Source organism: Nomascus leucogenys, chromosome 15, assembly GCF_006542625.1.
Source record: "Nomascus leucogenys isolate Asia chromosome 15, Asia_NLE_v1, whole genome shotgun sequence".
Taxonomy (NCBI): Eukaryota; Metazoa; Chordata; class Mammalia; order Primates; family Hylobatidae; genus Nomascus; species Nomascus leucogenys.
Window position 1 is genome coordinate 21,335,533 of NC_044395.1, and position 141,762 is coordinate 21,477,294.

Consider the following 141,762-nt stretch of genomic DNA (forward strand, 5'->3'; position numbering starts at 1 on the left):
GTGAGGGACAGTTTATTCAAAGAAGAAGGAGGTCTCTGTTTTCTGCTTCTATCAAGGAGGGAGTGTTTAACACACAGTAAAATCACTGTGGAAATTCAGGAGAAGGGTTTCTTGATCCTGAGAGTGGTGAGCACATAAGCAAGAAAGTTGGGAGACTTCTTTTCTTTGAAAAGAGTCCGAGTGAAAAGCAGTATCGGAGGGGGTTCGAGGATCTTTTAAAAAGAGGCTTTCCTTCTGTCTGGGAGGTAGCTGTGGCTCACCCTGTCTGGGAGGGAAGGAAAAAAGAACCCTCTGATCTTCAGGTTCTGTATATTTACCAATCCACTGGTACCACCCCTGCTGCCTAGCTATCCAACCAGATTCAGATGACACAATAGAGTTGGATGACTGAGCCAAACAGCTTATCAAGAGCAGAGCATTTTCTATCTAAATACCTACAGGATCGATCTGCATGAACGTGAGGGTAATCACGTTTTCGTGAATGACATTTGAACTTCATGATACTATCTCCCTCTTTGCTCTACTCTTGGGTAAAACAAGCCAGCATTCTCTCCCTCCTTCTGTCTCTGGCTCTGCCTTTGTCTCTGTTTCTGTGTATGTGTTTCTGTCTGTCTCCGTTTCCATGTCTGTCTCTCTCTCACACACACACACCAATCAAAACTTCGCCCTGGAAGAGATAACTAAACTTGGTTCCCAAATCCTGATGTCTTCATCGGCACAGTGCACACTCAAACCATTTGCATTAATGAATCAAGGCCAGTTATTACCAGGACACTCTTGTGATGGTTCCTTCCTTGGCTTCCTGCCATTTAGGCTGTTTAAACACTGCATTCCTCAGCTGCGTGCAGAGATAATAAAAGAGGAAACACAAGGAGGTTCCGGGGTTATGGAGCAGGGAGCAAGGAGGGCAGAGGAAAGCTTCTTCCTCTCTTTTTGTCTCCAGGGAAGCCTAGGAAAGCACTGTGATGAGGCTGATGCTGGTGGCCATTGCTGAGCATCTGCTATGAATGGATACATACCCAGATGCAAATAATGATGGCAGTTACTGTTGAGCATCTGCAGTGTGTATTTTACATTCATCACTGCATTTACTCTTCTCATCACACCTAGGAGGTAAATGTCATTATTCCCATTTGACAAAAGACAAAATAGGGTGAGGCAGCTGCCTAGCCTCACTGGTTGTGGAACAACGAGAATTTCCAAACCCAGGTTATTCTGGCTCTGAAGTCTTCCTACTCACTTAACCCACTGCTGTTCCTTGTTCTGCTGACCCCCATATGACCTGAGTTTTCAATGAGCAAATCCTAGTTTCTTCATCAGACCCAAATCCCAGCTCCATTTTTTTTTCCCCACCACTGCTCACCTGTCAGGAGGAACTGATGACATTTTATCCCCTCTGCTTGCCTTCCCGGCCTGACTCCAGGGTCCTCCCTTGCTTCTGCTGTCTGACCTTGGGGAAGGCAGTTCTGGCTAGTCGTGGGTGCCCAGCCTCCTTCTTCCAAATGGCTGGGGTGCAGGAATGTGCCTGGAGAGTAAGGCCACTAGATTACAGCAAGAGTCTCAGCAGAGAGATGAACTGTTTGTTTCATCTTTTAAAACTATGTCTGTATTCGTCCTTCATTATAAAAGTGAAATATTCTTTCTAATATAGATTTTGTTGGGACACAGTATTGGGTGGTGGCTAAGAGTGTGGATCAAACAATATACAGTAGGTTTAACTCATTCAAACAACAGCAAGATAGTATTTCACAAATGAACCACCATTTAGTCAACCAGTCTTCTACTAATGGATAGTCACTTGGTTTCTAGTTTTTTTCTGTTTCTTTTTGGTCATTACAGGCAATAGTGAAATAAGTAAATATATACTTAGGTACTGAGATATATGTATATATATATATATAGAGAGAGAGAGAGAGAGAGCGAGCGAGAGACAGAGTTTCACTCTTGTTGCCCAGGGTGGAGTGCAATGGCACAGTATTGGCTCACTGCAACCTCCACCTCCTGGGTTCAAGTGATTCTCCTGCTTCAGCCTCCCAAGTACCTGGGATTACAGGCACTTGCCACCACACCTGGCTAATTTTTGTATTTTTAGTGGAGACGGAGTTTCACCACGTTGGGCAGGCTGGTCTTGAACTCCTAACCTCAGGTGATCCACCTGCCTCGGCCTCTCAAAGTGCTGGGATTACAGGTGTGAGCCACCGTGCCTGGTCGGTATTTGTATTTTTATAAAAGAGTCTCCAAAGTGTAATTTCTGAGTCAACATGTAGGGGTGCATCTGTGAGTGTTAAATGCCATTGTTACTGTGCTGGTTGCTCATGTGAAGGTATTTGATTTCTTCTGTGGAATGATAGAATCATGGAACTTCCGGAAATGGAGCAACAGTTTTTAAGAGTTGACTTTTCTTTGTTCTAAGAGAACATTTTGTAATGCTTTCTTTTCCTGCCAACATTTTTTTTTTTTTTTGAGACGGAGTCTCGCTCTGTCGCCCAGGCTGGAGTGCAGTGGCGCGATCTCGGCTCACTGCAAGCTCTGCCTCCCAGTTTCACACCATTCTCCTGCCTCAGCCTCCCAAGTAGCGGGACCTCAGGAGCCCGCCACCATGCCCAGCTAATTTTTTGTATTTTTAGTAGAGACGAGGTTTCGCCGTGTTAGCCAGGATGGTCTCAATCTCCTGACCTCGTGACCCACCCACCTCAGCCTCCCAAAGTGGTGGTATTACAGGCTTGAGCCACCGTGCCCAGCCAAGAAAGTATCTTTTTAACAATAATTCTAGCAGAACATTCAATAAAGCACTCACAGTTTGTTCATCTTGGGTCAAGTGCCTATTTCTACCTTCTTTTTGTCCCTCCAGTAAAATGAACTATTAGGAGGATTATAAAAGTTAATATTTGTGAAAAACTTAGAAAAGCATCTGGCACCAATAGCAAGTGCTGCATTAGTGTTTACTGAGTGAAAAGAACATCTGGGTAATGTTAGCAGAAGAAGGGAGAAATGAACATTGGGAAGGCAAACACAGGAAATATTCATATATTTGGCTTAGTTGAATTTCTGCTTATTCTCTTATTCCTGTTATTCCTGTTAATTGTGATGCTTTATTATGATTTCTGATTTTGTTGTTGATTATGTTCCCATTCCTAACAGTCATAATTACACTGATAACTTCTACTATGACATTAAAATCATTTTTCCATTATTTGCATACGTCCACATATCTATCTCTCTCAAGATGAACCTTGGTGGTTTCTTGAACAGTTGTCACTCTGCTGCCTTCCTCTTCTTTTTTTCTTTTTTTTTTCAGACAAGGTCTCACTCTGTCTCCCAGGCTAGAGTGCAGTGGTGCAATCATGGCTCACTGCAACCTCAACTTCCCAGGCTCAAGCAGCCTCCTGAGTAACTGGGACTACAGGCGTGTGCCACCATGGCCAGCTAATTTCTGCCGCCTTCTAATTGCAGTGTTGCAAATGAGAAATCTTATGCTAGTCTGATTCTCTTTCATGCATGTTTCCTACTCCCTACCTACCCAATTTGGAAACTGTTAATGTTTTTTCACCCTATGAGAAGTTTCAATATTATATTTTAGGAATCCCACTAGGTTATTTATAGGTATGAATCTATTTTCATCAGTCTTGAGTTGAATTTTCTACATCCTTTCAATCTGTGAATTCAAGTCTATCTGAAGCTCAGGAGAAACTGACTTCTTCATTCGTTCCTCCCTTCTTCTGAATCTTCTATTCTTTGCTTATTAGGTCCCCAGATTTTTTTCCAAGCTGATGATCTTTTTCTTTTATTAATTTGTTTTTGTGTCTTGGCTCTGTTCCTTAAAGCATTTCCCTTGATTTCCTAGATCTTTAATGTGATGCTCAGTAGTGACTACCCTGCTCCTCAGTTTACTTTATCTATTAAATATTTAGGGTTTTCTTGTCTTGTTGTTAGCTTCTGAACGTCTCTTTTTGCTCACATTGTATCTCCTTGACTGCCCTCACCACTTTTTAAAATTAATATTCTCATATGTCTCATCCATCAGCCCTTCCAGAGTGCCCTTAAAAGATTTGAAATATTGTTTTACCTTCTCATGGTTTGTGATTCCTTCATCCTCACAGAGGGCAGGTTGATGGGGTTTCTACTGATGGTGTTAAATTGACAAATAGTGGAACACGCAATGATTTCTGCCTATTTGAACCAGAGATGATTGAATGGATAATTCATTATCTTCTGTTAAAGATCAAGGGGATATTTTCTTGCACCTAAGTCTACTAATAGAAAGTCCTTGGAGAAATTCCATCAGTGCACTTGTCCTCCTGAACCATCAGAAACAGTAGGATTGGACAAATTCTCCTTTTTAGAACCAAGTAACACAGGCAGCTACAGTCCCTCTCCAAGCAGATTCACCATCTTCTGCTGGCTAAGTTCACCTTACCTCTCTGAAAACTATAAAAAATCTTCGTCTTTTCTCCAGGTCCAAGGAAATAAAAATCTGGTCCTCTGTTGCTGGAAACTTTACTCTTGTCTGGATCTAAGGCGAATAAAGCCCGTTCTCTTCATAATCCCTAGGAACACCTGAGGCCTCAGATGTGCCCTCCAGGTGCCACCAGCAGGGATGTTTTGCTTGTGGTATTACTGCATATTGTTTCATATAACAGTTAGCAATTACCATTTTTTCTTTTAAGTTGGGGGTCTCACTCTGTTACCCAGGCTGGAGTGCATTGATGCAATCATAGCTTAATGAGACTTCCAATTCCTGGGCTCAAGCCAGCCTCCCATCTCAGCCTCCTGAATAGCTGTGACTACAGAAACACTCCACTGTGCCCAACTAATTAATTTTTTTTTTTTTTTGGAGAGACAAGATCTTGCTATGTTGCCCAGCATGGTCTTGAACTCCTGTGCTCAGGCGACCCTTCCACCTTGGCCCTCCAAAGCACTGGGATTATTGGCATGAGTCACCATATCTGGTCAGCAATTTAATTTTTATTGCTATATATTATTCCATTGGTGAGTACAGCTTATTTATTAATTCTTATTGGTAAGAATAGTTAATTTATCAATTCTATAGCCCAAGAACTTTCAGGTTATTTCCAATTCACGACGACTTCAAGCAATGCTCTGCAAACATTCTTATGGATGTTTCCTGGTGCACATGGGCATTCATTTTTCCTCAGCAGTGGTTTTCAAAGTATGTGTGCTACGTCTAGGGATCCCTAAGACATTCATGAGATGAAAACTTTTTTTTTTTTTTTGAGGCGGAGTCTCGCTCTGTTGCCCAGGCTGGAGTGCAGTGGAGAGATCTCCACTCACTACAAGCTCTGCCTCCCGGGTTCACGCCATTGTCCTGCCTCAGCCTCCTGAGTAGCTGGGACTACAGGCGCCCACCACCGTGCCCGGCTAATTTTTTGTATTTTTAGTAGAGACGGGGTTTCACCGTGCTAGCCAGGATGGTCTTGATCTCCTGACCTCGTGATCCACTCGCCTCGGCCTCCCAAAGTGCTGGGATTACAGGCGTGAGCCACTGCGCCCGGCCCTCGAAAACTTTTTATAAGACATTGTTTACTCTTTTCACCAAGTTGACAGGTGTACTGATGGTGCAAAAACAGTGGTGGCAAAACTGCTGATGCCTTAGCATGTATCAAGTTAGTGGTACCAGACTATACTAGTAGTCATCATATTATTCGCCACAATGTGCCACAGTTTAAAAAATGCCAATTCACTTAAGAATGTTCTTTAATGCCGGGTGCGATGGCTTACACCTGTAATCCCCACACTTTGGGAGGCCAAGTCAGGAGGATCACGAGATCAGGAGTTTGAGACCAGCCTGGCCAATATGGTGAAACCGTGTCTCTACTAAAAACACAAAAATTAGCCAGGCAGGGTGGCACGTGCCTGTAGTCCCAGCTACTTGGGAGGTTGAGGCAGGAGAATGGCATGAACCCTGGAGGCAGAGGTTGCAGTGAGCTGAGATCACGCCACTGTACTCCAGCCTGGGCAACAGAGCAAGACTCCGTCTGAAAATAAAAAAGAATGTTCTTTAGTAAGCAGGAAAAGTTATCATTATATTGAATCTTGACTCGAGTACTTTTAAAAAATACTCTGTGTAGCATCAAAAAATATCAAGAAAATATCTAAGAAGGAGAAGGCTTCTACAAGGAAAGCTCTGTAACTTCATTGAAGGACATTAAAAAGACTTAATAACTGGAGCTATATATCCCACTTATAGATTAGAAGACTCAATATTTTAAAGATGTTAATTCTCCCAGTGATGATTTAAAGATTCATCACGCAGAGAGTGCTGACATTGTCTTACATTTTTGCAAAACCCATTAATGTCTAGATTAATGGAAGATAGCTGGATTCCTAGGAACTGCTATTTTGTTTGTTGCTATTATGAAGGGTTCCTTTTATAAATTGTATTTTCTGTTAGTGGCTGATATACAAAAATATCATTGTTTTTAAAAATATTAACTTTATAGCCAGCAAACTTACTAAAGTCTCTTATTAATGCTAGTAGTTGAATTAAAAATTCTTTTTGATTTTCTAGGTACACAATAATGTCAGTAAATAGTGATAGTTTTACTTCTTCATTTACAATCTTTGTACTTTTTATTTATTTTTATTGCCTTAATGCACTGGAGATGATCTCTAGCACAATGTTGGACTGCTGTTGTTAGATCAGATATCTCTGTCTTGTATTTATTTTTATAGATATTCTTTAGTACATTAAGAAAGCACCCTCTTGTTTCTATTCAGCTAAGAGATTATTCCTTAAAACCATAAATGAATGTTGCATTTTATGAAACGATTTTTCTACATGTATTGTGATAATCATATAATTTTTTCCTTATCTTATTAATAAGGCAAATCACTTTGGTTTTTTCCTAAGGCTGAATCAGCTTTGCATTTCTGCATTAAACTCAATTTATTTATGGTTACATTAGTTTCTAAAATTTTTTTGGGAAATTTTTGCACCTATGTTTGTAAATCAAATTTGCTTATACTTTCTCTTTTTCTCCAATATTTCTATCAGATTTTGGAGTCAAAGTTATTGCTTAAGTTGAGAAGTGTTCTTTCATTTTAAAATTCCTCATGACTGTTTGTATAAATATTTGAGTATTTCTTTCATAAATCACTGGTAAACCCACTGGTTAAACCATCTGGACTTACAGTGCAGGATTTTTTTTTAATTATTAATTCATTTTTTAAGGCTTGCATAGAATTTTATTTTTTGTTATTAATTCAATTTTTAATGTTTACATAAAATTATTCTATTTTCTCCATAATTTATTTAATTGAGCTCTATTAATGAAAACATTAATTGCTTTCTGTTTTTACTATTACAGAGGATGCTGCAATGAACACATTTATACAAGCATTTTGCACATTTGTGTGTGTGTTTACATTTTAAATATATTTGCATAAGATAGATTCTTACAACAGAAGTTGCTTGGTCAAGAATATGAACAGTTTTAGTTGTCTTGGTCTTGATATCGGACCATTTCTTCCTTGAGGAAGCAGCATTGGAATGAGAAATGCCCTCTGGGTTAGTTATTGATTGTGTGTAACAAATTACCTTAAAACTTGGTGGCTTAAAACAACAATAAACATTTATTATCCTCACAGTTTCTGTGGGTCGGGAATTTGAGAGTGGCTTAGCTGGGTGTTTCTCATGTGGGGTCTCTCTTGAGGTGGTAATCAAGAAGTCAGCCAGGTCTGGAGCCATCTGAGTGCTTGGCTGGAGCTGGAGGATCTGCTTTTAAGGGGGCTAACTCATGTGGCTGGCAAGTTGGTGCTGGCCCTCAATAGGAGGCCTCCGTTTCCCCAGTGTGGGCTCTCCACAGGCTGTTTGAGTATCATCGCAACATGGTAGTCAGCTTCCCTAGAACAAGTGATGAGAGAGAGAGAGAGAGAGATATGGTAGCAGTGATGCCTTTTGAACTCTGAAATCATACACCATCACTTCTGCCATATTCTGCTCATTAGAAGCATGGTATTACATCTGGCCCACGTTGAAAGGAAGGGGAATTAAATTACACCTGATGAAGGAAGATGTGTCAAAGGAATTATGAGCACATTTTAAAACCATCACAGCCTTTCTCTAAACCTAGTTTAAATGGATTGATTTCCTTAGCATGAGCTTTCAAAAATATGTATCTAAGAAGTTCTGAGCCCATTGAAGTCACGAAGGTCAATGAGATCAGCTGGTGAGAATGTGGTACTGGGAATACAAGCTGTCAACCACCTGCTGCCCTTGGTGTCCAGTCCCCAGTGCCCTGGCTACTATCCAGGCTCAAGATTTATGTCTTAATTATGTAAATGAAGAGATTATGCCCTCAGGGGCTCCGGTGAGCTAATTACTAAACAAGAAATCAATGCTGCTGAAGTCAAAACTAATGAATCCCAAGGCTCCCCACACTCTGACTGTAATTGCAGTAGTGAGGATCTTATTTCAACAGACCATGCCAGAGAGCTGGGAGGGGCTCGCACTGTGATTGATTTATTGAGATCCTATCCAAGCTGCTTTTTCTCATGCATGCTGGGTTCTGGAAACAATCCCTGGCCATCTCTGTCCCAATCCACGGGCACCTCTGCACCTATTCAATCTTCTGTAATAGCTCAGGCTCTGGGAAATGAATATACGGGTTGTTCTGGCCAGTGATAGTGAGGAGGAAGGAGCTTCAGTCAGAGCATCAGCTCAAACAGATGTGACATTTGGAGGACTGAGACAGGGTGAGAGGGTTTCACTGGGGTCCCTTTCTCCCTCCCTGCTTCGCAAGAGATATCCAATTGCCCCAGACTGTGGACGAAAGTGGACAGAGAGGTCTCTTGACCCTCTAGGCCCCAGAGGCACACGAACGCCTACTCAACTCATTGTCCCCTCTTCACCCTCCCTCACTCCCACATTGCAGGGCTCTAGGCTCTGTCTCTTGCTTTATGTGGCTATTTTCCTTTTAATCCAAATTGCCTAGTCTTGCCCTTAGCTTTCATCCAGTGCTGCTACAAGAAATAGCCATGTGCAATCTATTTCTGCAATTATCATAACCATACTGTTGAGGATCATGACTGTTACATCTGCAGCAAAATAATGAGGGGGATTTTTCTGGTGCCCCAGAATTGTGGCTAAGGCCCAAACCAAAGCACAGGAGAAGAGGCACTGAGGAAGCTGCATTCTAAAGAGAGCTTCCCAGGAGTAGGGCTAACATGTCCTGGCAATGTGGTTTGTAAACCACAGGTTGCAGAACTGACTTGCCCCCTTCAAGCCACACTCCATCCTGCCTTCTGCTCCTCACTCTTGCAGATATCAAATGAGGACTGGGGAATGGTATGGGGAGATGGCACCAGAGCTGCAACCTTACAGTGTTGGTGGTGGGGGCAATTCCCTTATCTCCCCATGGGAAGACACATATGATCACAGAGACCGCTGCACTGCACTCTGCTCCGGAGACTCTCTAAGAGGCCTGTGGAGATGGCCCATGCCAGTGGAGGGAGAGGGGGCTGCAGAGGGCCTGGGAAAGAAGCACTGGGGTTGCCCCATCCTGGGTCTCAGCAGCCCTTGGAGGACACAGAGGAAGTCCACAGTATTGCCTGTGGTTCCACACAAGGGGCATGGAATGGAAGGTCAGGAGCTGCGGGCTGCCCAGCTGGTTGCCAGAATAAGTCGGGAAGGCACCACTCAGAGAGAGGGGGGGCACAGCGCAGGTTGAAGGGGGGGCATTACCACCTCCTTTTCAAGTGGGTCCTTCTAGGAGAGGAGACCCGGGTTGAGTTGAACATTGCTCCAAAAAAAGACCCCACCCTCCATGTGGAGACTGCCACTCAGCAGGGTCCACTAACCTCCCACAGAGCCAGGGTGAGCCAGGCTGAGATCAGAGATGCCTCCTCACCGCCACAGACTCTTGGCCATGCTGAGATGCCTCCTGCCTCCCCATCCTTCCTTCCTGCCCCCAAGTCTAGAACAGCTAGATCCAGAGGAGGGAGAAAGAGGAGGAGGAGAAGTGAAGGAGGACACCATGCTGCTCCCCCACCTCCGAGTCCCTAAAGCCACAGTCTTCCTGGGGTTTGGGGCATTGACAAAAGGAAGAGCTTTGAATCACATATGAATTTGGAGTTTTAAATGGACTGGACTGAGTTTTTAGTAACTGAAAGTGACAGGAATATTTATTCACTTTCTGCCCAAAATATCAAGGGATAGGGAAAAGGGATTTGACAGAACACAGCAGAAAGCAGTGACTAGAAAAAATTAATTTTCGTGTTTATACCCCACTGCATTGAGACTCCTGAATAACCCACTGCACATCATTCCAGTCGATGCTCCTTAAATAAAGCCCCATGGAAAGAAAGTCTTCTCAGATTTTGTTGTAAGACTCTCCAAGATATGAGGAAATGTGCACCCTCACACACTGTGGGAGTAGAGGTAAATTGTAAAGACAAGGCTTTTCCAGGGAGCAGTGTGTATCCCAAGACTTAACAAGGGCATGCCTTTGATGCAGCAGTTTTATAGTGAGGAAGGTACTTACTGATCATTAAACAGATGCTCATGGAGTACCTATTATGTGTTGGGCACTGTTCCAGGTACATTGACCACTGCAGACATAGTTTGTAGCCTTGTGGACATTACGGCTTAGTGAAGGAAAAAGACAGGCCAACAGGATGCTACAATACAGGCTGATTCCTGCCGTAATAGAATGAAGAGTGGGTGACGGTGGTGACATGAGAGGTGCAGAGGACTCGGTCTGTGGTGGAGGTGGGTGTTAGAGGAGACTCATCTGAGGAAGTGATGTCTCTGTTGAGATCTAAAAGATGAATGGATAAGGGTGCTCAGGCAGTGGAGAATGTGCTAGGCAGTGGAATGAGGATGTACAAAAGCACAGAGGCAAACAGCGTGACAAGTTCAAAAAACCCAAAGACGTTCAGTTTGGCCAGAAGGAGGAGCAAGAGTGAAGGGGCTTTAAGTGGGGAGAAGCTGGAAAGGGGCAAGGAGCCCTGAGGGAATAATTCAGGATGCATGCAAAGACTCACCAAAGCATCATTTATGGTTATAATATCTGATGATTGGAGACAACTTAGATGTCAAACAATGGGTCACCAGTGGCACCAATACAATAGAACACTGTATGACTATAAAAACAATGCTGTGGATGACTGTTTATTGATGTGAAGAGATGCTGAATGTTATATTGTCAAATTAAAAATCAGCATATTGGAGAGCCTTGCAAAAAAAATCGGCATATATAATATATAATATAAAATGTACAGACTGGACACAGTGGTTCATGGCTGTAATCCCGGCACTTTGGAAGGCTTGAGACCAGGAGTTTGAGGCCGGCCTGGGCAACATAGCGAGACCCCGTCTCCACAAAAGCCGAAAACACTAGCTAGGCATGGCAGCTAGCTAATGTGCTTATAGTCCCAGCTACTCAGGAGACTGAAGCAGGAGGATTGCTTGAGCCCAGGAGTTCGAGGCTGCAGTGAGCTATGATCAGGGCAGTATACTCCAGCCTGGGCGACAGAGGGAGACATTGTCTCTAAAACATATAAATACATTAGTAAAATAAAATAAAATTGTATGCACAGTTTGATCTTATTTTATTTTAAAAATTATGCAAAGATTCTGGAAAAATACATACCCAGTTAACTATACTTATCTCTCGGTGCTGGGGTTGCAGACGAATTTCATTCTTTCCTTTTTGCTCTACTGTAGTTTATACCATACTTCATCTGTGTGCAAGTACGGCCTGGATAATAAGGAAGTCAAAGTTATAAAATATAAAATCTCTGAAATGTAAGCTTAAAAAATTTAGTGCCAGGAAAGTCTTGGTTTCCCTATCAAGCATGAAGTAATTATTCAAAATTGAGAAGAAGCTAGTGTAAATGCAACTGACATGGAATATCAATTTAGACATTTATGAGCTCCAACAAACTCTGCATGCTTATTCAGAAGGTGTCCACTGCCTTCCCCCATGGACTACCATTTCCAGCCACATGCACCAGTTGCTGAGCCCCAGGTAGCTCCAGCTTCTCATGGAAATCTTTAATTCTTGTTCTACCACCTTCTTGGTTCTCTAGTTTTATTTCAGAAGCTTCTTAACCTATTAGGATCTGCAAGCAGATAAGCTTATAACACTACCCTAAGGTCTGTTCAAGGCCTTCTGGGTGTCAATAAATTCCAGTAGGTTCACACAACTTTGTCTGGGGAAATAGACTTCTTCTCATCCTACTAGTGTGTGGCTCACTTTAGGACCTCAGCACACAAACCCAGCATGATAAATGTGCATCACCATCTTGCAGAGCCTTGGAGTAGAAAAAGCGAAGCTGGTGAACTTTCTCCTTTCTGAAACTTAACATGCTTCCTTTTTGCCATGGATATCTGTAAGCAGAGTCAATCTGATGCTGTTCAATTATTGTGGAGAAAGAGTTGCTATTTGGATTCAGTGCTTTGAATTCAATTGATCTTTGAATAAGGAGCTTCTGCAGTGATGTGGACCCTCTGCCTAAAGTGGACCAATATTCTTTCTGTTGCTTGAAAGACACGTGTTGTCCCTGTTCCCATTCGTGTGTTCGTGCAGATCCTCTCACTAGGAAATCCTGCTTTGCTGCACTTTCTGTCTATCCTAATGCTACTGATCCATCATGACGCAGATCAAGTTTCACCTGTGTGAAGGCTTCCCTGATGCTACAATTTACATCCATCTAGATTATATGTGCTCCTTGAAAAGAGCATAGATGTTGCCACCAGAAGCCATAAGATCTATTTGTAACTTTACTACTTACTACTTGAGTGATCTTGTGAAATTTACTTACCCTTTAAGAACATCAGGTTTTTTTTTTGTTGTTTGTTTGTTTCATGGAGACATTGAATAACAGGACACAGGATTAGACAATATTATAATTTAAGTGCCTTAATTACCAAATGCTACATGTATTCAGCAAACATTTGTTAAGTACCAACTATGCAAGTGACACTGCACTAGGCATTACACAAATGCTGGTTTTGTTATAAGAAGAAATAATAATTTTCTAGGGAATTTAGCCAATTACATTGTTTTGTGCTTTTAATGTTTCACCTATGAATGTCTTGTTAAGTCTTTTTGTATTTTGTATGTTAATTTTTTGTATTGCCAGATATTTATCAAATTCTTATTATGAGCTCAGTGGGGATAAAATGGTGGATAATAATGTTCCCTCCTGCAGCTGCATGGATTTAAAAAATGGGGAACAATTGAAGCTTTTAAGCAAGGGAGTAATTTGATGGGATTTGTGCCTTTAAAATATGATGTTTTTTCCAAGTAGTTGAAACTTTCTCCCCTTCTTTGCTTGTCTAAGTTCTGTCCATTTTTGTTTATCAAGTTTGATGTCACTTTCTATTGGGATACTTCTCTGATGTCCACATTTGGGTTTGGGGCCCTCCTGTCTGTACCTTTTCTTTTCTACCCTCTGTGCAGCTCTAATGACATGGGTTGTAAAAGTTTGAATAATTATCTGTATGCCCCTAGACCATGAGCTCCTGATGAGACATTTCTGGGTTGTGGAAGAAAGAGTGTTTACTAATTGAGAAGCCTGGAGGAGAGACAATATCTGTAGGGAAGTGCCAAGTTTTAGTTAAACTGGGAAGAGAGGAGGCCACTTGGTTGAGGAGTCTGGGGGAACATGAACATTTGTTTACCACAGAGTTGATTCTAAAGGAGACTGTGGGCTCTTGCATTGTGAAGGAGGAAGTTCAAGGGAGTGGGTGAGGAGAGCTAAGCCCAGGGGTAAGGCATACTGAGTTCATTCGAGAGAGAGGTCCTGGATCTTTCTTGAAAGCGGAAATCCAAGGCCAGGAGAGCACACTGGCGATGGGTTTAGTTACTGCCTAGTACTCTCACCATGTGGAGAGAACAACAGCCCTAACTCACCAGAAAAGTATAAGGCCTTTAAGAAATGGTTAATCTATACCTCGACAAAGCTGGAGGGAAAACTGCAACAAAAATGGGACAAATGCTTTATAAAATAAATAAACGTCTAAAGAAAACACTAGGTTTATGAATTACCTTCTCCTGCATCAGAAAGAGCAGTGGCTCTAATCTTCTGACCCACGCAAAGGAAGGCCCAGTAGGTGCCTGGCCATGGCCACCTGACCTCCGTTGCTGTCAAGGCTTGGGAATTACCTGTCCAGAAATCCAAGAACCTTTGCTTATGAGGTTTGATTTCTCATTAACCTTTATAGGGTTTTCCCTGATAATTAACACTTATTATTTACCAGTTCGTCTTCTCCAATTAAGATGATAATTAGCTTCCATGTTCTACCAGGTATTTACCAGCCACTCTACGAAAAAAAGCGTAATGAAACAATCCAGACATATAATCACCTTAACAGGAGAGGAGCCCACGGGGAGGAGGAGGATTTGAAATGTTTAACAGTTGAGTGGAGACTAATGGGATTTCAGGGCAAACACAGACCCCATATGGGCTGTCATATATCCCATGGCATGGGAAGGACAGTATGGGTCAGTTGGGAAGATTGGGTGTCTTTTTTTCGCCTTGACAGGTCATAGAAACAGGAAGCTGGTGCATGCAATAGTGAGGGCTACAGACTTTGACAGAATGGTGGCTAACAACAACAACTGATATTTGTCAGATGTCTACACCGTGTCAGGTGATCTACAAGCTTTACGTCAATGGACTCTTACTGAAACCCTTTGAGGTAAGTATTATACTTAGCTATATATTACTGACAAAACAACTGAGGCTCAAAGAGGTTACGTAACTTACCTAAGGTCATGCAGCTATTAAGTAGCGAAGCTGAGACTAGAACACTGGGTGAGCCAACATATGCTCCTCCATGTGGTGGGAGATTGATAGAAAGCAAAGAGGTTTGCGGGACAATGGTGCCTGCCTCTAAAGCCATGTGGCTGCCACAAAAATGGCTTGGCCCAACAATGGCAAGTGTATGGCATATATGCAGCCTGTCACTCCCTCCAGCTATTACCCCTGCTAGACATTTCTAGTTTATCATCATCTCTCCCACTGATCAGATGTGGCCTCACACTCCTTCTCACCACAGCACTGCAGGCAGCCACTAAGTCAATCAGAACTGACATTTCAGTTGAAACCACTTTGCCATTCCTAACTTAGATGCTTTGTAAAAACATGAGTGGCAAAGCATCGGGCTCAGAGTTTGCAGGAACCAGCCCTGGATCCTGGTTCTCCCTCTTCCAGCAGTTCCCAGAGCTTATTTCACCATCTGTGAAATCTGAAGTATTGTGAGGATTCAATGGAGTAATATCTGCTGATGTGCGAACCACTGAGCCTGCAGGAGAGTAAGTCGTGGGGAAGGGCTGGCTTCCTTCTTTAACAATGGCAGTCAGTATGTTCAGGCTTATGTCAGGGCCAAGGATGGGTTTCTCAGTCTTAGAAACCTCCCTGGTGGGGAAAGGCTGTGACACACTAGCCTAGATCCCAGGGAATACATGGAGAGGTGGAGCATCCGGGGGTAAGGACCGAGAGTAGCTACAGTGACTGATGTGCTGGAGAACAGTCCAGCTGGGTGTGGAGGGAGGCCCATGGAAGAGAGGGGCAAAGAAGCCATTTCCAGCAAAAACCAAGAATCCCTGGGCCAGGCCCCACCTGGATACAAATCCAAATCTATACCAGCCAACGTGAGCCAGGCAAGGTGGCCTGAGCTGATGCTTCAGGAACCCTGGGATAAAGAATGTGTGCTAGACAAACAGAATGTATCTTGCTTGGCCTTTTCACTATTTTCCATTTAGGCTGTGTTTGGTTTTCCTCCAGTTTTCTAAAGTTTGAAAATACCAACTTCTTTATTGATTTAAGAGGAAAAGGGAAACTCTCTATACCAAAGAAGGAAGGTGGGAAAGTTCAGAGTGGCCTATGCCGAGAGTCTTGAGGGCAGTGACCATCTTGGGGGCAATGAGAAGAGCCATGGAGCTGGAGAAGCCAAAGAGAGGACAAGCGATGTGAAGGGGAAGTATTCAGGAAAGCAGTTGTCAGTCGACTTCCATGTCTTTTGCTACCTTTGATTTAAGTCTCCTTCTGCCAGGTTAAGTAGAGCACTGCATGTCCCTCTTGAGTTCCAGTGTCCTGCCATCTCATGTACCCCTTCCAAGTCTTGACTTTGAGTTGATGGAGGTGAGAGAGATCTAGAAAGAGCTCTTAGTGGGTAACATGAGCAAGTCAGGACTCAGCTCAGAGCACCAGATCTGGGCAAGAGGGGTGGATCTGAGTCTTAAGGAGAAGGAAGGAAACCACTGTTCAGAACTGGGTTTCAGTTTAGGGTGGTGTTAGGCTTTTTTGATGCAAAGGACTGGAGGCTTTCTTGATCATCTTAAGTGTGTGTGTGTGTGTGTGTGTGTGTGTGTGTGCTGTGTGTGTGCTTGGAGTAAGAGAAGGAGTATTGAAAGGAAGAACATGGAAATAAGGTAATTAGAAACCTCAACCACATGGCCAGGTGTCAAGAGTGCCAGGGAGAGTTCAGTAATCAGGCCTTGCAAGAAGAAAAGAAACTAATATCCTGGTGGATTTTTCGGAGACCAGAACTGGAAGACTGGGCAAAGTTCCAGTCGCTTTAGGGATTAGGGTCAATTTTCATCTTCACAGAAGTGTTTTCTGCTCTATATGTCTGCTTCTTTGTGTTCATGTACTTTACAGGATATGGACCAATGCCCTCACCCTACTCATATCTTTGGCTTATTTATAATTTTGGTTTACTCATAAACATCACTTACTCATGATTGCTCATGGTTCTTGCCTTCTCTTGACCTTTCTCTGCATCAGTTTCTGCTCCCAATGCCAACCGAATAATTCTCTTTAAAGAATCTCATAGTTTACATTTCTAACAGATAAAATCTAAATGGTCCAGCTAATAATAATTGCCTTCATTGAGAAAGAACTTTTCAGTCAGACCACCTCATGGATTGTCTGCCTTGGGCTGTCAATGATGAGAGGAGCAGTTTCTTATTGCAGTTTCTTTGGGAGGCTGAGGTGGGTGGATCACCTGAGGTCAGGAGTTCGAGACCAGCCTGGCCAACCTAGTGAAATCTCGTCTCTACTAAAACCACAAAAATTAGCTGGGCATGGTGGCAGGCGCCTCTAATCCCAACTACTTGGGAGGCTGAGGCAGGAGAATCACTTGAACCCAGGAGGCGTAGGTTGCAGTGAGCCATTGCACCATTGCACTCCAGCCTGGGCGATTCTAGGATTGGTGACGGTGGGGCTCCATTACAACTTGAAGGACCTGAAGGGGCCAAGAAAGGAGCAGTTACCAGGAAGGAGGAAGAAGGAGAGTGACAGAGAGAGGCGTACAGAAGCCGTGACCTGTGGCCTAGAGTTGCAGGCTCCCCCATCCCCCCGGAGTGCTCTAGAGACTGACCCTGACCTCGTTCTCCCCTCTCCCTCTAATTTCCTTCCTGTAGTCCAACCCAGTGCTCAGGAAGGCAGAGTGCGAGGGGGCCTTGATTCAGTCCACATGGGTCAGCTTCCAGGGTGTGAGCAGGGTGAAGGGCAGAAAGGAGACCTGGAAGGACAAATCTGAGATGTCCAGCACTTTCCTCCCTGGCAGTGGTCTTGAATCTAGAATTTGAGCACTGTTCAGCTGGTACCTACATTTTCTGGTTTGAGTTTTGCAAATCTATACTCCATGGCTGGCAGAAAGCCACAGAGAGAAGGCAGCCAGCAGTATGGGTCACACGATGTAGAGGGTGCATACCCCAGGGAATGGGAGGTGTAAGGCATGGAGGGTGAGACAGCCTGGAAGGCAGAAGTTGATGTGTGGAAGCCTGGGCAACAGGTAACAGGTCAGTGGTGCCACCATGGGAACAAGGAGGTCCAACTTGGACGGACATAGGTCATCCACCTGGTTAGTTGGGCACAGCCATGAGGTCTCTCAGGGAGGATTCAGAGTCCTCAGCAGATAGATTTAGCTCAACATTTATTCTTTTCTTTTTTTTAAATTTCAGTAGGTTTTTTGGGACTAGGTGGTGTTCGGTTACATGAATAAGTTCTTTAGTGGTGATTTCTGAAATTTCGGTGTGCCCATCACTCAAACAGTGTACACTGTACAGAATGTGTAGTCTTTTATCCCATGTTAACCCCTTGAAGAAATGCTTAATGTATACCTCCCCCAAGTCCCCTAAGTCTATTGTACAATTCTTACGCCTTTGAGTCCTCATAGCTTAGCTCCCATATATGAATGAGAACATGTGATGTTTGGTTTTCCATTTCTGATTTACTTCACTTAGAATAATAGTGTCCAGTTCCATCCAGGTTGCTGCGAATGCCATTATTTTGTTTCTTTTCACGGGGGGAGTATTCCATGGTGAGTGTGTGTATGTGTGTGTGTGTGTATATATATACATATATAAAATGTATATATATAATGTATAATATATATAATGTATATATGTATATATATACATTATATATATTATACATTATTATACACACCATATATATATATAAAATATTTGCTTTATCCAGTCATTGATTGATGAGCATTTGGGTTGGTTCCATATTTTTACAATTGCAAATTGTGCTGCTATAAACATGCATGTGCAAGTATCCTTTTTGTATAATGACTTCTTATCCTCTGGGTAGATTCCTACTAGTGGGATTTTCTTTAAGGAATCTCCACTCTGGATTTTCCATAGTGGTTGTACTAGTTTACATTCCCACCAACAGTGTAAAAGTGTTTCCTTTTCACCACATCCATGCCAACATCCGTTATTTTTTGATTTTTTGATTATGGCCATTCTTGCAGGAGTGTGGTGGTATCACATTGTAGTTTTGATTTGCATCATTTTGCATTAATGATTTTGATCATTAGTGATGTTGAGCATTTTTCCATATGTGTGTTGGTCATTTGTATATCTTCTTTTGAGAATTGTCTTTTTATGTCCTTGGCCCACTTTTTGATGGGATTTTTTTTTCTTGCTAGTTTGTTTGTTTGAGTTCTTTATAGATTCTGGATATTAGTCCTTTGTCAGATGTACAAATTGTGAAGATTTTCTCCCACTATGTGCATTTTCTGTTAACTCTGCTGATGATTTCTTTTGCTGTGCAGAAGATTTTAGTTTAATTAAGTCCCATCTATTTATTTTTGCTTTTGTTACAATTGCTTCTGGGTTCTTGGTCATTAACTCTTTGCCTAAGCCAATGTCTAGAATGATTTTTCCGACGTTATCTTCTAGAATCTTTATGGTTTCAGGCCTTAGATTTAAGTCTTTAATCCATCTTGAGCTGATTTTTGCATAAGGTGAGAGATGAGGATCTAGTTTCATTCTTCTGCATGTGGCTTGCCAATTATCCCAGCACCATTTGTTGTATAGAGTGTCCTTTCCCACTTTATGTTTTTGTTTGCTTTGTTGAAGATCAGTTGGCTGTAAATGTTTGGCTTTATTTCTGGGTTCTCTCTTCTGTTCCATTGGTCTAGGTGCCTATTTTTATATCAGTACCATGCTGTTTTGGTGACTATGGCCTAATAGTATAGTGTGAAGTCAGGTAATGTGATTCCTCCAGATTTGTTTTGTTTTTGTTTTTGTTGTTGCTTAGTCTTGCTTTGGCTATGCGGGCTATTTTTTGGTTCCATATGAATTTTAGAATTTTTTTGTCTAATTCTGTGAAAAATGATAGTGGTATTTTGATGGGAATTGCATTGAATCTGTAGATTGCTTTTGGCAGTAAGGTCATTTCTTTTCTTTTCTTTTTCTTTTTTTATTTTATTATTATTATAGTTTAAGTTTTAGGGTACACGTGCACAATGTGTAGGTTTGTTACTTATGTATACATGTGCCATGTTGGTGTGCTGCACCCATTAACTCGTCATTTAGCATTAGGTATATCTCCAAATGCTATCCTTCCCGCCGCCCCCTACCCCACAACAGGCCCCGGAGTGTGATGTTCCCCTTCCTGCATCCATGTGCTCTCATTGTTCAATTCCCACCTATGAGTGAGAACATGCGGTGTTTGGTTTTTTGTCCTTGCAATAGTTTGCTGAAAATGATGGTTTCCAGTTTCATCCATGTCCCTACAAAGGACATGAACTCATCATTTTTTATGGATGCATAGTATTCCATGGTGTATATGTGCCACATTTTCTTAATCCAGTCTATCATTGTTGGACATTTGGGTTGGTTCCAAGTCTTCGCTATTGAGAATAGTGCCGCAATAAACATATGTGTGCATGTGTCTTTATAGCAGCATGATTTATAATCCTTTGGGTATATACCCAGTAATGGGATGGCTGGGTCAAATGGTATTTCTAGTTCTAGATCCCTGAGGAATCGCCACACTGACTTCCACAATGGTTGAACTAATTTACAGTCCCACCAACAGTGTAAAAGTGTTCCTATTTCTCCACATCCTCTCCAGCACCTGTTGTTTCCTGACTTTTTAATGATCTCCATTCTTTTAATTGTGATGTTAGGGTGTCAATTTTGGATCTTTCCTGCTTTCTCTTGTGGACATTCAGTGCTATAAATTTCCCTCTACACACTGCTTTGAATGTGTCCCAGAGATTCTGGTATGTTGTGTCTTTGTTCTCATTGGTTTCAAAGAACATCTTTATTTCTGCCCTCATTTCGTTATGTACCCAGTAGTCATTCAGGAGCAGATTGTTCAGTTTCCATGTAGCTGAGCGGTTTTGAGTGAGTTTCTTAATCCTGAGTTCTAGTTTGATTGCACTGTGGTCTGAGAGGCAGTTTGTTATAATTTCTCTTCTTTTACATTTGCTGAGGAGAGCTTTACTTCCAACTATGTGGCCAATTTTGGAATAGGTGTGGTGTGGTGCTGAAAAAATGTGTATTCTGTTGATTTGGGGTGGAGAGTTCTGTAGATGTCTATTAGGTTCACTTTGTGCAGAGCTGAGTTCAATTCCTGGATATCCTTGTTAACTTTCTGTCTCGTTGATCTGTCTAATGTTGACAGTGAGGTGTTAAAGTCTTCCATTATTATTGTGTGGGAGTCTAAGTCTCTTTGTAGGTCACTCAGGACTTGCTTTATGAATCTGGGTGCTCCTGTATTGGGTGCATATGTATTTAGGATAGTTAGCTCTTCTTGTTGAATTGATCCCTTTACCATTATGTAATGGCTTTCTTTGTCTCCTTTGATCTTTGTTGGTTTGAAGTCTGTTTTATCAGAGACTAGGATTGCAACCCCTGCCTTTTTTTGTTTTCCATTTGCTTGGTAGATCTTCCTCCATCCCTTTATTTTGAGCCTATGTGTGTCTCTGCACGTGAGATGGGTTTCCTGAATACAGCACACTGATGGGTCTTGACTCTTTATCCAATTTGCCAGTCTGTGTCTTTTAATTGGAGCATTTAGCCCATTTACATTTAAAGTTAATATGGTTATGTGTGAATTTGATCCTGTCATTATGATGTTAGCTGGTTATTTTGCTCATTAGTTGATGCAGTTTCTTCCTAGCCTGGATGGTCTTTACAATTTGGCATGTTTTTGCAGTGACTGGTACCGGTTGTTCCTTTCCATGTTTAGTGCTTCCTTCAGGAGCTCTTTTAGGGCAGACCTGGTGGTGACAAAATCACTCAGCATTTGCTTGTCTGTAAAGTATTTTATTTCTCCTTCACTTATGAAGCTTAGTTTGGCTGGATGTGAAATTCTGGGTTGAAAATTATTTTCTTTAAGAATGTTGAATATCGGCCCCCACTCTCTTCTGGCTTGTAGAGTTTCTGCCGAGAGATCAGCTGTTAGTCTGATGGGCTTCCCTTTGTGGGTAACCTGACCTTTCTCTCTGGCTGCCCTTAACATTTTTTCCTTCATTTCAACTTTGGTGAATCTGACAATTATGTGTCTTGGAGTTGCTCTTCTCGAGGAGTATCTTTGTGGCGTTCTCTGTATTTCCTGAATCTGAATGTTGGCCTGCCTTGCTAGATTGGGGAAGTTCTCCTGGATAATATCTTGCAGAGTGTTTTCCAACTTGGTTCCATTCTCCCCGTCACTTTCAGGTACACCAATCAGACATAGATTTGGTCTTTTCACATAGTCCCATATTTGTTGGAGGCTTTGTTCGTTTCTTTTTATTGTTTTTTCTCTAAACTTCCCTTCTCGCTTCATTTCATTCATTTTGTCTTCCATCACTGATATCCTTTCTTCCAGTTGATCACATCGGCTCCTGAGGCTTCTGCATTCTTCACGTAGTTCTCGAGCCTTGGCTTTCGGCTCCATCAGCTCCTTTAAGGACTTCTCTGCATTGGTTATTCTAGGTATCCATTCATCTAATTTTTTTTCAAAGTTTTTAACTTCTTTGGCATTGGTTTGAATTTCCTCCTGTGGCTTGGAGTAGTTTGATCATCTGAAGCCTTCTTCTCTCAACTCGTCAAAGTCATTCTCCGTCCAGCTTTGTTCCATTGCTGGTGAGGAGCTGCGTTCCTTTGGAGGAGGAGAGGCGCTCTGCTTTTTAGAGTTTCCAGTTTTTCTGCTCTGTTTTTTCCCCATCTTTGTGGTTTTATCTACTTTTAGTCTTTGGTGACGGTGATGTACAGATGGGTTTTTGGTGTGGATGTCCTTTCTGTTTGTTAGTTTTCCTTCTACCAGACAGGACCCTCAGCTGCAGGTCTGTTGGAGTTTACTAGAGGTCCACTCCAGACCCTGTTTGCTTGGGTATCAGCAGCAGTGGCTGCAGAACAGCGGTGGCTGTAGAACAGCAGATATTGGTGAACTGCAAATGCTGCTGCCTGATCATTCCTCTGGAAGTTTTGTCTCAGAGGAATACCCGGCCGTGTGAGGTGTCAGTCTGCCCCTACTGGGGGGTGCCTCCCAGTTAGGCTGCTCAGGGGTCAGGGACCCACTTGAGGAGGCAGTCTGCCCATTCTCAGATCTCCAGTTGCATGCTGGGAGAACCACTACTCTCTTCAAAGCTGTCAGACAGGGACATTTAAGTCTGCAGCGGTTACTGCTGTCTTTTTGTTTGTCTGTGCCCTGCCCCCAGAGGTGGAGCCTACAGAGGCAGGAAGGCCTCTTTGAGCTGTGGTGGATTCCACCCAGTTTGAGCTTCCCGGCTGCTTTGTTTACCTAATCAAGCCTGGGTAATGGCAGGTGCCCCTCCCCCAGCCTCAGTGCCACCTTGCAGTTTGATCTCAGTCTGCTGTGCTAGCAATCAGCGAGACTCCGTGGGCATAGGACCCTCTGAGCCAGGTGCGCAATATAATCTCCTGGTGTGCCGTTTTTTAAGCCCGTTAGAAAAGAGCAGTATTAGGGTGGGAGTGACCCAATTTTCCAGGTGCTGTCTGTCACCCCTTTCTTTGACTAGGAAAGGGAACTCCCTGACCCCTTGTGCTTCCCGAGTAAGGCAATGCCTCGCTCTGCTTTGGCTCGTGCATGGTGCACTGCACCCACTGTCCTGCACCCACTGTTTGGCACTCCCTAGTGAGATGAACCCGGTACCTCAGATGGAAATGCAGAAATCACCCATCTTCTGCTTCGCTCATGCTGGGAGCTGTAGACTGGAGCTGTTCCTATTCGGCCATCTTGGCTCCACCCCTCTGTTTTTTTTTTGAGATGGAGTCTTGCTCTGTCACCCAGGCTGGAGCGCAATGGCATGATCTTGGCGCACTGCAAGCTCCACCTCCTGGGTTCATGCCATTCTCCTGTCTCAGCCTCCCAAGTGGCTGGGACTATAGGCACCCGCCACCACGCTCGCCTAATTTTTTGTATTTTTAGTAGAGACGGGGTTTCACCGTGTCAGCCAGGATGGTCTCGATCTCCTGACCTCATGATCTGCCCTCCTCGGCCTCCCAAAGTGCTGGGATTACAAGCATGAGCCACTGCGCCCAGCTGCAGTATGGTCATTTTCACAATATTGATTCTACAAATCCATGAGCATGGGATGTATTTCCATTTGTTTGTGTTGTCTATGATTTCTTTCAGCTGTGTTTTGTAGCCATGTTTTCCTTGTAGAGGTCTTTCATGTTCTTGATTAGGTATATTCCTAAGTATTGTATTTTTTTTTCTTTTGCAGCTATTGTGAAAGGAATTGAGTTCTTGATTTGACTCTCAGCTTGGTTGCTGTTGGTGCACAACAGCAGCTCAACATTTATTAAGTGATCTTCTCTGCTTCTAGCACCATGTGAAGCACTGAGAAACTAAAGATGGATAACAAATTCCTTTCCAACAATTTCAATATAACGTGAAGTGTGATTAGATAGTGTACCCAAGGGGCTCTGGGAGCCCCATCTGAGACTTTCTGGGGAGAAGGAGGCCTGGGCCCCTCCAAAAAGTTGAGTGAGAGTCAGGCTAAGTAAGGAGGGAATAACATCCCAGCCAGAGAGAATGGTAGAAGAAAACATGAATGCAAGTGCCCATGGTAAGGTCAGGCATTGCTGTAAAGTGGGAGGTAAAACATGGTGAGAGATGCGACTGGAGATGTGGGTGGAGAAGGCAGGCCATGGCAGGCTGGGAGCAGACAGAGGTGCACACTTCATTGTGTGGCCAATGGGCAAGCCTTGAAGGATTTTAAGAAACATCCAATGTGATCATGTCTGCATGTGGATGGCCCTCTGGAGGCTAGGCCCAAGCTGGATCAATGGGTAAGTCTAGAGACAGAGAGAGCAGTGAGGAGGCAACTGCAATAGTCCAAGTGGGAGAGGATGAGGCCTGAGCTAAGCAGGAATGACAGCTGGAGCTGCCGCTGCAGAGCCCAACAGGGAGCAGCCATGCTCAGAATACCTCCTGCCCTCCTCGCCTGGCATGGTGCAAATGTATTACTGCTGGTGCCCCTGAGGCAGGGTGGCTTTCCCCACCTGTCTGACTGAGCACCAATTTGCCCCGAACTGTACTTAAGACTGTCATGATATAAGCAAATGAAATTGCCTATAGGTGATTATAGGATTATCTGAAGGGCTCAGGGAAACCCAGGTACTTCTCAGTTTTCTAACCTGAGTGGCAAAGAGATCAGACAGCCCCTCTGGGAAGGTTTGCTGGATACTGCTGGGAGCTGGGAAGAGTGGGGAAGGATGAGGAGGGATGGCCATCTCCCTAGGTGGAAAGCTTCACATGCACTCTTTGACAGTCACAAGGGCAAAGGGCATGCTCATGGAAGCAGGTGGGCTTACCTCACAGCTCCTACTAACTCGCCTGCCTGAGAGGTCAGGCACATCACTAAAAATAGCAAACCCCAATTACAGAGCACTTCTTAGGGCCCAGGCAATCTTTCTCAAGGTGTTCCCATAGACAAGATCACATATAATTACCACAAAAACTTTTACAAGTAGATCTGAGGGAAGGTGAATCAAATGGAAGAGTCAGTCCCTGGCTCTGAGGGAAGGCTGGGAACATGGACAAAGAAATTTCTGCTCTGGGACTTCTGGGCCCCTTCCCTCTAATCCAAACAGACCGGGAGTGCAGACAGGCCTGGGGTGACCAGTGAGCTGGCCCCTTTCTAACCTATCTCTGAAAATGAGAAGGGGCGGTGCCCAAAGCACAAGCATGTCGAAGTACAAAGAGGGCCAGTTATGGCTTTGGTCTCTTCTCTCTCTCCATCTTCTGCGATTCTTCTGCTACCTCCCACCTCCTCTCTCCTTCTCTTCTTTCTTGTATCCACAAGATGTTTGGCATCATCTATCTACTTTCAAAAACCCCTGCAGTCGGGCCCACCTGTACAGCCCCCATCTATCCAGATGCTGAGCAAAAGGATGTCTTCTCCCCATCCCTCCCTCCATCAAAACTTTCACACCCCCAGTGCCTGGAAAGCAGTCTCTATTAACCAGCTCACACTCAGATATGTGTAACAGAAAAATCACCCTTAAATTTTCACCCTTACATTTGCTCACTGAGCCAAATTATTAATTAGGACTAACTAATTGGGGAGGTTTCTTTTAACAGACACTTGTTGCGAGTCTGCCCTGTGTCAGGTTCTGTGCTGGGGGCATGGAGGGACACAGGTGAGCCATAGGATTTCACGCTTTAGTTGAGAAGCAAGACAGGAACACAAATGACAATGTAATCCATGTCGCAAAGAGGTACAGGTCCTTCTTAATATTGGGGTGTGGAAAATGAGGAAAGGCCTCATGGAACTCAACTATGTGAGTTGGGCCTTCAAAAACCAGCAGGAAATGGATGTATGGATGCAGGGAAGAGGGCTGTCAGGCATTTCAGACAATGGTAGTATGTGTCTGGAGGTGAACCTGGAACAAGTACCCAGAAGACAACAGGTGATCCCGAAGTGTGAGGAAGATGCTTCTGCTCAAAGAAGGCAGAGAAAAGGGTTCCTTTAAATCTCATCCCTCACTTTGTTCCTGCAGGAGAAGGACTCAAGGTCTGCAATGATTTTTCTTCCCTCCGCACAGGATTTCCCACCCATCCCAGTCCCTCCCTCACTGGATGAAGGGGCTGGACAAAGGGGCTGTCTTGTCTTTCCCCCATTTTGACTGAGAGCTTGCCTTGAACCATCTCCTAGCAACCCAGCTCCCACCTGACTCTCCAGCTTTGTGGGCAGACCCACCTGTCATCAGCTCTGACCAGGTGCAGGTGACAGACCTGGGGGGCTCTATGGGGTCTCAGAGCAACACCCCAACCTTTCTTAATGGCTCCTTTCCTTCCCCCCTGGTATGACCCCCACAAATACTTGGTTTCTATAACTGTAATAATAGTCCTCCCTCTGAATAGCTTACCCACTATTTATGCCTAATTACCATGTAGCACAATAATGATTATGTATAACACTAAATGTGTCAGATTAACTTTGCTCGAAGTTTTGCTTCATTACAACACCAAACTTGATTCATGTGCATTGAGTATTTAACCTCTCTGGGCTTCAACTCCCACATATGCAAAATGATGGGTAGGGATTATTTCAGTGCTTCCCCTGCTGCCTGGTATTCAGAATCACTGGTTGGCTTTTTAGAAATACAGAAGGCTAACCCCAACCCCCTAAATTATAATGTAACAGTTCTGGCATTGGGCCCCCATATCTGTATTTTTCTTTTAGTTTCCCAGGGGTTTCTATTAAATCCAATCCGAAGATTGACATATGGGAAACTCTGGAGTAGGTCATCCCTGCCACCCTTTCCAAACCTCATTGATTCATTCATTGATTCACTCACTGGGAGGGACAAGTACCAGCAATGAGGCTGGAAAGAGGCAAGGATGGATGTGGTGTTAGCGTGATTAGAATTTATCTCAAAGGCAACAGGAAAGACTCTGAAGGGGAGTAAGTAGGATGACATCAGATTTATGTTTAAGAGGCAGCATTGTTTTGCAGTGTGGAACATGGGCTGGAGTAAGGACAGCAGCAGAAGGCTTCATAATCATCTGCATGGGACAAGATGATGGCTGGATTGGAGTGGTGGCAGTGGGGGTGGAGTGAGTGGGTGGGTCTGTGTAGCATTCAGAAAGTAGAATAAGCAGAACTCGGCTTTATTTTTCCTCTGGATCGGGATATAGTGAATTGTCGTTTTGCTGCACCACCTCTGTCCTCTTCCTATACTGTAGAATCCCTGTGTGGGTCTTGGTGGCAGGCAGAGCCCTCACCCCACTGAAAGGTGCAGCTCATAGCCCTGCTCAACCAAAGAGTGGCAGCTGCCTCAGATTTTGACCGAGGAGCTAGTGACTCAGAGAAGCAAGGACCTTGGAGAATCAATCCTAGAGGTAGTACCAGTAGCCACAACTTTCAGTTTTCCAGGAACAGAGTAACAGGATGCCAGGGAGATGCCAGTGTCTGGTACCAGCCAAGGTGGAGATGCCATCTGGTGCCCTGTATTTAGCTATGATAGCTGAGTTCTCACTGGACTGCTGCTCCAGCCTGATTTTGGTTGAAAGCCTAACAGTAGCTAGCTCTATTGTCCTTGCCCGTTTTACAAGTCTGGTTCTCTAATCTCTATGATTCTGTGAGCTACTACAATATTTTCCATGAATTCCTTTTCTGCTTAAACTGTCAGAATTGTTTGTTTCTCACATCTGTGTTCCTGACTGCTACCCTGATTGTGTTGGAGGAAGAGGGGGTATGAACAGTTGGATGGTGTGGTCCTCAGAGATGAGAAACACAGGCAGAGGGTCAGGTGTGAGCAGAAGAACCCCAAGTCCTGCTGGTTATAGACTAAAAATGCCTTTGCTCCTTATTCACTCACCCTCAATAAAGAAGGAGCTGAGACTGAGTTTTTCTTCTCCATTGAGATCTTTCTTTGAACTGCACAACTCCATTCACAAACTGAATGGTTGAATGGTCCTTGCATTTGCAGACTATCTGAAATCTAACATCCTAGTTTCATTGCCTGCTCTTATCCTCATAATCTTCCCAGTGCTCTCCCCAAATTAACAACATTCTTGCCACCACAAGGCTATTGGAAGGTAAATAAGATCACAGACAAGAAAGTGCTTTGTCATCTATGCAAAGGACTGAAGAACTTCAAGGCAGTAGATTGTACTTACCTAAGTACAACTTCAGAAGTTATATGTAGATTGTTTTCTAACTTCAGTCACTTTCTCACCTATTTACTTGGTACTTTACAAGATGTTTTACTTTGTTTTCACATAGATTGGCAAGTGCAGTAACCATTGAAACACAAGATTTTTTGTGTGTGTGTGACACAATTTCACTCTTGTTGCCCAGGCTGAAGTGCACTGGCATGGTCTTGGCTCACTGCCACCTCCACCTCCCGGTTCAAGTGATCCTCCTGCCTCAGCCTCCCGAGTAGCTGGGATTACAGGAGCCCACTACCATGCCCGGCTGATTTGTTTATTTTTAGTAGAGACGGGGTTTCACCATGTTGGCCAGGCTGGTCTCGAACTCCTGATCTCAGGTGATCCACCCACCTCGGCCTCCCAAAGTGCTGGGATTACAAGTATGAGCCACTGCGCATTTTAAGTGCATAGTTCAGTAGCATTAAGTACATTCATGCTGTGTAAGCATCACTACTGCTCCACTTTAGAGCCAGCCTCGGCCTCCCAAAGTACCGGGATTACAGGCATGAGCCACCACGCATTTTAAGTGCATAGTTCAGTAGCATTAAGTACATTCATATTGTTGTGTAAGCATCACCACCACTCCACTTTAGAACTTTCTTCATGTTCTCATACTGAAACTCCATACCCATCAAATATGTCCCCATTTGTCCCTGCCTCCAGCCTCTGGCCACCACCAATTCACTGTCTGTAGATTGAATCTAGGTACCTCATATAAGTGGCATCATACAGTATATGTCCTTTTGTAACTGGATTATTTCACTTGGCACAATGTCTTCAAGATTCCATGTGGTAGCAGGTGTGAGAATTTATCTCCTTTGTTAAGACCTAATAATATTCCTTTGCATGTAAATACCACATCTTGTTTACCCATGCTGATGGACACATGGCTTGTTTCCACCTTTTGGCTATTGTGCATAATGCTGCTATGAACATAGGTGTGCAAATGAGGTATATATTTTTATGACCTCTTCCCATCAAGCAATTAAATTTCTAATATGAATAATTGCACTCTGAGTTATCTGTTCTGTAACTCTGAAGAACTGTGTAATAGAAATTCTTAAAGTGAGTCACTCCTGTATTCTCTTTACTCTTTCAAAATAGGAGGCAGCAAAGAACAAATGTCCATTTCACACTAAGGGGAAAGGCCCATTAGAGTCTGCCCGTGAGGAAATCATTCTCTAAGGGTGATTACACATGCAGGTGTCAAAACCCTCAGGTAACTGTCTGCTCTCCTGCTTTGGTTGGACAGTGCCCTGAACTTCTGTCCTTCTCAGAAGATTCTCCCCTTGCCCACCCTTCTCTGGGGTCTACCATCTCGACTACCTTCAGTCCCTGCCCTAGATTATCCTACATGGGGCTGTAGATCCCTCAATAACAACAATATCCAAGAATTCCACACCTCTCTAAGGTTTTCTGCATTTGAGGGATATAATAAAGTACAAAAAAGATGATTTTTTTTTTTGCCCCATACTTCCTTTGACCCAGATAGATTGCTGTTCTACTGCTCCCCAAGTCATTTGCAAATGGCAGAAGAACTAAGACAAAAGAAGAGGATGAGAAAAGAGAAATTCCAAGAGCTTGGAAATGGGGGCTCAGTTTTTATCTGCAAAGTGGGTTAAGAAATGGAGAACTGTAACACCATATAGAAGATGTCTGTATTTCCTGTGTCACTTCTCCGGTTGAAGTTTTCTGTAAGGGGGGAAGACCCATGGAACTTCAATACGTGTGGGTTGTCGTTCCCACTTATTCTTCATGATAGCACTGCAGTGTGACTCTCCATCCCCATTTCACAATCCAGGAAACTGAGCCCCAGAGCCGTTCAGAATTTCCCAAGGTTGTGCAGTTTAGATGGGAACAAACTTCTGTGTGACTCCAGTGTTGCTACTGACATGACCCGCTCTGCCTTCCCCATCTTTCAGATGAGAGCATTTCTCTTGTTTTCTGTGAGATGATTTTTAGAAGGGGACTGTGACAGTCTGTTCTCTCTGGGGGTACATCAGAGTTTGAAGGAGATCAGCAAGGGACCCCCCCCTTTCTAAGCTGCAGTGAGCAGTTCTTGGAGCTTGGGAGGAAGTTCTAGCTCTCTCTTATTCTCTGTTGGCTTTCTCTTTTGTTTCCTCATTACAATGGGCCAACAAAGCCCCTATCTGTCCCTAACCCATTTCCTAGCCCTGCCTGAATGTCTTTGCTCCCCCCAAATTCATATGTTGAAATCCTAAGCACAAGGATTATAAAATTAGAAAGTGAGCCTGTAATCCCAGCACTTTGAGAGGCTGAGGCAGGCGGATCACCTGAGGTCAGGAGTTTGAGACCAGCCTGAGCAAAATGGAGAAACCCCATCTCTACTGAAAATACAAAATTAGCTGGGTGTGGTGGCGCATACTTGTAATCCCAGCTGCTCGGGAGGCTGAGGCAGAAGAATCTCTTGAACCCAGGAGGCGGAGGTTGCGGTGAGCCAAAATAGCACCATTGCACTCCAGCCTAGGCAACAAGAGCAAAACTCTGTAAAAAAAAAAAAAGGGGAAAGTGCGGCCTTTGGGCAGTGATGAGGTCATGAGGACAGAAGAAGACAGAGCCCTCATAAATAGGATGGATGAGTCCCCTTGTAAAATAGGCCCAAGAGCACTCATCCACCCCTTCCACCATGTGTGAACACAGTGAGAAAGTGCCATCTATGAAACAGAAAGCTGGTTCTCACCAGACGCCAACTCTGCCAGCCCCTTAATATTGGACTTCCCAGCCTCCAGAACTGTGAGAAATAAATTCCGTTTGTAAGACACACAGTTTATGGTATTTTGTTATATTAATAGCATCCCAAATGGGCTAAGACAACCCCTAATACCCACTACTACTCATTTCCTTACAATTTTCAACAATGAAAAGGGTAGAAATAAATGAAAGATTTAGGAGGTACATCAGGTGGAACTTCCTGACTCCAAGGAGGTAAAGAATTCGAAGAGGCTGTTGTAGATCCTTTTTCAGGAAAGCTATAAGGCAAAGGGACACCCTGCCCCCCACCCTGCCCACTTGGACTGGGCACACTCCTGCCTAGAGGCAGGGGGAGGCACCAAATGACCTCCAGAGGGCCCTGCTAACCCAGGAAGCCTCTGCAGCCACTGCTTGGCCGCAGATGTTCCCTGTCATCAATCACACAGTGCATCTGTTTGCTGTGCTGCTTGTTTAAAGAGTGAGGCGTTTGCTAATTGAAAACTAAAAGATCCATCCGTCTCACTCACAGCCAGCATGAAATCCACTCAGCCTTGTAAGATTGGGGTAAAAAAGGCAGCGCAGAGCTACAGTGTCCTTGGGTGGGCGCACCTTATGGAGCTCATCTTCTTCCTGCTTCTGCCTCCTGATGAGCAAGGCTCCCCTCCCCACCCCAGAGCAGCCAGGGATGGCCCATATTACCATTGTCTAACATGTCCTCATCTATTTTTCTCAGTAAAGCTCAGAGAGATCGTTATTTTTAGTCCCCACTTAAAAATGGAGAAACTGAGGCTTCACGAGATCAGACAATTTAGGCAAGCCCACACAACAGGTAGGTGACCAAGGCGGGACACCAATCCAGGTGCCCTGGCTAGTCTGACCCATCCCTGAACCTATGTAGAGGTGCTGAGTTGGGAGGTACCAAATATCTCCTTATGTGGATTAAACCTAGGAAAGAATGGTCCAAGGGTATACGAGGGAAACACTGGGATGTCAACCATATCTGTAGTGTCTGATCCCTTAAAGGCAAGTATGGCAACATTCTAGGACTCCTATTGATGTAATATCTCCCTGTAGAGCCTGCAGGCAAATGGAGGCCAGTCCAGATCAGCAAGATCCAGGGGCAGGAGCAGGCAAGAGTCATGGTGGGGTGAGGTGGGGAGCCCACAGCTTCCTCTGCCCCCGTGCCTCCAGATATGGCTGCGTTGGAGACAGGTGCTATTTTGTGCCTCTGGAGAGGGGGACGGTTCAGTGCTGGACTCTGTGGGATTTGCAAGGACACTCCATCTCTCTGGGACTCAGTTCTCCCTTCTGAGGTAAGGGGGAATTAGATGAATGCTAAGGTTCTTTCCAGCCCTCACTTTCTATAATTGTGTGTGTCATTGGATGCTGAGATGAAGTTAATCCTTGTGGTCCAGGGTGGCTGGACTCCAGCCATGCAGGGCCTACTCCCTGCTCTGCAGAGTCAGTCCTCTGCCCCTGCTGTTCCCTCTCCCTGGAGTGTTGTGCCACCTTCTCCCCTTGGGAACTGGTGTTGCTCCTTCAATGCCCGGTTCCTGTTTGAAGTCTCGCTTTTTTGTGCTTCACAGCACCTGTTTAAGCCTCAGTTATTTCCCTGGGGTCCCCTTTCTGGATTGCCAGGGTGCAGGATCAGGGGCCTGGTTTTCTTTCTGTCTGTGACTTCTGAATCTGACATAGAGTCTGGCAAACTGAGGACAGTTGGTAACTAATTGCTGCAGAAGACAGAAAAGAAAGAGAAAGAAAGAAAAAGGAAGGAAGGAAGGAAGAAAAAGAAAGAGAGAGAAAGAAAGAAAGAAAAAGAAAGAACGAAAGAAAGAAAAGAAAGAAAGAAAAGGAGAGAGGAAGAAAAGGGGAGAAGAACGAGGTTCCTCTGCAGCCCAAATGACAGTGGGCAGGGTAGCAGCGGAACACCCTTCACCACTCTATCTCTTTCTCCCTCTCCCCACTCCCTGCCTCACACACCTGTTTGGAGTCAAAGGTGAGCTGGAACCCCTGAGGCCTCCTTTTGCATTTCCATCTCAGGTCAACTCCAAACAGGCTTTTTCCTTTGGATGAGTCCAGCAATAGAACTGACTACATGGATTCCAAGACCTGAAGTCAGAAAACGGATGCGGACCTCTTCCGACACCTCCTCTCCTTGCCTGACTTGCTGGATGGGTGGTGCCTCCCGCAACCCTTGGCTTCTGAGTCCTCAAAGGAGAAGACTGGCGAGCACACGGTGAGGACCCAGCCTGCAATCACAGCGTGTTACTCTGGGTGTGGGTGGGAGCGCAGTGGGCGGTCGAGGGTTGCGTTCCCGCCTCAAAACAAGGGATGGCGGAATCCCCCAACCCCTCCTACCCGCTCCAGGCCGGGGAGCGCCTAGGAGGCACAGCTCCTTCGGTGGGGGCGGGGGCGGGGCCTGTCTCAGGGGCGGGGCCCGGGGCACCTCCCTCCCGCGCTCCCCGCGCTCGGGCGCCGCGGAGCTGTCCAGCTTCAGTGCCGAACCGGCAGCCTCCCGCGCGCACCGCGCCGCCTCCGCGCCGTCCCCGCGCTCCCCCTTGCCCGCCCGCCCCGCGCCCGGCCCCGCCCCGCCCCGCCCCGCCGCGGCCCGTCCACTGCTCCCCGCGGGCCAGAGCCGGCCGAGCGGCTGCCCGCTGGGGCTCTGAACGGCGCGGCGGGGCCGGGAGCCAGGGACCCGCCGAGGAGAGTGGCGGCCCCGGACGGCTGCCGGACGGGCGGCCGCGCGTGGATGCGGCGGGAGCTGGAAGCCTCAAGCAGCCGGCGCCGTCTCTGCCCCGGGGCGCCCTATGGCTTGAAGGTAAGCACCGGCCGGATGGAACGGCGGGCGACTCAGGGTCACGGGGAGAGGAGGAGGGACCTCCAAGGGCAGCGCGGCCAGTACCAGAAGTTTGTGCGGCCACTCCCGGCCGCCTGCTCGGGAGCGCCCGCCTGGGGTTCGGCTTTGCATGGGGTCCCCGTCGGGCGGGGGCGGAGGGCGTCTGGAGACTGCGGCTGCTATCCCCTCTCACTCCTTCTCAGTAGCCTCCTCGCCACTTAGAAGGGAATCCTCTCCCCGAGCACGAGCGGTTGCAGCTGGGGCAGCCTCCCTGCGGGGCGCCCAGGGCAGCCCGGCGGAGCCGCGGCATCGGAGGGCGGGAGGGCGGCCGCTCCTTACAATCTCTGGAGGGCACTTCCCCCAGCACCCAAGCGCGAGACCCGGGGCTTGCGGCCAGAGTTTCTGACTTCTTCCGGGGGAAGAAGGGCTGTTTTTGGCAACTCTGTGTTGGTGCGACCTGACCCTTTTCAGTTTCTAAGGCAGAAGCTAAGGATAAGGGAGAGGCAGATTCTGGCTGGATTCTCCCGCTCCCAGGGTTGCCGCTGTCCTTGGTCCTGAACTTTCGTTCTCCTTCGCCTTCTTTCGGGTTGACACGTAGTCGGGGAGGGAGGCTTGGGTGCCAGACCCGTTTCGACCCGGGAGTGCAGGCGACGGTGGCGGCAGTAGCGGAGGGTGACCGCCCGGCTCTCGGCCAGGCTCTCTGATGGACTGAGAGCCCCTCTAGGGTGGTATGCGGAGACAAGAGCCACCTCTAAGCACCAGACAGAGCTCGTCCCTATACCTGTCTGAGTCGGGCAGCCCTTGAGCACTTCCTCTTGAAGAGCAGAGGTAAGAGGGTGCGTGTGCGTCTACATAACAGGCTTCACCATGGACACAAGTCACAGCACTGCAGCTCCGTGGGGACAGGCGCTTGCTCTTAGCCACAAGGAAGCTGTCTGAGCAAGTCACTGTTGCCCCACCTGGCACCCCACTACTTTTTTTCGGTGGCTCTTGAGGTTGCGTGAGGGGGTGAGAGAGTGAGGTGCAAGGCACTTTGTGGATCCCACTCCAGATCCTTCTGCAGATCCAAGCCTTTCTGGATTTTGACCAGGCTACAAACCTTTTAGGCTAATCCTTGCTCCTCCTTACGGAGCTAGATGTTCAACGATTCTCCCCACTCCCACCCTGCTTCAAATGCAAATATGCATGCTTATCTCTGATTCATCCTGCAGCATTAGGACCACTTGAAAAAGAAATCATACTTATCGTCTTTCCCCCGTGCAGCTGTTTGATGAGGGTGGCCAGATAGAAACTGTGGTCAGCGTGACCAGTTTCAAGAAAATCAGCAAGCTAGTTTCCTGGGTTTCAGCCCCTGCCTTGGACTTCCCTCCTTAGTGTTCAAAATTCCTGGATTATTTGTTGCAGGGGGTTTTGATGCCATCTCTGAATGCAGACATCTGACAAGGAAGTGGTTTGGGAGGGTTAGACCTAGAGCCAAATGAGGGCCAGGGTAGTCCCAGCTCTTAAAGATCATTGAGTTCCTTCTACCTTCCCTGCACAGCCTGAGGTGCCCAGAAAATGGAGAGGTTCTGATTTGTTGTAGAAGTCCGGGCAGCATTTCTCTAGGGATTTTTTTCTTTTTAATGAATTCCCTGAGAAGCTGGTTAAAAATGCGTATTTTTGCTTCTTCCTTGAAAAACTGCTGAATGAGAATCTCAAGCTGAGGCCCAGGAAATTTATATTTTAACAATGTTTCTGAGTGATTCATATATACAATGAATTAGCAAATTACCTCCCAAAAAGTTGAGACTCCTTAGAGAGTCTGTATACATTTATTTTATTTTGAAAATGAAAAGCAAGTTTATTTTACATAAACTTGGTAGCAAGTATTCTATCTGAGAAAATCCCTTGAAGATATAAAAATGCATTTTTAAGAGTTAAAAGAATCATATACCTTGGCTGATATCTTAAATATTCCTAAATTTCATACATTTGAAATTTATAAAATTAAGGCATTTAATCTCACCGTTTGTCTCCTGCTGTTATACCTGTTAAATTCTTCAACTGTGAGACTCTTGGTAGGAAGACCATCCCCCTGATTAAATCTTTGCTGAAATGAAGGATGCAATCCAATCTCCGCTCCCCCAGGATCTTCCTGGGCTTTTCCTCTTTCTAAAATTTTTGGCCCTTTTAAGGAATCACCAATATGGCTTCAGGCTGACTTATGTAAATACTAACTGTCCCTCTATGGGGATCAACTCAGTGTTTCCCTCCTGCTCTCCCCTCCGGGTGAGTTATTGTCTTTCATTATGCATGTGCTGTGATCTGTTAACCTAAGTGCTCCTGAAATGCCAAGGAGTGATTAGTTCAGCCTAGTAGCATGTCATGCTCCCCAAGGCTGGTAGCCACTCATGCCCTGCTGGAAGTGACATATTGACTGTATTGATTTGGTTCTTGTGCTCCATAAGCAAGGAGGCTTGTAGGGGTAAAAAGGCTAGTAATGATGCTTGTGGGCTAGTTAGTCTTGTACCTTCACCTACAAGGGTGGATTATTTGTCTAGAAAATGCAATTATCTTGAGAATGATATAGGAGAATCTGAAATTGAGAGAAACCCTTCTGTTCTTTCTTTGATACTATGGGAAACAAATGGGAACTTAGGGTCATTAGAAATATGACCTCACATACTCCTGAGATTGTCTTGCTGAAGCCGGACTGGTCTAGGGTCACCATTCTCTGAATAAACAAGTATAAGGGGAAAGACATGGGGACTCTGCCTGGAGAGAATGGTTTCCATCTCCCCTGCAAGTAAAAGTTACATTTTAGTGTTAACAAAAAAGTGTGGCTGTGAAGATAGCACTGTGTGGATGTGTGTGTGTTTGTGTGTGTCTGCATACACGTGCATGCACACATATGAGCACATCGCCCAGGAGAGACAGATATGATGAGACTTCCTTGAGCCAATCCTGTGTTGGCATCCACCACTTCTCCCTCCTTTGTGGCTTAATACCTATGAATCTTCAGCAGTGAAGGTGCTTCAACACCTAGGAAGAGAGAATAATCAAGTTGAGGTTCTATAATGCCAGAATCCTAAGCCATGTTTGCAATATCTCCCAGAATCAAGTTATATATCAGCAGGTTACAGTTACCTAAGAGTTGAGGTTTTGAAAATAGCTTAGAACAGCAGCCTAGTCATTTGCATTTTCCTGGGATATAGTTTATAGGACTTTAGATTCTTAGATTATCTTCTTGGGCTCCTCAGAGGCCATGCCGGATGCCCCCGACTCCAAACAGGGAAGCTGTTTCCTTAGTCCAGAAATACAATGGTCTTTCTTCTTTTATTAAAGTTCTCCTAAATAGAACTTTTTCCAGTAAATTTTCCAGTTTCTGGACACCAGGACTGGACTCAGCAACTGAAGCTTCTCCATCCTACCAGGTACTCTGCTTAACAGAGGAGCATCTGCATATAGGAAACACTTGGAAACCATGGGCAGCAGAAAGGACACAGGCTGATTCAACTTCTCAGCAGGCACCCTCCTTTGTAGGTAGCCTCTTACTTAGCTGAACACCATTTTCCCTCCTCTCACCTCCAGTAAGGCATTCTGTGGCCTTGGAAGGACCTTGGGATTAGGTATAAGCCCTTCTGCTCTCCAGAATATACCATGGAGCCACTAAGGATGCACAAATTGCTTATTTACCAATTTGAGCAGTAGACTAATGTTATCTCTGGCCTTTTAAATTACTCTAATGGTGTTGGAATCTAATATTAATATACTTTTGCCTCTCACCTGTTCTCATCACCAATGTAATTGAAGATTTCTTTCCTCTGTACTTAAATGGATGCAAAACTTTCTTATTTTTTAACAATAGAATCATACTATCTAAATGCACAGGCTTGGAAAATAGCTTGATTATACTGTCAGTACATGGGGACGGAGGAGTAATAAAACTGTAGACTCAGCCACTTGGTTTGCTTTGATTTGGGTCCAGAGAAAGGAGAGAAATTTGCCCTCAGAATTGCAGATTTTTCTTTTCTTTTTCCTTTCACCTTAATCTGGTAAATGGGTTAAATCAACACTCTTGGCAGCTGGGATGCCCTTGGAAGGCACAGCCTCTTCTCTCCCTAGGATAGGATACCTGAGAGTGTTTCCCTGCAGAGTGGTCAAGGACCCTGGTGGCTCCAGTGTATAGGGAGGAGTCAGAGATGACACACTGGGGTCTGAGGCCTCCCTCTTCCCCTGGATAGAAGAAGCTGTGCTGCTGCAGTGCTTCGAACTCAGAGGCCTGGAAGCTGCTAGGGGCATTTGGGAGAGTATGGGGCAGTGTACAGAGGTGAGAGCAGAGGAGAAGTAGACTCTTAGGAGGCCCTGAAAGAGGCTGATGTTAAATATGCATTGAATATAGGCATCAGCTTAGTGTAGTTTGGGCAATTTTGTCATAATCTGATGTCACCTGTAAGGATTTTTACTTTTTCCAGGAGGAGATGAGGAAATTCTTTGCTGTCTGAAGGGACAGGGAGGGGAAGGAGGGAAAACCTCTGGTTTCCCCTGCAGCCCTCTAGGTAATGTCAGCTTGCTTCCAGACAGAGGGCGGTAAGGGAAGTCAAGCAGACCTGGCTCCCAGTTGCCCCATCAACAGGCCTGCAGTTAGCCTGGGCAGCCCTGCCTTCCAGGAAGCTGTTGCTCGGCACAGAACTGCAGCTGTGGCCCCAACGAGAATCCCCTGCAGATGTCTGGGAGCCAAAGGGAGTCCTGGGGCCTGTTCATTTTTTATTGGTCTCCTTCAGAACGTGCCTGTCCTTCTCGTTTCCACCCCCTCCTTGTTGTTATTGTTTGGGTTCTAAGTGGCCCAGCAGGAGAAAGACATTAGAAATGAAATTATTTTTGTTACATGCTACATCATTGCCTCCTTTCCTACCTGCTACCCCAGGCAGTGCCGTCACTAGCAACTCCCAGGAACTCTTGATCTGGGAAAGTGGCTTAGTACCAGGCTTCCCTAGAATGAGAAGTGGTCCTGTTCACCAGACCCTCCTTTGCTGGCCTCATCATCATAACAGCCAGCATTTATTGTGCACTTACTGTGTGCGGGGCACTGAGCTCAGCACTTGACATAGGTTCCTCATTTAAACTCCCAATGCTGCAACAACTCTGTGAAATAGGAACCCTTGTTTTTTACATTTTTTGTTTGTTTGTTTGTTTATTTATTTATTATTTTCATTTTTAGAGAGAGGTCTTGCTCTGTCACTCAGGCTGGAGTGCAGTGGTGCAATCGTAGCTCACAGCAGCCTTGAACTCCTGGGCTCAAGTGATCCTCCTGCTTCAGCCACCCAAGCAGCTGGGAGTGCAGGTGCATGCCAGCATGCCCAACTAATTTTTTAAAGAATTTTTTGTAGATATAGGGCCTTGCTTTGTTGTCCAGTCTGGTCTTGAGCTCCTGGCTTCAAACGATCCTCCTGCCTCGGAGTAACCCTTATTATTCCGTTTTGCAGAGGAAGAAGCATAGGCTTAGAAAGGTAAGTGACTTGCACAAGGTCCCACGTTTCATGTGTGAGACAAAGATTCAAAACCAGACTGTTTAAGGCTGAAGCAATAGCCCTCTCTGATATGTAAGTGGCATAAAGAACAAGAAAAGCAGGAGAATAGGGATAAGAAGATAATTCTTTAGTGAACGAAAGGGCAGTAATCTTTGTGTATGATACCAGGAAAGTGAGGAGGGAGACAGCAGATGGAGAAGGATGAATGAAATAACTCCTTGGTATTCTTAAATTTGAGAACCAGCGAGGAAGTGTTCTGTACCTGGATCTGGGTCCCTTTGGATGAAATGCACTGGGCATAAACCTCACCAAGCAGTGGGATCAGGAGGGAGGGTGGCAGAAGCAGGAGGGAGGCAGGGTCAACTAAGCTTTCCAACCCGGGGGGAAGAGCTGGGAGGAGGTGTGGATGGATGATTTGTCAAGCTCTTCTGGAACTGTGATGACATTACCTTCTGTCCCACATCTCTTTGAGGTGAACTGAACTGTCCAAAGGATGAAAGCCAGACTTCTGCCGACAATTAGGTCTTTGGGGTTGCTTTCTTATACCATGGAAGGAAAACTTGTTATATCTCCAAGACTAAGCTTCCACATTTTACAGAAAGGTGAGGGCGGGATGGCCTGGGATCCTGCACGGACACGGGAGTGACTCATGAGAGCTGCCTTTAAAAAATGAGCTGATTAGCCAGACGCGGTGGCTCACGCCTGTAATCCCATCCCTTTGGGAGGCTGAGGTGGGCAGATTGTCTGAGCTCAGGAGTTTGCGACCAGCCTGGGCAACACAGTGAAACCCCATCTCTACTAAAACACACAAAAAAATGAGGGTCTAGCAGCATGCACCTGTGGTCTCAGCTACTCAGGAGGCTGAGGCAGGAGAATTGCTTGAACCTGGGAGGTGGAGGTTGCAGTGAGACAGTATCGTGCCACTGCACTCCAACCTGGGCGACAGAGCGGGACTCTGTCTCAAAAAACAAACAAACAAACAAACAAAAAACAAAAAACACTGATCAATGCTTTTCTGATAGAGGCAGGCGAGGCCTGGATGTCCCTGGGCAGGCCTTAACTTAAATAAATAACTTAACCTGCTCATCAGTTATTTCAGGCACAAATAAGGGACTGTAATAATCGTGTTCACCTCATAATAAGTGAGAAGACTCCTCTGTTGTTAAGCCTCACCATGAGTTTTATGAATGACATATATCAATATTTAGTCACCTATTTAAACCCTTTAAAAACAACACCATATGGTAGTTAAACCTGTGGGCTCCGGAATTAGACTTCCAGGATTTGAATCCTGACTCTAACACTTACTAGCTATGTGACCATGAGCAAGTTAATTAACCTCTATCACCTGGGGGTTCTCACCCGTAAGTGGATGTTAATACCAACCTAATTGGGTCACAGTAATTAATTAAGGTAATAGAGACAAGACATTTGAAAGAGTCCCTGGGAAAAGTGAGCGCTCTTTAAATGTTAACTGTAATGATTGTTATTGTTAAGATGCTTAAGTAAGAAACAACATTTTGAGCTGTTGTCCTTTTGCAGTAATTCAGCACCTGATTTTACATTTCTGAAATCATGTTTCTAAAACGTTCACAAAATTCAAGGATATACTTCTTTCTTACACTCTCCACTTACCTGCACCAAAATTCTTTGGCTTTCACCTGTCAGCAGCTCTTGCTCATTTTGAGCGAGATAGGGGTTTGAATTGCTTGTCATCCCTTTGATTTAAGTGCAGCTGAATTCATTTCCATCTTACCCACATGAGCTAGGAAGAGGCATAAGTTATCCTGGTGATGGCTTTTCATGGCCTAATTTTTCTTCCTGGTTTCCTGGGCTCTCTGTCTGCTACCTCGTGTTTGGAGCCTTCCTGATTGGCAGTGTCACATGGTATGTTGCACTCTGACACAGGCCACTTTTTATTAAAAACAAAAAATAAGGAGAACTTACTGGTGTACAAGGACAAGGTGACTTTTTTTCTTTTCTCAGATTGAGAGGGCCAAAGAACTTCACATGAGCAGACCCCCAAAGCTGGCAGAAATATGTGTTCTGCAGCTTCTGGAGTCATTCATGGCAGGAGCAAATGCTATCATGTTTTTAGGTGAAGTGTGGTCCTGTCTGAGAAAGGAGGATGGAACACAATAGCTTCTGGTCCTGAGATTCCCCAATCCATAAAGATAATCCCTCTTGTTGGCCTTTTTCTTGGTGTATGAATCCCTTCTTGGGGAGGACTCTCTTGTAATTGATGTGCATCTTTTTCTGGCCAGCTACAAATGCTCACCGTTTAGCTATGGTAGAAGATTTCAGAAGGCACTGTAGGTATTCCGTTCCTGGGTCATCTTCCTTGGTTCATCCTTTTTTGGACTCAGCCCTTTCAACTCTTTCACTCATTTATGGCAGGGTCAATAAGAGATGTGTGTTGACAAGCAGAAACTAATTTCCAGGGTCCCAGGCAGAGGATGTCAGCACTGCCTCCCACCGCCTGCCCCCGCACTGCAGTGGATCCATGTTTCCACACACTATTTTTCTTTAGTAACATGTATAGTTGAAGGTCTGGGATCACTCTAGAGTCACATTGTGACTAATGACACAAAATCTCCCTGGTGGCCTGTCTTCTGTGAGGAGCCAACTTAATGCTTAATGCTAATCTCTCAATTGTGCATTTCTTGTCTTCACCAGACCGTGAGCTCCTTGAAGCACAGAATTTGTCTCATCCTTCTCTAAAATCTATTATAACCTAAAATGGTGCTAGGCACTTGGTAGTTACTTAAATTGTTGAGTGAGAGTGGGTGAGTGGATAAGTGATGGGTAGGTGAGAGACAGCTTACTTCCCGATAGCGACACTCTCCCTCTACTTTACTTGCAGCTTAACAAGAGTGGCAGTGTCTGAGGCATCCCCCACTAGAGGTATCTCATAGGTCAGCAACATACTTCATGCCTTCTCTCCTTCATCCTTAACCTGCACTATCTGCCCTCCCTCAGCCGTGATGACATTATAGGTTGGATGGAAATTTTTCACAGTTGTCACAGGGCATGGAAGTTGGGGAATATTGAATGGTTGGAACCTACTTCAATCAGACACACACATGGAGAAAAAGGTATTGGGGGGCTGTTGAGGAAACATACAGAGGTGTGTTTGTTCACATCAGCCTGGGGACCTGAAGACAGAAAAGAACTGTTATTGAGGGATGCCGTTAGTGCTTTGGTGATTTCTATGTTTAGAGTTTGGGGAATTGGACTAGTCCTTACTTTAAAAGATACAGATAAGCATGATTCTACCCAAGACCCTCCAAAAGCAGTAACAGTTTGAACCTATCTTTCCACAAAGCACTTTTAAGAATTGGGCTATGCATCCCCTGTCCCTCTAGTTATTTAGTTTAACAAAGTGGTTCAGAGCACTCAGAAGCCAGGCTAATGCAGGATCAGATCTTTGTTCTATCAGTCATGAGCTATGTGACATCTACCAAGTTACTATCACCCCTTCGAGATGCAGTTGTTTATCCCTTCATAAAACAGGATGACCATATACTTACCTGATTGGGTTTTGTGCAAAGGAAGTGAGTCATGCACATAAAGTGCTTGTCTCAGTAACTGACGCGTGGTAAGCTCTCAGCGAACATTCATTATCATTATCCTTACCGTAATTATCAGTGGGCAGAGAAATGTCCACAAAACCCTTCCCAACTTGTGGTCCAAATTTTATATTCTCTCTTCTGGAGGGAAGAAAGACACCATTGCAGATGAAGACGTTAGACCAGGTATGAATTGGCATAGAGTGTTATACTTGGAAGAACCCAATGTTACACAGCAGGGAAGTAGGAGAGCTGGACTAGAACTCGCTTCTGCCCAGGGTTTTTCCTCCACACCTGGCTCAGGTTAGACCATGGAGTTTTGAAGAAACTCAGCGGCTAAAGAATGGAATTTGAAGTGAAGATGGTACAAGGTAAGGCCAAAGGCATAGGCAGGGGCCAGACTATGAACCTTGAAGTCTTATGAAGGAGACTGGATTCCATCCTGAGGGAAACAAGAAGCCATCTTGAAGGATTGGGTTTTAAGCACAGGAACAACTCCAGTGATTCAATTTGCAGTAAAACAAACAAACAAACAACAAAACAACAACAACAACAAAAAATTGGCCAGACATGGTGGCTCATGCCTGTAATCCCAGCACTTTGGGAGGCCAAGACAGGCAGATCACTTGAGGCCAGGAGTTTTGAGAGTAGCCTGGCCAGCATGGCAAAAGCTCATCTCTACTACAAAACTTAGCTGAATGTGGTGGCTCACATCTGTAATCCCAGCTACTGGGGTGGCTGAGGCATGGGAGTTACTTGAATCCAGGAAGCAGATGGTGCAGTGAGATCACGCCACTGCACTCCAGCCTGCACAACACAGTGAGACTCTGTCAAAAAAAAAAAAAAAAAAATCACAGAGGCTGCTATGTGGGGGAACTGATTATAGAAGATTCAAGACTGGAAGCAGAGTACCTAGGAGAGTTTGCAGTTGTTCAGTACAGCAATGCTGGCAGCCTGGACTAGGGAGGGGCAGTGGAGGTAGGGAGACTTGAAAGACCTGAAAAAATATCTTAAATTCGCCAGAACTCAGTGACTGATGGGCTATGGAGGATGAGGGGAAGAGAGAAGCCAAGGATGATTTAAGAACAATGAAGCAAGGGAATTAAGGATATTGGTAAAAGTGTATGCATATTGGGCCAGAAACCTAAGCCAGATTGAAAGGGAAGGGAAGATAGGCTGATAGAATCGGTGGACTTATGGTGTTGATGAAATCAGAGAACTGGTATATTTAGAATCACTAAGCACTTGAGCTGGGTTGCAGAGGCAATTGTGGTCACACAGTGCAGTAACTAAATTTTTAACCTAGAGAGGAACACCCCTGGCGATGTCAGTGCTCAGGATGCAATCATAGGAGCAGGTGACTAACGTGAAGGGTGTGCTTGGGGAGTAGGAGGCCAGGCATCAAGAGGCCAAGCTGTTGGAAGCTGATTTCACCTGAGTTCATGGCACAACGTGGGCTGGAGTGGAAGACAGTGAGCTAGTGCCAAAGACAGTGAGGGAGGGGAAGTGACCAGGAATGTATGGATGGCAGTGACAAAGAGAGATAGAGTGGGCATAAATGGTTGGTGGGCACCCGAAAGGAACAGAGTCTTTATGAGAGGGTAGGGGAGGTGGTAATGAGGCACAGGGATGCGGGGCTGAGCACCCTCCTGGAAGGGCCGCAGCAGAAGTGGTGCCCTCAGTTGAGGCTGGGAGGGGAGGGGCTGCTGCCGCCATGCAGTACCCACCTCCAGTGTAGGCCTTCTCATCCTGTGTAGGCTTTTCTCTTCTGCTCCCTCCGTGGCTCATGGAACTCATTCCTCTCCATAGCTACAGAGAATGGAAGAAAAAGAGAAGAAAGGTGAAGACAGGGTGGCAAGTGGGTATAAAGATGTGGATGAGAGAGTTGAAATAGGTGGAAGTTACAGGGAATAGGAAAGAAAATGGATCTGTGGACATCTGTTGTTCCTCTGCACCCAGTGGGCCACCTGTAACCTTCTAACATGTAGTGTTGTTTTCTCTGCCAGAATGCTCCAGCCCTTAACCTATAAGGTTAACGCCTACTCAGCTTTTAAAATGGAGCCCAGGTATCACCTCTTCCAGGGAGGCTTCCCTGATTTTCCTTCCTACACTCTTTCACCTGCCTGGGCCAAGGGCCTCTCTTCTGTATTTCTCTAGCATACAGTATTGAGTTATGTTGTCGTTGCTTATTTACTGGTCTGTTTCCTTCCCTAGATGGCAAATTCCTCAAAGGCTGGAATGGAGTCCTTACCTCTCTAGCTCCAGGTGCCTGCCCACTGCACTGCACAAAGTGGGACTGTCATCGAGCCCCGCCCCCGCAAACAACCACGCACGCCGTAATGAGACAGCAGCACACACTGTCTTCTGCTCATCCCTGAAGTCCTCCACATTATTAAGGCAGGCTGGAATGCTCCTCCAGCAAGTGATTTAGATGAGACATTCCAGAGTGTCAAGGCTGTAAAGAAAGGGACCTACACTAACTCTACACATGAATGAGAAAATTGTACTTGGAGAGGGAAGTAATGTGTTCAGGATCTCTTGGCTGCTTAGAAGCAGACCAGTCCCCGATCTGGGACCCGTCACTGACACGGCCCACTTCCTACCATGCCAAATCCCGTGACCAATGGCCACAGATGAAGTGCACCACACTGTGGCTGCAGGTAGCCACATTAAAAGTTTCCCCAATTTAACCAGCTCCAAAAATCATCCTCTTGTCCTTTCTTCTCATTTCTGGGTTCAAAATTGCTGATTTGGTGAGCCTTATTATTCAGCTCTACTCCACTGCCTGGGAAATAGAGATAAGTGAAATGTAAAAGTAGGACCAGGCTTGTACTTATGTATCTTGAGGGGTTCACTTTATGTGATGGGCTACAGCACCACCAACATTCCCGTTTTCTCACAGGGAAGCAGATTAGGCAATTCAGTGCTCAGTGTATCACGTGACGTGCATATGCTCCTTGAATGCTGTGCTATTGTCTTTAATAATAATAACCACCTAAGGTACATTGATTACTCCTACCTCATCAGTCAGATCTTAGGAACTGGGCAGCAAGGAGGGGGCAGGAGAAGGGGGAGTTTCTGGGTGCTCCATCTAGCACATGCGTGGGAAGTAGTAGGATGCCAATAAATACTTGTTGCATAGATGAAGGAGTGAATGAATGAATATTTTCCTCTTGCAGAGCAGGCTGAGATTTGCTCAGAAGCATGTAGAGCAGATTGGCTGCCCACCTGTGTGGGCTACCTGAGACCCAGGGCATCCAGAAGGTCTCCAGAGGGAGAGGGAAGGTGGGAGAAGCTCTGTAGAGCTCTCAGCCACATGCCTTAAACACTGCTCCTGCATGGAGCATGATACCTGTTCCTGCATGGCCATGCTTCCTCTAAATGCTCCAGGGGAGGATCCTTTCTTGTCTCTTCCAGCTCCCCATGGCTCCTGGTGCTCCTTGGCATGTGGCAGCATCACCCCAATCTCTGCCTCTGTCTTCACATGATTGTCTCTCCCCCATGGCTCTCTGTCTCCTCTCCGCTTCTTATAAGGGTACACCAGGCGTTGATTTAGGGTCCACTGTAATCCAGAATGAACCTATCTCATCCTTAACTAATAATGTCGGCAAAGACCACTTCCAAATGAGGTCACCTTCTGAGCCTCCGGGTGGACATGAATTGGTGGGTGTGGGGGGCTTGGGGGTCGGAGGGGAACCCTCTTTACTCCTGTAAGGGAGCTTCCTGCCTTGGTGGCTCCTGTTCCTTATAGACATCTTTTGTTTCCTCCAGAGTAGGACTGTTTTCCTTCCTAGTCACCTTTTTGAGAATAGCTGCCCACTTATCTAATTGAAGCCTCATCTCCTGAGTTAGAAGGCAAATGAGGACAAGAAAGAAAGCAATTAGTACAACTGGGAGTTCAGGATTAAAAAGGATTCACTGACCTGCTGGCACAATGGTTGATAAGGGGGGAAAGTAAAGGGAGTTTGGAGGAAGAGAGGGGAAGGAAGCGGGTCCCTTGGATGTTCCAGCAAGGGAAGGCCCACGGGAACCTGGATTCCTGGGGCACTTGGGCACAGGCCCAGTGAGGGTGGTGATGGGGCGTGCATGTTAAATGCCTTTTATAGTTATAAGAAACTCAGGAATTGCTCCCCGTGAGGGCAGCTGGGTGTGCATATTAAGTGCTTTATATAGTCATAAGGAACTCAGGGATTTGAAGTTGTTTACTCAGTGTTCATTCCACAAGCATTTATTAAATGCCTCCTATACACCAGGATCTCAGACTAATGCTCTAATTTCACAGATGAGCACACTGAACTCCGGTAGGCCAAGTGAATTACCCAGGATCTCTTGGGGGCAGAGTCAGGACTAAAATCCAAGTCTTTAACTCTCACCATGCCTCACACAAAGCAATGTTCTTCTCTCACATACTCCAGTCTGCCTTGGGGGATCCCTGACCTCCACCAGGTAATAGTAACAATAGTAACAACCCCTGCATCTGGACAGGGCTTGACTGTGCCCAGGGTGTATTTCCAGAAGTCATTTTGCTGCTGCTCCCTGATGTGTGGGGTGGAGGCAGCGGTAAGGAGGGCTTCCTGACTCCTGCCACTGAGTTCAGCTTTGCTGGCAGTGGTGGATGGGAGGCCTGGGACCTGTACTCTCCATAGAGAAGAAGATTGAGGACCTCTTAGACAAAACTAGCAGGACTCAGTCTTTGAAACCGGGAGCCCCATCATTAAGTTTGCCCAGCTGGCCAGTCTGTAAGGACATAGGGGATGCTGATGGTGCTAGCAAGGTGTTCTGGGCCCCTGTAAATGAGGATCCTGTGGCCTTGCAGATGCATCTTCCAACAGGCCTGTCTTAGCACACAGGTGGCAACATTTGGTGCTGTCTGTAGCATCTCCCAGCAGGGCTGAGCCTTCAGAGCCTGCCCTCTTGGGCTTTCCAATCTGGATGTCTCTGATAACCCGGTCCATAGCTTAGTAATTACTTGTTGAATGACTTGAGTAAATCTGGAGAAAAAAGTTAACTCCTTCACTGTGATAGGTGAGGGAAGGTATCAGAGAAGGAGGTACAGGGGATTTCCAAGGAGCTGTTCTCAGGCCAGCTTTGGGACTTGAGGCCTTGGAGGCTCCACTTGGAACTTGGCATGGGGCCTGCACTACCTCCCCGAGCGCGCAGGATGCTGGAGCCTCCCAACTTCTCTGGCTTTCATCTCTTCTTCATCCCTGGGCTGCTCCCTGCCCTCTGCAGCATCTCCCCACACCCTGTCTCCATGGTAACGTCACAGCCACAGGAGTCCATAATCCTGGTAGGAGGAGAGGAGCAAAGGGCAGGGACAGGGGCACATGTGGCCAGCAGTGTCCATGTGCCTTTGAGCAGCCAAGCTCCCACAGGCCAGGGAGGGTGCCTGCCCCAAAGCCTGGCAGCAAGGACGGGCCAGGGCAGAGGGCCCCCAGGCAGTGCCTCTGAACATTCTCTGTCTAGAAAAGGAGCCAGGGAGCTCTTGAGCAACAGGTGGAGCCTCTGACCCCAGGAAGCTTTTGGAGGCTGGCAGCTCTGGTGTCTCCCTAGGTCAAGATCACAGCCGGTCCAGCTTGGGGCAGAACCCAGATTCTCTGTGGCTCAGGAAAGTCTGCCCACCTGAGTATCCCCACGTCCTCCCTCCCTGTCCTGCCCAGTCCCTGTTCCATCAGCCTGTGGCAGCTCACAAGTGCTGCTGGGGCTGGGGGTGACTGGGGAGGTCAGGGCACCAATGCCAGCCAGGAGAGGGCAGGGTCCACTGGCAGCTTCGGCCCTGGAGCAGCCCCACGGGGGGAACTGGAATGATGGTTGAAATGAGCAGCTTGTCTGAAGACAGTCAATTTGATAGTACCTCTAGTCATAGCCGCTGAGTTTCTGTCTGCCAGACACAGAGATCCAGGAAAGTGTAATAGAATGGACACAAAAAGCAAATAAATGAAAAGTAGAGCTGGAATCCCATAGATTTCTTCCCAGACCCACAGCACTATTCCTTGGGGCCCGCTGCCCAGTTTCTTTGAAGATTTGGCAATCTGCTAATTTGCTGATTAGCAGTACACATGTAATAGTTGCACATATTTTGGAGGTACGTGTGACAGTTTGATACGTGCATGCACTGTGTAATGAACAAATGAGGGAAACTGGGATATCTGTCACCTCAAACACTTATCTTTCCTTTATGTTGAGAATATTCCAATCTTCTCTTCCATCTATTTTTAATGATACAATATGTTATTGCTAATTAGTCACCGTACTATACTATTATTGCTAGATCTTATTCTGTCTATCTAACTGAATTTCTGTATCTATTAACCAACCTCTCTCCATCTCCCCCTCCCTTTCCCAGCCTCCGGTAACTACTACTATTCTCTGCCTCCAGGAGATCCACCTTTTTTAGTTCTCACTGCTCGGCTTTCTTTCTAAGAAAAATGGACTCAGATGGGTCTTTATGGAGGTCTCTAGAATTGGGAGTCTTAGGTTCTAGTCTCAGTTCTGTCATCTAATTGGTGGCTTAGGTATAGTTAACTTTTCTTGTCCTCTGATTTTTTATTCTAAAATGATGGTATTGGACTGGATGAAGTCCCTTACAGACTATAACCAACAACACCCGCACTTTTCCGCGTTTGTCCATCCAGAGCTGCATTTGGGGTGACAAACGTTGCTTTAAAACACATACTCTATTAAGGTGTTCATTTTTCAAGCAGAGGCTTTCTTGCCCACAGTACATTCAATTTATCCAAGTGAATAATATCTACCACTTTTAAATACTGACTATATTATCTGCCTTATGTGCATCAGCTTTAATCTTTGTGACAGCCATAAAAGATAGAAATTATTAGTCCCATTTTACAGATGAGGAAACGGAGACTCAGAGATGGAAAGTAAAGTGTTAATCAAGGCCACACAGGTGGTGAGAACTGAAGCTGGTATTTGAGCCTAGATCTGTCTGATACAATATTTCCACGCTGCCCCGGATCCGGATCGTATTTTCTACATATGCTAGGTTTATCTTCTTCATTTTCATTATGATATGTATCACAACGTATGTGATGGCTTGCCTCTTATTTCCCCCAGCTCCATCGCTGCCCCCAGCATGTGAGGTCGAGAATGACCTCACATAAGATCTTGCCCTTGGTCTTTAGTGCATAGTAGACCCTGAACATTTGTAAAGAGGATGTACAAATAAAGGAATGAATATATTCCAAAGTTTTAGAACTTGAGTAAGTTGGAGACTGCTTTTAAATATAGAAGTATAGTCCACAGTGCCAAAATAGTGGGCATTCAATAAATCCGAATTCATATGCAAGTGTGTACACACACACACATGCACACACACACAATAATCAAAGCTTGTTTGTGATGATATACACACAGCATAAGTTGTGGTGGACCAGTGTTTTATTTCCCCAGATCAAAACTGATGCATAGCCTTTCAAATAAATTAGTGCTTTAATCTTAGCTGATGCATTTGAAGGAAGGAGTATATCCACATGCCAGTGCCAAGGTGATCCTGTGGCCTCTCCAACAGAAACCATAAAGGGCTGTGTTTTCAGAAAGAGTAAACACAACCTTTTCTCTCATTTTTTTTTTCTGGTGATATTTGTAGGCCCACACCTGGCATCCCATATCACCCATGTGGGTCAGAGATTACATATGCAATAAAAAAGGAAATCAAAGCACGAAATGAGGAAATTACTGATAACAGCATTTATCAAAAGGTGAGGGCGGAAAATAATTTTAAAATTTAAAAACAAAAACCCATGCACTGTGTGTTACAGGGATGTGTGTGTTTATATATAAAAATGGCTAAATACCCAGGTTAGGCACCAATTAACCAGCAGAGCTGTTGTCTCAGGCAGTTGTTTTTCTAATTGCAGGTCTCGGCTGTGTCACCAGCTAGCTGGGAGCCCGAGGAGAGCTAAGAAAGTCTTGTTCTGTCCTTTGAATTCTTTTTCAACAGTCTGGCTTCCCTACCACCCAGGAGGGCACAGACCTTCCATGCCCCTCCCCAGCCCAGGCTGCTGCTGGCCTGCTCTGTCCCACCCACTGGGGAACAGCCCTTGGAACCAGAGGCTGCTGTTAGGTTCAGCTTCCAGGGCTGGGACATAATTGGCCCTGACTCTAATGAGCAGGGCTAAGGTGGCAGAGCCTATCACTGATTGGAACTGCTACCTGCAGAGGGACCAGGACAAGCATCAAGCTAACAGCTTGGAGAGCTGCCACTCGGACAGCCCACAGTTTCCAAATTAGATGCTTCAGAGGTCTGGATTTTGCTGGGCAGACAGAGCTCAGGGGCAGCTCTCGCAGAAGCTGGAGAAATTAGACAAATTTTCATTCATAGTCAACATGGTCCCAGGCTTCCCTTTCTTCCTTTTTCATTTACATGCAAATAGTGGGGGGCGGCGGGGGGGGGTAATGGAGAGGGAATTCTGGAGCTCAGTTCCTGGGGAAAGGGGTGGCAGGAGATCTTGAAGCCAGCGAGGCCGGTTCTATTGCATTCTTTCAACTCGGTGGAAGCAGAAGTACTATAAACTTTGTAGATTCATCCTTGAGGGCCTGCTCAGAGATAGAACTGTACAGTCCACAAAGAAGCACTGAACAAGAGAACAGGGTCGCTTTTTACTGCTGAGATCTCCCCTTCTTGTTATTTACTTGTAGCTTTCTGTAATTGAATGAGTGGATATTTACTGAGTAAAGTGACATCTGTACTAGGCATATGTTCTTTAACTACCCAGACCCACTGGAGGGAGAGAGACCGTCTGATGTGGCCACTGCACCTCACAGAGGTTGAGTGACTCCTCTAGGGAAGTGGCACAGTCAGGATTCAAATGCAGGTCTGTCTTCCTGGCAGCTACCTACATACTGTCATCTGTCTCTCCTGTTGCCTCCGGAGCTGCTTGGGTCTCCTGGTGTCAGTCTCCCAGCCTGGTGACTCCTATGGTGGTGGCTGCCTCTCAAATGCTGCACATGGAGGCCCACGGTGAGCCCAGGGGTCCATTCATTCCTTTTTGCTGCAGGTCGGGTGTGTGCCTGTGAATTCCACTGGGGATCACAATTTATTTTCTTTTATTGTGGTATAAATAAAAGAATTTATTATTATTTTATTCACATAACATGAAATTTACCATTTTAATAATTTTGATGTGTACAGTTTGATAATGTTAAGAATATTTACATTGTAGTAAAATAGATCTCCAGAACTTTCTCATCTTGCAACACTGAAGCTCTATACCCATTCAACATGAATTCTCCATTGTACTCTCTCCGCAGCCTCTGGCCACCACCATTTTACCTTCTCTCTCTACGAATTTGACTCCTTTAGGTACCTCACATAATGCAGTATTTGTCTTTTTCTGCCTGCCTATTTCCCTTAGCATGCTGTCTTCAAGGTTCATCCATGTTGTAGCATGTGAGAGGATTTTCTTCTTTTTTTAAAAAAAATTGTATTTTTATTGAAAAATAATAATTGAATGTATTTATGGGGTACAGTGTAATGCTTCAATACATGTATGTATTGTGGAATGAGCAAATGAGGCTAATTAACGTACCCATCACCTCACTTACTTATTTTTTTGTGGTGAGAACATTCAAAATTCATTATTTTAGCAATTTTGAAATAGACAACTTGTCATTACTAACTATAGTCAGGTGGCTATGCAATGGATCACCAGAACTTATTCCTGTTGTCTAATTAAAACTTAGTCAACCCCTACTCTGCCAATAGGCTCTGATAACCACCATTTTACCTTCTACTTCTATGAGTTCAAATTTGTAGGTTCCACATATAAGCGAGATCACACAATGTTTGTCTTTCTGTGCTTGGCTTATTTCATTTAGTGTAATGTCCCCTAGATTCACCCAAGTTGTCATAAATGACAGAATTTCATTCTTTGTAAAAGCTGGATTGTATTCCATTGTAGATATATAGATCACATTGTTTTTTTCAATCTTTATCTGTTGATGGGCACTTAGGTTGTTTCCAAATCTTGGCTATTGTGAATAATGCCACCATAAACATGAGGGTACAGATATCTCTTCAACGTGCTGATCTTAGTTCCTTTGGAGATACACCCAGATGTGAGATTGCTGGATTATATGGTAATCCTATATTTAGTTTTTTGAGGAACCTGCATATTATTCTCCAAAATGGCTATGTTAATTTATATTCCCACCAACCTTTTATAAGTGTTCCCTTTTCTCTGCATCCTTGGTACTATTTGTGGTCTATCATATTTTTGATAATAGCCATTCTATCCAGCGTGAGGTGACATCTCACTGTGGCTTTATTTTGCATTTCCCTGATGAATAGTGATGTTGAGCATTTTTAAAAAATATATGTTGACCTTTCGCATGTCTTTTTTTTTTTTTGAGAAATGCCTATTCAGGTCCTTTGCACATTCTTAAACGGTTATTTTTTATCTTGGTATTGAGTAGTTTGAGTTCCTTATATGTTTTGTATATGAGCTCCTTATCTGATATATGATTTGCAAATATTTTCTCTCAAATTATTGTTTCCTTTACTTCATAGAAACATTTTAGTTTGATGTAATTCAATTTGATTTTTCTTTTGTTGACTGTGCTTTTGGGGTCATATGCAAAAAATAATTGCCAAATCAACATTTTTTTTATTTATTATTATTGTTTCTGAGATGGAGTCTTGCTCTGTCACCCAGGCTGGAGTGCTGTGGTGTGATCTCGGCTCACTGCAACCTCCGCCTCCCAGGTTCAAGCAATTCTCTGCCTCAGCCTCCCAAGTAGCTGGGACTACAGGCGCCTGCCACCACGCCTGGCTAATTTTTGTATTATTATTATTATTTTTTTTTTAGTAGAGACGGGATCTCACCATGTTGGCCAAGATGGTCTCGAACTCCTGACCTCGTGATCCATCCACTTCGGCCTCCTAAAGTGCTGAGATTACAGGCGTGAGCCACTGTGCCCGGCCCAGATCAACATCTTACGGCTTTTCCCCTATATTTTCTTCTATGTTACAGTTTCAAGTGTTACATTTAAGTCTTTATTTTGAGTTGATTCTTTTATAAAGGGTGAGATAAGCATACAATTTCATTCTTCAGCATGTGGACAGCCAGTTTTCCCAATACCACTCATTGAAGAGACTGCCCTTTTCTCACTGTGTGTTCTTGGCCCCTTTGTTGAGAATTGATTGACTATAGATGCATGGATGCATGGGTTTACTTCTTGGCTCTCTGTCTGATTCCATTAGGATTTCCTTCTCTTAAGGCTGAATAATATTCCATTGTATGTGGATACCACATTTTCTCTATCTACTCATCCATTAGTAGACAATTAGGTTGCTTCCACTTCTGCTATTACGAATAATGCTGTAGTGAACATGGGTGTGCCTGGTCCAGGGAGCTCTGACTTTTACAAGGAGACTGAGTAGAGAGTGAAGCTTTTCTGTTCTGCCCTTCAGCCAGGGTGAAGTACAGACAATGCACTAATCTGTTCCTGATCAAGCCCACTGGGACACAAGGGGGATGGGTGGGTCACAAGTTACAGAGGGAAAAGCCAGGGCCTTGGAATTAGATGAGTTTAAGTCCCAAGTCTGCCTTCTATGATCTGTGTGACCTGGAGCAAATTACTCAACCTCTCTGAATCCTAATTCATATATATATATATATATATACACACACATATATATGTATATATATACATACATATATATATGTATATATATATATAATAATTATTATTTTTCCAAGACGGAGTCTCACTCTATTGCCCAGGCTGGAGTGCAGTGGGGTGATCTCAGCTCACTGCAACCTCCACCTCCAGGGTTCAAGTGTGAATCCTAATTCCTTCACCTGTAATTAGATTATTGCAAGAGGACCATATAGTGTGTGCTGGTAAATATTTTAACAACTAGCTCTCCAAAAATAATAATGCTCTAATTTGAAGTATTTAATGATTTTATTGTGTAAAGACTCAAACTGTAGCTGATTTGAAGCCACCAACCTGCCTTCTTTAAATGTAGAGTGAGGAAGAGTGAGCCACACACCAGCCCCAGCACACCACTGGTCCATACATAAAATGTCTTTCCCAGTATTTGGGATGTGCCAGGTTCTCTATTAATACTAGTTTCCTTCCTAATATTAGTTCCATCCTCCCCCACCGCCATCAAAAGGACTCTGGGTAACCTAGATAATAAGAACGATTGCTCAATTCTACATGTTTATTTGACTAATATACATTGACCTTCTATCACATACAAAGCCCTGTCCTAGGAGTAGAGTAAAAGATGCAGAGGAATGAGGAGGGGACTTTTAAAAAACCATGTGACCCAGTCTTGTCTTTGGAAAGTCCAGCCTGGGGGATGACCCCTTCCATGTGCCGGCATCTCCATCATGGAACATGTTAATCACCTGTGGACTTGTTTCTCTCCCTGCACTGTGGTCTCCTGGAAGATAATGACTCTGTCTTGCTTATTTTGTTATCTACATTGCTTAGCATTTCTAAAGTATTCAATAAATAGTTGTCGAATTGTTTTACGAACTTGAAATCTACCTAAGAAGGCATAACTAACAAATCCGAGACAGTCAGAGAAGAATACAAGAAAACAGGCAATCGTAATTATAAAACTTCTCATTTGATAGGCATCTTACTACTTCAAAGCTTTTTCAGTTAAAATAGTTAACACGGACTGAGTGCTTATCGTATGCCAGGCATCAGTATCCTCACTCAACATACATTATCTCATTGAAACTTTACAACAACTCAATCTGTAAAACTACCCCAATGGGGTAGATACTGTTGTCATCACTCCCACTTCCTAGATGAATAAAATGAGCAGCAGCAGTTAAGTGGGTTCCTCAGTATTTTTTGTTGTTGATATTGTATGCGTGGAGCCAGGATGGGAACCTAGGACTTGATGTTTACTGACCCACGGAGTAGAGAGAGTAGGAAACTTTCTTGCGTACTCATTTGATAGGTGATAAAACTGTGGCTTAGAGAGGGAGATGGAGATTAAGTAACTTGCCCAAAGTCACTCAGCTAACAAGATACAGAACCCCAGGACTAAAACATAGGCCTGCTAACTCCTAATAAAATAAAGAGCATAAAGTAAAGTATGGTGTGAAGTACTATAGGCAAAAAGGGCTAGTGGCCGGGCAGGGTGGCTCACGCCTGTAATCCCAGAGCTTTGAGAGGCCGAGGTGGGTAGATCACCTGAGGTCAGGAGTTCGAGACCAGCCTGGCCAACATGGTGAAACCCCATCTCTACTAAAAAAAAATACATAAATTAGCTGGACCTGGTGGCAGGAACCTGTGATCCCAGCTACTCAAGAGGCTGAGACAGAAGAATCGCTTGAACCCAGGAGGTGGAGGTTGCAGTGAGCCGAGATTGCACCACTGCACTCCAGCCTGGATAACAAAGCAAGACCTTGTCTCTGAAAAAAAAAAGAAAAAAAAAAATGGGGCTGGTTCAGAGAAGGGCCATACTACTGGGATATCCAGTGATCAGTGGTCAGGGAAGATTTCCAGAAGATATGTGGTTTGAGTAGGACCCTGGGGAGCTGAGGGTGGACTTGAATCAGCAGTGTCTCATTTCCTGTCCCCCAGTGTGCGCACGCGCACACACACACACACGCACACCGGTGGCCCTGGCCCTTGCTCCTCAACATGGAAAGCAAGGGCTAAACTTCAGACAAGCTTTCCCCATCTTCTGGAAACCACAGCTTCACAGTTGCTGCTTTTCTTGTGTATTTATTTTTCAAGTTATTTACATAAAGGATCCACCGGCCCCTACGCTGTCAGACAACATTGCTCTTTCTCCTGGCTTTTATCTCTGACTCCTGGAGAGGTTGTCATGCTCTCAATTACCTGAAACATGCCTGTGTCCCAATATGATTTGGTGTCAGCCACCTCTTACTTTGCAAGCAGTAAGCACTACAACCACGACGGCCGAACTTGACGCACAGATCCCCATTAAAAGAAGAAGCGTGCAGGCTTTCCTGCAGGCCTCTTGGGCTGCTGGTGGGCTAGGATGTGAGTTGAATGTGTTGGGCTGGAGGGGGCCAGAGGAGGGGAGAAGAAATGGGACAGTGGAGCTCACTCAGCCTCCTAATCCATCCCAGCTACAGAATTTTCCTGTGAATGTTTATTTTTTGAGTCATGTACACTGTTAAAGTAATATTTTTCAAAAGATTAAAAATCTGTTTCTCAAACAATTACATGTCAAAGATTTATTTAACTCATGAATGAGACAACTAGCAGAATGACAAAGCTGGATTTAAGAGAGGATTCAGGCCTATAATCCCAGCACTCTGGGAGGCTGAGGCCAGTGGATCACTTAAGGTCCGGAGTTTGAGACCAGCCTGGCCGACATGGTAAAACCCCATCTCTACTAAAAATACAAAATTAGCCGGGCGTGGTGGTGGGTGCCTGTAATCCCAGTTACTTGGGAGGCTGAGGCAGGAGAATCACTTGAACCCGGAAGTGGAGGTTGCAGTGAGCCAAGATTGTGCCACTGCACTCCAGCCTGGGTGACAGAGCAAGACTCCATCTCAAAATAAATAAATAAATAATAAATAAAAGAGGATACAGGAAAAATTACATATATACATTATATATACATATATATGTGGAAGAAATCTGAAATAAGATTGCTAAATTAGATACAAAACTTAATGTCTCACAGGGCAATAAAATCATAAGGCTTTGGACCATCTTCTCTACTGGATGGAAATCACTCACGTTACCATCTTTTCTAACCGTTAGCATCTGTCTCATAGGTTTAGGCCCCTTGTGGATGGTAAATAGTAAACAAACAAAATAGATTCTCCTGAGGTGGGCTTGCTGCCTTATTAACAAGTTTTGGATACATATTCTTAACAGATTAAAAGAATCTAGCCAGTCCTGGGCAGTGGCGATTCTGCAAGTTGCTGAATATGCCTATTCCAATTATGTGTTCTGGAACCAGAAAGGTAACTACAGGATGGGTTCGGAGACCCATTGGACCCACTGTGAGAAGGAACTGAGCTAAATCTCCACTGATTGCCTGACCTCCAGAAACCGCTCCTTTGCCTGGGGGCTACAGTGATGTTTTGGGTCTCCAGGAATTAGTGTCAGTAGAGCCTGGTCAGAGCCCTCACATAATCTAGTAATCCTCCAAAAGTCTATTTTATTTTCCCAATGCATAGTTACCCTGGTAAGGAGAGGTCCCTTTGGAGAAAGCTGGGAGAAATATTAAGAATGTAAATTTTTGGCAGGGGTCTTCCTCAAGAGGACCTAGTCTCTCCTTCATTCAAGGGTTCTGCATCTGTCAATTGGCTCAAATCTGGGAATTAATCAGGGGCCATAACTCTCTGTTTTGGTGATTAAAATTAAACTTCTGATTGCTTGATGTAGAACTCTTCTACTTAAAGAGATTAAGTGAGAATGTAGTATCTATTTCTCTGCTAAGGATACCATGATCACCTAACCAACACCATTGGTCTCAGACTATTTTGTTAACTGCTTTGGCTCTGCTGTCCATGAGGCTGTGGAGACAATGTGGCATTTCGGGGAGGAGCCTGTGAGGCAGAATGTTGAGATGTGAGTTCTGATCCTGCTTTTGCTACTAACTAGCTGAGTAATCTTGTGGAAATAGAGAAGCCTCTCTGGGCCAGCTTCTTCAACTCTTAAAGAGGGAGTAATAACCCTGCCCTGCTTGGTCAGAGGGCTGTTTTGAGGCCTTCAAAAAGCACAACAATGTTGTTAGCTCTGGTTGCTTGTTTGGCATTGGTGTTTTAGATGGTGTGAGTAGAGGATGCAAGCTGGAAGTGCTTTGGCTCAACTAGTGTGATGAGTTAGTTGCCGGGATTTCATGATAGGGAGATTTCAAATAAAAGTTCCAATTTCTGTCTTCTTTTGAAATATTGTTGCCATTCTCAAATGGCAACAATAGACTAAGTGTCCAATTCTCCCCAGTTTACCAGCCACCTCCCACTACTTCACTTGTGAACATTGCATCCATGGAGGGTGGCAGGTGCAGCTCTGGATGCTGGGAATAAGTGCATACAAAATTGAAGAGATATGAACTGCACAGCGAGACAAGTGGAAGAGGAGGGCTGGTGCTAGTCTGAACGACAGCTCAGGGAGCAATCAGTTCTACCCCCAACTGCTCACTATACACCGCCCCCAGATTTCTTTCTTGGCGTCCAACCGTTTTGCTCTGACTTGGGGTGAATTTTCGCTTCTCTGGTAGTCTCTCTCTGGCTCCAATTCTTGGAAGACCCATCCGGCTTGTCTGAATATATCCACTTGCTAGGCATTCGGGCCATTTCTGCACTCTCTTCAACTATTACTCCAGCTTAAAATCACAGCTTAACTGCCCTACAGTCCTCCCATGGCTGACACCATCTTGGTGGGAGCAGCTCCGTGTTATGGCTGTCACTCTGCTAGCCCAGCATTTATTCATCTAGAAGTTTTACTGTGCACCTATGATGGCATGTTCTCAGGGGGAAGCAGCATTATGCTTTTCCAGGCCTGCCCTTGGCTCACATGATCTGCTCATGTTGGAAGGACACCTGCAGTACCCAACTCATTTGTGTAGCACAGGTGCTTGACATGTCCAAACGTCATGAATGCCAAGGCCTTCCTGTCTCACCTGCCCAATTTCCCAGGGCATCTCAGGTTCCCTCCTCTCCCAGGGGTCTGGGACATGCCTCAGCTTTACAATATCACCTTGGCAGAGCCTCCCATATCAGACTCTATAGGAGCACAGCAGGAAGAAGTCTTGATGAGCTCAGAGGGTTCAGGGAAGGCTCTTCTAGGAGGTGGGCTTTACCCTTTGAAAAGTTGGCGGGATTTGGACAGTTGGGAATGGGGAGGCAAGTGGAGAAATGGCAGCATTCAAAGGAGGATGAGGGGAAGCAAGGGGTACAAAAGTCGCAGACTAGATCAACGCCAGCTGCAGTCTAGCCTGTCCACAGGAGGGGCCAGCAGGTAATTTGGGAAGATCAAAGGCAGAGAGCTAAAGAATCTGGACTTTTCCCTTCAGGGGAGTCATAGAAGATGCTTTGAGCAAGGCAGTGACATGAGTGTGAAGCCATGGCTTTGGGAGTTGGACTTGGTGGGCATGTGCAGGATGGTCAGGAAGGGAGGCTAAAGGTAGGGATGGGAAGAGACTCTTGAATTTGGCCCCTTGCTGACCCCTCCCATCTCCTCCATCCTGCCTGGGTCTGTGGGCCTGGTCTCCTCTTCGCAGGCCCAGTGTGGTGCAGCTCCTTTAGAGGTGGCCAGGGAGAGCTACTCGGCTCCTCATCAATCCTTCCCACTCTAGGGAACCTGAATGAGGCCTGACCCCAGGCCCCTCTGGGAAGTGACAATGAGCTTGAGGAAGAGACAGAATAGACTGCTGCACCCATGCCCTTGGATGAGGACAGTGAACAACACCAGGTCCTCTGGCTCTGTCTTCCTCCTGTTCCTCTCTCATGGCTGGGGCTGAGATGGAGACAGGTGATTAATACTGCTGTCAAGGGAGCACCACTTTGCAGTTACTGAGATGCCACCTCCTTCAGAAGGAAAAATATTGTGGCAGTGACTCCTGGGCTTTTTAGAGTGGGGAGCAGCTCTGACAGGGAGCCAGGAGTCTCTGTGTTTCCAAGAATAGCCAGGGAGTTCCCCCGGAGCTTGAGGCGTGGTTTTCAGCCACCGTGCATCTGGGCTGGGCTGGGGTGCCGGAATCACTGTTGCTGCCTGGTTCCTTCCAAGGAGCAGCTGCCCCAGGTTGAAGCCAGACCCCCTTACCCATTGCTCTGGGCTTGGGTGCTCTACTGGCCTACGGACCAGAGAGCTCATCAGGACAGGAAAAGAACGTCATTAGACTCCTGCGTCTTCCTGCCTCGGAGCTCGTTATCTCTGGTGACTCACTCACTGCCTGTTTCGTGGTTTCATCTCGCAGAGTGATGATGACTTCCTAGCCTGAAGGTCCTCTGACTACCTTCTCTGCTGCCAGACCCCATCTCTAGAGCCCCCTCAGGATCCCTTTTTGGGATCTTACCTTCATCATGGCCGCAGACACCTGCTTTAGCCACAGTAGACAGTTGTCCCCAGACTGACAAACAGGGAGGGCCTGGGCACCCTGAGCTCCCTCCTTTGGCTACCGGCCCCTCAACACGGACAAGGCTGGAGATCGCATCATGGCAGATTAGAATGTTAGGACTGGTGGGAGGAAGCCTTGTGTGTCCTCTGATATGGCCACACATGTTTGTTACAAAAGGACATCCAGGGCCAGAAGAGGGAAGCCACTTGCTTGAGGTCACATGGTTGGAAATGTGGGGCAGAGCAGGGGCCAGAAGCCAGATGCTGACTGCCGGTCAGAATTCTGTCCCTGCACACCCCGCCCCGTGTCTGTCTGTCTTGCTTGATATACCACTCACACTCCAGGGCTCCGCCTGCCTTCTGTGTTGCCCACCAAACCCGTGTGTGTCTGTTCATTCATATGCAAGGTGAGTAGTGAATTTGCTGGCTGGCTCACATCCTCTGCAGGTGCTGGAACAAGCCGCACTTTCTTTTCTTTCTTTCTCTCCTATTTTTTTTCATAGGGTGGTATGGAAGCCTTGAATCATGTCAAAGTTTCCTTGTTTTGGTCCTCACGGGCACTTCTGTCCGCCCATCCCAAGCATCCTGTGTAACAGGGATGCGCCAGAAACTGCAAATTCAATTAAAAGCCCGAGAGAGCTCGCCCAGGAAAGGTACAGGAGTGTGGAGAGGATTTTATGATTTAAAAAACAACATCATGGAGCCTGAACAATTCCAGGGCAGCAGCAGCAGGGACAGACATGGGCACAATGGAACAGAGTGTGGCCGTGCAGCCCAGTGGGCCTCCTGACTTTACCCCAGGCCCTGGGAGGGTGGGGCTGCTGTCTTTGGAGGCTGGAGCAGAAGTGGGCAGGTTTGGACTTGCAAGGGCTATGATACGCTAGAGGATCCCAAGTTCCCTCAGGGCATCTACACAGATCTGAGTTTGCTCAGCATTTGTGCAGCCCTCTTCTTGTCCAGTGTGAGTGCTGCTTAGCAGTCAAGACTGCAGATGAAGCCCGCAGCAGCAAGTTAAGAATTCTGTCCTATCAGCCATCAGTTCCTGTGGCAATGGTGTGATGGTTCCTTGAAGACCCCTCCCATTTTGGAAACACGGGGAATATGCCTTACTGTCAGTGTTGGCCTCATCCTCACTCACCACCAACACTGAGTTCCTAAATGGTGCTCTTACAACCACATGCCTCCATAGGGCTTCTCTCTGTTTCTCATTTTCAAAACTACTTGCATCAATGTGTACTGTAAAATGGGGATATGGGATTGAATCTACAGGATTATTATGAGGCTTAGCAGCAATATGGGTAAACTATTTCCAAATATTCCATCTTGCATTTGCAGTATGTTAATGTTAGTAGGGGGCGCCTCGTTGCCACAGTGGAAATAGGGGTTTTGCAACTAGACAAACCCAGTCTTCCATCCTCCACCGCCACTTCCTAGTTGACACAGGTTATTAAAGAAACGCCCTTGGCGTCACTGGCATTATCTGTGAAAAAGGGGTAGTAATGTTTCCCTTTTAAGGTTGCTTTCAGAATTAGGACAAAGGTGTGTACAGTGTGCAAGACAGTGTCCAGTGTACTGTGAACAGTCAATGAACAGGAGCTACCGTTACTATGACTGCTGTGTTTTCTCCGGTTCTGACAGCAATTCTGTGTCTGACTCAGTGCCCGGGGGTAGAAACTGGTCTTTTCAGCAGGCATGACTTTAAGGAGTTTGGATAAAGAGGGTGCCTGGGGAACTAGGGTGGGATCCATGGAGGTGGGGTGACTGCATCAGATCTGTCATCAGGGCTTCTGGAAAGGGGCGAGTGGGAAGGGGAAGCTGAAGATCTGCCATGTACTTCCTATGTATGAAGTGGGGTCCACGTGTCCCAGGAGGAGTGAAATGTGCCACTGAGGTCTGGCAGGAAGCAAGGGGACAATTGCAGGTCAGACACAGAGAAAAACTTCCTGGGCCAGGACAACAGGCAACTCACTGGAACTCACAGACCAGGACCCTGGAAATGCTCCAGAACAGGGGCCGGACAATGCCTCCAAGGCCGGGCCACCCCCAGCATCTCTGTAGCCTGCACTGGCTCTGGAGACAGGCTGAGCTTGTTAGAGTCCTGCCTCTCTCACCTAGCAGCTAGAACTGTGGATAAATTTTTGAACTTCTCTGGGCCTCCGTCTCCTGAAAAATGGAGACATGATGAGGATTCATGGAGAGCATGTGTATAAGGAGGGTTGCTGTGCCTGGGACACAGTAGGTGCTTAAAATGATGGCTACGAAAAATGGATCAATTGACAGATATTAATTCCCCTCTCCTCCTTTTCTGCTTCTCTGCCTCCTGCCCCTTGCATGCGCAGTGAGCACCATGTGGGACAGATACTTGATATTTGCTCCATCCAAGGGTGAAGGAGAAGGGGACCCTCCCCTTTGCCTGGAAAAAGTTTCTGCATCCTTGCCTGCAGGTGGGAGGAGGATACGATGCCTCAGGAAGGCCTGGACAGCCCCTTCACACAGATACCTGGGTATCGGAGGTGCCTGTGTGAATGCCTGTTTTCCATTCGAGATAATTTTAGAATTGCAGAAGAGTAGCGAAAGTAGTGCAGAGAGTTCCCGTATACCCTTCACTCAGCTTCCCCTAAAGTGAACGTTTTATATAACCACAGTGTGATGATCAAAACTAAGAAAATAACATTGGCTCAATATTATTAACTAAATGACAGATTTTATTTGCATTTTGCCAGTTTTTCCACTAATGTCCTTTTCCTGGCCCAGGATCGAATCCAGGATCCCACATGGTTTGGTTGTCACATCTGAGTCTCCTGCAATCTGTGACAGCTCCTCAGTCTTTCCTTGTCTTTCATGACCTTGAGATTTTTGAAGAGTGCTGGTCAGGTGTTCTCAGAATGTGGAGCTATTTTCACACTTGTGATGGAGTGTGCAGCACTGAGTTTTGCAGTCTTGCTTTAATATTTTTCTGCTTTCTTATTTTTGCTAGACTCCCAGAGCCTTTGCTTCTGCCAAAAATCTGTCCCGTGCAGTGAAAGATCCCATGCAGCTACAAAAGTGGCAGGAAGTTCATCTGTTTAGTGTGTGACATTAGCCACGTTACCCCCTCTGCAAAATGTGCATCCTCTTTCCTACTCACCGTTCCGGCTTGTGCTCATATCAGAGCTCCAGCTGTCAAGCTAGTACCTCTATCCAGATGGTGGCCTCCGTGAGGACAATGGAGCTTGCCTCTCTTGTTCAACGTTGTACCCTTAGTCCCTAATCAGCGCTGCATATAATAGGGGCTCAGCAAATGTGTGGTGAATAAAGGAGCAATCACCGTCATCATCAGCCACCATTTATAGATGGCCCATGGAGTGTAAAGGACAGTCATTCAGGCTATAGAGGTGTAAGGCATGTAATTTCCTCAAGGAACATACAGCCCTGTTAGAGACTGAACATAGATAGAAAAAGCTGATACACTGGCCAGTCAGTACAGCAGAAGCCCTCATATTCAGTACAGTGGATTGACTAATTTCAAAAGTTCTTTAAACAGGGAATTCATTTAAAAAATGATACTCCAATCATTTCATTTTACCTTAGGGTATTCAAGTACGTTCATTTACCAAACGTTCTGTTCATATCTTGGGTCATTTCTTTGAGTACAAATTCACTGGCTGGGCACAGTGGCTCACACCTATACTCCCAGCACTTTGGGAGGCTGAGGCGTGCAGATCACTGGAGGTCAGGAGTTTGAGACCAGCCTGGCCAACATGGTGAAACCCCGTCTCTACTAAAATACATAAAAATTAGTTGGGTATGGTGGTGCATGCCTGTAATCTCAGCTATTCTGGGGGCTGAGGCAGTAGAATCGCTTGAACCCGGGAGGCGGAGGTTGCAGTGAGCTGAAATCGTGCCACTGCACTCCAGCCTGGGCCACAGAGCGAGAAAGAAAAACAAAAACACAACAACAACAACAACAAAAACAATTCATCACCTGGAGTCTTGCCTCACCCTATTTGCTTAAGTGTACCCATAGTACTTTACTTACAGCTTCCAGGTATTTTTTAGTTTTATTTTTTAAAGCAGAGCAAAGACTTAAACTTACAAAATGATATAGTGTAGATTCTTAGATTTTAAGAATTTTCAGTTATCTCATTTGCATATTAGATAACTAGTTAGGTTTTTTTTGTTGTTTTTAGCAATTTTTCTTTATCAAAATTTTCCCCAATGCACTCCACTTTGTTTTCATGGATCAACATTTTGACTTGGTGTCCATATTTCATTGTTTATGAAATAGTGAGCTAAACTAATGACAATGACAAGAACAACTAGCGTACACAGGTTTGGGAGAGGACTAACTGCCCAGTGAGCTGACAGCTCCTCTGCTATGCTAGGAGGACAGATAGGGCACAGGGTCCTGGAAGGGAACATATGGTGTGCGGTGCACATCTGTCAGTGTCCTTTCCCAAAACGGTGATTGGAGAGTGATGGTTAATCCAATCTGCCCAAAACTTGGAGGTCACTAGAGAGCTTTTAATATGTATCTTTCCTCTCAAGTTAGTTGTTCTTGCTGAGCGCCACACTGTGCTAAAATGCGCTGGATATTCCAGGAGCAAAAGATGAATAAGATACAAGCCTTGTTCTTAAAGAGCATAGGAGAGGAGAGAGACAGACTTGCAGATTTTGGTACCACAAGTTCCAAGAAGAGGCAATAGTGTACTATGAAATTGAAGAGGAATAAATAATTTGCCCAAAAATAGATCGTAGAAGGCTTCTCGGAGGAGGTGGCCTCAGATGAGCAATAGAGGCCATGGTGAGAAAGGAATTTGCAAGAGGCTGAGACCACTGAGCCTCGTCATCTCAAACAACCCAGGCATACAAATAAGCCTGATAACAGAGATGCTGGTGTTTTCTGAAACAGAAGTTGAAAGGACCAGCAGCAGCTGGGTCCACTTGTTCACTGTCATCAGCATTGGTTGTGAAGGGGACCAGAATCCTCCCCTCCCCCATCACACAAACCCTAGCATATTTTTTAGGCTTACAGATAAGAAAAGAGGGGGACAGAATCAGCCATCCCTCGGGGAGCCCAGCACTGCATGGAGGAAAAAAGGCACAAAGGTAATGGGCAGGCGCCTCTCCCAGGTCACCAGCAGCCCTGCCTATCAAGCTGATGCATGCGGTAGAGTCCAGACCACGATTTGCCTCATGCCAGGAAGATGGAATGTTTTGTTTCAATCTGTGACACGCAACTCAGTTGCTGAAGAGATTAGCACTTCCTGGGCTGCAAAGATAATTAGATGATCAATCGTAGAAAGTCTAAAGCAAATGGAACCTTTAGGGAGAGAGATTTGTGTTTACTGTGTCCCATGGGTATCAGCAGGGAAGAAAAGGAACCTAAAGGAGCCTGTGCTTCAGAAACAGGGGCCTCCAGACACAGGGCTGAAGTCTCCAGGCAGGGCTGGGGAGGTGAGAAAATCAACACTTTGCTCAAAAGCCACCAGTGTTGCCTCAAGCCTCCTTAGCCTCAAGAGTGCCCCTCCTCCTGCCGCTACCGGTTGATGGGGAGGATTAGGTGAGAGGATCTGAGAGCATCATTCAGACACAGCCTTTGTAGCTCAGCAACATAAAAGCAACTCAGTTACCCCTGCTAACTATTACAAAACACGGGGCACAAACTTAGATAGTTCTGGGACCTGGTAGTTAATGTAAACTGAGTGAAACCAGCTGGGTGCAGGTAAGGATGGCTGGGGATTGTGGTAAACTTGAGAGCATGTGTGGAGCTGGACATAATGACTGGAGGGAGGGACCTCTGCCCTGGCTTCTGCCAAAGCCTTGGGGTCTGGCCACTTCCAAGCTAAGGCAATTAGGGCCAGTTTTCTTTCATCTATGCCCCTACACCCATGCTGTTTTCATATAATTCCAAGATAGCATATAATTTCATCTGTAAATATCTCAGTGTGTTATCACTAAAGGATAAGGACTGAAAAAGTTCCCCATATGAGGGGGATGTGGGGAACAAGGGTAGAGGTGTAGCTTCTTTTCTTTTCTTTTTTTTTTTTGGAGACAGAGTCTTGCTCTGTTGCCCAGGCTGGAGTGCCGTGGTGCGATCTCAGCTCACTGCAACCTCCACCTCCCGGGTTCAAGTGATTATCTTGCCTCAGCCTCCAGGGTAATTTTTTATATTTTTAGTAGAGACGGGGCTCCACCATGTTAGCCAGGATGGCCTTGATCTCCTGACCTCGTGTTCCTTCCACTTTGGCCTCCTGAAGTACTGGGATTACAGGCGTGAGCCACCAAGGTGTAGCTTGTTTTTCCATCCTTGGAGTGTGGAGACAGTCCGTTCCTCATGAGCCAGGCTGTCCTCTGCTTTCTTCAATAGGTGTGTACCTTGTGTAAAAGGGACTATCTGGATGACCCCAGCTTGTTATTGCCATGCAAGAATGCTGACCCAGTGTTCCCAAGATTTTATGATTCTTCTTGTAAAAGAAGCTAGATATCTGTATTTTAACATGAAATGTCCAATTGTAAATATTGGCAATAAAATGCCAATTTTTCAACAATGCTATGTGAGCCCAACAAATCCTATATGCAAGCTAAATGTGGTCCATAGGTTACCAGTTTGCAGTCCCTGGGCATGAAGGAGATTAGCTAGCCAGTACCAAGTCTCCGTTGCTGGGCTGTTGGAGACTAGCTGTGTAGTAGGCAGCCTTGCAAAGGAAAAAGGTTTTAGCAGGCTGCCATTGCCAGCCTCCATTTCCCACATAACAGAATGGGTTGATTCCATGTTATGGTCTGCCCATAAGTTGGGGCTTACGGCATGTGGCTCATTGTAGGAAGACAGCAAACATCTGGTTCTCAGATGACCTCAGCATCCATCGGAGGGTTATTTGCACAAACTTGGCAGCTCGAACTGATCCCTGAGAAGAGCTTCTCCTCCTTCTTGCCACAGCCATCAAAGCTCTCTCTGTCAGCCTGTGCCTCAGGGAGCTGTCACAGCCTCATTACTGCTAATTCATCTTCACTTAGTGCATCAAAAGGCTGATTTATCAAATTGGGTGGGCGCACAGGAAGTTTGATTAGCAACATTCTGTTGTTTGCCGTGACAGGCTCAGAAAACTTAGCTCATCTGTGTCCCAGGAGCCACAAGATAAGACCGAAGTGTTTATATTCTGCCTCTGAAATTCTCAGGATCAGACACCAGTGTGGTGGCTCTAGTCTGGGGTGTTCCCAATGGGGCACCCTCTCCATTTCTTTCCCTTCTGCCCCCTCATAAGTGGATCTCTGGAGTAAAATGTCTCGATTTCTTATCCAAAGAGGTACTGGTGTGAGCAGGGTCCCTGGTTGCATGCCATCATCCTCTGTGGCAGAGTAGCTCTCATGCCTAGGAATGCCCTTTCATCTTCATATCTAATGAAGCACTTGGGATTTGCATTATTTGCCTCTGCCATTATCCCCATCGTGGCCCATGTCAAGCTGCTGAGCAAAACATCCAAAGGCGCCGCCTTTTTCCCAGGCTCCTGGGACAGAACGGGACAGAAAACCTCCCAAAGAAATAGTTTCAAGAAGTAGCATTTCGCAGAGAAACCTAACAGGCGCTATGGCCCTGAGCTTCTCCCTGAAAGTCTGGGGGGAATCATCTCTGAGCACATTCCTGTAAGTGCATGCCTTTACTGATATCCAGAGGACAGAAAGAGAGGGAGTGCTTGGAAAACAGCCCTTGCAAAGAAATGTTAAAACAAAAGATTATGGCCTGGAAAAGAACTGGCTAGGTGGGACTTTCCATGTATGCATTTTTCCTGAGTGCCACTTGAGCCTGTCTCTGCTGAGCATAGGTATCTGGGCGAGGCGAGCATACACAGAAGTTGCATAAAGGTAAGTTAGACTCAGGAGAGGCACTCATGGAGGCTCCAGAATTACTCTCCTTTAGTTAAGTTCATTTCTTGGGAGATGCAGATGATGATGATCCTACAGTGACCAGGATGGTAGTGACAAGGACTGAGCCCTTTCCAGGAGTCAGAGAGCCCTGTAGGATAAAGCAGGAGACCTGTCTAGAGACCTTAGTTGCAATCCTGGTTCTTAAAGCGATGGGCTCTATGAACCTGGGTGAGTCATTTCACTTTCCTGGTCTTAGCCTTGGCTTTTTTTTTTTTTTTTTTTGAGACAGAGCCTCCCAGGCTGGAGTGCAGTGGCGTGATCTGGGCTCACTGCAACCTCTGCCTTCCAGGTTCAAGCGATTCTCCTACCTCAGCCTCCTGAATAGCTGGGATTACAGGTGCCCACCACCACCCAGGCTAATTTTTATATTTTTAGTAGAGATGGGGTTTCACCATGTTGGCCAGGCTGGTCTCGAACTCCTGACCTCAAGTGATCTAGCTGCCTCAGCCTCTCAAAGTGCTGGGATTACAGGTGTGAGCTACCATGCCCAGCCCTGGTCTTAGTTTTTTAATCTGTAAAATGAAGAGATTAGATTAGATATTCTCTAAGGCTTCTTCCAGCAGTAAAAGTCAATATTCTATATTTTTCCAGGTTAGCTACCATTAAAATAGGAACAACTGAGTGCCTTCTTTCACTCAGAGACTGTGCTAGTGGCTTGATGTGTCTTGTTTAATCTTTATGATAACCCCACGAAGAAGGCAGTGTCGCCCTGTTTTAGGCTGTTCAAAGGAGCACCGTCACTGTCAGCGTCCTCCAGCATAACAAACATCCAGGAAGCACTTACAAAACTGGTAGCCTTCCTAGGAGATGCTAAGGATACACATAGGTTTAAGACAAGCTCTGCCCATCAAGGCTCACAGATGCATCAGACAGAAAAGACAGATGCAGAGCAATGTAAGTACCAAAGAACCTGTGCATGGCAAAGAAATACCGCCAACTACATTCTCCTGAGTGAGACGATAATAATACACTACATTCACATTTTTATAGGACTTTAGAGTTTGCAAGACACTTTGGAATATATCATTTTACTTGATTCATCATCACTCTCTGAAATTAGGTCTGACAGCTCTCATCATTAAATTATTAACTATTAAGTTGAGAATTAGAGAAGTGGCTCATCCAAGGGAACTGGATTTTCCTTCTGCATGTCAAACATCCACACAGTAAGACAATAATAATGCAGTGCTGATGACTGCATGATACCTGATAGAGTCTGCCAAGCCTTATCACATCTCATGCTGGTCCTACTTCTGTCCTGAGGAGCAGAGATGTCTCATTAACTGTTGCATCCTTAGATTTACCGGGAAGGTTACAGGCCAGGTAGGACTTCTTTTTTCTCAAAGATCTAGCGGGAAGGCTCAAGGTTGTTGCAAATCTGCATGACACATCCCAAAAGGACTTTAACCAAGGTCATCTACCAGGTGCCGTGATATTTTAGGGCTTTTAGTTCAGGGGTGAGTAGTGGGAACAACATGGTAGGCATGGCTGGAATCTCTCTGAAGGATGCAGAAAATTGGGGGCCACAGAGAAATGGGGAGTTTCCTTCCCTTGGGCCCCTCATTCCAGCTTGAGTCTTTTGCCTGGGACCCTCACACAGCTCAGCTCCTTTCCGGCAGCTGTTGCATCCTTGTAATGACATTAGCTGCCACTTATTGGGCACCTACCACTTACTGGCCCCTTTATTCACATTTTCTAAGTCAATTTTGCAACCACTTCCATGAGGAGGATGTTATTGCCCCCATGTTACAGATGAGAAGACTGAGGCCCAGAACAATTTCATTGTCAAGGCCATACTGCTACCAAGTGGGACTGGAACCCAGATCTAGCTGTTGTCTGTCTGATTAAAAAAACAACAACAAAAATAGGATGTATTGACACACCTTCTTCAATTCCAGGGACAGAGGAAGTGACTCCTCTGTATCCTGGACATCACTGCTTAGGAAGGCCTCAATGTTGGCCCCGGGGTGTGGAGTGGTATGCAGCAGCAGTGGGTGCACAGCCTGTTTTCAGGATGGTGCCCAGCACTGCGGCTGCTCTTCCGACCTGCTTCCATCGACTGGGAGCGGCAGTTGGGGGCTCCTCTGCACCCCCCAGTCTGTCGTCGGGATGGGGAGACTGCCTCTCTGCTCTCTTCCCTGTTGTGCCCATGTTGCCCCTCCTTTGAGTGAGGTAGCAGAAGCCCAGGCAAAGCAAGATGCCCAGACCTATAGTGCCGCCCTTGGTGGTGGACGCACAGCCTATGGAATGAAAGGGAGCACTGGGGAGGAGCCTGGCCTGCCAGATGGACCCAGAGGCAGCCCTGGGAGCTGAGAGAGGATGAGGGACCCCAGCTCTTGCCCACACTCCTCGGCTCCACCCAGACTCCAGCGTGCCCTGTGCTCGTTGGCTCCACCTGGACTCCAGCGTGCCCTGTGCTCCTTGGAGCTCCCTTGTCAGAGCAGCCCCATGTCCTGGAGACACTAACAGTGTCATTTTCTGGAAAACATGAGGTTGCCTAAGGCACTTAGAATTCTGAGGAAACTTGGGTATGGCCTGGACCTAAGCTTCCCTCTTTATAGGGCTGTGAGAAGTTCCTTTGGCAGCCCTGTGGACACCAGCCTGACACCTACCAGGCTGGAGGGGTGAGGCCCTGGCCATCCCCATGAAGGAACCATGTAGATGTGCCTTGGACACGGGACTGTGAAAACCTTACTTCTTCGTACCCTAGATCCATACTCAACTCCTGGTGTAAGGAAGAGTCTGGGTTCTGCAGGCAGGTCCACTGGTGTTCACAACCCACTGCCTGTTTCTTTGTCTGCAGCATGGGGATCATACCTAATCTCACAGGGCTGCTATTGCGGAGTAAATGAAATAGTAGGTGCCCAGCACTTCACACAGTGCCTGGCCTGCAATAGGCACTCAGTAGCTGTTCTATTTGTCATTAAAGTAGGCTTTACCCTCCCACCTCCATCCCTACCAGCTGAGCCACCACCTGCTGTGAAAGAGAGGACATGACTCATTAGGCCAAAGCTGTCATGTCATGAGAAAGGATCCCAGGCCATAGAAAGGGTTGCCAGGGCTTGTCCCCAGGGCTCCATCTGTCCTGGACAGGGCAACGGAGTGATCAGAACAGAGGGAGGGTCTGGCAGCCAGACTGGCAGAAAAGGAAGCCAGTGTCCATAATAAGAGAACTTGATCAGAAAGATACCTTGAAGCCTGGCTTGCACCCATCTGTTTTCTTAGGGATGGGCGCTGGGGTGAGGATTAAGGAGCAGATTAGATACTTTAAAACATTTTGTTATAGAAAATTTCAAGCATATACAAAATTAAAAAGAATAGCATCATGAACCTCAACGTATCTATCACCCACCTTTAACCACAATCAAATTATGGCCAATTTTCTTTCATCTATGCTCCTACCCCCATGCTATTTTCATATAATTCCCAGACAGCATATAATTTCATCTGTAGATATTTCAGTGTGTATCTCTAAAGGATAAGGACTCTGAAAAAATTCACCAGAATGCCATAATATCAATAATTCTGAGTATCATAAACAATCTACTGTTTAGGTGTTCAATTGTCCCATAAATGTCAGGGATTTTAAAAAATTGGTTTCTTTGAATCAGGATCCAAATAAGGCCCACACGTCGCAATTGGTGAAGATGGCTTTTAAGTTTATTTTATTCTAGAGGCTCTCCCCACTCCATCTCTTTTTTTTTTCTTTGCAATCTATTTTTGGAAGGAACTGGGTCATTTGTCCTATTGTATTTTCTGCAATCTGGATTTTACTGATTGCATTCCTGTGGTGAAGTTTTACCTTCAATTCGTCTTTGACGTCTTGACACCAAAATACTATTTGTGTGGGAGTCCTCAAGTCCACTCTTGCCTGCCCACCCCCTCCATTGCAAGAGGGCCTCCCATCGCCTTTGCCAAATGGGAAAGAAAGGTCCCCAGTGCCAGCCTGCTGGAGCCGAAGGATGAGAAACGTGGGGACGAGGGCTTCCGGAGGTTTCCAGCAGTGTGATCATGGGTTGTGCTATTATTTGGACTGGGCCTTCTCTGTTTTTATGAACACGAATGTCTTTTAATAAAGAAGAACAATTTTCTGCCAAATAGCCAGGATTGTTTTTCCTCCATCTGGAGCAATAAGTTTCAGGATTTGTCTCCCAATTGACTTTCAAGAGCATGTTTTCTTAATTCTTTCCTGAAATTAAAGTAAAGGTCAAGGAGGCTGGTCTAAGACCCAGTCCTTCCTCCTCTCTGGGCTCTGGCTGGCAGGAGTTTGGTAGCTAAGTATGTCCTTGGCTCAGGTGACCCTGTGTAGCCCCTGGGGCAAACCAAGCTCAACTTCCCAGATTTTTTTCTTTGTGGGGGCAAATTGAGGAGGAAGGGAAAGTGGGGGGGCGGGGGGAGGAATACAGTGCCAGTCTGTGGGCTCCATTCTGAATTTAGATCTCCTGGGCAATTTCTAGAGGCTTCATTCTCCCCACTGTGTTCCCTTCTCAGGGAGGGGGCCCCCGGCCCCACCCCTCCACCTGCCTCCCACCCGCCAGCTTTCTGCAGTGCACGTGAGCTGCCCCAGGGATCTGCCCCTTCCCTCACACAGTATCGGAGTGGTGAGGATTTTTAATCAAAAGGCAGCACACGCAGAGAATAGCACCGCCACCACCCTGCTCAGCATCACTGAGCCATTCTCCCCCACCCCTCCCCACACTGAGTCACTCCAGCTAACAGTTAATTAATTTGTGACACTTTGACAGTTTATGAGGAGACATTTTTACGGAGCCATCAAAATCTGCAGGGATGGGGCTGTCAGGCAGACACCCCTTCTTGCATTCACTGCATCTCCCAGACCCTGCCTCACCCCACTGCAGACCCTGGAGGCCTGCAACAAGGTAAGGCTGGGAAGACTCATATTCTGCCGCTGCTCAGGCCTCTCAGAGACTCCACACTCCCAGGGACACCTGGGCAGACCCAGGGCCACCTGGCCACCTTGGGAAGAAGCAGAGAGTGGGGTTGTCTGGGATGAGAGCCCTGGAGAAGAGGAGGCCCTGGTCATGCTCAGCTGTGGTCTCCTCTGCTCCTAGACAGTCTCACCCAGGGGCCCTTTCCATAGCTGGGCAAAGAACTGTGCGTGCTCCAGCCTCTCCCTGGGGACACCCCCACCCCACCCTCATGCGCCGTAGAGAGCTGAGTCTCAGCTGCACTTGGCTCCCTCACTGTGGATGCTTGGTAGTCTCTGGCTGGTGCTGACGGGGGGAGATGGCTCCCTTGGCCTGCTGTGACTTCCCTCCCACAGGGTGGTGCCAACCTGGACGCTCTGAAGCCCTGGGCCCCCAGGCCGTCCAGAAGCCCAGAAGCCATCTCCACCAGCTCTGTGCTTTTCTTTCCACAGACTGTGTGTTGGCTATGACCTCTCCCCACCTCCCCACATCCCCACATCCCCACATCCCCACACTCACTTTCATCCGTGTGCCTCCTCTTCTTTTTCCAATGCCTTATAATGCCTTTGTGCCACAGTGATGCCCACCTGGGAAACACCCTGCAAGGACCCGAACCAGCTGGGCACCCAACCCCAGCTACCACTGTGACTGGGACCCAGAAGGTCAACAGGAGATCTCAGAAGAGGCTATTGTACCCTTCACGAAGGATCTGGGAGGAGAAATGACTGCAGGGTAGGAAAAGACCTAGGGACTGGCCCCTTCACACTTGGATGAGATGCTATCTCCACAGATGTCTCTCAAACATGTGTGGAGCATGTGCTATTGCCATGGCTGTGCTGGGGAGGGAGAAGACCTGGAGAGACAAAACACATGTGAGCCTTGCACACAGTTTATCAAGAAGAACAGACAGCAAACAAATCACTAGACAAATATTGACTTCATTACACCTGTGCTGGGTGTCACCAAGGAGCACATGTGTTGTGAAAGCATTAAGTGAGAGGACGGGCTCTGAGCTGGAGCGGCAGGAAGGCTTCCTTGGAGAAGGGGCTGGAAAGATAGTCCTGAAGGGTGAGAAGGAGGAGGAGGCCAGCCAGGGTGTGCTATGCTGAGCCCAAGTGGCAGGAAGGGGCTTAGGGTGAGGAGTTGGGTCTCAAGGAGGGTGCATGTGGCTCCCTGTGCCTGTAAGTTTATGGATTTGGTGACAGGAAATTGAGCAAGCGCCGAAGGATAGCTTCTATTTTTACTGTGAGGTAGGAGGTAAGACTGGGAATGGCTGGCCAGGTTTAATTCCAGGGAGCAGGGAGAGAAGCTTGGAGCAGGTGACCCGGGTTGCCAACCTTAAGCTGGGCCACAGAAGGCCCTCGAGATTGTAGCCACTCTCTGGCTCCAGCTGCATAGGGCCAGACACAGCCAGAGACCACCAGTGGAGAGATTCGTTCAGGCTGTTCCACGCCTTCTAAAGAAACCTAGACAATGTTCCCTGCAGATAACATAGCCAAGAGCGGCTGCGCGGGCACTGGGCTCTGCTGCCTCGCTGCCTCTGGAGAACTCCAGGTTCCAGGGAGGCTCCCCATGCCGGGGGAGAAGGGGCAAATGGGGTATTAGTGTGTGGCCTCCCCCTGTCTCCCGCAGCAGCCTCTGCCACCCCCAAATGGTAGTCCAGGCCACTCCCTGGGCTTCCACTAATGGGTATCCCCCGAGCCTAGGTCTCTAGTCCAGACCTGTTCCGCCACAGTAGTGCTGAGGCTGTGGGTTGCGGGGGAGTCCAGGGGCTCAAGAGGGGGGAGCCCTTCCCCTTAACAGAGAAAGAGCAATCTGCATTTCTTCCCTCAGGAGTGACTGCTGACACCGGGGCCAGACCCCCAGCCTCACACCCCGTTCCCCTGTGCACCTGGGCCTGGGATACAGGAAAAGCCATTCCCAGTGAGCCCAGGAGGTTGCCATTGTCCATTGCTCCAGGTTCCTCTTTGTCCCCACAATCCTTTCTGTTTCTCCTCCCCCTCCTTTTTTTCCTCCCTGCAGACCCTCCATACCCCAGCCCCAGGGCTTAGAGGCTTTGCCTTCCAGACAGTGACCGTGCCTGTCCATCTACCCACTCCCGCCCTCTGCAACTCAAGGTCTGCAGCCACCTGGCCTAGGGCTTTGGGACTGAGGTCTCCGTTTCCTCTGCTGTCTGCTGAGGTTGCCTCCTAGGCCAGAGTACATAAAGGTGTTATTCAGTAACTCTCTCCTTTTCCCTTGGATGTAGGAAGGAACGGGCCACCTCCTTTCCTCCCTCTTTCATTTCCATGCTGCCTTTTTGAAGTTGCAAGAGATGCTAAAAGAAGGTCCAGCCCCAAGTCAGAGCCTGGCCTTTGCCTGGAGGGGCAGGGGCAGGTGGCCTATATTGCGAGGGTCCTGGAAAGGAACCTCTTACCCACTCACTCCCAATTCCTATCCAACTCAAGTCACTCCAATAGGCTGCTTTTGAGATGCAAATGCAAAATGCTTTCTTCTCCCCCTCTACTTTTTCATTGAAATGCTTCGCATCTCAGAAAAGAGGAAAAAATGATGTGTTTAAGACAGGAGTGTCTCACCCGCCATCAAGCCTGATAAGGAATTGTTAAATTTTAATTAGACAATTTGATTCCTTCAAGTGCCGAACTTTCAGGGAAGGCAGCACCAAGACTTAAGCTGAGACGGAAGCATAGGAAACACGTTGCTGGGGTTTATGCTGCATCCAGGGCTTCTGTCCCCCACCTTTCCAGCTCTGTGCCCCAGATGAAATAGAAATGAGGTGGTGGGGAGAGAGGGAGGGAGAGAGAGAGAAAGAGGGCAAGAGAGGATCAGAGAAAATCCTCTCCGTTCTCCCAGGACCTGCCAGCTTTCTTCCTGGATCCCAGGCTGTCCTAACAGATCGACCCTTTTCACCCCACTCCATCAGCCTGGGAACTAAGGGTGGCTACACCTTCCAAGTTTCTCCTGAGAGAAAATGTCAGGTTTGGGTGTCAGCCTCAAACTGTTGAGCCTTAAAGGAGCTTTTTTCCCTTCCAATACACTTTATAGGTTGGGGCGCCTGCCAGTTTTGGGGCGTGACTGGGAAAGCAGCCCCTTCCTTACCTCGTCTATACCCCAGAAGGCCTGCCCACTTCCTGTCCCCTCCTCTACTCCTGGGGGGCAGTGCAGTGGGTGGCCAGAGCAGGGTGGCCTGCCTGGGGCAGCCTGGGTGGGCCAGCTTAGCCCCGGGTATCTGGGCTCTTCCAGTACTTCTGAACTTGAGAGCTAGCTAATTTCCAAATTAGGGCACGCACAGAAAATAGTAGCATTTGTAAGGCACATAGGGTGAACAGCAGAAGCTGCTGAGGTTGGAAATTCCTGGCTCTACATCCCAATTGACCTGATACTTCTATGCACCTTGATGCATTCTAGACATCTGGTTGGGGAAGTTCCGCTCTGAAGCTTCTGAAGAGAGCCACTATTACAGAAGGCTGGAGTTAGGCTAGATGTTAGGGACAACTTGAGAGGCAGGGGTCCTGAGCACCAGAATAGATGACTCTGAAAGATATTTCTGTAGATCTTTGCCCTTCTGAGCTAGGGCAGAGCAAAGGATCCTGGAGACAGATGAGAAGATGATCTTTGGCTCTTTGATGACCAGTAGCTTGCAGGTCACTCCACAAATGCAGTCTTCCCTTACTCCTGGCTTCCACCAGGGCAGCTGAGAAAGAAAAGCCTAGGAGGCCTCAGAGGACCCATGGAATCTTGTCTGCAAGCATCTGCATGGTGAGGTGGAATGAGGAGCAGCAATGGTAGGGGAGTGATGAAAGGTTTCCCGCACAGAAAGGTGCCTTAGGGGAGAGGCAGCCACCCCTGGAGTGAGGCCTGGTAGCTACAGGGTTAGATCGTTCATCCTCCACCCAGGAAATACTGTCAAGTAGCTCAACCTGTAACAGCTGGAAAATAACAGTGTCCCTGCATGTATTTGGTGCTCACTAAGTTCTTGTTGACTGGGGACTATGATTTGGAGTTTTGTAAGCTTTTATGCATGCCACAGGGGCCACCTGGGAGAAAGACGGAGATGACATTTGGAGGGTGGTGAGCAAGTTGATCATATTTTCACAATTCCAAATCAAAATGCTTGTTTTGACAACAACAGATTTTTAAATATACTGTGTCACTTTGTTTGTCTGAAAAAAATTTCTCATGTAAAAATAATGCACCTTGGGTTATATATTTAGCCAATCTCCATTTTAAAAAAAGAACCAGAAATTGGGGCCATCATGGCAAATACAAGGTGCCATGTGTTATGTGGCTTTGCATTTTCCCTCCACAAGCTCCAGAGTGGACAAAAACTCACCAGGCTTCTTTGGAGCCAGAACCAGCCCAGCATACCTGGAGCAGCACTGGGAACCTTTCATCACTCCCCTACCACGAACACGAGCTCCAGCCAGGATGGAGAAGCTCCTCACTTGTGTATTCTCATGGGATGCCCCTTGGAGCCAAACAATCTGTGCAGCCCGGAGACAGAAAGACAAACGGGAGAGATGGGCTGGAGCTGTAGCAGGGAAGCCTGGAGGCCAGCAGGTTTTCTCAGGCCTCCTGAGGAAAATGTCAGCAGACAAATGCTGGGAAGGCCCTGTACTGTTATCTACTCTACAATGCACATCCCCCTGCCCCCACCATTTTAATGTCTCTGAAATCAGAATGCATTTTACAATGGACAACATCTTGGAACTCTTCTGGGGTTGGATGGCATTTTTTTTTCTTTCCTAGTGGTACATAAAATAGTGGTGTATCTTCATTCGATTTTGTCTTAGAGTCTATGAAATGTGGTGATTAGTATGACAGTCATTGGCTATAGCAGCTGGGCTGGGAGAGCTGGATCTTCCAGGCCAGCTGCTACCTCATCTCAAGGGTCACTTGAGTTTGTCCTGCAGCCAGGGCCCAGGGACAGGCTTTGTCTTTTCTTTCCTTTACTTCCTCCCAAGGAGTTGGTGGCTGCATCTTGAAATCCATCTCCCTTTATCCAGCCACCTATTTTTCAGGATGGGCATAGGAGGCAGTGTGCCCAGGAGGAACTCAGACCCTAGTGAGCTGCATTTGAACAGCAACAGTCACTTCATCTCGCTGAGCTGTTGGCTTGTGGTCTGATTGCTTGTTTCATTTCATTCTTTTGCTTGGTTTGATTTTTAAAGTTGACATTCTCGAGGGCTTACCTGTGCCTGGCACATGGCCATGAGTCATCTTACTTAATACTCACAATTGTTGTTACCTCTATTTTGCGTATGGGAAAACTGGGCTCAGGAAAGCCAAATAACCTGGCTGAGGCCTCAAAGTTAGTAAGTGGTAGAGTTAGGACTTGAACTCAAGTTTTTTAGTCCTCAGCTCAAATGTTATACTAGCACCTCTCAGGCTAGAGTACCTCCTCCGTGGCAGCGGCTTTGCTGATGTCTGAATTCCTGCTCAGCTTGATATTTATATGGCGAGAGCCAGCCAGGCAACCCCTGCTTGTGAGAGATGCCAGCCCCAGGTAGATAAGGTGCTGAAGACACGATAGAAACCAGGACTGACACCAGGTGTTAAAGGTGTTAAAAGATAGCCCTGTAACGGCCGGGTGCGGTGGCTCACACCTGTAATTCCAGCACTTTGCGGGGCCGAGGCGGGCAGATAACGAGGTCAGGAGATCAAGACCATCCTGACTAACACGGTGAAACCCCGTCTCTACTAAAAATACAAAAAAATTAGCTGGACATGGTGACGGGCACCTGTAGTCCCAGCTACTCGGGAGGCTGAGGCAGGAGAATGGTGTGAATCCAGGAGGCGGAGCTTGCGGTGAGCTGAGATAGCGCCACTGCACTCCAGCCTGGGCAACAGAGCGAGACTCCATCTCAATAACAAAAAAACCCCAAAGCAAGCAAACAGACAAAAAGATAGCCCTGTACCAAGGTACTTATAGGGGTTACAGGTATTTAGGCATTTGCCATGTTTTCCCTTTTTCTTTCTATAGTGTAAATATACTACGTTTGTATTAGCAACAAAAAGCAACGAGAACAACCAATAATAAATAATAGATTAGAAAATCAAATGTGTGATGCCTTTCTCAGAACTTGGGTACAGGGACTCTCCCTTACCCTGCAGGAGTAACCAGCACTCCAGAGAATGAATGCTCACCCTCAACCCCACCTGACCTGCAGCACTCACATTTGCCATCTACATTGTACTCATAATTTTAAATCCTGGACTAGTGCCTGTAATCCCAGCACTTTGGGAGGCCAAGGCAGGAGTGTCTCTTGAGGCCAGGAGTGTGAGACCAGCCTGGGCAACATAGTGAGACCCTCATCTCTACAAAACATTTTTAAAAATTAGCCAGGCATGGTGGCACATGCCTGTAGTTCCAGCTATTCAGGAGGCTGAGGTGGCAGGATCACTTGAGGCCAGGGGTTGAGGCTGCAGTGAGCTATGATTGTGCCACTGCACTCCAGCCTGGGTGGCAAAGTGAGATTCTGTCTCTATTAAAAAAAAAATTAAATCCCAGTTTACATCCTCCTTCCTCCCGGAAGTTCTCCACAAACACCCCAGTCACACACACGTGCATATGCTCCTGAACATCAACTGTAGTGGACACTGTGGAATGCCACCCGGATCCCCCTGCAGGACCACAGCCCTCATCCCCAACTACTGGGAGTGTTGGTAACTGACAGTTCTTGACAATTGCCCACTGCTGAGGAGAGATGCCTCTTTCAAGGCCACACTGCTTTCCCTGGGACAGCCACAAGCTATGACATCTATGAGAGGGGATTAAAGGCCCTACCCTGTTGCTCTCATTTAGGCAACTGGCAGGGTGCCCTGTGGGGTCGCCCGATGCCTTTGTTGTGACTTCTCCCTCTGGCCTGCCCTGCTTCCTCACTTCTTTGCACATCTTGATCCTGAGAGCATTCCCCAGTACATTTCCTGCAGGCTGATTTCCTTTTTAGAGTCTACTTCTAGGGACCTGTATTAGTCTGCTCTGGCTGCTGTGACAAAATTCCACAGATTGGGTGGATTAAACAACAGAAATCTGTTTCCTCACAGTTCTGAAGGCTGGGACGTCCCAGATCAAGGTGTCAGCAGGGCTGATATTGCTTAAGGCCTCTCTCCATGGCTGGCAGATGGCCGCCTTCTTGCTGCATTCCCACTTGGTCTCTCCTCTGTGTGTGCATCCCTGATGTCTCTTTTTCTGTGCAAAGCTTCTCTTACAAGGACTCCAGCCTGACTGAGTTAGGGCCCACCCTAAGTGTCTCATTTTAACATAATCACCTCTTTAAAGGCTCTGTATCCTAATACAGTCACATTCTGAGGTACTAGGGGTTAGGACTTCAACATATACATTTTGTGGGTTGGGGGAAGAGCATAGTGCAGACTGTAACAGGACCCAACGTGCAGCACCTATGGCACCCTCAGGGTGCCTTACTTTTTCATCACTTGTTAATCTGGTAGCCTGTATTAGCAGGTACCTTTCAAGTGGGAAGGGGTTTTCTTCCCAGTTGCACTAATAGAGCCTTTTATTCAGTTCAGCAAACATCTGTTGAACACATACTGCCCGCAAACCAGTCAGGAGTTGGAAAAGAACAAGATAGTATGGTTTTTATTTGTTCATTCCAAGAACAAGAGGAGGAATGAGCAAGACAGGTTGTAACTCTTGTGAAGTCTACACCCCAGTGAAAAAAAGAGACTCCTAAACAGGTGTCTCCTGCAGCACTGGGGTGTGTTTCAGTGCCGCAGGACACTGAGGAGGATGGGTGATGGCTCAGGCAGGAAGACACAGGTGGATTCTAGGGCAGGAGGATTCTAGGCAAGACTCGCTTTGAAGGATGCATAGGGACTGGAAAAGCAGAGGGAAGGGAATGGAAGAGTTTTCCAAATCCCTTTCTTATTTGTAAAGTAGGGATAATAATTAGACAAGATCAGGCATGTTCCAGGTAGTATGGCCATAGACAGCGATAATAATTAAAAGCCTCTAAGGGTTGTTTTGAGGATAAATGAGACAGTATATCCAAAAAACTTAGCAAACTATCAAACCCTTTACAAGTATATGATGCTATCATCAGCAGCAGGGAGTCGGGGGAGAAGCAGAGAGCGATGGTCAGGATGGGGGCAGTGAGTGTGCCTCACATGCCTCAGGCCCCTGACACTGCTTTGCACACTGCTTTATGCCCAGCAGGTTCAATAGATGCCGATTGAGTAAATGAATGTCAGAAGCAGCCCCAGGCGCCTGATCAATACCTACATGCAGGCCTCCCGCTGTGGGCTCCAAATGGGAATAGGGCTCAGTTGGCTTTGCAGAATACAGCATCAATATGACACACGCTTCATTACCTTAGAACTGGAAGATTTGCTGCATGTTGGCATTCCACGTCACCCCACATGGAATTAGACACTTTGCTTTTCCCCGAGGCTCCACAGTGATGGTGGTTGGTAGGACATGATCCATATTCTTCTACTAAAGCTGGAAGAGTGGGTGTGTCAGACAGAGATGGGACTGTGGAGGTTGGGCAGGCCCTCTTCCACCATCCCCTCTGACCCATTGCAGGAGGTGTGCCCTGTTCATTGATTGGACATGGCACCACATTCATCCCAAATGGCATCAATTGGTGGTTTTCAATTTGCAGTAGCAAAGTACCTGGAAGTCATGTGCTTTGTATGGAATGCCTTGGAATGCTGATAAGTTTAATTCTTTTGTGTAAAATAGGAAGACTTTTGTTAGCTGAAAAGCCAACTATGTTATCCGTGCATTATGTTTCAGTCACAACCAAAACTCTGGCCGTCAAATTCATCAACTCCTGATGCCTCCCAAGTCTGCTCCTGAGCCCCTCTGGTCCCTTTTCTCTGTGAATATGCCACACCAGCCTCCCAGAGCCCCAGGCAGAAATCCTAGCGTTACCCTCTACTCCTTATCTCCCTGCTTGTCCCATACCCACTTTTGCCCCACACCTATCCAAGGACCAAGGACCATGAGATTGACTTCCAGTTTAGCTCCTGATTCCGAACAGGTCTCTCCATCTTCATTCCCAGTATCTTCGTTCAGAAGACCACAATTTCTAACCTAAATTACAGCCAAAACATCATTCCTCTCTGAGCTCTCTTCTACACCATATACCTTTCTAGAACACCAGTCCAATAGGGTCATGTCTCTGGGCCCAATCTTTCAGGAACTCTCCAGCTGACAAGACACAGTCTGGCCTGTAAATGTCCCTGCAGTTTAATTATCCTCAACATTACTGCCATACCCTACATTTTTGGCCAAACAGAATTGTTTGCTGTTTGATGATTTGGGACCATGTCATATTGTCTGTCGGGAACATCCCCCCACCCCTCTCATTTAGCAGGCTAAGTCCTCCTTCTACTTCATCCCAGATAATAACCACTTCAGGAAGTCTTTCCCTTCTGTGGGATGAGATGCCCATTCTGCAAGGCTCTCACTGCCTGCATCCTGCCAAACCTCATCATCTCTTATCTGGATTCCTGCTACAGCCTCCCAGCTGGTGTCCCTCTTCCACTCTGGGCCCCTCCTCTCCGTTCTCCACAATGCTGTTGGAATCACCTATTCGAAAGGCAGATCTTATCATGTGGTTCCTGCTGCCCTTAGGATCAAGTATAAACTCCTAGCATGACTTTTAAGGTCCTCTATGATCTTGCCTATTGCAACCTCCCCAGACTCAACCCTTGCCAGGTCCCTCTGCATCGGCTATCCAAAATCTCTTTCACGCCCTCCACCTGCTGTCTACCTCTCTATGTCTGTGCTTTGCATATACTGCTTCCAATGTCTAGACCTTCCCCTGACTCCTAGTTCTTTACCTGGCTAATTCCTACACATTCTTCAGTTGTCTGTCTGTTGAACATCACTTCCTCTAGAAAGCCTTCCCTGAATACCTGAACTAGGTTATGTATCTCTCTCCCTGTTCCATTTCCTACTCCCTATCACCCGTAGATGTAATTGCTTGATTAATTGGCTGTTGTTTCTCCTAGAATGTGAGCTACAGAACCATGTATATTTTGTTCCGGCCTATATTTCTAGAACTATGTAGAGCAATGCTTAATAAATATTTATAGCATCAAGAATGAATGAATACCCATTTCTGTTTCGATGACTGGAAGTTAGCAAGCCTGGTTAACTGAAGTGTGTGGTGTATGGGTCGTGCTTAAGGAGTGTTTGTTGAATGAATAAATAAATGATGGATCATCTCTGTTCAAGCTCATCTTATTATGCATTTAAAAAACAATTGTGTTTGCTCGTTTGTCCTACCAGCTATAAAAACTTGCTAGCAAAAGAGTGGCAGAAGGCCCAACATTTGTAGAAAATTCTTAGCCGTAAACCTAAAAATCCCGAGTTGGAAAATTCTCATTATTAAATGCTGGGAGTTGGTCTTCTCCCTGGAGACCTCTGCAGGAGGCCCTCCCACTGACACCCTGTGTCCATTTTTCCTGGCCAGAGCCTGGCCACCCAGTGGCTCCACCGCCCCGATGGATCCACTGAATCTGTCCTGGTATGATGATGATCTGGAGAGGCAGAACTGGAGCCGGTCCTTCAATGGGTCAGACGGGAAGGCGGACAGACCCCACTACAACTACTATGCCACGCTGCTCACCCTACTCATCGCTGTCATCGTCTTCGGCAACGTGCTGGTGTGCATGGCCGTGTCCCGCGAGAAGGCGCTGCAGACCACCACCAACTACCTGATCGTCAGCCTCGCGGTGGCCGACCTCCTCGTGGCCACACTGGTCATGCCCTGGGTTGTCTACCTGGAGGTAGGTGGGCCCCCTGCTTGCTCCAGCACTTTCTTCAGCAGGGCCCTGCCCTGGACACTGGGGACACTAGCTCCCCACTGGCTTTTACCCATGAGTTTCCTGGTGCTTCCCTAGGTGGTTTTTCCTTCACTCTGGGCTTACTTTTTCTCCTTATGAAATGGGTAGATTGTTTCCTTGATAATCCCAACTACCATTTGTAAAGTGCTTACTAAGTGCTGGGCCTCATGTAAGGACTTTAAATATAGCATTTTCCTACATAACCCTCCAGCAGCTCAGAGGCCGGCATTATTGCCACCATTTTGCAGTTGATAAACCAGGTGGTCAGAGAAGTTAAGTAACTGCGGCAGCATCACACGGCTGGCAAGTCCAAGCTGGAATCTGGCCTCAGAGTTAGTTCCTTAGGTCATATTGGAAATAGGAGTAACCGGCAAGGATCCCCAAGGAGGGGCTTGTTTATGCTCCCAGGTCCCTGAAACCTTCATTTCCATCTCCCCACTTCAGAAATGGGGCTGCTGCTCTAGGCTCCCCATATCCCCTCTCCTTCCCACAGCTTATCCTGGGGCCTTGTCCAGGACCTCCAGGTAGAGGCTGCCATGGACCGTGCTGTAGCCCTTTTGTTAGGAAGAATTGTGTAGTCACTCATTTCTCGGCCCAGCTCTGCACCTCAAAATGGGGAGTAGGCAGCACAGTCTAGACACTGTGCCTGGTGCATTGCTGACACAGACCCAGTGAATACTCTTGGTAACCCTGGGAGTCCATGCTACTCTTCTCACTTCACAAAACAGGAAACAGGCCGGGCACGGTGGCTCACGCCTGTAATCCTAGCACTTTGGGAGGCCAAGGCAGGCAGAGCACTAGGCCAGGAGTTCAAGACCAGCTTGGCCAACATGGTGAAACCCCGTCTCTACTAACAATACAAAAATTAGCCAGGTGTGGTGGCACATGCCTGTAGTCCCAGCTACTAGGGAGGCAGAGGCAGGAGAATTGCTTGAATCTGGGAAGCAGAGGTTGCAGTGAGCTGAGATCGCACCATTGCCCTCCAGCCTGGGCAACAGAGCAAGACTCTGTCTCAAAAAAAATAAAATTAAAATAAAAACAAAATAGGAAATAGAGGCTTTGGAGAAGTTGCCTTTCTTCACCCAGGTCACAGGGAGAAATGCCGATGGAGGAATCCCAAAGCAGATATTATTCTCCAGGAAGACACCTTCACAGCCAGCAAGCACATGTGGGAGCATTTAGGGATCACCGGTGGGCACAAGCCAGATCCTGCCCCTTTCTCTGCCTGGCTTTCTAAGATGGCATGTCCAGGACTGAAGCAATCTGGGAGTCTGGGTGCATGAGAAGGCATGGGATCAGGCATTTAGGAAAGTGCCAGTGCTCTGCCCACTGAAATGTTACCTTCCTTCCCTGAGCAGGAGAGGAATTGACCAGTGCCTCTGAGGCCATTCCTGCCTGATAGGGAAGGGGTTGTTGAAAGAAAATGCAAAAGCTTTGTAGGTTTAAACAGGGGAGACATCTAGATGAGGATGCTTAGGTGAGGAGGCGAGACTGGTGGAAAGTGGCACACCTCCCTGTCCCCAGGCCCCCAAGGGGCTCGTGCGCTTACTATTGTCACCACCACCCCGGGCCCAAGGGAGCTCTGATCCATCATCCTTTGGCTTCCTTTACTACAGCCAATGCAGGCTGCAACTTCCAAAATGACCTGACTGGATATTAAGGAAGAACCAAAAGGAAACACAAATACAAAACCACATAAAAATATTCAGTTGACACAGTCCAGGAGTCCAATTCCCCCTGGATCCATGTTTATGAGGGCCCCTAGACTCTGTCCATGCCTTCTTAAACGCTTGATCCCCTCCTTCTTCCCTCTTCCAAAGGAGGGTCCTAGATCTCAGACCATAGGGAAAAATGGTATAGCAAACAACCTCTCTGTGCCTCAGTTTCCTCATCTAGAAAATGCAGATAATAATAGTATCATACAGCATAGCATTGTTGAGGATCAAATGAGTTAATGTGTGAAAAGTGATTAGAATGATACATGGCTCACAGTGAGCACTACGTAAATGTCAGCCATGGCGGTGATGATTAAGATGAAGATGACAATAGACATCCAGCACTGCTCCGCATAGGGAGGACTCTCTCGTTCCTATTCACCACCCCCATGGGATAAAGAGGAAGGAGAGAGTACTCCTTATGTTCGCCCCAGGCAAGTAGGTACCCTCTTCCCAGAGGAACATGTGTTCTACCCGGGGCTCTGGGCATGGCTTCTGTTGGCTCCCAGACCCCCTGTCCCTACCCAGACACTTGGGTAGGGACAAATCCATACATGGGCTATAGGGGGTTCCCAGGAATCAGTAAGTCTTTCGAACAGTTCCTTTAAACATGCTTGATCACCTTATTTTAAAGGTGAAGCTGAGTGTGTCAGGGGAGGAAGGTGCAGAAGCCATTCTCAGAGGGCAGGGCTCAGACTTTCCCACAGCATCTCATCAAATTAGAGCTGGGCACTGAGCCTATTTTAATGGACATTATCTCAGCTATTTGTTGTCCCTAGAGAACGTTCCAGGTGACGTCTCACCCTGCCCTGATGTCCTATCAGCACACCCTCACAACCATGCACTGTCCCCTCTCTAAGACGTGCTCTTGCATCCAGATTTTTTCCTCCTGTTCCATTTCCAGCAATGCCATGCCAGCACCTGTCTGGCTTAGAACTAGGTGTGCGTTATTTATCTTGCTAAGTGTATGAAAATCACGCTGGTTTTGGAGTGAGATGACTAGGTTCAATTCCCAGCTCCACTCCTTTCCATCTAGATGCTATGGGAAGAGTTCCTGATGTCCACTTGTGCCATTCCATGTCAGCCTCACAACCCTTTAAGGCGCAGCTTCCTGTGTGCATTTATTTTCTAGATGAGGAGATTGAGAAGATGAACAAATATCTCGGAGTTATTCATTCACTCAGTCAGCATTGACTGAGCACTCCGAGGTCTTACCCCAATCCTTGTGCAATGGGCTAAGGCACTGGCATACTGAGGATGCAGAGGTTGACAGGGCCCCTACAGTGCAGTCTGCTGCAGGTGACAGTGGAGCAGTCCCCATAGGAGGTGTGGGGCATGCGGCCCAGCATGGGGGTGTCAGGGAAGACTTTCAGGGAGAAGTGATGCTTTAGGAAAAATTATCCAGGAGAGGGAGGGAGACACTTGCATTCTCAACAAAGCCACTCAGCAGGGAGAGGGAGTAGCTGGCTGGAGGTATGGAGGAGAGGTGGTCATGTCATTTGCCTCTGAGGCTTACTGTCTGCATTCTAAGACATGAGCATCAAGTGTTCGGAACTGCCCGACACATGGTAAGTCCTTAGTATTATTACAGTTATTAGGACTTAGCTGAGCCAGCTCAGGGCCTGTACTGCAGGTCTCAGCTTTATGTGAGCAAGAGCATTAAGGAATGATGCCTGGATGCCTGGGGGTATGAAGTAAAGAGCCTTGGGTTCGACTGGGGAACCTGGGGCCACTCCTTCCTCTGCTACTAAATCACCAAGTAATCTTGTTCTGTTTTCTTCTCTGACCCTCGCTAGTTTTGTCCACCCTTGAAATAATCATCTTTCCTTTTCACACTTCAGGCTTACCAAGTACTTGTCACATAATTACCTCCTCTTTTGATAAGCTAGATGGTCCCTTCCAGGACAGCTTAGTAGAGAGCGTGGGATGTGATGTTTCAGATTCCAGCTCTGCTGCACACCTGCCAGGTGAACTTGGCCATGTTACACGGCCTCTCTGGGTTTCAGTTCCCTCACCTATGAATGGGATAAGCAAGCCCTTCTTGTAAAAGTTTCAAGAACAATACACGAGATAAAGTGCAATGCCCACAGTAGATGTTTTATGGACAGTGGCCACCAATGCATTTTCTTGAGTCTTTAAGTTAGCAGCCCTAACTACTGTCCAAAGCAGCTTCCCCTGGGACCACAGAGGAAATCTCTTTGTTATTCTGGGCTCCACATAGGCCAGTGCAAGGAGAGATTTAAGATGTCCATGAAGACAGGACTGTGTCTGAATTGCTCACAACTGTGTCCAGGAGCCTAGGATAGAGACTGGCACACAGTAAGTTGCTAAATAAGTGTTTGTAGGAAAGAAGGATGGCAGAAAGGAGGGAAGGAGAGGAGGAAGACAGAGAGGAAGGCCCTGATATCTCAACATAGACCCCCAGTGGCTCCCAAGTATCAGTCCTAGGGGGGGCTTCAAAGTGGGATGTAAACCAGGTGGTGCTGGTTTTCTGCCCAGTGGTACCCTAAAGGCACACTCTTTTTATCCCAGGAAAGCCCTTTATGTGCCCTCCTGCCTCCACCCCCAAACTGGACATCCAGCTGTTAGCTCCTGCCAACCTGGTCAGCGCAGCAGCACAGGGAGCTAGGAGAGGCCGTGGTATGGGGCCCCCATGTGAGCTCCCAGGAAGACAGTGCCTCATGAGAGGCTTGCTGTGGTCTAGGGCAAGCTGCTGTTTCTGCCACACAAGATGACAGCAGCCGCATTGCCCATCATTGAGCTTAAATGCCAGCGTTTGGTTGGATGCCTAGGAGCAGAAGAGAGGGCAGTGATCAGAATGAGCAAGGTTATAATTAGCCCTGCTGCCGAGCTACATGGTGACACGCAGTCTGCCCTACTCCGGGTTGCGGGAGGGGGCTTTCCCGCTCCTCTCTGCTCTTATTGGTAGAAGCCAAAGGTGCATCTCCCTGTCCTGACTCCATCCTCAGGGAATTGGGGCTGCTCCAAGCTTCCAGAGTGCTAGGGACAGCTGCCGTGAGTGTGTGCCTGCGTAGCCTGCCATGAGTGTGTGCCTGTGTGTGAATGGGTGGTACGTGGGCGGGGGGGGGGTGGTGCGGTGCGTTCGTGTGTGTGTGTGTGCCTGTGTGCATGTGTGTATGAGAAACTCCTGCCAGGAGCTAGACTCTTCATTTCCCATCCTACCAAGGACACAGCTCATCACAGCAACCCCTCCGCCCACCCCAGCCCACTCGGGCATTCCTCGAGCGCTGGCCCAGATCTGCCTTCTTTCGTTCTCTGGGTATAAGAGGGAGCAGAAATTTCTTCTCTGTTTCATGGAGAGTCTTCATCTTCACCATTATTCTTAACAGATCATTTTGGGGCCCCGACTCTGCCATGTACTGGGCCAACCACTGAAGGGCTTGCCTAGCTCAGCCAGAGCCTGGGCCAGAGCAGGACCAGGAACTGAGCCCACAGGCCTTGGGGAAATCACTGCACTTTTCAGAGGCTCGGTTTCCTCACTGGTTCTCAGTTTCCTCACGGGCATTCTAAAATTTTACCTGGAATCTAATTTACAGAGGTATGGCTGAGTGATAACACAGAGAAGCCAGTGCCACTGGGAAGAGTTTAACGTGATACACCATATCCCTAGAAACCAGATGCTCGGCCTGCCATGTGGGGTGCAGGGGGAAGCAGCAGGCTTGGGTCAAGAGGCAGAATCAGGGGCAAGGGAAAGCCCAGGCTACGGCCCTGTTGGGGCTCCCACAGGAAATGCAAGGCAAGGCAGATTAAGCAACGTAGGGTTGGCTAGTCTCAATCATCCTGGCAGGCTTTGGGCTGCAGGGGTGATCTCTAGTTGTCTCCGGTACCTGAGATAATTTGAGACAGAGGAAATATTGTCTTGGTGTGTGTGTGAGTTAGAGAAACGGGGTGGCTGCCTTGCCTTTGAGAGGCATCCTTCCAAGTCAGTCATTTTCTGTCTTTAGGAATTAACTAGCTCTGGGACGGTAAGTCTCTCTCTGGGTCTCCCTAGTGCCAGGTCTCTCTCAAGCTCCCAAGTGCCAGAATATCAGGATCAGAGAAAATAGAAAAATATAGTCAATACAAGTGTCTCTGTGACTAATGGATGCCAAGTACACAAATACAGAATCTAAGAAAACACATGGGGTTAACAAAGGTTGCAGAGATTAAGGTTTAAAGTTGAGGCCCTCCGTATAAGTTGGCTATCTTTCTTCTAGCACAGTAATTGGCATTAAGTGGTCTTATGTATCTGGGAGAAGACAAGCGAGGGGCAAGGGCCTCAGACACCCATGGGCATCACTCCCCACACCCCAGCTGGATGCCCACAAGACTCGCAGCTGCCTCCTTAGTCTGTGGCCTCATCGGCTCCAGGAGTACCAGGCTATAGGACCTAAGCTAATCCCCCCCTCCTGCTGTCCATCCATTATGTCGCTTTGTCCCCAGGTGGTAGGTGAGTGGAAATTCAGCAGGATTCATTGTGACATCTTCGTCACTCTGGACGTCATGATGTGCACAGCGAGCATCCTGAACTTGTGTGCCATCAGCATCGACAGGTGAGCCCAGCCAGGGTGGAAGAAGTTGCTCTGGCCACTCACCATTCTGGCTGCCCCAGCTTTTCTCAGAGCCAGGCTGTGTTTGGTGTCTGTGATGCTGTGCAGCTGGTTGTGTGCATGTGGGTCCATGTGTTTGTGTGTATGGGTGTGCATGTGTGTATGGGTGTGCATGTGTGTATGTTTGGCTAGGAGAGCACACACTCCCTAAAGAGAAGCCATCTATGGACAGTGATGCTGCCAAGCATACTCAGACAGTGACTGGTACAAAAGGGGAAATGTGATTCTGATGGAAGCCCTAGCTCTATCACATCTTACTCATGTGACCTTGGGCAGATGATGGACGTTTTCAGAGCTCTCAGTTTCATTTTCTAGAAACCTACATTGATGACACCTGTGGCCTGGAGCTGCAGTATCTGGTTATGCATTTTATGTCCTTGGCACATGGCCAAGGGTCCCAGGCCATGCACACCTTGCTAAGCTGCATCCTTGGAGCCTTCCACTAATTTGCACAGATATGACCCTACCTCCCTCACACCATTCTTGGAAGATGAAATAAGTTAATGAATGAGAAGTGCTGGGTAGAACAATGTGATGAAGGATTGTAAACAATTGCCATTGTTATTTCCTACTAACTAAGGCTTAAATCTTGCTCTGAGGGGCCTGGCTAACAATTTATCAACAAACATTTCCACCTTATGGGCTCAGCACAAGTGCAGTGGGTACAGTTTCAAAACTGCAAAGATCCAGGCCATGGTTCTTTGAAAAGCCTGAAATCCAAGTGGGGCCGGTTAGAATAATAGATATGAGCCAAGAGTAAACAATAGCTCACCAGTGATTAAGTGTTTGGGCTTTGCCAACTGTCCTTGCCATCTGAGTTTGGGGACAGGAGGGAGGGTTGAGTTAGCATCTCAGGCAAGCTTCATAGAGGTGTGTCAACTGTTTAGCCCCAAGGAGTGTGTGCATATTGTGGAGTGAGGGGTCCCTGGGCCTGCACCCCAGATTCAGGGTCCCCCGCCCTTGCAGGTACACAGCTGTGGCCATGCCCATGCTGTACAATACGCGCTACAGCTCCAAGCGCCGGGTCACCGTCATGATCTCCATCGTCTGGGTCCTGTCCTTCACCATCTCCTGCCCACTCCTCTTCGGACTCAATAACACAGGTACATTCTGCTTTTGTTTGCCTGAGGCTCAGCTGGCCCTGGGCCCCCGCTCCCTCGAAGGGCCCTGAGGGAGCAGAGTCCCTGGCACAGATATGGGCGGAGGCCCAGTGGAGGCCTGTCGCTACCCTGGACTGAGTCCAGGCTACGTGTCCTGGGCCAAGCCCAACTCAAGAGTTGTTCTAGGTTGGCAGAGAGGAAACAGTGGCCCAGGACACAACGGAGTTGGATGAGGAGTGGGGATAATGGTTCAGGGGGATGTCTGGGAATTTTCAACTTTGGTTATTAAGTTGAAGAGGCAAGACATGCTTCACAAACTGCATGTGTGTATATGTGCACATGCACATGGGATGGCGGAGGCTACTGGGCTTCCATCCGCCCCTGACAATGGTATTTTTGTAATGAAGCTTCAGCCCTCAGGGCCTGCTAAACCCGGGTCAGGCCTGAGCCACCTGGAGCAGGAAAGCTAGAAGTGAATAGGAGGTGAGCTGACCACATGCCCATTTCTGTGGGAGGCAGAGTCAGGAGTGTCTCAGACAGAGGGAACACAAAGCCCCCACCAGCATGGAACTTCCTCTCTTCAGGGAGGCAAGAGCAATGGCAGGTGTGCACCTCTGGAGATCATAGCAACAAAAGATACAGTGAAGCCTTGAAAATGTGTGGTTCAGTATCTATTATAAGCATCACAGGAATTCTAAGTGGGAATAGCACTAAACATACTTGGATTAATGCACAAGGCCCTGAGATAGAGGACAGGCATCTGGTAGACCTGGAAGGGCACACAAACATATGAAACACATAGGAACACAAGTGAGTTCAACAAACAGAGCCAAGTTATCTTGCTGCAAACATTAAAAGGTGGCCAACCTCTCCTAATACACAGGTCAGACTAAAAGTTTTACTCTTTTAAAAGTTTTCTTGTGTCATTCTTTCTGGATACACTGGCTTCACTTGTTATGCCCAGACATGGCAAAACTAATGACGAAGTAATGAGGGAATAGTAATGGAAAGACATGGGAGCAGTCCATCATCACAGCTTAACTTTTTACTCACAATCGTGTTTTTGATACTCTGGATTCTGCTGTGCGTTTATGTATATCTAAGATGACCAGGCAGCCTTAAACATCTAGTTGCATTCATATTCTCTGTAAAATTGCTCCTTGTTCCTGGAAGGACATGAATGGGCTCTTGTGGAATTATGGCCAGTGGGCCCGCTGACTCCCTGCCTGTCCGGGCTCTCCCTCCCGCAGACCAGAACGAGTGCATCATTGCCAACCCGGCCTTCGTGGTCTACTCCTCCATCGTCTCCTTCTACGTGCCCTTCATCGTCACCCTGCTGGTCTACATCAAGATCTACATTGTCCTCCGCAGACGCCGCAAGCGAGTCAACACCAAGCGCAGCAGCCGAGCTTTCAGATCCCACCTGAGGGCTCCACTAAAGGTCTCAAGACACCCCCCAACCAACTCCGAGTGTCCCCACCTAACCATTACCAAGAGGGCTCATCCTATGCTCAGGTGGGGGCTTGGGAAACCTCAGCAAGGGTTAGGTCTAGGCTAAAGGAATTCCCAGGAGCTGGGCAAGGGCAGATTTTGAAGGCATGGACCTCAGTGGAGCAATTTGAGTCTCCAGGAGAGGGAGGCAGGGTCCATGACACTCAACAACAGGGAGAAGTCTTTGCTTGGAGATCTTTGTGACTGAAGGCGGCAACTCTTGCTTGGTACCCCCGTGGGCTCCTCTCTTCCTCTTTTCTGGTTTCTCTGTCTCACTTTAGCTCCCTCTGAGTCCTCCATCCTCTTTCCTTTACCTTCCATACTCTCTGTCCTCCCCTCCAAACACACATCACTTTTCCTGACTTCCTCTCCACTATGTCTCTCCTCTGCTGCTCTTTCATTTTCCCCCTGATGTCTTGTGAATTCTCCCCTTCACTCAGTCCTTCACAAGGAAGACAGTGTGTGGGCACAGAAGGAACAAGAGCTCTTGGGCTAGAAACGTCAGGTTCAGATCCTGTCACTGCCACTTTTTTTGCTGAGTGATCTTAGGCAAGTTGCTTAACTTCTACGAGCCTGTTTCCTCATCTGTTAAATGGGAATCCAAATACCAGCCTCACAGGGTGGTCTTGAGGATTCCACGTCAGAAGGGACATGAGTGTGCCTAGCACAGTGCCAGGCCCTTAGCAGGTGCTCCTTAAAAAACAAGGTCCTTGTGTCCCTCGTCATACCCACCACTTTTTGTCTCATTCCAGCCTTCCCCTTTGCCCCAACTGCCTCCTCTGGCCCCTACCCTCCTGATCTCTGAGCCCTTCTGCCCAGTCTGAGTTCCATGGACTGCTGCACTTTGGGTTTCTGTCCCCCTTCCATCCCCACCACCTTGTGTGACCCATGTGCTGGCTCACTCCACAGGGCAACTGTACTCACCCCGAGGACATGAAACTCTGCACCGTTATCATGAAGTCTAATGGGAGTTTCCCAGTGAACAGGCGGAGAGTGGTAAGTGCTCAGGCCAGGGACCCAGAGCCAGGTCTTTCTGCCCCTAGGGAAGCCCACTGGCCATGGTTCTGAGACCTCAGAAGCTGGCCAATGGGAGAAGCACCCCAGAAACCCCCACCTTGCCTCAGCTGAAGGCAGACTCACCGTGCACACCTCCAAGCAGGCATGAAGTGAGACACCGTTCTGCAAGGCACGGATGTGTACAAGAAAATGGTTGGCCGTACCAACATAATACAAATGATAATAATGGCTATTCACATTTCTCAAACATCTACCATATCCCTATTATCTCATCAAATCCTCACCACGACCCCGGGAGGTAAGTCTCTTTGATCGAACCGATCTTCAGTTGACAGAAGAGGAAACAGGCTCAGAGAGATTAGGCAACTCACCCGTCTCAAGTGTTGGTGACACTAAGCCCAGACCTGTGTGACTCTGAAATCCACACCTGTGTTCTTTCCACTGACATGAGCTGCCTTATGGATGGGCAGGTTCTGGGGTAGGACGGAGCAGAGCAGCTGTGGGGACTGGTGGTGGAGCAGTTTGTGTACATAGAGCCCTCAGGTGCAGAAGCACAGCAGACCTCAGCCTCTGCCAGGTGGTAGCTGTACCAGCATGCAAGCAGCAGGTGTTCCATCCTCCAGAGGGATGGAGAACAGGGCCAGAGAACCCACAGAAGGCCGCATACAAAATCCAGATCTGGTGTCCTGCCTTCACCTGCACTGCAAGGGCAGGACTCTAAGAAGCTGTTTATGAGGCAGGTGCCAAAACAGAGCCTCAGAGTCAGGGCCAAGGCAGCAGCCCAGTTATGCCACCTGGGCACATAGTGAGGCTGTACTTTAGAAGTTCAGACTAACATCTCCAAGGCCTCAAACAAGAGAACCTATGGAAGAACCCAGGAGGCCATGAGTGGATCCATGCCAGGGCCCTCTAGGTCACCCCAGCAGGGAAGATGTGGGGCCCCAGGGGTCAGCCCTTGGGCACCTGGATTAGTCTATCCAGGAGAATATGGAGCCCATGTGTGTACGCAGGTGCAGGTACCCATGAAGTGGGAGCACTGGGCCCCTTGTCTGACAGGGAGAACAGGGGCGGGCGCCCTCTTTGCAGTCGGAACATGAGTTTCTGGAGGCAGGGCCAAACATCATCAGCTCTTGACCCCAGCAGCCACTGCGGCACCTGGCACTTTGCTAACAGTAAGTGTTGCTCAGGCCATGAGAGACAAGTCCCTGGTATTCATCCCTGGCAGAACAGAAGTGGGATATTGAGGCTGCATGAGGATTGCCATGGGAAAAAGGACAGGGGCAATCCTGCACGGGCTGCCATGGGTCCTGGGTCCCATGCCTCAGTGACATCCTTGCCTCCCTGGCAGGGTGACCCTGTGATGTTTGCAGGAGTCTTCAGAGAGGGAAAGGGAGGGGCCCGTGTGATGGGTGGCTGATGCCTGGGAACTGGTCCGGCTTTACCCAGAGCCCTCTGCCTCTGGTGCAGGAGGCTGCCCGGCGAGCCCAGGAGCTGGAGATGGAGATGCTCTCCAGCACCAGCCCACCCGAGAGGACCCGGTACAGCCCCATCCCACCCAGCCACCACCAGCTGACTCTCCCCGACCCGTCCCACCACGGTCTCCACAGCACTCCCGACAGCCCCGCCAAACCAGAGAAGAATGGGCATGCCAAAGGCCACCCCAAGATTGCCAAGATCTTTGAGATCCAGACCATGCCCAATGGCAAAACCCGGACCTCCCTCAAGACCATGAGCCGTAGGAAGCTCTCCCAGCAGAAGGAGAAGAAAGCCACACAGATGCTCGCCATTGTTCTCGGTGAGTCGGCCCTGGCTGCTGGCCACAGCCCGGTCTGTGAAAGGTCCCATTCCCTGCCATGTTCTTCCTAACCATGGCTGCAGGATCATGGGGCTAGCATTTCCTCAGGCACAGGCCAAGCCCATTGACATACAGACAGCCCTATTAGGTAGACTCTGTAATTGTGCTCACTTTACAGATGGGCAAACAGAGTTTTAGAGTGGTTATAAAACCTGACCAAGAGGACCCATGGTTTGAACTCAGGCAGTCTGACTCCAGAGTCTGGAAATTTGACCAGTCTATTATGCTGGCACCAGAACCTCATGGGCCTATGTGCCCAGGAAAGTCACTTTCTCTCTCTAGGCTCCTCATCTGTAGAGTAGGTTACTTCTCAGGGTTGTCGTGGCAATCAGTTGGCGAAAGCATTTTCTAAACTACAAAGCACTATCCATATGTAAGTGTCATTATTATGGTTTTTATTACTATCGCTCTTTTTGAGGAATTGGGAAATTCAGTTCACTTGCACTCAAACAAGACTCCATGGGACCAGAGCTGTGAGAAATAAAAGGGATGTTGGGGAGTGGCCCCCAATCTAAATGAAAAGCAGCCCTGTCCACAAAGCAGGATTTTTCAATAGAAGTCTAGAAAACCACATAGTAAAGGTCAAAACCCAAAAGGTGGACTGATATGGGTGGCTGGGAAAAGGAGGGACCCCTGTGACTCTGTCTTCCAGGAAGCACCTGAATCCCCTTTGACTGCCCAATGATCCTGGGGCGTGAGTGGGGCAGCTGTTACCTCCCTTCTTTTATGAATGAGAGCACTTGGTCCCATGGGACCACTCACGATCATGGGACAGGGATGTGGTAGGCTAGGATTGGAGCCAGGCCCTCTGCTGCAGTCCATAGGGGCTCAGCTCTGTGGCCCTACTCCTCCCAGACACCATGCAGTCTCCAGGGATGCCTCCTGTGCCTGTAGGGCATTCCATGTACACACTGCTTCCAGGCTAAATATCACACCTGCGCAGGAGGTCCTGGAAAAAGTGCACCTGAGTTAGGTGAGCAGAGCAGGTAGGTGGCCGCCCTGGGTGAGAGGGCGTGGTTCAAGGCAGGAACTAGCAAGGGTATACCCACCAAGACTGGGGAAACTGGGGGAAGGCTGGAGCAAGATCATTTGGGGACCTGGATAGACCGGAGTTCAGCTCTCAGCTTCGCTGCTCAAGAGTGAGTGACCTTGGGTATATTGCAGAGCTGTTGTGAGTGTCTTTCTCATGTATCTCATGGGGATGCTATACGAACTAAGTGGCATGGGTCTATAGCCCTCAACGATGACCTGGAAGTAGAGTAGATATTTCCATTTCTACTGGCTAACCTTGGCTCAGAATGGTAACCTTTTGGATTTATTGTTAAACCATGTACCCTTTCCTAGGAGGTGGGAAAGGGACAAATGAGGAAAGTGAGGCTGAAGGAGCTGAAGGGATCCTTCACTGCAAATGGGCATCAGAGGCAGGTCTAGGATCCAAGACCGGGACTCCTCCTACAGTGCTGCTGTGGCTACAACCCGCTGTCTTGGCATATGAGCCGGGGCGCACTGGGTGCGGGTGTTCCCAGCCGTGCCTCCCCGGCCCTGGGGACCAGCCTGACCATGCCCTTTCCCCCAGGCGTGTTCATCATCTGCTGGCTGCCCTTCTTCATCACACACATCCTGAACATACACTGTGACTGCAACATCCCGCCTGTCCTGTACAGCGCCTTCACGTGGCTGGGCTATGTCAACAGCGCCGTGAACCCCATCATCTACACCACCTTCAACATTGAGTTCCGCAAGGCCTTCCTGAAGATCCTCCACTGCTGACTCTGCTGCCTGCCCGCACAGCAGCCTGCTTCCCACCTCCCTGCCTGGGCCGGCCAGCCTCACCCTGTGAACCGTGGGCAGGAAGGCCTGGGTGGATCGGCCTCCTCTTCACCCCGGCAGGCCCTGCAGTGTTTGCTTGGCTCCGTGCCCCTCACTGCCCGCACACCCTCACTCTGCCAGGGCAGTGCTAGTGAGCTGGGCATGGTACCAGCCCTGGGGCTGGGCCCCCCAGCTCAGGGGCAGCTCATAGAGTCCCCCCTCCCACCTCCAGGCCCCCTATCCTTGGCACCAAAGATGCAGCCGCCTTCCTTGACCTTCCTCTGGGGCTCTGGGGTTGCTGGAGCCAGAGTCAGGGCCCAGAGGCTGAGTTTTTTCTGTTTGTGGGGCTTGGCGTGGAGCAGGCGGTGGGGAGAGATGGACAGTTCACACCCTGCAAGGCCCACAGGAGGAAAGCAAGCTGTCTTGCCGAGGAGCCAGGCAACTTCAGTCCTGGGAGACCCATGTAAATACCAGACTGCAGGATGGACCCCAGAGATTCCCAAGCCAAAAACCTTAGCTCCCTCCCACACCCCGATGTGGACCTCTACTTTCCAGGCTAGTCCGGACCCGCCTCACCCCGTTACAGCTCCCCAAGTGGTTTCCACGTGCTCTGAGAACAGGAGCCCTCATCTTGAAGGGCCCAGGAGGGTCTATGGGGAGAGGAACTCCTTGCCCTAGCCCTCCCTGCTGCCTTCTGATGGCCCTGCAATGCATCCCTTCTCACAGCACATGCTGGCCAGCCTGGGGCCTGGCAGGGAGGTCAGGCCCTGGAACTCTATCTGGGCCTGGGCTAGGAGACATCAGAGGTTCTTTGAGGGGCTGCCTCTGCCACACTCTGACGCAAAACCACTTTCCTTTTCTATTCCTTCTGGCCTTTTCTCTCTCCTGTTTCCCTTCCCTTCCACTGCCTCTGCCTTAGAGGAGCCCATGGCTAAGAGACGCTGAAAACCATGTGGCCTGGCCTGGCCCTGCCCTGAGGAAGGAGGGGAAGCTGCAGCTTGGGAGAGCCCCTGGGCCCTAGACTCTGTAACATCACTATCCATGCACCAAACTAATAAAACTTTGACGAGTCACCTTCCAGGACCCCTGGGTAGAAGGGAGCAGCACCACTTCCGTGCTTGGCATTCAAGTGTAGCAAGACCCCTGTGTCTGCAGGGTCTAACCCAAGGGAAGCTAGGTCGCCCCCACTGCTCCACCTCCCCTGTTGCAGCTCCTGCTTCCTTTGAAGGACTCATCCTTTGCCCTCTCACCCACTAGGGCAGAGAAGGCTCTGTGGAAAAGGTGGCCTTGGATGTGCTGGCATTGCCTTTGTCTGCCTGTGTCCCTTGTCCTGTCTTCTGTCCCATGTCAGGATCCCCTTCCTCTAGGGCAGGCTAGGAGAAGCAGGGAAGGCCCTGACCACTGCGGTCTGGACAGTTCTCCCTCCTCTCAGCCCCCAGGCTGGTCCCTAGCTCCAAGCCTTCTGGGGCAAAAACTTGGTACTGCCCCGACAACAGAAACTTGGCTTTCTACAAATGAAGCGTAAATCAACCCAGTGAGGGAGGAATATTCTTACCACCTTGAGAATAACCGCAGTGATGACAAACAAGGTGCTGGCACCCACGGGCTCAGGCGCTGGGGAGCTGTCAGGGCGTAATTTGCATGCTAAATACAATATTTTTAGCACCAAAGTTTGGAGCACTTAACTTGCCCTGAACAGTTAATTATGGACTTTGATCTTCTCCCTAAACCTAAAGGTAGCACTAAGCCCTGGGAGAGGCTCCTGTCCCCAGGAGCACCCCGATTCTGGAAGGTGAGCAAAACAGGCCCCTAGTCTAACTCGGGGGGACCAATGACCCAGTGACCATCTCCTGGGGAAAGCATCAGGTCCCCAAGGGGGCTAGAAGCCCCAGGGACCCAACCCATCCCCATTGCACACATACCATGCTCAAAGTCTGTGAAAGATCTTGACCTGGATGGACGCTTCAAAGTATATCCCATGATTAGAAATCTTATGAGGGTATACAGGCTTATCAGATGTGAGGATTGGAGGAGATGACAAAGAGAAGCAGAGGGAAGAAGAAGGAAGGGAGGGAGGGAGAGAGGGAGGGAGGGAAGGGAGACCCAGAGCAGAGTGAGAAGAGCATTGACAGGGAGCAGAGGGGAAGAGGGCAGGGCAGGGGCGGGAGGCGGGGCAGGGGAAAGTTGCCCACAGTTGTCACGAGGCTTCATGTCTTTCTGCCAGACAGCAGATTGACAGCTAGAGTGGGCAGGGGGAGGGCTGGGCTCCACCTTCTCCCCCCCTCATACTTCAGGGGCAAAGAAATGGGAGGAGTAGGACCCGACACGACACGGGAACATAAGGTGGAAGGGGGTGGCCCAGGCTCTGATTCTTTCCAGAGAGGTCCTGACGATGGTCTCTTGCTCTTGACGGCAGGATGGAAAGGAAGCCTCCAGTTTTCACTCCTCTGCCTTTCCCTAGGTTTCTGTCTGTGCCTGTGCCACTCTGTAGAGTGCCTTTTAATCAAAGGATCATTCATTTACCTTTACAGCAGGTAGAGTCTGCACCCTTGTCCCCTGCACTGCCCTTTCCTAGAGCACAGCCCAGGATCACCACCTAAGGGCCAAGCACAGTGGGACACTTTGCATATGTCATCTTAGATGGGAATGGAAATCACACAGTCACAACGGGGCAGACCCAGAGGTGACTGCAAGTCTTCAAGTCTTCAATTCTTCAAGGCTTCAGGCCATCGTTCTTCCTCCTGGGTCCTGAAGGACTCTCAGGTGGCCCTGGGCTGGGGAAAGCTCCTGGGAATTAGAAGATGAGTTGTCCAGCAGGCTAAGAAATTGCATTGCTTCATCCACCTATCTGCTGTCTTCCTCAGGGAATATTTATTGAGCAATTCTTGTGCTCCGGGCCCTGGGTGAGGTGCTGGGATTAAAACAGTGAAGAATGGTCACCATCCCTGCCATCGTGAGTCCAGTCTGGTGGGATCACAGCAATGTGAGACTCCACTTCCCCCAAGGCAGAGCCCAGGGAGGGCAGACACAGCACAGGCACACGATGCGCACTTCCAAGGCACCTTTCTCCTAGATGACGTGTGACACAGCAGCACTGGTGTGCCTTGGCCTTGAACAATTAGGTAGGGCATCAGTAGGGGCAGGAAGACTGACAGCATGGACCACTACTTCCTGCGTGGCTGGGGCAGGAGGCCCTGAAAGAAGCAGCTACAGATCCTGCTTTCCAGGTGGTCTCAGCACAGGCATAGCCAATTGCTTGCAACTAAGAACACTGAAGCCAGGCCTGCTTTGGGGGCATTTCCAGCATCCCCTCCTATCTGGAATCTCTTCCCAAAACATCCATGTCCCCAGGGACTGCATAGCTCCTTTTACCTGGTGGCCCAGCCTTCTCTGTGTCCCACTGGCTCACTGCCCTCCTGGGTCCCAGGACCTGGGCTGAGTGTGCAACTTGAGCTTCCATCTGCGCAGGGCCCTCTCTGCGGGTTTGCCCTCCCTGATGGCATGTTCTTCTCCTAACCCCCTGGAGTGAGGGGCATTCTTATCGTCTCCGTTACAGAGGAGAAGCCTCTCATACAGAAAGGGTAGTTTCCCTTTCAGGCTAGATCTTCTGATGCTACATCTTGCATTGTCCATTCCAGCCCAGGCTTCTGACCAGCGTGAGTGCAGTTGAAAGAGGCTAGGATGGTCAGAAGATTTTTTTAAAAGACGAAGAATACCTGTTTTGGACCAGACCTGTAGGGTAACAGCCTGGGGTGCGTGTAAACAGAACTTGGGCTGCTCCAGGGAGCAAGTGGGTAGGTGGTGGGGGCAGAGCAGTTATTAGTGGGGCTTCAGGAGTGAGAGGGCCAGTCTGGGCATCTGTGTGCTGGAGGATCCTCTCCTGCCAACCAGGTGGCCCCTGGCTCTGCTACACTAGTTTCTGGGAGTGCAGGGGAAGCAGGAAGCTGGTGGGGGGAGAGTGGACCATCTTTGGAGTGGGGAGACCTACCCTGGCTTTGTGGGCTTAGAGGGGACATGGGAAGGGGGTACCTGGTAGGAACAGCTTCCTGCTTCCTCTCTCATCACAGTTCTGCTACTTGGCAAATAAGACCCCATTGGAGCAGAGGCCCAGAGAGGCGGAGGAGAGGGAATGGCAAGGAGGGATGTGGAGAGACCTTTCACTCCCAACTGGAGCCAGAGACAACCCCAAGTTCATAGGAAGTGCTGCATGACCGCTCCACTTGCATGTGGCTTTCTCCCACTTTCATACCTGGCTTCTGACACCCAGAGCTGCGTGTGAGGCCAGGGAGAGGGGGCCACCTCCCTGGCACCCCAGGGCCAAGGGGAGCCAGAGCTGCACAGGAAGTGAAGGAATGCTATCAAGAAGCCGGTGAGGTGGTGCCATTCCAGGAATGGGAGGGGCAGGGCCTGGGGCCACGGACTGTGCAGAGACAAAGCTGGGCCATCCATACCTTCTGGATTTTCCTGATCAGGCCCAACTCCAAACACTCTGTCCTGTTGCCCCAGAAGTGTGTAAGTTGGGAGGGTCATTTGGGGACCAGGCTCTGTGCTGCATCCAGGGCAGGGGAAAGCATGGGAGGGGCAAGAGAGGCAGGACACTGCCCTGGAGGAGACAAGTCCCTTGTTGGTTTTCTCCCAGAGCTGATGGCACAGACCTGACCCAGGCTCTGGGTAGAGGAGGCATGAATGCCTGGTGGGGCTAGCCCTTGCCCTGTAACTGACCTGATCCATAGGTGTTTCCCAGGAGGCCTCAGTGTCTCAGCCCACACCAAGGCACTAAAGGAGAGTCTCCTTTTCCTTTCCTGAATGTATCGGCAAAGGAAAATGGGCAGAGGCTTCTAAGAGCATTCTTGCAAAAGGCTCCCAAGGGATGGGCTGTCTATGTCTTATTGCAAGAGAAACATTCCTCTGATTTAGGAGGAACTGCAAGAAATGAATGTGTTGAGTGCTTATTAACTGCCTTGCCCTCTGACTGGCAGGGCATCAGGTTTAATTCTTACAATGACCCAGAGATAAACATTATTGCTGCTACATGATACCATCAAGCTAAGACAGTTTCAGCAACCTGAGATCTGCAACTAGTAAATGGCTCAGCGAAGACATGCACCCAGGTCTGCCTGTCCAGGTACACTAGACCCAGCCCCCCACAGTTTCCCTCCCTGACCTCAGCCCAGCCTGGTTCCTGCCCTCTGTCCCTTACATTACCTTACAGCAAAAACCCCTGCTGCCTGTAATCTGATTCAGCGAGCAGGGAGGAAGCACCCTCTGAGCTCCAGACACCAGGGCACTAAGAGAGGACTGGATAGAACACAGAAACAAGTAGGGCGTGGTGACGTGGCATGCAATGAGCAAGGAAGATGGACCCGACAGCAGCTCTGTCAACCTCACTGCACTGGGCATCAGGACAGAATGCCCCTGAGGAAGGAGTGAGCATCTCCAGGGGGCAAGCAGAGACGTCTTCGTGGGCAGGGACAGGCAAGTTGGATCTGGAAGGGCAGATCGGATCCCAGTAGGCACCGGTGGAAGGAGAGGACACAGCACTAGCAGGAAGAGGGGCCTGGGGCTGGTGGGTGCTGCAGCAAGGCTGGCTGGGTTTCAGAGTGGGCAGGAGCCCTAACTCACTAAAGGCCCTCACGTATTGGTGAGATGTGTTCTATAGGTAAGCGCAGAGGGCATCAGGAAAGGAATGTTCCTGAACACAAGATCACCCCAGAGCTGCCATCTGTGTGTTCAGGAAGTCCTGGGGCTCCCTCCTTCCTCTCCTCCCTGCCACAGGTCTGGAGCCCTGTTTCCTCCCCTTCTCAGCCCTGCCCATTATCATTCTCTTCCTGGGGCTCAGTGCCCTCAGGTTGGCTTTGGAGAGGGACACGGTCTCCCCAGTCTCCTCATTTCCCATAGCCCTTTTCAGCCCTGAGGAGTTTTCTGCTGATCCCCGCAGTCCTGCCTCCCTTCAAGACAGTCGCAGCAGCCCGTTTGGGCCTCTGCCCTACACTTTGCTGTGGAGACAGCTTGCCAAGCCTCCCTGCTCCTTTAGGATTCCCAGCCTCATAACCAGAGGGTTCCACCAACAGCTTCCATCTCCCAGCACAAGAAGGGATCCAGTTGGAACAATCTGGGCTATCTGCATCTCTGGGGATGGCTAGGCTGGGGGATGCCATCTCCCAGGACCCAGGAATGTCCTCCTTGAGATGGGCTGGATTGGTTCAAGCACAGTTTAGGATGGGAAAGGAGGCTGTCATATGGGTAAAGGGTAATGAAGGGGTTACCTGAGTAACACTGGTGAGAAAGGACAGGAACAGAAAGCTGGAAGAGGAGAGAGGTGACGGTGAGTACCAATGCGTGCTGGAGATAGGCGTGATCTAATTGCATCCCCTAGATAACAAATCTGTTCTAAATACAGATGCCGAAGCCTGGAAAATCTGGGTAAAGTCCACAGCTAGCAAAGGGCAGAATTGGGATGCCAAGCCGGGTGAGCCTTGCTCTGAAGCCCCATAGGGCAGGGTCCCCATCTCCCACCATTGTCCCCCATTTCCTCATCCTGCACACAGCTGAAGAGGTCTTTAGGATGCCTGGCATGTTCTGATTGCATCCTTCTTCTGCTGGGAAACTGACAGCAGCTCCCAACTGTCCCTCATCCTGTGTGGGAGCTCCCAAATCAGAATGGACATTCAGGTCTCTCCATTGAATACACACCTCCCCCACCCGCACCTCAACAGCACTGTCCCTCCTTCGGCTGGCCACTCTCTGCTCCCCATAGCAGCTGTGTCTCTTTCACATTCCCCAGCCGATCCTCTCCCCTTCTATCCAGTCCAGGCTTTGCTCCTCTTCCGTCCTGTCCTTGTCCTCATTCAACATACGCATCTTCCAGGAAAACCTTTCCTGATCGACCCCACGCAACATGGCAACTGCCTGGAGGAGGCGAGACAGGTATAGACTGTGCTGTCCACTGTCCCCATGTGGCTAGACACCCACATTTAATTTATTGAAATAAAAAAACTAGATTCCTTGGTCACACTAGCCACATTTCAAGTGCTCAGCAGCACCTGTGGCTGGCGGCTACCCTACTGAGCAGTGTGGATGTAGAAGGCTTCCATCCTCCCAGTGCTGGTCCACAATGGCTCCTAAGTTAGGAGTTCGGATACCTTCAACTAAAATAGGGTAGAAAGGGTGAAGTCGGGCTTGTGGAGGGAGAAGAGAATGCTCAGTTTGGGACACTTTGAGTTGAAGGGGTCTACTCCTGTAGACCCCTTCAACTCAAAAATTGTCCCAAACTGAGCATTCTCTTCTCCCTCCAAGTGGAGATGCCCAGTAAGAAATTGGGGAGCTCTTTTCCCCCGATCCCCAATCTCCCCTAAATAGGGCTTGAACTTCTACTGGAGACCCTCTCCTTGGGAATTTCAAGGGCCTCATTCAAACCCAATTTTAAACTTCCCTAGGGAAGCTCTAGAAGGCAGCTGTGTTGAAATGGGACTCAAGGTGGATACCGTGTGTGTTTGTGTGTGTGTCTATGTCTGGCTAGGAGTGGCTTGATGGGGCAGAAGAGGACACTGGTAGGCAATGAGGGGCCATGTTGGCCAGGGCTGGCCTGAAGTCACCTCTAAGAGTTATCTGTTAGAGGAAGGAAGTGGAGAAAGCAGGGGTGTGAGAATCTCTGCCTAGACTCAGGATCACCAGAGCTGAAATGATTCCCAGGGACAGTGCTGTCCACATCTCCACAGCATCCCTGCCATTCATTGGACACTAGGTGCAAAAGGATCATCTACTTTTTCTAACTCTTTTCTTCAAGGCGTTTTCTCACTTCTCAGCTCTTTCCAACAGGATCAGCCAGTCACTCTTCTCCCCCATTGGTTCCCTCCTGATCACTCCCACTGATGAATCTGAGCAACCCTGGCTGGAAGTATGTAGCTCCAGAGCCTTCTCTGGCTCTCGTAGAGTCCTAGATTTGGAGTTAGATCTAGAAGGGCAGATAGGATCCTGGCAGACACTGGTGGGAGACTTCAGAGTGCAAAGAGAGGCAAACAGCCCTGTGCCTCCTCCACTTCCCTCCTCTTGCTCCCGCATGTTCTGGGAAAGATAGAGCTCCTAGGGGAATCTTTAACTACAAATTTTGCCTAAGGCTTTGTCTCAGTGAGACTAAAGAGATTGAGCTGGGCAGCTAGCAGGGAGTAGGAGGATGGAACAGTCAGCTGAGTGCTCCCTGCACCCAGTCCTCAGGAGTCCAAATGGGAGAGAAAAAGACCTCTGACACCCAAGCTGCTGGCCACTGATGTCTGCAAGATTATTCTAAGGAAAGGCACAGAGAGAAACCATGGGACGCTCCGATGCTTCTCAGCCCTGGTGCTCTTCAGAATCACCTGGGAATTGTTAAGGATGCTCACACCAGGTTTTACCCTGGAGGTTCTGGTTTAAATGGTTGAGGGTAGGGCCAGGCGTTGGTATATTTTAAAAGCCCCTCGCCCAAGAGATTTTAATGTGCAGGCTCGGTTTACAACCATGGCTCTAGGACATACTCCAGCTTCCTGGGCTCACATCTGACTTTCCATGGTGGCCATAAGCTATGGCAAGGCAGTGGTAAAGGGCCCAGGGCCCAACAGGCTGGAGCTGTGGTACAGAGGCCAAAGGATGGAGGACACAAAGCTGCTAGCTCTGCTGAAAGGGACTTGTTAATTCAACAGGATTGCACGTGGGCAACACATTTCCTCTGCCCCACCTCTCTCACCCCATGCTGATGCCAGGCTGCTGGCTGCTGGCCCCATGCCCAGACTGGAGTGCCTAGCCTGGGAGAATGACATGCAGAGGCAGGCCTGCCAGTCAGCTTGGCTGAGAGCTGGCCAATAGTTGGGACAGATGATTCCTTTTCTCTGACAATCGCAAAACATTCTTGAGTGGGAGGGGCTGCTTCTACTGTGCTGACCAGCAGTGTAGGGAGACAGAAGGAGCAGGATAGGACCCCAGGACACTCATCCTGTCCCTACTCCCTCCAAATTGTTGGCTGCTCTCCTGGAAGCTGAACTAGGGCCCTGGTCACATAAAGTTAGCGTGAACATCTCCAGCCACAACCAGCAGGACAGGACAGGACAGGACAGGACAGCTGATGGGTGGCCTGGGTGTTGTCACAAAAGTGAGCCCTGCAAGCTCCATACTGAATCCAGACAACCCACCCCTCACCGTCATCACCCCTTCCAACTCCCTCTGCTGCCTCTGCCTCCTGCCTTTATGTGAACTCACACACACATATGCACACACATACACCCTACATTAGACAAATCGCATACACACACAAGCACACCATACTAACGCTACTGGCCTCTATATGCAACTTGGTTCCACAGGCCAATCCATCTCTAAACAGGAGACTCAGAGCCTCAGTTTTCTTGACTTCAGAGTTTGAAATCTGGCCATAAAACTGGACACGATGAAGGGTGAAGGGTGGTGCTGGGGACCAGGGACCTCATATCTCACATAGGGTGATTTATCCACAGTTAGAGTGCACCCTTCCTATATCCCCAAAATGCCATGAAGGGGAGACCTAGGCATTGGAACCAGGGGCACTGGACAGGTGTGGTCAGTGTGGCAACAGGTAGCTGGCTGAGACTTTAAATAGCGAGCAGAAACCTTTGAACTTTTAGCTTCTGCCCCTTGAGCAAAGCACATGTGTCTGGCTCTCCCGCCCCAGCCTGAGGTAAGGAGCCAAGAACACAAGACCTGAGATGGGGGGATGCTGCTTCCCTCACCGCTGTGCCTCCCCCTATCTTCAGAGGGGGTCTGCTAGGATGCAAGGGCCCCTGTGAACTCAGAAGTGAGTGGCAAAAGGTGGTAGGTGTCTTGGACTGGAGAGGGGATTCATGTGGGGAGGTTGCGTCCCCATAAAGGAGGAGGAGGAGGCCTGGGGTCTGTTGGAAGTGACTGGAGGATGTGTTGAAGGCAGCTCTCCAAGCCAGAGCCCCTTCCTCAGCTACAGCCACAGTGATACCTCTCCCCATGCCGCCATCACCCAGGTTCCTGTCTCCTCTCAAGGTGGAAGGGGCAGGTGAAGACTGCAGACGGGGAAGATGCCCTGCCAGAAGCCCAGCTGCACTTTCACCAATTCCTACTCCATCCAGGCGAGAGGCCCCAAGTAGTCTAAATTTCTTTCTTTCTTTTTTTTTTTTTTTATATGGAGTCTCGTTCTGTCGCCCAGGCTGGAGTGCAGTGGTGCGATCTCGGCTCACTGCAACCTCTGCCTCCTGGGTTCAAGGAATTCTCCTGCCTCAGCCTCCCTAGTAGCTGGGATTACAGGCACGTGCCACCACACCCAGCTAAATTTTGTATTTTTAGTAGAGACAGGGTTTCGCCATGTTGGCCAGGCTGGCCTCAAACTCTTGATCTCGGGTGATCTGCCTGCCTCAGCCTCCCAAAGTGCTGGGATTACAGATGTGAGCCACGACGCCTGGCCAAGTTGTCTAAATTTCCATCTGGGCTCCCGGCTCAGAACCACCCAGAGTGGACACTGACGGCTCCTTGCCCTCTAGGAAGGACAAGATGCCCTGCTTTCAGCTGCAGAGGGCCAGTTGCAGGGGTGTGCAGCTCACTCCATCCTGGATGTCCAGCTGGGCGCCTGTCTTGACCAGCACTTTGAGGATTGCTGTGTTGCCCTTGAGGGCAGCCAGGTGGGCAGGTGTCCAGCCCACCTTGTTGCGGGCGTGGACATTTGTGTGATGTTCCAGGAGGTTGATGACACTCAGGAAGGTGCCCCTCTGGACCGCCAGGTGGAGGGGTGTCCAGTGTGACTGCTCTGCAGAATTAGGGTCAGCCCCACACTGCAGCAGCGCTAACACCACCGCCTCCTCCCCGTGGCGTGCAGCTAGGTGCAGGGGAGTCCGGTTCATAGCTCCGAGAGCACCCGTGTTTGCGTGGCTCTCTGCCAGCAGATGGATGATCTCCAGGTGGCCCTTGTAGGCTGCTAGATGCAGGGGTGTCCAGCCCTGGTGGATGGGCAGCTCAAGGCTGGCTCCGTACCTGAGCAGCATCTTGCAGATCAGGTATTTGCCCCTGGCAGCTGCAGTGTGCAGTGGGCCGTAACTGCTCTGGTCAAGGGCATCAGGGGCCGCTCCACTCTTCAGCAGGTGCTGGATGGCCCTCACTTTGCCCCCCTCTACTGCCAGGTGCAGTGGTGATCTCAGGTTTCTCTGCTGAGCATCCAACTCAGCCCCTTGGCTGGTCAGCAGCTTGACCAGGCTAATATGGCCAAAGTAGGCGGCCACATGGAGAGGGGTCTTGCCTTCAGCCTCATGCAGGTTGGGGTCAGTCTGACAGGAGACCAGAAGCCGTGCCACATTCTCAAAGTTATTCTGTGCAGCCAGGTGAAGAGGGGTCCACCCTTCATGTTCCTGGGCATCCACACAGGCCCCGTGGTCCAGGAGCAGGCGTGCAGTGCACTCATCCCCATTCTGGGCTGCAAAGTGCAGCGGGGCCCAGCCGTCCTCATCCACTAGGTTGGCATCGGCACCATGTGCCAAAAGCAGGGCACAGAGGTCAGGTTGCTGGTCCTGGGCAGCGATCAGGAGGGGCGTGTATCCAGAGGCCGTATGGCAGTCCACGTCTACCTCATGGGCCAGCAGCAACCTCACCTGCTCCACACTGCCCTGGGCCACCAGGAAGTGGAGGGGGGTGACCTTGTTCTCATAGATGCACAGTTCCTCATCTCTCGGGACCAAATTCTCACAGTCGGAGAGCTGAAGGGCCCACTTCAGGTAGTTTCCTGAGTCTGCTGGGAGAAAGAAGGGGTGGAAAAAAAAGACCTGTGACCTGTCCAGAAGTCATCATGGCCATCCCCCTACCTCCTGGAAGTACCATCCAGGAACAGAGGCTACAGCAGTAAGGGCAATGCCTTTCCTAAGCATGGCTCTTTACACAGCCATAACTGTTACTATTCAAGTTCAGGCTCCGTCATCCTGGAGAGCTGAATCCTGCAGTCCTTTCCTTATGGGTGAGGCAGAAAGAGCAGTGGGCTCAGGAGGCCTGAGTGCAAATCCTGATTTCACCCCTCAGCATCCCCCGACCTTAGCCAATTCACTGCCTCTTTGAGCTTCCATATCTGGATCAGCAAAGAGGGGACAAAAAATGATCAGTTCATTCTACCATTGGAAGGACAAATTATATAGGTAAAAACTTTCAGCGGAGGACCTGAGGGGAAGTAAGCAATTCTAAGTTGGAAATAAACTTGTGGTTGGAGCTCTATGATCTAAACTCCCCTCTGAGGGCTTAAGGATCAACATCCTTCTGCTCTACCCAGTGGAGTATTAGAATTAAAATGACAAAAATGATCACTACCCAGGCCTAACCCTCACAGATTCTGGTTTAATTAGTCTAGGGTGTGCCCAAGGCAAAGCCTTTTTTTTTTTTTTTTTTTTTTTTTTAATTTCCCGAGCAATTCTAACATGCCGCCAGCCTTCAGAACCAATGCTCCACCTTTCAGGTCAGGAAACGGAAAATCCGGTCTTGCAAGGACACAGACTTGAAAGGGAGGCGGCCAGGCTCCCCAAGGGCATGTGCTTTCTGAACATGCAGCTGGGTGCTGGAAAAGGGCACCCAAACCCTGGATGTGTGACAGGCCTGGGGATAAGCTGGAGGCCAGGGGATGGGGAAAGGGTGTGGTTTGACTCCATTTTCTCTGCTGTGAGTTCTCTGGTCCCACCCGTGGCACCCACGCTCACCATTGTCCATCAGTTCCTGGCTGATGTCCTCACTAACCTAGGGAGGCATAACCAGCAGGCGGGATGGAGATCAGTGGCGCAGTTCTAGCCTGTGCCCTCCTCCCTTCCTTCCCTCTCTCCAGCCTTCCTGGTCATTGTCAGGACTCACATCCCACCCTATCCTGGGAAACTTTTATCCTTTGCCATGACTATCCCCAGCTGTCTAGAGGAAAACGCTGAGCTGGAGAAACCCTCCAGAAAGAGGCAGCTCAGGGCCTTGCCTTCCCCTTGGGCCATGTGAACTTCAGGGTGGATCTGTGAGTTCAGCCGGGGGAGCCCCATGCTAACTCATGGCTGGTTCCCACGTTAGAGTAGGGACAGGAGAGCAGGGGGATGACGTTGACACCCACAGCATGAAAGCTTGGGAGAGCCGGGCCTTCCTCTGCAGGACAGGAGTCAGCTTGGTCCCAAACATGAGAGAGAAGGTATATCCTTCCCAGGGGCCCTGTGCTCCAGCCGCCACTATCCCTTGGAGCACCTTCATGCAAATTAGGGAAAGGTGTCCCCTCTGGATGGAGGTAGCCCCGAGCTGGGCGGTGCATGAGTGCTCAGTGTCTGGCCAGAGATCACAACAGTCCACACAGCGGGCTCCAGCTTAGCACGACCGTAAGGACTGCCCAGCCCACACACTCACCTCCCGGGGCTGGTACAGCGACAGCTTGCAAGACACCTTCTTGGCCAGGGCCTCACTCTCTGGGACTGCCACAGGATTCTGCAGCAGTGACAGCAGTATGTCCGTCTCGATGGTAATGTCTGCTCCACGAGTGGGAGAAAGACAGGAAAGGAAGCAATGGGCTGGCCCACAGTACCCTCCCTGTTTCAGATACCCTAACATTCCTGTCTCCCAAAATCCATTCCCAGGCTCACATATGTTCATATACATGCATAAGAAGGCAGGAAACCTGGGTCGTGGTGGGGCACCTTCAGCAAGTCACTGACCCTCTGAGTTATCAGGGTCCTTTCCCACAGAATGAGGGGGCAAGGTTAGGTGAGCTCTAAGATGTTCACACTTACACACAGGTGCATTTTCACAGTGCCCAAAGGACTGGATGACCTGATGGGCCATCCTTGGCCTGTCATCTCATGGCCTGGAAACATTTTACAAATGAGGAAACAGTAGCTCTGAAAGGACCCAAGGCTGCTGGAGAGCTTGGTGACAGGGCCAGGCCCAGATGCAGTGGCTTCTGCCTTTTGGCACCGAGGGTTTTCTACTCCACCTCCCACAGGGACATGCATTTACACACACACAGCCCAGAGCCCATCCTCAGCTAGTCCTGGCCCCCAGTGCTGCCTTCCCAGCCCTGTGATGCAGATCCTGCCTCAAAAAGTCCATCTAGGCCAGGTACAGTGGTTCACACCTGTAATCCCAGCACTTTGGGAGGATGAGGCAAGAGGATCACTTGAGACCAGGAGTTTGAGAACAGGCTGAATAGCATAATGAAACCCCCATCTCTTAAAAAAAAAATCTAAAAATTAGCCAGGCATGGTGGTGTGCTTGTTGTTCTGGTTACTCAGGAGGGTGAAATGGGAGGGTCTCTTGAGCCTAGGAGTTCGAGCTTATGGTGAAGTATGATCACGCCACCACACTCCAGCCTGGACCACAGAGACCGTGTCTCTGAAAAAAAAAAAAAAAGTTCTTCTAGGCCATAGTGCCAAAAGTGTCTCTCTGCATAGCTCTCAGGAGTGCCCAGTCATCTTCCCTCCTGGCCCTGCCCAGCTCCCAGTCCCTGGGTAGGGGGCACTGGATGAGCACCTAGAAAGCACAGCCTCTTCTTGGGGTCGTGGTGCCAGCAGCGTTTCATCAGGTCCACCATCTGCTGGGCCTCGCTTGGCCATCGGTCAGAGACAGGCTGTAGGGAGGGCCGCATCCCTGCCACCACTCGGATAATAATCATTATCATGTTGAACCCTGCAAAGGGAGGCTCAGGCTATGTGGGTGCTGAGAGGTAGGGCTGGAGGGGAGCTGGGGAGGAAGGCGGGGGCTCTGAGGACCCCAACAGGGCATGGACGCAGTGGGGGCTCCACAAATGCTTGGTGAGTAAACAGCTAGACTTTCAACCACTTGAGGTTCTGTGTTGAGCAGCCGAGTCTCTCTGGTCCGGCTCCAGCCACCTCCCAGGTCAAGACTAGACATGAGCCCACATTGCAGGTCTGTGCTGTCCAAAGGCAGCAGGGCTGATGGGCAGGCCTAGGTAAAGGTTCTGACTCTCAAGGTTGCAAGGTTGCCCAAGTTTCCTTCAGTCTCTTTACGTGGCATCTAGGTGGCAGGGGGCAGGGGGATGAGAAGGCAGAAAGGGCACTTTAGAAGCAAGGAAGTTAGAGCCACAAAGCATGGGCTGGGGGCTGGGCTGACCTTTCCTTTCCTTTAGCTGTGACGTGAGCTCTAGAAATAGAGGCAGGAAGGAAGGAGGGTGAGGAGAGGAATCCCTGAAGAGAATACAGTTCCACACAAACCTTCAACTTGCCCCACCTCTCAACCCTCAGTCCTCCCACGGCCCCTTCCAGGAGCCCATCCCAGGGGCCCTCCTGCCCCCGACACACAGCCACAGCTGCCTGCTTACCTGAGTGTGGTTTCTTCCGAGTGAGTAGCTCCCAGATGACAATCGCAAAGCTGTGGATGCAGAGAACGCTTTCTGAATGACTTAGTTGAACATCCAAGATCACCCCAGCCCGAGGTGGCAGGGTCGGGGGCTACGGTTCACACAGTCCCAGGCAAGCCTCACCAGCCAAAGTACTCCCCAGCCCTCCGCCTCTCCAGCCAGAGTCCTCCCCAGCCCCCCCTCCCCGCCCCCCCCCCCCCTCCAGCCAGAGTCCTCCCCAGCCCTCCGCCTCTCCAGCCAGAGTCCTCCCCAGCCCTCCGCCTCTCCAGCCAGAGTCCTCCCCAGCCCTCCGCCTCTCCAGCCAGAGTCCTCCCCAGCCCTCCGCCTCTCCAGCCAGAGTCCTCCACAGCCCTCCGCGTCTCTAGCCGGAGTCCTCTGCCTTGGGCCAGACCCCATGCCTGCACTGCCCTGCCCTTTGGGCCATAGAGGCCAGGCAGGGTGGTGGCAGCAAACTGCCTGCTGGGTGTGTGGCGTCACGCCAGGCCTCCTTCTCAGCTGTACACATCATATTTAGGCCCTGGGGCCTTGTTACTCTCCAGGAACATCTCAGGGGGAATGTAGCTGATCGTGCCCCGCAGAGCCGATCTCTCGATGTACTGCATCCGGGTGGACTGTTCCATCCACTTGGACAGGCCGAAGTCTGAAATCTGGGAGAAAGCAGGGGCAGGGATAAGGCCATGATAGAGCCTCATGACCAGAAAACGGCTATGGCTTCTCACCCCTCCTGCTATCTGCCTGTTTCAGGGTAGAGTAGTGGTTTTCTATGACACTCCCTCCTAGCACTACCACTTAGTGTCTGGATGATCTTGGCCAAATTACTTATCTTCTCAGAGCCTCAGTTTCTTCATCTGTAAAGTAGAAGTAATATGAGCATTTAACTCATAGTGCTATTGTGAGCACTAAATGAGGTGCCATGCAAAAAGCACTTAAACAGTGCCTGGCATGTAGTTAGGATGTGGTAGGTGTTACCATTATCCAGAGACTATGAATGAAGTTGCCACCTTCGGTGAATTATTCATTTCACCTCCAGGGGCCCTGAAACACACCATGGACATTTATCTTCCCTTTGCTCCCATCCATTGAGTCATTCACTTGTCAAGCTGGCCATGCATTGAGGACCAGGAAGGCTGTGAACCAACGACTGGGCAGCAGATAAGAAAAATGAGACACCCCCTGCCAACACACACACTCCATATCCTCGTAAATACTTATTCAAATAGGGGGTCCAGCCATTAATGAAAGTGTTTCACTAATGATTATATACCTATGTTGGGGTTAGTAATATGGAGAATCAGAAGTACAGTGAAGGTATATAATGGGGACCTACTGGAGTAGATCAGGGAACAGCTCCCTGAGGAGGTGATGGTTAAGCTGAATAGTGAGTAGACCTTCGCCAGGTAAATAGACGGGAGTGGGGAAAGAGAAGCTGCAAAGGTCCTGGGGCAGAAAAGAGTTTTAGGAAGTGAAGGAATGTCCATTACAACCTTTCTTAGGGATTGTCTCATTTACACATGTCTCCATCCAAATAAAAGAAAGTGCCAGGAAATAGAGATTATTCTATCCAATTTAGAAATGGGAAACTGAGGCCGGGCACGGTGGCTCATGCTTGTAATCCCAGCACTTTGGGAGGCCGAGGTGGGCGGATCACGAGGTCAGGAGATCGAGACCACGGTGAAACCCCGTCTCTACTAAAAAATACAAAAAATTAGCCGGGCATGGTGGCAGGTGCCTGTAGTCTCAGCTACTCGGAGAGGCTGAGGCAGGAGAATGGCGTGAATCCGGGAGGCGGAGCTTGCAGTGAGCCGAGATTGCGCCATTGCACTCCAGCCTGGGCGACAGAGCGAGACTCCGTCTCAAAAAAAAAAAAAGAAATGGGAAACTGAGTCCAAAGACGGTTATTATAGGCATCCTGATACCCAGCCTCATGCCCCAAATTTCACTGCTTAGCCATCTCTGTTGCAGTATGATCCCTGCCTTTAGAATTTGTCCATGAAGAGAACTGCTTAAAACCTTTGACAGGCCAGTCAGGCAGGTGGATAATTCTGCCCACCTGGAGGAAACCCTCAAGTGAAAGGGAGCAGAGGATTGGCCAGAGCCCTTACTTTGACATGCATGTTGCTGCCCAGGAGGATGTTGCCCGGCTTGAGGTCCAGGTGGAGCAGAGGCGGCTTAATGCTGTGCAGGAAGTTCATGGCCAAGCTAGGCTCATGGATGATGCAGAACCTGAGCTTCCAGCAGAGGCTGTGGGTGGACAGCATCTTCTCCAGGGAGCCGTTGGCCATAAACTCCATCACAATACCCAGGGGCTGCTTGCACACCCCGTAGACGGACACAATGTGCTGAAACTTGATCTTCTCCATTTTGGCAGCTTCTTCAATGAGGTAATTCACATCAGAGCTAGGGAGAGGGGGAGCAAGATATGGAAGGGGGTGACCCATTCATTACTACAGCAACCAGCAGAACACATAAACTAGCCATGATGCCTGACTGTGGGGACCCAGAGAAGCCTCAGTAGCTTGCAAGGTAGTGGAAGACGAAAGAGGGACATGAAGCGATACTTAGCAGGCAGCTTAGATTACAGTACAGCAGCAACAAGGCAGGAAGTAAAGGAGGTTGCAGGTTTAGGAGCCAGTCCATTCTGCAAAGGTGGCCACAAAAAAGCACGTATCACAGTTTGCCGTTTATTCTTGGTGCTTGTTTCTAAGTTTATCTCGCCTGGTAGATTTTGAGCCCCCGGATGACCAACATGAGCCTCATGCTTCTGCTTCAAAACATCACTTATTACCATTTAAATTATGGAAGTAATACATATACCTTGTAGGAAACATAGGGAATATAGAGAGCTATATAAAAGAAAAATAAGTTACCAGGGATGCAACCTTCCAGAGCTAGCCTCTGTTGATATTTTAGTATATCCTTTTACTATCCACCTTCACGGTATCTCTTTCCCTTTCTCCCTCCCTTTCACTCCTTCTTTCTGCTCTTTCCTTTTGGATCACGTAGTATGTGGAGCACGAGCACTTCCCCACATTGCTGTTCTTCCAAAGCATGATCTTTAGTGGCTGCACACTATTCCATTTTATGGATGAACTGTAATTATTCATCTTTATAATTCCCAAAGTGCATTGCCGTGCACTGCACAATACATCTTTGTTGAATTGGAACAGAAGCCAACACTTAAGAGAAGGCCTTGCAAAATAAGCATTTGCAAACCCTGTTTCTCATTTCACTGTATGTGCCCACAGAACAGTAAATATGAAAATTGTTATAGATTATTTTGGGATTGCGGGGATGGGGATTAAGGAGAAATGACATATTTGAGAGCACAGTATTTGCAAAACTGTGATGGTGCTGTAGTCAGAGCCTGCTGGCAATGTGCTCCCGGGGTCTCCCTGGGAAGCCAGGTGGAGCGCCCCAACCTTCAGGAAAAACCACATGCTCTTCCTGGCATCTGGACAGGTTGGCTAGTGTAGGTTTCTCCTATTCTTGTTCACTTGTGCCAGAGATCCCTTCTCCACCTCTGCGATATTTTTAATCTCTCTTCTCTCATCCTCTTGGGTTCACAGGAGCCAGTGACATCTGCCATGACATGGAAAAAAGCATGGGATGTGGAGATCACACTGCCCTGATTTCAAATCCCAGTTTCACCCCTTATTATCTGTATGACCCTGGGCAAGTGAATCCTCTGGGCCTCAGTTTCTAAACTAAAAACTGGGAATAATTGTAACTGCCTTGCACAGTTCTTTCATAGCTTCCTACCCAGAAGTCTTGAGAGCATTTACTGCTGTCTCTCCTCTTCCTCATCTTGCTTCACTCACTTTCGTCTGACACCGGCACTTCCCTGAACACCTGTGGCTAAGGTCACCAACAGCCTCTATATTGCTATATCTAACCAACAATTTTCAGTTCTCAGTGTATAGTTCAGATCTCTCACTCTTTTTCTTGAAACTTCATTACTTGAGCCACGTGTCAACATTCTCCTGCTTTTCTCCTACCTTTCTGGTCACTTCCTCTCTGTTTTCTTTGTAGGCTCATATTGTGTTACTTGGCCACAGGGCTTGGTCCAAGCCCTTCTTCTCTGCTCTTCTCCCTCTGTAATCTTTCTCTAGTCAATCTCAACATCTCCAATTGGATATTCAATACTAAATACGTCTAAAGCTAACCTCCTGATTTTCCCCTGAAACCTGCTCTTCCTCTAGTTTTCATCATTTCAGTGAATGGGGCCTCTGTCCTTCTAGTCCTCAGAATAGGACCCTGGTGTCATCTTCGACTCCTTTCTTCCTCTCACTTCCCACAGCCAAGTCTTCGCAAATCCTGTCAGCTCCACCTTCAAAGTACTGTTGAGCAACAAGCTGACCACTTCTCACCACCTCTCCCGCAAGGTGCATCTCAACCCAAGCCTCCTAATTGGACTCTGTTTCTCCCGCTTCCTCTCCACAATCTATTCTCAACCCAGCAGCCAAGTCATATTTTAAAATCTAAGTCACAACATGTCACCACCCTTCTCCAGTGGCTCTCCTCATTCACGGTAAAAGCCAAAGTTCTTTCATGGCCAACAAAGTCCTACAAGATTTGTCCCCAATGCCAGGCATAGCTTGCTGACCTCCTTTCCTAATCACTCTCCTCTCACTGTGCCCCTGGCATACGGGCTTCCCACTGTTCCTCCACCATGCCCAGTGTGGTGCTACCTCAGGACCTTTGCACCTGCTGTTCTCTCTGCCTAGAACACTCCTCCCTAACAGAGCCACATGGATTACCCCTTCATTTCCTTCAAATCTCTACTCAAATGGTACCTAATTAGTATGGATTTCACAGAGAAGTCTACATAAAAAAGCAACCCCATTCCAACTCTTAACTTCCCCATACACAGAGGGCCCTGGCATTAATATTTTTAGACCAAACCATCTCTTGGGAAATCAGACTTCTCAACCCTTCTTAGATATTTTAATCAGGAACTGTCAGGTGGTCATGAGTGCTATAGCTAAAAAGTTTATTATTCATTTGCTATTTATTTTGTCTTCCTCCTTTAGATTATAAGCTTCATGAGGGCAGGGGCTTTGTTTTTTTCACATAGTGCTTGGAATGAATGCATCTCATCCATGCCTTTTTTTTGCTTTGTTTTGTTTTGTTTTGTTTTGTTTTGAGACCAAGTCTCACTTTTGTTGCCCAGGCTGGAGTGCAATGGCATGATCTTGGCTCACTGCAACCTCTGCCTCCTGGGTTCAAGCAATACTCCTGTCTCAGCCTCCTGAGTAGCTGGGACTACAGGTGCCCACCATCACGCCCAGCTAATTTATGTATTTTTAGTAGAGATGGGGTTTCACCATATTGGTCAGGCTGGTCTTGCCTGACCTCAGGTGATCCACCAGCCTTGGCCTCTCAAAGTGCTGGGATTACAGGCGTGAGCCACCAGGCCCAGCCTGATGCCCTAGTTTTAATGACCACTTATAACAAATGACTCCCAAGTTTTCATGTTGTTAGCACCAACCTTTACTCTGATGTCCACTTGACAACTCTTCTTGGCTGTTTAAATGCATCTGAAACTCAACAGGTACAAAGCTGAACTCATGATCTTCCTCTCCAAGCCTAGGCCCCTTTTCGTAGTCTCTTCGTTAATTGTCAACAGTGCCATTCAATAAATATTTATTGAACACCAACTATGTGTCAGGCACAGGAGACAGAGCTGTGACCAAAATAGACACTCTCATGGAGCGGACATTTTAGTGGACCCTCCATTCCTTTGGGCAAGCCAGACATCAAGTTAGCTTTAATACCCCTCTTCCTCATCATGGTCCTCCCCATGACTAATCCAGCACCAAGTTAGGTGGATTTTTACCTTCTAAATATGGCTTGACCCATTCCTTTCCCATCTCCACTACCAACACTCCAGTCTAGCCCCTATTATCCATCTCTTGTCAGAACGAAGATAACAATCGCCTAACTTGACCAGAATCCACTCTACCCCTCCCAATGCATTCCCCATACTGCAATTCTGATTAATCCCTCCCATTATCACCACCGCTACCTGGTTGTAAATGCTCAGTGGTTTTCCGCTGCTCTTTTACTCTCCCAACTCCAGCCTTCATGGCCTTTTCCCATTTTTGTACTTACCATTCCCCTCTTGCCACAGATTTTTTGCACACTGTTGTCTGTTCTTGGAAAACTTTCTCCTCCTCACCTACTTAACTTATACTCATTCTTCACATTTTGACTGTAGTGTAACTTCGTCAAGGAAGCCTTTTCTGATCTCAGTCAAACTTTCTATTAATGAGCTCTCCTAGAACCACAAATCTCCCCTTCTTAAGCTTCTCACAGTAGCACATTTACATTTACATGTGGGGTTATCTGGTTAATGTCTTCCTCCCCCTAGGCTGCAAGCTCCCGGAGAGAAAGGACACATCTGTTGCATTCATCTTTAATCCCAGGGTATAGAACAGTCCTGACACATAGTAGAAGAGCAGTAAGCATTTGTCAAGTGGATGAATGAATGAATAGCTGGAAAGAGGATCTAGTAAAGTAATGCACGTAAAGCTCCTAGTATAGTAATCCACACATACTAAGCCTTAATTACCATTAATTATCTTACCCCCTCCACCCAGGGAATTCCCAGAACTTGGGAAGGGAAAGCCGCAGGAGTTAGCATCAATGTCTCACAGTTTAATCATGTCACTGCCATCTGTTTCCTTTCATTCTATATTCAAAAGGCTATAAATGATTTAGACAAATCCTAGCATAACCTGACCCTCCTCCAAAACCAACAGGCAGATGTTGAGGGCGGAAGGTGAGCGGGCCTTAGGCGATCTCATTTTTCCTCTCCTCAGAAGGTGGGGGAAGGCCTGGAAACTGAGTGTGTGGCACCTGAGGCTGTGTCTTAAGAGTTTGCATGGTAATCCTAGAGAACCACAGATAGCATCCAAGCCAGATGCCAGTCAGAGAGGCCCACATCCCAGACTCTCTAATTGATGTCCCAGAGCCTTGGGAGGAGGACATGGTTATCATGCTCAGGTTTAACATCCCGAGTGTCTTCTTCATGGCTGCAAGGTGCAAGCACACAGCTAGTATATGCAACTCCAGTGGGAATGAGACTGGATCCCAAATCAGTGGGAAGACAGAGAATAATGGAAACAGTAGGAAAGAGGAAGAGAAAAATAGGGGTATGTCAAGGCGTGGCTGTAGTGCGCATGATGACAGCAAGGGACAAAAACAAAAACAGAGATGAGAGAACTCCAGACTTGACTCTCCAAGGGCCTGGACAGGCCATGAGGCCGGGCAGTCTCCATCCCCCGACCTCCTCAGCCTGTGCTGGTTGGGAGGGGCTTCCTCCCTCCCGCCACCGCGGGAAGAGAGAACATGATTCCCTGCAGATCTGAGCAAAGTGCCACAGCCTCCCAGGATGCTCAGCCCTGCCCTGAGAGCTGGGGTGGGTAGGAGGATGGCAGAGAGCGGTCAAGAGCAGTTATTGCCACAGGACACCGGGGGACGAAGGCGCTGGAGGGAAGGATGGAAGGAGGCAGGACAAGTTCGGAAGGTCAGATGCGATAAAGGCGTCTTTGGTAGGTAGTTCCCGCTTGCCTTTGACCTCTGTTGAGTCTACAAACAGGTATTGTGTGCCAACTCTATTTTGGTTAGGGAGACAGGTATGGGTGGGCCTGGGAGGCTCAGGCTACTGGATGGAATTCAGAAATACCGCGGGGGACAGTCCTCAGCCCCAAACTCAGCCCACTCCATCCTCGCAAGCTCCGTGGGCCCAAAGCTTGCCGGTCCTCAGTTTTTCCTCCGAGAAAGGGGAGGGCGTGGCTGGCAGTACCTGGCGGCGTCCGGCGGGAGGCAGGGGGCGCACTTGATGGCGTACTCCGTCCGCCAGCGCCTGTGCCGCGCCTGGAACACCCGGCTGAAGCCGCCGCTGGCCACTAGGCGCCAGTCGCCCTCGAAGTCGTCACGGGTAAAGACGGGAAGACTGCCCAGCCGCAGCTCCGTGGGGTCGGCAGCCATTGCCCCTCTTTAATGTCCCCGCGCCGCGCACTCCCCGCTGTGGCTGCTGCCTGGGTGGCCGAAGGAGCCGCCGCTTCCTGCTCCTCCGGTCCGGGAGAGGGGAATGGGGAGACGAACCGGCCCTGTCTCCTTCCCCGCCGGAGAGGAGCCGCTCCTGCCCCGCAAAGGTGGGGAAATCCCAGACATGAGCCCTGAGGCCCCAGCAGGGATGGAGCGACCTGGGCCTGGGGAGAGGGTATGTCCCTCCGAAGCCCTCGCATTTCCCCTGTCTCAGCCTTTGATTTTTCCCAGTTGTCCCTAGAGAGGGATGCTGGGAGAAGGTGTCCCGAAGCTGGAAGAAGTCCAGCCTGAGAAGTTGGATCCAGTTTATTTAGGCGCAGCGCTAAGTGAAATCGGTTTATGCATTCCTGCAGTGCATTCAAGAGAGTTTATGAAGGATTCAGGCCCGGACCGCTGCCCCTATCCAGCAAGTGTGGGGCTCAAACAATTTTAATGGGGATTTTCTGGTCTGAATCTGTTGGTCTGACTGGTTTCATGTTTCCTTTGTTCTTGTTGGGGTTTTGTTTGCTTGTTTGTTAGCCAGGCAGCCTTGCTGTGCTGTAGGTTACCAAGGAGGGGTCAGCAGGGACAGAGTTGCCGGGGAGGCTGGGCTCCTGTCTGCAGGGGACTCCCTTTCTGGGGCTGCGCTCTATCCAACCTCAGAGGGATGGACCCCAGCCTCGGGGTGGCCACGGGGTAGGTGGCTCCTTGGCCCAGTTACTAGGGGCAGTTTGTTGGCCAGGGATAAGAGGAGGCTCTAGCTGGAGCATGACCAGTGCTGAGCCTGGAGGTTCCCCTGGGTCCTGGGTCCATGGGATTGCCCTCTCACCTTGGAGACCCTCAGAGCAGGAAAATGACAAGTGCTTGAACAGACGGGTCTCCCCAGGGGCACTGACCAAGGGGGCCATTGCCCAGAGACAGGTACACCTGGAGGAACTGTGGCCACGCAGTGCAGAGTTAGCCTTGGTAAGTCTGACTCAAGCCTACAGCTTGGTAAGTCCACAAGGAGCCCTCAGAGTGGCCACTGTCAGGTTTGAGGAGCCCGCCTACCAGACAAGGAAGTGCCTTGCCTTCAGCCCAAACCTGTAGAGCCCCTCATCCATGCCACAAGCCCACCAGACTTCCAGGGAACAATGTAGGCGTGATAGGCAAACAGAGACTCCCTGTGGAAGCTGGAGAACTTGCTCCCTCCGTAACAACTTACCTGCAACTTCCAGGATGAATTCTGGCAAGCAGATTAAGGACGAAAGATTGGGCCTGGAGACAGTTGTCATAGAAACTAGTGATAGCCACTATTAATTGAACATTCACTTTGTTCCCTGATCAGTGACTATTTCAGTTACTGCATTGCTTTACATATATTATCTTGTTTATCTTGCAACAATGTTATGAGGTCAACATCTCATTTTCACAGATGAGGAAACTGGCTTCAAGACAATAAGTAATCAATGGACACATAGCTAGTAAGTGGTAGTTGAAATTCAAACTCAGGTCTCTTAGTTTCTATGGAAATGGTTGGCCAGGGGAGGATCAGGGAGTAGCCTTTTATGAATACAAAAAAGGAAGAGAGAGAGTCATGCTCCCTGGAAGAGGGTGGAGATGATGGAAACTGCATCCGGAGCAGGACATATCCCCCAAACGTATGTCGGAGGGAGGCCCCCACCTTGCTTTGGCCGGAGCAAGGCAGGGCATGACAGAACCCATTGCCTCTGGAGTAGCCCTGCCTGCCCGAGTTTAAAGCCTCTGCCAGAGAAGTTTGGAGGGTGATAAAGGACATTGCTGTCAGGGAGACCAGGAGGTCAAGAGGATGTTTCATACCTTCTACTGGGAGGGTGAACATGGAGACTGGGAAGGTGACCAGCCACCTAGCCCTGCAGAAGTTTGACTGAGGCCCAGATCGTTGACATTCAGCGAGACCTATCTCAGCTCCTGGAGGAAATACCAGGGGTGAATGGCCTGAGTCATTTCAGCAGTTCCCCTTGATCCACTCATACCTGAAATGGCTCTCCAGGGAGAGGAATTAACCAGAAGCTGCCATTATCTGCCTGCAGAGACTGTCACAGGAATGTTGAAGAAAGCATCATTCCTAGAGGAGGGGACACCCAGGGCTCAAGGCAGGTTGCCAGGATCCCGAGCAAAATACCTCTGAATTTCTCACAGGGGTGGAGGTGGAGGAACTGCAGGGGCAGGGCGGATTACTGCTGACCCACCTGTTGAAACTCTCTGCTGTGGTTCAAGCACCCCTGAGGCTTCTGAGGATTCAGGCAAAATAGACACATTCATTGACCCAGAGGGACTGGATCATTTGACTGGGTTTGTGCTGCTCCTTATAGCCGTCTAACATGGGCCAGGGCAAAGGCCTAGTAGTCTTTGGATAAGCTCTGGGAGAAGTTGTAAGTGGAGGGACCCTTTCTGAGTATAAGGTCACAGAGGCAAAGAACTCCTGGATCTCTTGGATCTCTCATTAAAAGTGGGGTGAAGTATAGGGATTTGCAAAAGAGCAAAGTCAACTCAGAGCTGCTGGTTTCTTTCCAGTGGTCTGAGTGCAGAAGTCCCTAGGTCCTGGCTGGTTGGGAAGTCAGCAGCCAGTGTCTGGAGGGGAGAGAGCTGGGGGGTTGGGAGGGAAACTCTACCTTTACCCATATCTACCTACAAATGGGAATGGATAAGGAGGTGGCTGTAGTCCAACTATGATCCCCACCCACCAGAAGGGGCAAGGAATAGGTTCTAGCTATGGAAGTTTTACCCCAAAATGCTCTGAGTCCTTCCAACTGACCTCTATCAGTGTATTTTGTTTGGGCATATTGAAGATGGAAGTGTTCTGGACTTGGAGTTATTAAATGAATTTTGTGCGTATGTGTGATCGTCTTTGGGGAACCTAAAATTTTTAGCCTGCTCCTCCCAGACAAGCGAGCTGGTACAGTAGCTCTGCAGTACTTTAGAAGATGCTGAAATCCTATGTGAGCCTTTCCCCAAACTGGAATGACAAGCTATTTGCATATAGGGAAGTTTCCCAGTCTGCCCCTGTTCTCCACCCTGCAAACATGTCATGGAGAACCCTGGACAGGTTCTGACTGGCACCAGCCTCTGGTAGCTTGTGTACTGAGGTTGGTCAGGATAAAGGAATGTATACAGGAAATTGGAACATCTGTTCAGGAAGCAGGACTCCCAGAGCAAAAGGGATTGAATGAGTCAATAGGAACAGGGTTTAAATGCTGGAGTGAGTCAGTCAGTCAGACCTGCATTTAAACCCTGGCTTCTTTCTATCACTTAGCATTTGTTTAACCTTGGTCACATTATCAAATCTTTCTGGGTTTCTGCATCTGTAAAATGGAGGATAATCATAATAACCATTCCAAAACATTGCTATAAGAATTATAACCTTTAAAAATATACCTAGTATATTAGTATAATATTATACTAATATAACATAATAATACAATCTAATATAATATTAGTTTAATATGCCTAGTATATTTTTAAAGGTTATAATTCTTACAGCAACCTTTTGGAATGATTATTATGATTATCATCCATAAAATATACCTAAATACTAGGTGTATTTTTAAAGGTTACATTCCTTAGGTATATACTAGGAATACTCCTAGGCAAAAAAAATGAACCAGCTGATACTTCACACCTAAAAAATTAACTCAAAATGAATCATGGACTTAAATATAAAATGTAAACTTATAAAAATTTTAGGAAAGAAAAATAGGAGAAAATATTCTGGACCTAGGATTAGATGCAAAGGCCTTAGGCTGAACCCTACAGGCACAATCCATAAAAGGGAAAATTGATAAACTGAACCCCATCAAAATGAAAAACTCTCACTCAGTGAAAGACTTGGCAAAGGTGAAGAGAAGAGTGCAGATGGGGAGAACATGTTTGTAAAGCACATATTTGACAAAGTGCTAGTTCCTAGAGTATATAAAGAGGTCTTCAAACTCAATGCTAAAAAAGCATCAAATCAGAAAATGGGGAAAATACGTTTCTCTGAAGAGAATATACAGATGACAAACAAGTGCTTGAAAAAATGTTTAGTATCATGAGCCACTAAGCAATGCAAGTAAGGTATCACTAACTACCTATCAGAATGGCTAAAAATAAAACTGAAAAGATAGTAGCAACGTCAAATGCTGACGAGGATGTAGAGTAATGGGATCACTCATATGCTGGTGGAAAAGGAAAAAGGTATGGCCACTCTAGAAAAGAATTTGGCAATTTCTTATAAGACTAAACATACGATTACCATACAACCCAGCAATTGCACTCTTGGGAATCTATCCCAGAGAAATGAAAACAGTGTTCACACAAAAATCTGTATATGAATGCTCATTGCAGCTTTATTTGCAATAGCTAAAATCTGGAAACAGCTCAGATGTCCTTCAACCAATGAATGGCTAAACACAACATAGTGCTGTATTATGGAATAGGACTCAGCAACTACTGATATACACAGCCACTTGGATGAGGCCCCAGAGGATTCTATTGAGTGAACAAAGCCAATCATAAAAGGTTACATACTGTATGACTCCGTTTATATTGCATTCTTAAAATGACAAAATTATAGAGATGGAGAACAGATTAGTGGTTGTCAGAGGTGAGATTGGAGGAGAGGCAGGTGGGTGTAGCTATAAAAGGTTAGTGCAAAGGAACCTTGTGATGAAACTGTTCTGTATCTTAACTGTGATGGTGGTCACATGAATCAATGCATGTGACAAAATTCCATCAAATTAAATGCACACACAGATGCACACACACACACACACACACACAAATGAGTGCATGTAAAACTGACGGCACCTGTGTAAGGACTATGGATTGTATCACTGTTGATTTCCTGGTTGTAATGTTGTGCTATAGTGACATATGGTGTTACCTTTGGGGGAAACTGGGTGAGGGTATCAGGGATCTCTGCATAAGTTCTTAAAATTGTGTGCTTATCTATAATTATCTCCAAACAGAACATTTAAAAAATACATATAAAGCCCCCTTGTTTTCTTCTTCCTCGTCCTCCTTTTCCTCCTCCTACTTCTTCTTCCTCCTTTTATTTCTCGTTCTTGTCTTTATTACTAGGTAATGTTATATTCTTGGAAGGAAAATATTCCCATAATAGGAGAAAGGCAGTAATCTAATATTTACCACAGAACACCTTAAGGAACACAGCTGGCCACCTGTGGACACGTAGAAACCCCAAGGAGAAAGAGAAAGGCCACTGTGTGGCCTTCTGAGGCTGGAGACGATGGAGAGAGGGAGCGAACTAGTTCCTTCTGAGACTTAATACTTTGACCAAGGTGATGGTCAGATAAGCTGAGACCCATTGACAGGGCCAGGATTCTATCTGATTCACAAAATATGAGAGTCATTCAGAGAAAGATGAAATAAAGAGCCAACATGCCATTGTCCAAATCATGTCAGGGGCTCTGTCTATCCAGCATACTTACCGAGGCTCAAGGCATCGTGTGCCTGCAGCTAAGACATGCGGGGATGCAGACGTATGCTGGGCTCCAAAGCTGGGGCCTCCTGCTATGGGGTGAGTATGAAAGCGGCAGTGAGATGGAGTAAATCAACAATGTTGAAAGAACGTTTCTGGAGTTGGCAGAGTATAGATTTTCCTTCCTAATATAGAAACCAGTCTCCCTTTTGAAGGGCTTTTTGATGAAAAACTACCTTGAGTGTCAAGAAGCCAAAAATGGAAGCCCTGAGTTTCATGAACCATGGTTCTCATTGTCAAAATCATGGCCACAGGTTCTTTATGGTCTTGGGTGATTGTGGTTCTGGGCTGGGTCCATATAAAAATAAGAAACAGATGTCCCAAGCATCCTGCCATATCAAGCAGTTTAGAAGAAATGCTTGGCTGTGGCCAGGGCTTCAGAGAAACATCATTCCAACATGGGGCCTTAACAGCCTCAGAGCATGTCCAAGATGTCATGGTCAATACCTTCTCTGGGAGTGTCCAAGAGACTAGGAATGCTAAACTTAACCCTTTTTAATTTAACAAAGAGTCAGGCCAGGGAGATTGAGGAAATCACCTTGACTCCTCTATTACCAGGACTCTAAAGGGAAAATGCCCTCGTTATGTCAACCTTGGTGATCTGGCCATAAATCTATCCTTCTGCTCTCCTCTGGGCCCTTCCTGGATGGGGGGAGCGAAGGAAAGCTAGGACTAGGAAAGGACTTAAACACTAAAAGGTGGTTTTCTTTGGAACTCTGAAAGCTTGCTGGCTCTGCAGGTAAAGAGGGGGACTTCTAAAATGTGACTAGTGTCATGCATCTTATAACTTCTTTTTTTTTTTTTTCTATTTTCCTTACTGTTTACGGAGAGTAAGTTCCCTTCCTTCCTTCCTTCTTTCCTTCCTTCCTTACTTCCTCCTTCCCTCCCTCCCTCCCTTCCTTCCTTCCTCCTTTTCTCTTTTAGGGATGAAGAGTTAGCCAGACCACTTTGGGTACACTAAAAGAAACCAAGAAAAGATTTTGCATGGGAATTATTTAAGTTCCTTTTGGATTCTGGATATTAGACTTTTGCTGGATGCCTAGTTTGCAAATATTTTCTCTTATTCCATAGGTTGTCTGTTTACTCTGTTGGTAGTTTCTTTTGCTGTGCAAAAGCTCTTCAGTTTGATTGAGTCACACTTGTCAATTTTTGGTTTTTTGCAATTGTTTTTGTTTTGTTGGGGGACTTAGTCATAAAGTCTTTGCCAAGGCCAATGTCCAGAATGGTTTTTCCTAGGTTTTCTAGGATATTTATAGTGTTAGGCCTTACATTTAAATCTTTAATCCATTTTAAGTTAATTTGTATATATTGAGATAGGTAGGGGTCCAGTTTCATTCTCCTATATGTGGATAGCCAGTTATCCCATTTATTGAATAGGGAGTCCTTTCCCCATTGCTTGTGATTGTTGACTGTCAAAGATCAGATGGTTGTAGGTGTGCAGCTTTATTTTGGGTTTATTATCCTTTTCCATTGGTCTATGTGACTGTTTTTGTTCCAGTACCATGCTGTTTTGGTTACTGTAGGCTTGTAGTATAGTCTGAAGTCAGGTAGTATGATGTCTTCAAATAACCCCATTAAAAAGTGGGCAAAGGAGGCCAGCATGGTGGCTCACGTCTGTAATTCCAGCACTTTGGGAGGCTGAGGCAGGTGGATCACGAGGCCAGGAGTTCAAGACCAGCCTGGCCAACATAGTGAAACCCTGTCTTTACTAAAAATACAAAAATTAGCTGTGCGTAGTGGTGTGCACCTGTAGTCCCAGCTACTTGGGAGGCTGAGGCAGGAGAATTGCTTGAACCTGGGAGATGGAGGTTGCAGTGAGCCGAGATTGCACCACTGCACTCCAGCTTGGGCAACAGAGCGAGACTTCATCTCAAAAGAAAAAAGGTGGGCAAAGGTCAACAAACATATGAAAAAATACTCAACATCACTCAAGGAAATGCAAATCAAAACCACACCACCTTACTCCTGCAAGAATGGCCATAATCAAAAAATCCAAAAACAGTAGATGTTGGCATGGATGCAGTCATCAGGGAACACTTCTACGCTGCTGGTAGGAATGTAAACTTTCACTCGCGTCCCTGTGAAGAGACCACCAAACAGGCTTTGTGTGAGCAATAAAGCTTTTAATCACCTGGGCTCAGGCGGGCTGAGTCTGAAAAGAGAGTCAGCAAAGGGAGATAAGGGTGGGGCCGTTTTATAGGATTTGGGTAGGTAAAGGAAAAAGGGGGTTGTTCTCTGGCGGGCAGGAGTGGGGGTCCCAAGGTACTCAGTGGGGGAGCTTTTGAGCCAGGATGAGCCAGAAGAATGAATTTCACAAGACAATGTCATCAGTTAAGGCAGGAACAGGCCATTTTCACTTCTTTTGTGGGGGAATGTCATCAGTTAAGGCAGGAATCGGCCATCTGGATGTGTATGTGCAGGTCACAGGGGATATGATGGCTTAGCTTGGGCTCAGAGGCCTGACATTCCTGTCTTCTTATATTAATAAGAAAAATAAAATGAAATAGTGGTAAAGTGTTGGGACGGTGAAAATTTTGGCGGGTGATATGGAGAGATAATGGGCGATGTTTCTTAGGGCTGCTTCGAGCGGGATTAGGGGCGGCGTGGGAACCTAGAGTGAAAGAGATTAAGCTAAAGGAAGATTCTATGGTAAGGGGTGATATTGTGGGGTTGTTCAAAGAAACATTTGTCATTTAAAATTATTGGTGATGGCCTGGATACAGTTTTGTATGAATTGAAAAACTAAATGGAATAAGAGAAGGAGAAAAACAGGTATAAAAGGTCTAAGAATTGGAAGGACCTAGGACATCTGAATAGAGAGTGCCTAATGAGATTCAGCATAGTCCTGCCAGCAAAGATTATTTATTTACTTCAAGAGTTAAGAGTGTTGGCCAGGTGCGGTGGCTCACGCTTGTAATCCCAGCACTTTGGTAGGCCGAGGCGGGCGGATCACGAGGTCAGGAGATCGAGACCATGGTGAAACCCTGTCTCTACTAAAAAGAAAAAATACAAAAAATTAGCCAGGCGTGGTGGCGGGCACCTGTAGTCCCAGCTACTCGGAGAGGCTGAGGCAGGAGAATGGTGTGAACCCGGGAGGCGGAGCTTGCAGTGAGCCAAGATTGCACCACTGCACTCCAGCCTGGGCGACAGAGCGAGACTCCGTCTCAAAAAAAAAAAAAAAAAAAGTTAAGAGTGGCAGTTTGGGGATAGCACTAGGAGATATCAGCTCTGATGGCTTGGAGAAACAGTGTAAACCAGCAGTGTAAACAAGAGCAGGGCATGTATGAGTAGTTGAGAACAGAGAATAGGAGTATGACTAGACAGAAGATAGTAGGGATGACAAGTTTTTTTGGGGCATAGTCTAAGTTGGTTCAGTGTCTGGAATGAGACTGGGGCCTAATAAAAAGGAGCTCAAATGGGCTGTACCTTGTAGCATTCCGAGGACAGGCCTGAATTCTGAGAAGTGAAAGTGGTAAAAGTATTGTCCAGTCCTTTTTAAGTTGGCGGCTGAGCTTGGTGAGGCGTGTTTTTAAAAGACGTTTAGTCCGTTCTACTTTTCTTGAAGATGGAGGACCTTAAGGGATATAAAGGTTTCACTGAATACTAAGAGCCTGAAAAACTGCTTGGCTGATTTGACTAATAAAGGCTGGTCTGTTATCAGACTGTATAGAGGTGGGACGGCTAAACTGAGGAATTATGTCTGACAGAAGGGAAAAAATGACTGCGGTGGCCTTCTCAGACCCTGTAGGAAAGGCCTCTACTTATCTAGTGAAAGTGTCTACCTAGACTAAGAGGTATTTTAGTTTTCTGACTCGGGGCATGTTGAGTAAAGCTAATTTGCTAGTCCTGGGTGGGGGCAAATCGTCAAGCTTGATGTGTAGGGAAGGGAGGGGGCCTGAATAATCCCTGAGGAGTAGTAGAATAGCAGATGGAACACTGAGAAATTATTTCCTTGAGGATAGATTTCCACGATGGAAAGGAAATGAGAGGTTCTAAGAGGCGGGCTAGTGACTTGTACTATAGCATAGCCTGCCTTTGCTGGTGTGTGGCAATTAGGTCTGGTGGAACTGCCATCAATAAATCAAGCGTGATCAGGGTGAGGAACAGGAAAGAAGGAAATATGGGGAAATGGGGTGAATGTCAGGTGGATCAGAGAGATACAGTCATGGGGGTCAGGTGTGGTATCAGGAATAATGTGGGATGCCAGACTGAAGTCCGGACCAGGAACAATGGTAATTGTGGGACTTAACAAAGAGTGAGTACAGCTGAAGGAGCCGGGGAGCAGAAAGTATATGCATTCAGGTATGAGGAAGAAAATAGATTTTGGAAATTATGAGAGCTGTGGAGAGTGAGTTCAGCATAGTTTGTGATTTTTAGGGCCTCTAAAAGTATTAAAGCAGCGGCAGCCGCTGCACTCAGACATGAAGGCTAGGCTAAAACAGGTCAAATTGTTTGGACAGAAAGGCTACAGGGTGCGGTTCTGGCTCTTGTGTAAGAATTCTGAGTGCACTAACCATGCCTAGGAAGGAAAGGAGTTGTTGTTTTGTAAGGGATTGAGGTTTGGGAGATTAATTGGACACAATCAGCAGGGAGAACACGTGTGTTTTTATGAGAATTATGCTGAGATAGGTAACAGATGAGGATGAAATTTGGGCTTAACTGAAGTAATGGGAGCTGTCTGTGAAGCCTTGCAGCAGTACAGTGCAGGTAATTTGCTGAGCCTGATGGATGTCGGGGTCAGTCTAAGTGAAAGCAAAGAGAGGCTGGGACAAGGGGTGCAGGGGAATAGTGAAAAAAAGCATCTTTAAGATCGAGAACGGAATAAGTTGTGGAGGAAGGTATTGAGGAAAAAAGGGTGTACGGGTTGGGCACTACAGGATGGATAGGCAAAACAATTTGGTTGATAAGGCACAGATCCTGAACCAATCTGTAAGACTTGTCCGGTTTTTGGACAGGTAAAATCGGGGAATTGTAAGGAGAGTTTATAGGCTTTAAAAGGCCATGCTGTAGCAGGCGAGTGATAACAGGCTTTAATCCTTTTAAATCATGCTGTGGGATGGGATATTGGCATTGAGCATGGTAAGGGTGATTAGGTTTTAATGAGATGGTAAGGGGTGCATGACCAGTCACCAAGGAGGGAGTACAGGTATCTTATAGTTGTGGGTTAAGGTGGGGGAATACAAGAGGAGGATGCAAAAGAGGCTTTGGATTGGGAAGAAGGGCGGCAATGAGATGTAGCTGTAGTCCAGGAATAGTCAGGGAAGCAGATAATTTAGTTAAAGTGTCTCGACCTAATAAGGGAACTGGGCAGGTGGGGATAACTAAAAAGGAGTGCTTAAAACAGTATTCTCTAAGTTGACGCCAGAGTTGGGGAGTTTTAAGAGGTTTAGAAGCCTGGCCGTCAATACCCACAAGAGTTATGGAGTCAAGGGAAACAGGCCCTTGAAAAGAAGGTAATGTGGAGTGGGTAGCCTCCATATTGATTAAGAAGGGACGGACTTTACCCTCCACTGTGAGAGTTACCGGAAGCTCGGCATCTGTGATGGTCTACGGGGCTTCTGAGGCAATTGGGCAGCGTCAGTCTTCAGCCGCTAAACCGAGAAGATCTGGGAAGGAGTCAGAGAGCCTTGGGCCAGAGTTCCAGGGGATCTGGAAGTGGCTACCAGGTGAGTTGAACAGTCCGATTTTCAGTGGGGTCCCACACAGATGGGACGCAGCTTAGGAGGAATCCCGGGCTGTGGGCATTCCTTGGCCCAGTGGCCAGATTTCCAGCATGTGTAGCAAGCTCCTGGGGGAGGAGGTTCTGGAGGAATGCCTGGCCGCTGCGGTTCAGGCGTTTGGAAGTTCTTGTGTGCTGGTGATATGGCTGGGGTTTGTCTCACAGTGGAGGCAAGGAATTACAACTTTTTTCTATTATTGTACACCTTGAAGGTGAGGTTAATTAAATCCTGTTGTGGGGTTTGAGGGCTGGAATTTAATTTTTGGAGTTTATTTAATGTTGGGAGTAGATTGGGTAATAAAATGTATATTGAGAATAAGACGGCCTTTTGACCTTTTAGGGTCTAGGGCTGTAAAGCGTCTCAGGGTTGCTGCCGAACGAGCCATGAACTGAGCTGGGTTTTTTATGTTTGATGAAAAAGAGCCGAAACGCTATCTGATTGGGATAAAGAAAAAGGAGCGTTAGCCTTGACTATGCCTTTAGCTCCAGCCATCTTTTTAAGAGTAAATTGCTGGGCAGGTGGGGGAGGGCTAGTCACGGAATGAAACTGTAAGCCGGACCTGGTGTGAGGAGGGGAGGTGATAAAACGATTATAGGGTGGAGGAGCGGAGGCTGAGGAAGAATTGGGACCTAGCTCCGCCTGGCGAGGAGGGGAGAGGTCAGATGGGTCTGTAGAAAAGGAGGACTGAAAAGACTCAGCGACGCGTGGGGTTGGGACTGAGGGGACAGGCGGGACGGCACCAAATTTCACTCGCGTCCCTGTGAAGAGACCACCAAACAGGCTTTGTGTGAGCAATAAAGCTTTTAATCACCTGGGTGCAGGCAGGCTGAGTCAGAAAAGAGAGTCAGCAAAGGGAGATAGGGGTGGGGCCATTTTACAGGATTTGGGTAGGTAAAGGAAAAAGGGGGGTTGTTCTCTGGCAGGCAGGAGTGGGGGTCACAAGGTACTCAGTGGGGGAGCTTTTGAGCCAGGATGAGCCAGGAGAATGAATTTCACAAGACAATGTCATCAGTTAAGGCAGGAACAGGCTATTTTCACGTCTTTTGTGGTGGAATGTCACCAGTTAAGGCAGGAACCGGCCATCTGGATGTGTACGTGCAGGTCACAGGGGATATGATGGCTTAGCTTGGGCTCAGAGGCCTGACGTAAACTATATGACCACTATAGAAAACAGTGTGGAGATTCCTTAAAGAACTAAAAGTAGAACTACCATTTGATTGAGCAATCCCACTACTAGGTATCTACCCAGAGAAAAAGAAGTCATTATATGAAAAAGATACTTGCACACATGTTTACAGCAGTACAATTCGCAATTGCAAAATTGTGGAACCAATCTTAATGCCCATCAATCAACTAGTGGAAAAAGAAACTGTGGTATACATATATATATATATATATATATTATATATATATATATGATGGAATGCTATTCAGCCATAAAAAGGAATGAATTAATGGCATTTTCAGCAACCTGGATGAGATTGGAGACTATTATTCTAAGTGAAGTAACTCAGTAATGGAAAAGCAAACATTGTATATTATCACTGATATGTGGGAGCTAAGCTATGAGGACACAAAGGCATAGAACCATACAATGGACTTTGGGGACTTGTGGGGAAGGGTGGAAGGAGGATGAGGGATAAGATACTACAAATAGGGTGCAGTATGTACTGCTCGGGTGATGGGTGCACCAAAATCTCACAAATCACCACCAAAGAACTTATGTAACCGAATGCTACCTGTACCCCAAAAACCTATGGAAACATTAAAAAGTGGGCAAAGGACATGAACAGAACATCTCAAAAGAGGACATACCTGTGGCCAACACATGTATGAAAAAGTGCTCAACATCAGTAATCATTAGAGAAATGCAAATCAAAACCACAATGAATTATTGTTTCATACCAACCATTTTTAATAATGGTTATTATTTAAAAAAAACAAAAAATAACAAATGCTGGCAAAGCTGTGGAGAAAAGGGAACACTTACACACTGTTTGTGGTAGTGCAAATTAGTTCAGTCACTGTGAAAGCAAGCTGAATATTTCTCAAAAAACTTAGAATTACCGTTCAACCCTGCAATCCTATTACTGGGTTTAAAATAAATCTTTCTACCCAAAAGACACGTGCATTCATATGTTCATCACAGCACTGTTCACAATGGCAAAGACATGGAATCAACCTAGGAGCCCATCAGTGGTGGATTGGATAAAGAAAATGTGGTATATATACACCATGGACTACTGTGCAGTCATAAAAAAGAATGAAATCATGTCTTTTGCAACAACACAGATGCAGCTGGAGGCCATTATCCTAAGTGGTGAATTAACACAGGAACAGAAAACCAAATACCACATGTTCTCACTTGTAAGTGGAAGCCAAACCTTAGGTACACATAGACAGAAAGATGGGAATAACAAACACTGGGAACTACTGGGGGTGGGGAAGGGAGGCGGCAAGGGTGAAAAACTATCCATTGGGTGCTATGCTTACTTGCTTGCTCCCTGGGTGATAGGATCATTTATACTCCAAACCTCAGCATCACACAATATATCCATGCAACAAACCTGCACATGCACCCGCTGAATGTAAAATACAAGTTGAAAAAAAAAATATTTTGTTTGTTTGTTTCACTATGTGGTATAGGTGGTTGTGAATAATACAGTTCTTAAAAGTCAAAGAAACTCAAATAGACCAGTAGAATATGGGCTCCTGGACAGGACTTTTGTTCTCTGCTCTATCGTCAGTACTTGGCCATGTAGGAGGGAGCTCATTTAACATTTGATGAATGAATGAGTGAATGAATGAATGAATGAATGAACAGGAAGGTGAATCTCCTGGGGCGAAGGTTGATTTCTGGCCTTTTTTCAGAGACTTCTCTAGTCTCAGTAGGTTCTGAGTCATTTTGTAGCAGATCAGGCTTTTCCTTTACAGTTTTCTCCAACCTGCCTCCCCAGGGTCAGGCCACTAAAACCCCTAGGTGGATTCTCCTGGGAGAGATCTTTAGAGATTCCCATCACTGCTACCTTCCCCTGGTCAGTTTCCTTATGATCATTTACGATACTTCATATTTTTATAAGTATGGTTTTCCAAGCAAAGGGCTTTTCTGATGAACGAGAGAACTGATGGTGAGGCTTCAGGGGTGAAAGCAATAATCAGACAGTCATTTTGCCAGCCTTTGCTTCATACCAGACACTCCATCCCAAGTGTTCAACTTGCATTATCTCATTTAATTTTCTTGACAACCCTCTGAGTTTGGTACTATTATTATTTCCATTGTTGCAGGTTTAGAGGAGCCTTGGGTCATGCAGTTGGCAATTCAGTGGCCCAGGACTTAAACGTGGCTTGCTTCCTGCCAAGGTACGTTGCTGTTAACATATGGCCAGAATAGCCTTGATCAAATCAAATATAGGACTCTGAGACTGAGGCTTATCCATTGCTGGGGGTGGGGTGGGGTGTCACGTGCTCCCCAGGCCAGGCCTGAACAATAGGACCTCCTGGGGGAAAAATCAGCTGTGGAAATTTAGAGACACTCCCCATTCTCCTTCAACCTGAAAGGAAGAGAAAAGAGAGGGTGGGTGTGCTGGTACTGAAGAGGTGGAGCTTTGACTAATATGCTCATCAGGACTTTGCCTGCAGCAAAAAGATATCTTTGGAAGCTGTGCCTGTGGAAAGGTCAGTATTAGCTCAATCAAATTTGGCTTATGGAGAAACTTCAGGATTACTTAGTTGCAGTGGAAATGCCTCTTTGTCTCTACAGTTTTGGTTGGGAAGAAAGCAGTGTGTCCCTGGGACTGTCAAAACGCTTTTTAACCAGTAAGAGGAAAACTATATATGTGCTGGTAAATTTGCATTGAATATGGAAACTTGGCACATAGAGTGTCAAGCAGATGGAGTTTCAGACTGGGAAAAGAATGCCTTTCAGATTCCATCCAGCTCTGAGCTATCCTCTCTCTCCTGGGAGAATTAATCAGGATGATCTAGAAGAGAAAGGAACCCATAGTTGGCCCCGGGAACACGAATCAGGAGCAACTGGGAGTGGAGAAGGCGAGTGACTGAAGATGACAGCTGAAGCATTGCCCCTTTCCAGGTATACAGCGGTGGCAGGCACCTGGTGCTAGGCACAGGTGCAAGGGCTGGCTTTTCATAGAAACAAAGACTGGTCTAGACACAAGCCTACAGGTATTTCCAGATGATGACATCAAGTGATGTGAGAACAGATAACCAAAGAAGGCCTGCTAAGAGTCTTTTTGCCTTGAAATTCAAAGGAGCAGAGGACGTTATCTACTTGGGTAGGTGAATGAGAATGTGTTTTGGTGGCAGAGAGTGGATAAGGGAACTTGTGGCGATGTCTTTGGTCAGCTCAGATAAGAAAAGTGAGGGTGGGAATCACAGCAAATTTTCCTGCCCCAGCCTTTGATATAGTGTCAGTTTCATTCATTTCTCCTCATCCTCTCTCCCTACCCACAACCCACACTCATATTTGCCGTGTCCTTCTTCCAATGTAGGAAATGGACAGCTCAGACATCACCTCTTCTGCCCCAGTGCCTCCTGCTGGGCCAGATGTCCTAGCTTTGTATCACAAACATTCACTAAGCCCAAGGGTATGTGATCGTCTAGTGTGTTGTCCATTGGCTTGCTTTTGCCTGGGAGCTCCTTGAGAGAAGAGAAGGTCCTGTCCCTCTGTGTGTGCCCAGCACTTATCCCAATGCCTGGTACATAGTGGAAACTAATAAACAGAAGCTAGTGTTTACTGTAGTATTTTAGCTTAAACCATTTTCACCAGTAGGGGCTGGGGAGCTGTGGAGAGTCTGAAGTTAGAGGAACCAGGCTTCACCCCAGGCTGGCCCTAGTGAAAGTCCCCTAATGCCTTCTCCTGCTAAATTTCATCATTCAAGCAACAAATATTTATTGAGCACCTATTATGTATCAGCACTTTTCTAGGTATTTGGACACATCAGGGATCAGAACCAACAAAAATTACGAAGTTCACAGTCTAGGGGGAAAAGGGAGCAGAATGCAAACAATAAATCATATATCATGAGAAGCAAGTTAAACAGTATGTCAGAATAATATGTATCTATTAAGGTATTATGTTGGGGAAAGAAAGGAGATGAGGGAAATAGGCCAGGAGCACTTAACATTTTAACATACCTTAAGGTGTCAGCCTAAAAAAAAGACATCAGAGAGATATATCCCCTAATTTAATGAGTTTATTTGGGAGTAAGCAAAAGGATTATAATCCAGGATGCGCAGCTATAGCAAGCAACAGATGCACCCGAAGAGGGGAGGGTGAGGGGAAGCTTTTATTGGCAAAAGGAGAAGTTCACATAAGCTGCTTGGAAACAGAGTTCATTGGCTCTGGAGGCTCAAAGCCAGAAGTGGCATCGGTTCATTGGTGGAGATGCTGTTACTAGGCAAGTGCTCTTTTGAGAGTTATCTTTTCTGAATTGCTGTAGTCCTAAAGAATGTCTAGTGATAAACCTGGTCCTAGAAATATGTGCCTACGTATAAAACATAGATCATGAAAAGCATGAGATGTGTGAAGGACGTGAAGGAATTTCTTAGGGGCTAATTTTAGAAAGTCCTTGAAACAGTCTTATCTCAAGCAAGCGTGGGTCCTTCTCCTTCCTGCTTTCCCACCTCCAATTTGGGTCTGACAAAAGTGATTTTGTCCTGGTATCTGCAACTTTCACGAAGGCTGAATAGAACTTAGGCAAGATAAAAGGGACAAGGGGAAACACGCAGAGGGGGTATTGGTAAGGGATCTTTTGGTAATGGTGACAACTCAAAGTAGCTTAAGCCAGAAGGGAATTTACTATCTCATATAACTAAAAAGCCTCGTGACAGCCCAGGCATAGCGGGATCTGAGGGCCGCAGCAGTGATGTCAGGGCTCTCAACTTCATCTCTTGGTCTTGTCTTCCTCTTGTGTTGACTCCATTCTCAGTGAATGGCCTCTTGAGGATGGTAAATCATCACCGCAGCTCCAAATGCTCACCCTATCTTCTGAGCAGACTCTGAGAAAGAGTTCCTTTCTCCTTTACTCCTGCAAAACTCTCAGCTGACCTCTGATTGGTACTTTTCCGGTCACATGATCATCTCTGACCCAATCAGTGTAATGAGAGGGATGTGCAATGGTGTGATTGGCTGAGCCCGAATCCATGTGCACCCTGGAAGCAGGGCTAGCTAGCATCCGGTCCACCGAAATCATGTGGTCTAAGCCTGGGGTGAAGTTGGTTCCTCAAGAAAAATCGGGACAGTAGGCAATGGGCAAGCAAATACCTATTGTCTTATCTACAAGGAAAGAACAAGTCAAAGGCCCAGACCCAAAGAAGTGAGCTGATTGTCTGAGGTCACACCCCTGGCAAGGCCAAAGCTGAGAGCCCCACTCTTGGTTCACACTGCTTCTGAGTGCCCTCAGAAAAAACCCACTGCGGGCCATCTTTTCTAGCCTTCCACTTGTGATTTTCTTTTTTCAATGACTTTGGTTACAGCAGCAAACAGCTCCTCTATTTGGAATGTCCTCATTTCAAAAACAGCACACGTACTTTAATTCCTGACCTGAATTTTGTATGATTCCACTAGTTCTAATGAATAAACAAACAAACAAACAAAAAGTACGTATTTCTTTGTTGCTCTTTTAGTGATCCAGAGCCTCAGAGGTGTGGTTCAACCAGAACTAGGGATCCCAAACTGATTGTGGTTTCGTGGAGAAGGGTGAGCAAAGAGAACATCTAAGGGAAAGATGAGGCCAGGTCCATCTAGCCCTAGTTGTCAGAGGTTGTTTGCTGGTGCTCACAGGGGGTCACTCTGCCTCCTGATGGGGTAAATAGGGCAGACCAAATTTCTCCTGATGTACTTCCAACCTGCCCCTGGAGAGCAAGTCGCAGCTGGTCTAATGGAAAGAAAGACCACATAGGAGCAAATTTGCTTTAATCAGCCCAGATCCCTTCATTTATAAATGACTCAGAGAAGACTGACAGAAGTCTGAACTTTGAACCTCTGAACTTTGGAGTGATAACTCCTGTTATCCAAGGGTTAAGACTTGGAGATTCTTCCAGGCTAGCCAGGCCCTTCCCTCTATTCTCAGTGGCTATTTCTGTGATACATGCTATGGGGTGCATGGTTCAGGTTCGAAGGCCCTGACAGCACTAAGGGGAGTTTTTGTATGTGTCTGAGTTATTTTCAACTCGATAATGCCGTGCTAGAATAATAATACATGTGGATAAGAAAATAGGACTCATTTTTCCCAATGTCATTTTGTACTATCTAGCACAATACTTTGCACATAGTAGGTGCCTGACAAATATATATTGAATGAATGAATGAATGAGGAGCTTTTCAGGAACACGCTGTCATTCAAATAACCTCATGGAGGAGCTGCTTGATGTACAGGCAGATGCTGGGCTCCTAGCCCATCTGGGGGAGGACAGCAGATATGGAAATTTGAATATCTCCATTTTTGCAGAGAAAGCGCTGTGGCCTCCACACGCTCAAGCCCACCCCACGCCTTCTCTAATGTGTTGTGCCTGATCAGATGGGAAGGTAATCCTTTGCAGTGGAGAGATTTAAGCTGTTATCTAACAGACTGCTGGTGGATTAACAAGGCTTTCTGATAAAACCTTAAAGGAGTTAGAGTTTCATTTTCCCCTTCGCGCTCAGGGAGCAGGTGAAAAGAACTAGCTAGTTGACTGTGTTGCAGTTTGGACCAGAAAATTAATGAAAGGAGAGACAGAGCCAGGCAGTGGGCAGTGAGGTTCAAGGTAAAGGCTGGATTTTGTCGCAGGCTCAGCCTTAGGAAATTCTGGACAAGATGTTGGATCTCCGGGCCTGTCTTCCCTTAGCTTCAAATGGGAAATAATAATACCTACCTCACAGGGATGTTGTGCAGATGAAATGAAATCTCTGACAATGAAAGGCCTTTGAAGAAGATAAAAGCACTTCCCTGTGTGAGGCTATTATTATCATGGACAAGAGACACACTGCAAGGCTGAGGCTTGGCCTAAAACACCAGGATTCTCTGAGACCTTTGAAGGATGGTCTTTTGGCCTACATTTGCCCATGTGGAGAGGGAGAATTGTGGTGGGAGCCACATACTTGCCTGAGGAATGGGAGAACCAAGTGGTGTCTGGCCATGGGTTTGGAGATAATGCCATGATAGAACGGGAAGCCATGTTCACTACTGGTGACTCACCCACATACTCTTGAAGACAGAGCCAAGCCCAAATTCAAGGTCCTGTCCTCCAGAATGACACATGCACAGAGTAGGGTGATTAGAACTCTTCTGTCTATGCCTAATTCTCTTTTTCTTGTCTATAAGACTTCTCACAGGAGAAGAAGTCCTCCAAATCCTTAATGAATTTAAATTCTAGTTGGAGAGAAAAAATAAAGACACAGAAAAGAATTTCACAACAATGAAATCACTATGTTATGAATTTAAAAGGCAGCACAACACAAGCATTCAGGGAAAGGATGAATCGCATGGGTTGGGGACAGTTGCATGTGGAGTGGAGTGGTTGAGTACCTGGTCTAGATCTTGGACCAGTTGCTTAACTGCTTTGTGCCTCAGTTTCTTCATCTGTAAAGGGAGAATAATGATAGTACCCATTTCATTAGACAGATCTGAAACCAGTCAAGTATTTAACAGGAGATACCTATCATTTTTATTATGTTGGGGCTTTGTGGATGTGTAAGATTTAAAGAGAGGAAAGGAGAAGGTCTTTGAAACAGAGGATATAGGAGTGAGTGGAATGCCTGCAGACATCCACTGGGAAGCTGGCCTAAGAGGAGAGATGGTATGGTGGGGAGCTGCCCTTCAACAAACATTGCTCAGGCTTCCCTGAGATGCTGGAACACCATAGTGAGCAATGACA

The 141,762-nt window shown here is 47.5% G+C and overlaps 2 protein-coding genes across 3 annotated transcripts; one reads left to right on the forward strand and one right to left on the reverse strand.

The window, feature by feature from the left end:
- The first annotated feature begins 33,599 nt into the window (after positions 1–33,599).
- On the forward strand, positions 33,600–99,399 carry DRD2 (dopamine receptor D2). 2 transcript variants are annotated; one of them, XM_030829698.1, is made up of 8 exons: positions 33,600–33,922; positions 84,337–84,652; positions 90,868–90,977; positions 92,001–92,137; positions 93,385–93,575; positions 94,535–94,621; positions 96,110–96,437; positions 98,074–99,399. In XM_030829698.1, exons 2-8 carry the CDS (start codon positions 84,368–84,370, stop codon positions 98,265–98,267), a joined length of 1,332 nt encoding a protein of 443 aa, XP_030685558.1. In that variant the 5' UTR covers positions 33,600–33,922; positions 84,337–84,367; the 3' UTR covers positions 98,268–99,399. The 2 variants fall into 2 exon arrangements, with proteins under 2 accessions (XP_030685558.1, XP_030685559.1); XM_030829699.1 differs by lacking the exon at positions 94,535–94,621 and having other exon boundaries at positions 33,713–33,922.
- Positions 99,400–108,748: 9,349 nt separating this feature from the next.
- ANKK1 (ankyrin repeat and kinase domain containing 1) lies at positions 108,749–121,632 on the reverse strand. The gene is given in 8 exon segments (XM_030794670.1): positions 108,749–110,052; positions 111,002–111,038; positions 111,675–111,793; positions 112,794–112,949; positions 113,602–113,651; positions 114,118–114,287; positions 115,743–116,037; positions 121,448–121,632. Coding segments are annotated over 8 exon segments (2,316 nt in total).
- Between the last annotated feature and the right edge of the window lie 20,130 nt (positions 121,633–141,762).

Coding starts and splice junctions, on each gene's coding strand:
- DRD2 (XM_030829698.1), top strand. CDS start 84,368: ATGGATCCACTGAATCTGTCCTGGTATGATGATGATCTGGAGAGGCAG. Junction 93,576..94,534: donor ACCTGAGGGCTCCACTAAAG/GTCTCAAGACAC, acceptor CTCACTCCACAG/GGCAACTGTACTCACCCCGA. Junction 94,622..96,109: donor CAGTGAACAGGCGGAGAGTG/GTAAGTGCTCAG, acceptor CCTCTGGTGCAG/GAGGCTGCCCGGCGAGCCCA.